Source organism: Macaca mulatta, chromosome 1, assembly GCF_049350105.2.
Source record: "Macaca mulatta isolate MMU2019108-1 chromosome 1, T2T-MMU8v2.0, whole genome shotgun sequence".
Lineage (NCBI taxonomy): Eukaryota > Metazoa > Chordata > Mammalia > Primates > Cercopithecidae > Macaca > Macaca mulatta.
This window is the reverse complement of record NC_133406.1, coordinates 167,736,775-167,880,953: the sequence shown is the minus strand read 5'-3', so window position 1 is coordinate 167,880,953 and position 144,179 is coordinate 167,736,775. Positions and strand designations below refer to the sequence as shown.

Here is a 144,179-nt window from a genome sequence, read left to right as displayed (position 1 = left end):
CAAGCTCCTGGGGGGGAGGTGCTGGAGGAACCCCTGGCAGCTGCAGTGCAGGTGTTTGGAGTTGTGTGCTGGAGATGTGGCTGGGGTTTGTCTCACAGTAGAGGCAAGAAATTGCAACCCAGAAATAAGTTGCTACTTGGCTGCCTCTACTCTTTTATTGTACACCTTGAAGGCGAGGTTCATTAAGTCCTGTTGTGGGGTTTGAGGGCCGGAATTTAATTTTTGGGATTTTATTTAACATCAAGAGCAGATTGGGTAATAAAACGAAATGTATGTTGAGAATAAGACTGCCTTCTGATCTTTCAGGGTCTAGGGCTGAAAAGCGTCTCGGGGTTGCTGCTAAACAGGCCATGAACTGGGCTGGGTTTTTCATATTTGATGAAAAAGAGCCTAAACGCTAACTGATTTGGGAGTGGTCGAATAAAGAAAAAGGAACATTAACCTTGACTATGCCTTTAGCTCTAGCCACTTTTTTAAGAGGAAATCGCTGGACAGGTTGGGGAGGGCTAGTCTCAGAACAAAACTGTAAGTTGGGGAGGGCTAGTCTCAGAACAAAACTGTAAGCCAGACCGGGTGTGAGGAGGGGAGGTAATAACAGGATTATAGGGTGGGGGAGCAAAGACTGAGGAAAAATTGGGACCTGGCTCGGCCTTGCGAGGAGGGTAGATAGAGGTCCGATGGGTCTGTAGAAAACGAAGATTAGAAAGACTCAGTGACGCTTGGGGTTGGGACTGAGGGGACAGGCGGGAGGGAAAGAAGGAAGATTTGGGACGAGTTGCATTGGGAACAGAGACTAGGGAGGGACTGATGTGTAAAAGAATGCCTGGACGTCAGGCACTTCAGACCGTTTACCCATTTTACGACAAGAATTATTAAATCTTGTAGGATGGAAAAATCGAAAGTGTTATTTTCTGGCTATTTGGAATTACTGTCGAGTTTGTATTGGGGTCAAGCGGCATTGTAGAAGAAAATAAGGTATTTAGGTTTTAGATCAGGTGTGAGTTGAAGAGGTTTTAAGTTCTTGAGAACACAGGCTATGGAGAAGACGGAAGAATGGAGGGTGGAAGGTTGCCCATGGTGAAGGAGGCAAGCCCAGAGAAAACAGAGTAGAGACACAGAGAGAAGGAGTTCGGGGGTTCTCCCCCTCCAGAAAAGCAGGAAAGGGGTGGGGGAGAAGAAATAAGGTATTGGGGCACAAAAATAAGAGATCGGGGCACAAAAATATGAGGGGGCACAAAAGTAAGAGGTCGAAGTTCTTGCCCCTCCCCCACAAAATCACAGAAGGGGTAGAGACAGGGAGAGAAGGGGTCGGGGTGCTTGCCCCTCCCCCAGAAAAGCGGGGCTTGGCACTAAAGGTGAAGGACCAAGGCAGGCGTCCCTGCAGCGTGGTTAGACACCTCTGTGAGTAAACAGAGAGGTGTCCCCTCAATGATTAAACACCAAGGGAAGACTGCCTTCCCCAGTCTGTGACCGGCGCCGGGGTTTTGGGTCCATGGATAAAACGTGTCCCCTTTGTCTCTACCAAAAAATGAAATGAATTGAAATTAAGAGAAGGGAGAAATTGAAGAGTGGCACCAAGATTGAAAGGAGAAAGAGGTTGAGGGATAGTGAGAGAGGTTGGAGAAGAGAGTAACAAAGGGGCCGCTTACCCGATTTAAAATTAGTGAGATGTTCCTTGGGCTGGTGGGTCTGAGGACCAGAGGTCGTAGGTGGATCTTTCTTAGGGAGCAAAGAGCAGGAGGACAGCGGATTGATCTCCCAAGGGAGGTCCCCTGATCCGAGTCACGGCACCAAAATGTCATGCGCGTCCATGTGAAGAGACCACCAAACAGGCTTTGTGTGAGCAACATGGCTGTTTATTTCATCTGAGTGCAGGCGGGCTGAGTCTGAAAAGAGAGTCAGCAAAGGGAGATGAGTGTGGGGCCATTTTATAGGATTTGGGTAGGTAAAGGAAAATTACAGTCAAAGGGGGGTTGTTCTCTGGCGGGCAGGGGTGGGGGTAACAAGGTGCTCAGTGGGGGAGCTTTTTGAGCCAGGAAAAGGAATTTCACAAGATAATATCGTCGCTCAAGGCAAGGACTGGCCATTTTCACTTATTTTGTGGTGAATGTCATCAGTTAAGGCGAGGCAGGGCATTTGCACTTCTTTTGTGATTCTTCAGTTACTTCAGGCCATCTGGGCATATATGTGCAAGTCACAGGGGATGTGATGACTTGGCTTGGGCTCAGAGGATTGATAAGCACCATCAGGAGTCCCAATAAAGGGAAAATGTTAATGTAAAGAATTAATTATTTAAAGAAATAATAGAGATAAATTTATCAGAATGAGAAGAAGATGAAATACATCAGACTGAAAGGGTGCCTGGAGAACTATTTAAAAAACAGAAAAAACAGAGAAAACAGAGTTTTTAGAGAAAAAGAGGACATCACTTACAAAATAATTAGTATTTGACTAACAGCAAATGCGTCAAGAGCAATATTTAGATACAAGAAACAAAGGAGTAGACTTTTTAACATATTGAAGAAAAATAACTGAGTCTAGCTTTTATAACTAGCAAAAAACACCAAAACAGCAGTCCCGTAATATTCTTGACTTAAAATACCTCAGAAGCTTAGGCACACAGAAATCCCACAACAAGGCTTTTGAAAACTGTACTGTGCCAGGCACAGTCTTTACTCCTGTAATCCCAGCACTTTCGGAGGCCAAAGTGTGAGGATTGCTTGGGACCAAACTTCAAGATCAGCCTGGGCAACATAATGAGACCTCATCTCTACAAAAATATAAAAAATTATCTGGGTGTGGTGGTGTATGCCTGTAGAATTCCAGCTATTCGGGAGGCTGAGGCACAAAAAATCAATTGAGCCTGGAATGTCAAGGTTGCAATGAGCCATGATTGCACCACTGTATTCAGCCTGACCAACAGACTGAGACCTTGTCTCAATAATAATAATAATAATAATAATAATAATAATAATAATAGAAAATTACTTAAAAAATACAAAAGATGTGTAAGATACATGTGAGTTAAATATAATAAAATATAAAATTTGTTACTGTCAGCAAAAAGAGTCACAATCTGTAAAGTATTTGAAGAGATTAATTCTGAGCCAAATATGAGACCAGTGACCTCTGACACAACCCCAGGAAGTCCTAAGAATATGTTGCTAAGGTGCTTGGGCTACAGCTTGGTTTTATGTATTTTAGAAGACATAAGATGTCAATCAGTACACATAAGGTGTACATTGGTTCCATCCAGAAAGTGGGACAACTGCGAGCAGGGGGCAGGGCGTTCCAGGTCATAGGTGGATTCAAAGATTTTCTAATTAGCAAGTGGTTGGAAGAGTTATTATTTGAAGACATAATGGAAGAGAATATCTGAGTTAAGATTGGGGATTGTGGAGACCCAGGTTCTTATTATGCAGATGACGCTTCCAGGAAGCAGGCTTCAGAGACAATTGATTGTAAATGTTTCTTATAAGACACGAAAAGGTGCCAGACTCTTAGTTAATTCTCTGCTGGCTCAGGGAAAATACCTGGAAAGGGAAGGGGATTCCGAACAGAATGTAGATTTTGCCCACAAGAGACAGCTTTAAAGGGCTACTTCAAAATATGTCAAAAAATTTATTTTGGGAGAAAAATAATTCAATTTTATTCAGGGCCTGCTATATGTCATGTGATGCTATGCTAGAATCAGGTTGGAATTTGGTGTCTTATTGATACAAAGAGTCTGTATCTCAGTCTTCTCTGTTTTAATGTTGATGTTAATACTGGTCAGTTGTGCATGAATTTCAATGGGAGGAGGGTATAATGAGGCATTTCTGACTTTTCTGTCCTATCATGGCCTGAACTAGATTTCAGGTTAACTTTGGAAAACCCTAGGTCAAAAGGAGTGGTCCCATTCCGTTGGTGAGGCGGCTTAGAATTTTATTTTTGGTCTTCATTATCTAAAGCAAAAAAACAAGCAAACAAATCTTTCATTTTAGAAAAACAAAACATTTACAAAAGGGAAAAATTAATGTATATACCACACCTGATAGCCCCAAATTAAAATTCCACCCCATATCAATGTGATGGGAGTTGGGCAGAGGAAAATCAATCTGGACAGAAGATGTTAAGGGGTAGAAACAGATAGTAACTAAAATGTATACATATATAACAAGTATTTGACATTTTGTTTCAGTCTGTTTGAAAATGGCAAAATGACTGAAATAAAAATTAATTAGTTTATTATTAAGAATTCACAAAACGAAATGATGTAAAAAATTTCAAATGGTTAAATGTTCAAAATATGTATTTAAAAAAAATTTGTAACATTTGTTTCTCAAGTTAATGCTTTAAATGAGTCTTAAGACTTTTAGAGACATACTATTTTATGTATGTGTGTGTGTATGTGTGTGTACGTGTGTATGTGAAATGATCTGAGTGATCCCAGTGAAACTGAAGAAGAAATTTTAGATGGAAAAGAAAATTGAAGGCCTGTGGGCAAACCTGAGACAGTACCGGGAAGAGATTCAGTCTGGTAGACATGATACGTGGTGATTGAGATCCTAGTGGTCTTCACATGTCTGGGCATATTTCTTCCTTTACCTTCTTGCCTCCCTTAACAAGTTGACCCAATTCATGTAGCAGAAAGCTGCCCCCTTCCAACATAGCTGACCAAGATGAATTCCCAACCATAAAAGGAAAAATCTAACTATTAATCTTCTTCAGTTACTTCTTCCAAGATTACTGAAGTGGGAATGTGGCATTCCTGATTAAAAACCTGACCAGACCCAGCTAGCTAAAGACAAGATGGACTCTAGTGCTAACTTTTCACTGAGTATTTCCCTCATTATAATTTCATTATAATACTAGAAATTACACACCCGGTGGATTTAGCATGCTAACGAAACACAGACGCTTGAAGAAACATGTTAACAAACTGAGGAGGTGCTTAAAGTTCCCCACCTCTACGTGTCTACATGTCACACCATTTCTCACCTCAGCTCCCTTAAAATGACAAGAGTCAGGCCCTTGAGAGAGCGACTCCCTTGCTTTTCTGGAGCTGCAAGCCTGTTAAACCTTGCCTAAGAAACATTTCCGTTTGGACTGGTGTTAATTTCTATTTACCCAAGAGCCGAGAACTCTGAGTCTAAGCTGCAGCAACAAAACTAATTATAGAAATAAATATAAATGGATATTTTAATGTCACATGCATATACAACCACAATAAATACACATACTTGTGTGCATATGCATTATTTATGATCAAGCACCATGTAAACTTGTAAGTAAAGCCAAATATTTTAACTCTTCCTTTGCCTCTGGTGATATTCATTGAAACAGGGAAAATTATAAAGGTAGTACAATTAATATCAATTTGGAAATATAAGAAACAATCTTCTTAACCAAATTCAGGTAGAACATGTTTCAAGGCTGGTTGTTAGTCTATGTGTATGCATAAATACGCATTTGTGTGTAAGAACATGTGTGTATAGTTTTGCCCTCTATAAATATTAAAGTTCAGCATTCAAACCTCTGCTTTGGAGTTGTACGTTGCTCTTTGCAATAAATTAATTCGGTAAAGGGGCCTTAGCATGTATTTAAAAACATTTTTAGGAAAAGCTAAAAACAAATACGTATTTTGAAAGAAAACGTTTCCACTGTGCTTTTCAACTAGTCTACAACAGAATAGTTGAACACAGCTTCTCATGACTTCCTTGGCTTCAAAAAGAGCTTTTCCAGAGTTCTCCTTTGTGTTTGAAAAAATAATGAATCAATCAATTAAAAACACCTCAAAGGCGATCTATGAAATATACTTCTCTATTCTGCAATCAGCAACACTGGTCAATAATTGAATTCTCTTTTTCTTTGGGCTTCATCAAAAACTATTTTTTCCATGAAAAAGAAAGTGAAGGAATAAAAAGAAATCCAAAATTACCGTGGAAAATATCTAACCTTTTTACAGCAGGAGGGAGGTTAACTGTGCAAACACGTTATTTAAAACGACTAAGAGCAGGCTTTCATTTGCACCCCTTGAATGAAGGGACAATTATTTACAAAGCAGTTTTGCCTCTGGCATGGACCTCTTTGGATGGCTGCTAAGGAGACCTGAGGTGGCTATGAAAGGCCCTTTATTAACATCAAAATGATAATTTTCAAACAAGTGGTCAATTCTGGAACAAAGGACAAGCATAGCATTTACTGATAATGCAATGCCCAGACTCTGGCCAGCATTATAAGGCCAAGATCACAGGATGCATTTTATTTGCATATTATTTCATTAGTATTTACATTGTCTAAGCAAATAGAGGCTACATATGGAGCCCAGAAGAAGTCACCACCCTTGCATGAAAGGTTTTTGACTTAATCTAGCCAGACTCAGGAACCAGTAAAAAGAGGAATGTGAACACACACACATCTTGGCTAAACTCCAATGGTGCAATTACCTTCTGCCTATGTAAAATTGTTCATGCCACTCTCACTTGAGAAGTTATTTTTCCAGCTCCCTTCCTGAATGCTGTTGTGCTGTGGAGCTGCTGTCATATTCAATCCCATAGGTGCTTGCATATGAGTGGTGGGTGAGCAATCTCTAGATAAAACCAGGAAGACATTTGAAGGTGTTCTATGTGAAAGGTGTAATATACGTATGAAACATTGTTCATCGCCTTTGGTATGGGAGGCTCAGTTAACATTGACATGTAATACTAATCGGTAAAACAGCCTGGTAAATTCACTCTATTATCGGGACTTGGTTTTGCTTTAAGAGGAAATTTCAAAGTGTATCTCTGATTGTTCAAATACCATATAATGCCAATACTTAAGACCTCAAATGTACCTTTGCTTGAGAATGTTAAGATGTCACAGGAACTTTGTGCTTTCCTTTGCAGATTTTACGTGTAGGCAGTAATTGAGGTGATACAACCAATGAACAGGGAATTATTTTAAACTTTTTCTGCTGAGGTAAAAAAAAATCTCTGATCAAGTCAGAGTATTTACAGTATCCACCGTCTGAGTATTTATTATTATTTCTACGTATTGAATACATTTTAAGTCCTCTCTTGTAGGTATTTTGAAAAATACTATACATTTTTAACTATAATCACCATACTCTGCTATTTCTTCTATCTATCTATATGTTTGTACCTATCTAACAATCTCTCTTTATATCTAATCCCCATATGCCGTTCCTAGTTTCTGATATCTATGATTCCACCTTCAATGTGCTCAACTTTTCTGGCTCCCACATATGGGTGATAAAATGTGACATTTATCTTTCCGTTACTGGCTTATTTCACTTAGCAAAATGACCTCCAGTTCTACCTATGTTGCTTCAAATGACATTATTTTATTTTGTTTTATTTTATTTTATTGAGATGGAGTCTCACTCTGTCACCAGGCTGGGGTGCAGTGGCAGAATCTCGCCTCCCTGCAAGCTCCGCTTCCCAGGTTCAAGCAATTCCCCTGCCTCAGCCTCCCGAGTAGCTGGGACTACAGGCACATGCCACCATGCCCAGCTAATTTTTTTTGTATTTTAGTAGAGATGAGGTTTCACCATGTTGGCCAGGATGGTTTCGATCTCCTGACCTTGTGATCCGCCAGCCTCAGCCTCCCAAAGTGCTGGGATTAGAGGCATGAGACACCGCGCTCAGCCAATTTTATTCTGTTTTATAGCCAGACAGTATTCCATTGTGTGTGTGTGTGTGTGTGTGTGTGTGTACATATATATATATACACACACACACACCAGTTTCTAAATTCATTCATCTGGTGATAGACTCTGAAGTTGATTCCATATCTTTGCTATTGTGAATAGTGCTACAATAAACATGGAGTACATGTAGCCCTTTGATGTAGTTTTTACGTTGGTGTTGAAATTTTGGATTTGGGTGAATCCTTGAATGTAGTCAGATTAAGTTGAATCAGCCTATTGCTCCATTGTAATGACAAAGCTGACTCTGTTAGGGATAGTGATTTACCATTTATCCAATCTGTAACTTATCACAAGTGTGCAGAAATATATTAAACATACCAAAACTTCAGTTCATTCTCTGAGTATTTCAGAATGGTTGTTGTCATAATTAAATGAGATTAACTTATTAAATATATATAGCATATGAAATGTAAAATAGATGACATATAGTAACATTGATTATAAGTTTTGAAATGAATTAGTAATGAGTTATAATTTCTATTTATTTCCTTATAAGATGCACAGATGATATGACTATATGCATAAAGTATTTTTAAAGATATGAGAAAATAATTAGAAACCACAGAAAGAAAAGAGGGAAATGATGACATCAGAAACTCAGGACTGACAGTTAAATTTGATTTTCAATTTTTTAAGCAGCAAAGGCAGACAAATGGAAACATGGAAAAAATACAGAAACAAGAAAAGTTTAAACAGTTTTTCTTGTTTGATAAAATAAGCATGTCAGATTATTAGTAGAATCAAACACTTTGTAATGTTAAATGTAGATTGACTTAAAGTTACTGGTTTCATAAAATCTAATATATTTATCAACTTTAATGCAACTGTGCTATCTAGTACCTAGTAGGCAATTTTGATTCTAGGAGTTTGACTTTGTGCAAAGTTTCATTTGCACCAAGCACTGTCCAATGGAAATATAATGTGAATCACATATGTCATTTAACATTTTCCAACACATACATTAAGAAAGGTTAAAATTTAAAAAAGTAAATTTAATTTTATGATACATTTTATTTGATCTAATATATTCAAAATATTGGTACTTTTGTGTATAATCAATTAAAAGGTTATCAATAAAATATTTTAGTTTATTTTCTATATTAAATCTTCAAAATTTGTTGTGCATTTTACACTTACAGCACATCTGCATTTGTACTAGGCACATTTTAAATTCTTAATAATGTTGTGATAGTATGCCATGTTAGATAGCATGGCTCAACATTAACTCCACACGGACATAAATAATTGACTTTGAAACGTGAGCACAGATATGGATGAACTGGCATGATAATGTTACAGACGTTAAGAAACACTCTCATGATGACATGATGGTGACTACTACGTTAAACTTGCATTAATTTTTTATTTATTCATACATTTGACAAATATTTTCTACCTATTATATTTCTGAATATGCAGTGAAACAGTTTATTTCCACAGTAGACAGTTTATTAACTAGGAAAACCATTAGCCCAAAGAGTGTAGGAAGTCTTTTAGTCTCTGAGGAAATAATGTGAAGCAAAATTAAATTTCTGCTTATCGAGCTTAAATTTTAGTAGGGGCAGACAGATAATAAAAAGTAAACAAATACGTATCATCAGCTGGTGATATTTTCTGTGAAGAAAAATAAACAGAGTAACAGTGAGGAGGTGGAATTCTGGAATGGTACTTTAGGCAGAGTGGTCAGAAGGCTATTCTATCTAAAGATAATAGAGAAATGGCCCCTTGATGAAGTAAAATCAAAGCAAAAACCTGAATCAAGGGAGGCTACGAACCAAGAGGATTCTGGAGAGAAAGAATTCTGGGCCAGGCGCGGTGGCTCAAGCCTGTAATCCCAGCACTTTGGGAGGCCGAGGCAGGCGGATCACAAGGTCAGGAGATCGAGACCACAGTGAAACCCCGTCTCTACTAAAAATACAAAAAATTAGCCGGGCACGGTGGCGGGCGCCTGTAGTCCTAGCTACTCAGGAGGCTGAGGCAGGAGAATGGCGTGAACCCAGGAGGTGGAGCTTGCAGTGAGCCGAGATCGCGCCACTGCACTCCAGCCTGGGCAACAGCGTGAGACTCCGTCTCAAAAAAAAAAAAAAAAAAAAAAAAAAAAGAATTCTGGAGAGAGAGATTGCCAAGAGACTTTCAGAAGAGAATTTAAAATATGGAGACTGGCCGGGCACGGTGGCTCACGCCTGTAATCCCTGCACTTTGGGAGGCCGAGGTGGGCGGATCACAAGGTCAGGAGATCAAGACAATCCTGGCTAACATGGTGAAACCCCGTCTCTACTAAAAACACAAAAATTTAGCTGGGCTTGGTGGCAGGCACCTGTAGTCCCAGCTACTCGGGAGGCTGGGGCAGGAAAATGGCATGAACCCGGGAGGCGGAGGTTGCAGTGAGCCGAGATTGTGCAACTGCACTCCAGCCTGGGTGACAGAGGGGGAATCCTTAAAAAAAAAAAAAAAAAAAAAAGTAACATAAATAATAAAATATGGAGATTAACAGATACAAGGAACAATGTGAAAGCCAGTGTGACTGGAGAGCAGCTAGTGAGGTGGATCTTGTTGGGATATGATGCCAGGTAAGAACTTCAGATGTTGTTTCTGAGACAGCTGGGAAACAAATGGAGGGACATGAGCAGAGAAAGATGTGATGCCTTCTATAATAGTTACTGAAAGCATATTTACCTGTGCTGTTGTGTGGCAAAGAGAGTAGCAGGAGATGAGCAGAAGCAGGGACAGCCCAGATGACGTGCTGGGTAGTCTTGGCCCAGGATGTTAAAGGCAGTATATGATCTTAATGAAAATCAAAATCACCTATTAAATACATAATGCCAATAGCTTTGTTTTACTTTCAGTTAAAACCATTATTGGATAAACCATACTATCAATAGGGCAAGTCTATTCATTTCATGCTAATTTAGTTTTCTATGTGGTATTATGTATAAATTTCCAAATTGAAATTCAATAAATTGTTCTTTCACAGTGTTCTTTCAATGTTCTTTGTCACAGCGCATTGTGCCAAGCTGAGAAGAAAACAATTCACATGCCTCCTGTCTCCTTTCTTGTTCCCTGTCCAGAGGCTTGTGGTGTTGTCAGGAAGGTACAGTTACCAGCACAAATGTGTAGGGAAAAAGTCAGACACTGGTAAAGTATTGTCAAGATGGGCAAATCAAAGTAAAATGAAGAAATAAACAAGATGATTAAATTAAACTGAAAGATTCATTAATTCATGCATCCATTCATGCAATGACTATTGATTTTGTCAGAGACTGTGTGTTTTAGCAATTCAAAGATGAGTAAGGTTATAGATCTTGACAATGGTTCATGGACTAAGATTCAAGAGTTGTTTCCCTGTTGTATAAAGTCATAGAGATGGGTAGGCTGATTGGAATATTTACCCAGGAGAGTATCAAGTAGTATAGCTTTGAAAAAGATTCTGAAAGGAGGCTGCTGAGAACAACAAAAAGTAAAATTCAGAGGAGCAGTATCAAATACCAGACCCAAAGGAAAGATGGAACAGAAAGTCAGAAGCTCTGCCAATCAGGAACTGATTTAAGGCAGAACATGAGATAGTTCAAGGTAAGCAGCTTAGTTAATGCAAAGACCATGTGCCTGAGGCTCAGAGAAAATAATGTTGTGTGGATCAGGGACAGTCCTTAAGGTTTAAAGGAGCTGATACCACCAGAGAGATTTGTGCCTTTGGTATTTAAGCTGGAATTGACAATGTGGAAAGGCACTGATAGAAGGATTTGAGTAGAAAGATATTTCTTCCAGAAATAAAATTTGAACAGTGGTATGCAGGTTGGAAATTGCAGAGTATTACCAGGGAACAGTACATATTCAGCAAGGGTATAACATGTCAAGAATTTGTGGAAAGAGAAGTGAAGTGAAACTGAGCCAAAACAATATTATGGAGGGTTTTGAATGTTAGTACTTACATTTATTCCATGTGTCTTGGTGAACAATCGAAGGTTTCATTAAAAGCATGAGTTACGTATGCAAATTTTTATTTAGGAATATGTTTTAGAGTTCAAAATATAACAGCAGCGAATCTATATGAGTCAGCAGCAACCTCAATTTTTGCCTCCTCAGAAGAAAGATTTCAACTGAGGGACATGAGGAACAAGGAGAGACCGAGGCAAGTTTTAGAGCTGGAATGAAAGTTTATGATATGGTTTGGCTGTGTCGCCACCCAAATTTCATCTTGAATTGTAGTTCCCATAATCCCCATGTGTCATGGGAGGAACCCATGAAAGGTAATTGAATTACAGGGTGGTTACCCCCATGCTGCTGTCCTCATGACAGTGAATGAGTTCTCACGACATCAGATGGTTTCATAAGGGGCTTTTCTTTCCCCCTTTTGCTCTGAATGTCTCCTTGCTGCCACCATGTGAAGAAGGGAGGGTTTGCTTTCCCTTCTGTCATAACTACATTTCCTGAAGTCTCCCCTGTACCCGTTACTGAACTGTGAGTCAATTAAAACTTTTTCCTTTAAAAATTACCCTCAGCTATATCTTTTTGTTTTTTGAGACGGAGTCTCACCCTGTCGCCCAGGCTGGAATGCAGTGGCGTGATCTCAGCTCACTGCAAGCTCTGCCTCCTAAGTCATACCTACTTCCTCTTCTGCTGAGTAGTGGGAACTACAGGCACCCACCACCACTCCCGGCTAATTTTTTTGTATTTTTAGTAGAGACGGGATTTCACCCTGTTAGCCGCGATGGTCTTGATCCCTGACCTTGTGATCCACCTGCGCTGGCCTTCCAAAGTGCTGGGATTACAGGTGTGAGCCACCGCATCTGGCCTCAGGTATATCCTTATTAGTAGCATAAGAACAGACTCACATGGTTAATAATACGGTTTGTATTTGTGTCCCCATGCAAATCCCATGTCAAATTGTAATCCCCAGTGTTAGAGGATTGGCCTGCTAGTAGGTGATTTTATTATGGGGGCAGATTTACCCTTGGCTGTTCTTGTGATAGTGAATGAGTTCTCATGAGACCTGGTTGTTTAACAGTGTGTGGCACCTTCCCCTTCACTCTCTTCTTCCTGCTCTAGCCACGTAAGTCATACCTACTTCCTCTTCTGCCATAATTGCAATGTTTCTGAGGTCTCCCAAAAACCATGCACCTGTGGAACCATGAGCCAATTAAACCATTTTCTTTATGAATTACCCAGTCTCAGGTAGTTCTTTATAGCAATGCAAACATGGACTAATATGGTTTATTAAAAAGCTTTGGAGAAGGAAAAGGAAAAGGAAATAAAGTACTCTTAGAAGAGGGCCAAGCAGGTGACTTGTGAAAGCAAGTGCATGGTTTGAAATTTCATGTAGGGTTTTATATGTTAGCATAATTTTGGAGTCTTGTGTCTGTCCCTTCTCCCCTGATTTTTCCCTTAGGAAGTTATACACATGCTGTATTAGTCCATTTTCATGCTACTGATAAAGTCATACTCAAGACTGGGCAATTTACAAAAGAAAAATGTTTAATTGGACTTACAGTTCCATGTGGCCAGGGATGCCTCACAATCAAGGTGGAAGGCAAGGAAGAGCAAGTCACATATTACATGGATGGCAACAGGCAAAGAGAGAGAGAACTTGTGCAGGGAACAGGGAACTCCTCTTTTTAAAACCATCAGATCTTGTGAGACTTATTCACTATCATGAGGATAGCATGGGAAAGACTTGCCACCCTGATTCAATTACCTTTCACCAGGTCCCTCACACAACAGGTGGGAATTCAAGATGAGATTCAGGAGGGGGACACAGCCCAATTACATCATTTCACCCCTGGCCCCTGCCAAATCTCATGACCTTGTCCTCACATTTTGAAGACAATCATGCCTGCCCAAGAATCCCTCTGAGCCTTAACTCATTTCAGCATTAATTCAAAAGTTCAGTCCAAAGTCTCATCCAAAACAAGGCAAGTCCCTTCTACCTATGAGCCTGTAAAATAAAAAGCAGATTAGTTACTTCCTAGATACAGTGGGGGTACAGGAATTGGGTAAATACAGCCATTCGAAATGGGAGAAATTGGCCAAAACAAAGGGGCTACAGGTCCCATGCAAATCCAAACTCCAGCAAGACAGTCAAATCGTAAAGCTCCAAAATGATCTTTGATTCCATGCCTCACATCTAGGTCATAGGTGGGTTCCCATGTCTTGGGTAGCTCTGTCCTTGTGTCTTTGCAGGGTACAGCCTCCTTCCCTGCTGCTTTCATGGACTGGCATTGAGTGTCTGTGGGTTTTCCAGGCATATGCTGCAAGCTGTTGGTGAATCTACCATTCTGGGGTCTGGAGTATGGTGGCCCTATTCTCACAGCTCCACTAGGTGACACCCCAATAGGTACTCTTTGTGGGCCCTCCCACCCTACATTTCTGTTCTGCACTGCCCTAGCAGAGGTTCTCCATGAGGGCCCAGCCCCTTCAGCAAACTTCTTCTTGGACATCCAGGCATTTCCATACATCTTTTGAAATCTAGACAAAGGTTCCCAAACCTCAATTCTTGGCTTCTGTGCACTAGCAGACTCAGCACCATGTCGAAGCTGCCAAGGCTTTGGGCTTGCACCCTCTCAAACCACAGACTGAACTCTATGTTGGTCCCTTTCAACCAAGGCTGGAGTGGCTGGGACACAAGGCACCAAGTCAAGGCACCAAGTCCCTAGGCTACACAACACAGGAGACCCCTGTGGCCGGCTCATTAAACCATTTTACCCTTCTAGGCCACATTTTGGAGCTTTAAGATTTGACTGCTCTGATGGATTTTGGACAAGCATGGAGCCTGTGGCCCCTTTGTTTTGGCCAATTTCTCCCATTTGGAATGGGTTTATTTACCCAATTCCTGTATTCCCAATTTATCTAGGAAGTAACTAGCTTGTTTTTTATTTTACTCATAGGCAGAAGGGACTTGTCATGTCTCAGATGAGACTTTGGACTGTGAACTTTTGAGTTAATGCTGAAATAAGACTGGGGGGCTGTTGGGAAGGCATGATTGGCTTTGAAATGTGAGGACATGATATTTGGGAGGGCACAGTGTTAGAATGATATGGTTTGGCTGTGTTCTCACCCAAATCTCATCTTGAATTGTAGCTCCCATAATTCCCATGTGTTGTGGGAAGGGGTGAATCTTTCCCATGCTGTTCTCATGATAGTGAATAAGTCTCACAAAATCTGATGATTTTATAAAGAGGAGTTCCCTTGCACATGCTCTCTTTTTTTGCCTGCTGCCATCCATGTAAGATGTGACTTGCTCTTCCTTGCCTTCTGCATGATTGTGAGGCCTCCCCAACCATTTGGAACTGTAAGTCTATCAAAACTCTCATTTTTGTAAATTGCCTGGTCTTGGGTATGTCTTTATCAGCAGCATGAAAAGGAACTAATACAGTCATATACCAGTTAAATGCTGCCATTTTGCCTCTTAATGTGCATGCTTGAATCTACTCGACTAACTCCTGAGGTCTTATCAGGAAGCTACTAATCACTAGTTTCAGTTTTATACTATCTATCAGAAGACTGCATTTCCCTGGAGACACCTGTGACCAATTATTATTTTGAGAAACAGTGTAACAACCACCTGACCATCACTTAATGGTTGTCTGACATTCTTGATTGCGGATGGGGAAAGATTTTCCTTCCCTCTTTATGTCTAAATAGCTACCTACTGTAATATTTCCCCCACTGAAGAGTCCAATACCACAATATTTATGGGAAAATGAATGAAAGTCATCTTTCTGAAATTGCTTCCTGCTGATAGAGAAGTGGTAGTGGTGGTTCTGTGGGTCTCGGCCTCTTGCTAGCTGTCAGGGAAGAATTGGCTCCATGACTTGGTGAAAGTGATATCCAACCAGGTCCAAGGGAGATCATGCAAGATCTTGCCTTTCTCATGTCCCACTGTTGGGCAGTCTGAGGGTCCCCTGTAGAAAGCTGATTCTTAATATTTAGAGGACAGTATTCTTCAGTGAGGATAAATTGGAGCTTGATGGCCTGAAGACTAGAGGAGACAAATCATGTTATTAGATTTAGAAGAATGTCAAAACAAAATAGGAGTGAGGACAGCTTTAAAAAATTGCAAGGCTGCTGACATGTTCACATAGCTGGTGGTTACAGTAATGCCTGCTAAGATTTTGGTTTATGGTGTTCCTAGCCAAGTTCAGTATGTGTCCAGAGTTAGAATTTTGATCCAGATTTTTACATTACCCATCCCTTTGTTTTTTACTGAGCTGCAGCCAGAGATTACTTGTTGGTTCACAGGAATAAACAGGGATAGTCTAAATTGCAGACAAAAACTCAAAACAACCAATGAGACTAGAATCTAGTGACAAGTATACCATAGCTCTTGAAACATATTTTTTCTCTCCCTATTCCTGATTTTTGTTAAATACAAATAATTATAGCACTAATTTGTTTGCATAATAAACTTTAGTCTTATTATACTTGGCCTGATTATTGCATAAAGCACAGCAAGAATAATTATTTGTCAAGTAGGCTCCTTTTTAAATTGGCTTTCATGGAACTTTGTTCCATAAGGAATCTCAGATAAGACTTTTTTTTAAGCCTTGGGCATGTGCATGAGTTTGTGTCATCAAATATCTGTATGCGTTGAGTAAATTTCTCTCCTCTTGAGGTGCCAAAATAACTTGGGGCTCCTGGGTCTGCCAGAAAATAACATTCTTTACTTACCACAGTAAGGAACCTTGTATAGGATCTATGTGGATAAGGTATGAGGTCAGTTCCCGAAAGGCTTTTATTGGCTCTGTAAGCCAAATTGGGTGCCTTTAAGGAAAGCTTGCCATTCCAGTCAAAGTCTTGCTAAAATAACCAAGTTCTCCAGTTGTTTCTTGTTGGAAAACAAAACAGATTCTTAATGTATTGCCATAATTTAAGAATACTCACATATAGTTTCCAAATTTGGGGGAAATCCAGTAGAGAAAAATATGCTACAAATTTTGTTTATATATAGAAGTGTACTTTACACAATTGTTAAAAATTATAAATAGCTAAAAAGTAAAGTTTTCTCAGCTTTTAATAACAAAGGATTAATAACATTCTAAATAAAAAGTCATAAAAGGATTATTTTCATCTTCAATTAGTACAGTCCAGGCAGTTAACTACTGTTCTGTTTGATATTCATGAACATTTTAGCTCCCCATGAAAGTCCTGAAAGATTTTTTTCTCTATTCTAATGTCACAGTCTCCACAGTTATCAGAAACGTGCATTTAGGAGCACCTGTTAGATTCCTATAGTGGATTTAAAAAACCACCTTCTAAAACAATGCTTTAACCGTCTAAACTACACAACGAATCCATTCTCATGCCTTCTTATATTTTTTTACTGAAAGCACATCATTCTAGTGTCCTTACATGCCTTGCATGTAAAACTATTGTTCTAGTAGTCCCATGTACATGTTACACTGTTAACTGTTAGCAACTATTATTTTGGTGAAAAGTCTGGTAAATAAGTTATTTTAATTATGTACTACGTGTGGAGCCAAGACACCAGACAACAGTGCAGATAAGGTCTGACATTTTCCAGCATAGCTAGAAGGCATGAATAACTCTGTATGTCTCCAGGCCTTACCTAGCTTTAAAGCAGGGAAGTTGTACAGTTAAAATCATAATCACAGTTTATGAAGTATTTAGTAGGCCTAATAACATTTAAAATTGTATAACATTTCTTTTATAAATTCCCTTTCATGAGTTTTTTTTAAAAACTTACACAGAGCAATTATGACATGCTTGGACTTTCTGACTTGTCCTAAACATTTTTCTTTTTAAACAATGAGTCATTTTACTTTAGGACAAGAATTTATCATATAAGATTCTTTTCTTACACAAAAATCTTTGTTCTTTATAACTTTCTGTATCAGAAATACCTATACTTTACAACCTCTGAATTAGTCAAAAGTAATTTTCCTTGTTTAGAAGTTATGGTTTGTACAACATATTGCCCTGTGAGTCCTGTGAAGGAAGAGCAGATAAGGATGCTGTAGAAATACTGTACAAATTGTCTACATACTATAGAAATTATCCCTTCTCAAGAGGTTGCTCTGTTACATTTTTGCTAAAGCTTCTCTAAGTAAGTGTGGGCTATTTCTAAACCCCTGAGGCAGGAGTATCAAGGTTCAAGTTACTGGTTGAAGATTTAGGTAGCTTTTCCAGGAGAAATAATGAAAAAGATGAATTTAGAGGTTGGGTAAATATTAAGCAAGCACCCATCTTGGAAAAGTATATTTTTGCACCAAGGAGGTGTGAATCTTTTCTTTTGGAGGGAGGAGGTGCCATTTGTTCCCATTACCCAACAGGTTTTGTAGAAGAGTTGCTCAGAGAAGAAGATAAGCATAATGTAGGCAGCTCTTGAACCTCAAAGGGAAATTTGTAATTTTACTTGACACCTCCAAAGTTTCCCTTGTCATGTTGATTATGATGTCTGATTTGGAAGTCAGCCAGAACAGAAAGCCCCTTCAACTCAAGAATAATAGATGTTGGGATTTTGTCCTGGGGGTCCTTTGGCACTTAGGGCAGTCGTGTTTCCAGTGGCCTAGCTTGTGGTAGAGGGGGTGAGCCATCCAGGGTTTTTCCCATTTATACCATTAGGGTGGTTTGCCTTCTAGTGGCCTGGCTTCCACACCAATGGCAGTTACCTGAGACGGTAATCTCAGGGAAACCTGAAGAGGGGGTTGGAGGGTTTGTAAAACAGCCAATAATTGAGCCTGCCTCTTGTCCCTGCATTTCTCCTTTTTATTAGCTCTGTGCTCTATCCTCCCAATTCTACCCTCAGTTATAAAACAAACAAACAAACAAAAACAAAACAAAACAAAACAAAAAGCCAGAAAGCTAATATAAGGACCTCCTGTACAGGGGCACTGGGTTCCAAGGTTGACTTATGTAATTTACTCTCAGTTTATTTTTATGCCAAATAGCTTTACAAAGGAAAGCTAGTTTGTGTGTGTCTGAGTGTGTGTGTGTATGTGTGTGTGTATGTATTTGTGTGTGTATGTATGCACGTGTGTGTGTATGTATGTGTGTGTGCATGTATTTGTGTGTGTGTGTGTTTAAGGTTTGGAAGATTCAAACTTTTCAGTTTTGGGGGGATGCGTCCACGTGGCATGTCCTGTGGTATGTAGACTTGGTTATGTGTATGCAAAGAGAGGACAAAGAATACAAATAAAAAGAAAAAAGAAGGCATCTCCTCTTACTTTTCTATTATCCTGAATAGGGCATTCCCCATTTGTCCCTAGTGTTCTGGAATTAACCAGTTTTGCCATGTACCGTTAACCTTGGTCTCACCTTATCACAATTACCTACTTGGGATCAGAGGAGATAACAGAGTGAACAGTGAGCCCCTGTACATCCTTGGGGTGCTGGAATGAACCAGTCTTAGCATGTACCCTTAACCTTGCATTCATCTCTGTTATAATGGTAATATGTTAATCTAAGACCAGCCATCTTCGCTGTCCTATGTATCTCCTGCACCTGCAGCCTTGGGTTGGCCTATGTCCTTTTCTCCAGGACCTTATAGTGACTCTTGCTCAGAGCATTTTAGCCACAAATTGATTATCTCTTTTCTTAGATTCCCATTTCCCGTGTTCTTTAAAGACGAAAAGTAGTAGTAGATGAGAAGCCTGTTTTTCAGCTAACTGCCACAATAGGTTTGGACTTCCCACCTTTCAAATATGACGTTGAAGGTGTTGATGCATGTTGAGAAGGTGTGGAACTGATCAGAGAAATGCAGGCTACAGGAGGAAGTAGGAGGAAGCTAGAGGAATATTCATGTAATCCCTTCATATGATCGCAAAAACAGCAGCCCTGGGATTTAAGTGATCATTCCTTTGCACTCTTGACATACAGTAGTAACCTCTGGAGGAAATGGGGATAAAAAAATTGCAAATGGCAAAGAGAATTTCCCCTCCTCCAAAAGTGGTATTAACTCAAAAAAAAAAAAAAAAGCAAGCAGCTGATGTCCACAAAGGGTCACAGAGTGAGGCATTATGCAGGCAGTAAGCCTATGAAAATCTTAACCCTAGAGCACCACAAGGGAAAAAAAAAAGTGTAAGTAAGTCATAAAGAGCTGGCAAAGTCAGGATCCCAGATAGTGTCTGTCCTGGAAATATGCCAGCAGACAGGGGGAGGGTTAGAGGTATCTAAGCTGGTAAGGTAAAAGCAAGCATAAATCTCAGAGGGTAGCAACGAGACAGCCCATGTCTTTGCAGCCAAGCAAATGCAGCAAGAGCCTGAATAACAGGGAGTGTATGTTTAAGGAGTATATGTTTAAGAAGTCATGTGGAATGCAAAGTGCAGCCAGAGAAGAGGCAGACTTGCCCCTGAGGCAGACAATTTGGCAGGTATGCGAGGCCATTTCAGAACACATACAGAGAAAAACAGAATAATAGGTAGTGCAAGTTCTTGAGAAAGCTGATTTTAGTTGGAAAAGCAGAAGAAACCCCAGATATTGCAGGGTGTTAGGCTTTAGTCCTACCACTCTCATGAGTCTTCTGTCAGGAGGGCCATTAAATATCTCAGTTCTACTAGGTGCAGACCCCAAGGTCCTTTCTACCCCCCATGAGCCACCTGTCACGGTGAGCTGAAAGATCAGCCTGGGTGAACAGAGCCACTTTTGGCCAAGATGAATCTTTCTGATGGTTAGTAAGCAGGAGAGTGAAAGGTGAGAAGAAAACCACATAGAGGGGTTTAATACCCCTGGAAAAAAGAAGGTGAGATGTGGAGGTGTCTTACCACTTAGGGAATGTATCAGAGTCATGTGGACCAAAGTATGTTAGCAGTGGAACATATATGAGTCATGCAGCACCAAAGTATGTTACTGCTGGTGAATTCATATGGAGCTACAAGCAACCTCAGTTCTTGCCTTCTCAGAAGAAAGAATTTGGCAGAGGGGCACAAGGCAGGAGAGACCAAGGCAAGTTTTTGAGCAGAAGTGAAAGTTTGTTACAAACTGTAATGCCAGAATTAAAGAAAACAAAGTATACTTGGAAGAGGGCCAAACAGGTGACTTAAGATATCAAGTGATAGTATGATCTTTAACTTAGGATTTTAGAAGTTGGCATACTTCTGAGCCTTGTGTCCCTTCTTCCCTGATTCTTCTCTTGGGGTGAGCTGTCCACATGCACAGAGGCCTGCTAGCACCTGGGAGGAGAGCATGCAAACATGCACAGTGTGTTTATTGGTGTTGTATGCGTGCTCACTTGAGGCATTCTTCCCTTAACAGTTGAATATCCCTAGAAGGCCATATACCAGTCTGCCATTTTGCCTTTTTAATGTTCGTGCTTGACCCTACTTGCCTAATTCCTGAAGTCTTATTGGGAAACTGCTGATTACTAGTTTCAGTTTTATTCTATCTCTTGGGAGATTGCCTCTCCCTGGCGCTGGCTGTGACTGATTATTATTTTGAGAAACAATGTAACAACCACCTGATCATCACCTGGTGGTCACCTGACATTTCTGGTTGGGGGCTGGGGATCCCTTTCCTGCTCTGCCCATATCTGAAAACCTACCCACCGTAACAATATCAGATGAAAAATGTAGAAAGAATGAGTTCTTATGAATGTCCAAGAATGAGTAATTGAGTACAGAACCAGGGTAGAATGTGAGAAAGGGCAAAATGGTAAAAGGAAAAAAACAAAAGAGGCAGAATCAGTATTGGCTAACAAATGTAGAGCAATGCAATTGTATAGTTTTCACCTGGTTATGATTTCAAGACTTTGCCTGATTTATATAAGCTAAATGAAAGAGTTCCTATGTGGTGACAATTTTAGACCTTCAGGGAATGTAAATTATGTCAACAAAAGAGTCACATTCTGTAAAATATTTGAAGAGATTTATTCTGAGATAAATGTAAGAACCATGACTCATGATATAGCCCCAGGAGACCTTGAGAACATGTGCCCAAGGTGGTTGGGTTACATTTTTGTTTTAAACATTTTAGGGGGACAGAAGTTACAGGCAGAGACATAAATAAATATATATAAGATATACATTGGTTCATTCCATAAAGGCAGGACATCTCAAAGTAGTGATGTGGGGGGCTTCCACCTTATAGATGGATTTAAAGTTTTCCTGAATTGTAATTGGTTGAAAGGGTTAAACTCCACCTGAAGGAGTAAAGTTAGCAGAAAGAAATGTTTGTTCTTAAGATAAGGGGGCTTGTGGAAGCCAAGGTTCTTGTTGTGTAGATGAAGCCCCCAGGTAGCAGGCATCAGATAGAATAAACGATAAATGCTTCTTATCAGACTCTGAAAGGTGCCACACTCTTAGTTAAATCTCTCCTGGATAAGGAAAAGACCAGGAAAACAAATCTGATTATTCTACAGAATGTAGATTTTCCCTACAAGAGACAGCTTTGTGAGGCCATATCAAAATATGTCATGAAATATATGTTGGGGTAAAATACTTCAATTTCTTTCAGGGCTTGGTCTCTGCCATATGATGTTATACTGGAGGCAGGTTGGAATTTGATATCTTATTGCTACAAAGAGTTTGTTTTGTTTGTTTTAAGATATCTGTTTTAATGTTAATGTGGTTAGTTGTGTCTGAATTCCAAAGAGAGGAGAGTTTAATGAGACTTGTCTGACCCCCTCTTAGTATCATGGATTTAACTGTTTTTTTTTCATGTTTAACTTGTAATTTAACTGTTTTTTCAAGTTTAGCTTACTATACCTGCTCCTGTTCTACCCATCCATTTCTTCTTGTTTATTTTCATTCCTTGGCAAGAACCATGTTACATTCATTAGTGTAGTTTAGAATTATTGGTTGAGCATCCACTATTGCCAGCCACTGTATTGTATACTTGAATATAGCTTTGAACACTCTTCTTGGACCCTCTTGATAAAATTTAGTTGAAGACACGGACAATAACTAATAAACAAACAAATGCAAACTTGAAAAATTATGGGAGAAATAAAATGCTCTGTGAAGAAATAATACTGTTAATTTAGGGCATGAATACCTAATATAGATAGAGTGGGTAGGGAAACTGGATCTCTTGTCCGTTCCCTCACTTTTCCACTCTTTCTAAATATCCTCGCTGATCAGAAGACTGGTATAAGGAAAGGCACATAAAGAACACAAGTAAAGAAGAATAAAGAAGTTGGGAGAAACCAAGTTGGTCAAAGACGCTTCAAGTTGAATAAGATAATAATACAGATGTAACCATTGACTGTGGTCACCTAGAGGTCATTAGGGGGTAAATCATTAATGTAAAACCCTAAATATGTAAAACTACATTAGTCTACATCTGCACACTCTTTATGGTTTTTAACTATTGCAGTGGATGGAATGTTTATCATTCTTTTAAAAACTAATCTTGATAGAATCAACTTTCTTCTTTTATCATCTCTTTTCTATTCAAGTGTGATCTTTAGCAAACAATTATGTTCCACTATCTTCTATCTTTAAAATTAAGTACACAGGTAAACAAAACTATGATTCCAGTCCAGTATGGTGGCATATTATTTTGTAATTTTTATCCTCCCAGATAAATTAGCAAAATAGTGTTTGTTTTCTCAGTGAACCATGGGGGTAGGCCATCAACAGAGAATGAGGATTTGGTGAAGCTTTGGAAATCTTAAGAATGAGAAGGTGGAAAATAGAGTGGGATGGCAAAGATTTTAGGAAGTAATAATATGATGGCTGACAGAGAGATTACCTTGGGAAATGCTCAGATTTTCTCTCTTACTGAAATTTGTGATACTCATGAAAGAAGGAAACATAACTTTTCTCCTTTCCAGTATCTTTGCAAAAATATTCAAGACATGTGTGTAAGTGTGTGTGTGTTTTCATGAGTTCTATTTTTCTCAGCAATCTGAGAAGTTAAGTTCTCCCTCTTTTTTTCCAATAATCAAAAGAGAGAACAATAAAATGTACCCATCATATTCAACTAGTAATTAAAATAGAGTTGCCTAAAAGGGCATGGCAAATTGGAGGCACGATTCCAAAGAAAATTCAGATAGCCCCAATAATATGCATAATAAGAAGGCATACTATTAAATTCTAATTAAAATTCACTATATGTATAAATTGGCTAAATAAATAAATACATGAAAAGATTTCACCTTTTCCCTATGTTCAGAATGAAGAACAGGCCTCATGGCTTCAACATGAAATAACCATTAATGATCAGGGTTTAGACCATAAATTTTATTTTAAAAAATGTTACTATTATCATCATATTGTTTTATTTTCAGGATTCTTTCTTTCATTTGGCACATGAAATATAGATAACCTGGATTCTTCAGTAATGCAGTGTTGAACTTGATCCCAGTTGGCATCTGAAAATACTGATGACATCAGACAGAAGGTAAGTACAAGAAGTGGGATTTTTAAACTTATTATTAAAATAAGAAAATACTGCCTTTCATTTGACTTATTTACCCACTCTGTACCCTTCTCCAACAACTTTGGGTACCAAAAAGCTGACTACTTCTATGACCTTCCTTGAATTCTGTCTTTGTCTTTGTTCAGCCAATGAAAGGTTCTAGTCGGAAATCTGAAAGTGGAAGGAGACAGTGGTCAAAAGAATGGGTTGACTTTATTGAGCTTGCTGCATTCTTCTTTAGAACCTTTCCACATACAGCTATTTTCTCCAGGTTTTGGTAACCACTCTCTCCAGTGGTGTTAAAGGCTTAGAATAATAGCTTCCTATTTTTACTAGGTCTAGAGCATTGCATTATACCTTACTAAACCCTGTATGGGTAGAGGGTGTTTTTGTGTATATGTGTTAACACCCTCTACCCATTCCAAGGGGTTGAGGGGATAGCAAGCTATTCCCACTATCAAAATCTCTTCAAATGACAAGATTGAGCATGATAACATGTTTCATTCTAAGATCCTGACAGATAGAAAAGGTTCTCATGAGAAAGCAGACATTTGAATTGGGAGGAAATTAAATATAATAAAATGACATTACAGCTATGAGAACTTTGAGTCAGGCTTAGAATGGTGCATATATGGTGTGACTTAAGATTCAGTGAGACAAAAAGCTTGCAAAAATTCTCTTGGTGACCTCAAGATATTAGGAGTCCACAGCTTCTTGAGGAGATGGAGCCTAGATGTCTACTAAATTATTTTCAGAAATTAAAAGTGAAGTCAATCCTGGGTCTGTGGTGGGAAAATTGAACAATGAGTCTGGAGCATTTTGTAGTAACAGAAAGTAAGAAAGTGTTCTAGGAATAAAAGGATGAGGGCATGTCAAATGGACACAAGGCTCCAACCTGAGAGAGCTCCCATAAGGACATGGTAGAACAATTTAGCAACAGAATACACAATGAACAAATAGCATAGTATTAAATTATAATAAAAAAATTAATATTCATGAATCCATACTGATATAAATAAAATATTAAATCAATAAGAGAGTAGAAACAAATCTTCGGAGAAAAATCCCACATAATATAGACAGATACTCTTTTTTTTTTTTTTTTCAGGAAGTAGAGCTTAGTTTCCCTTCCTTCTCTTGAAAGTGGGCTACATTTCAGTATATCTAAGCTCCTTAGCTATGCAGTTTGATTATTCACTGAGAACACTGTGATGGATTTTCCAAAGACTGAAAGCTTCTTATCCCTGATAAACTTACAGCCTCATATGATTTTGATTTATACAAATGCTACTTATTATACTGGTGGTAGCAAAAAACAAATGGACCCAAATGAAGTTTGAAACACACATATATGCAAGAACACCCTCTACCCAACATTTTTTCCCCAAGGGATTGAAGGGATAGCAAGCTGTAGTTTCCTGTGTTCCACTAATTTCTATAGACAAAGAAAAATGTACCTAATAGTTTATCTGCAAAGATGCATTGACTATGATTTCATCCTCTGACTTCAGGAGGGTAACAGGAATGTATCTTTCTGGACATGGAAATGAGAAAACGTTCCTTCTGCTACTCTCTGGTTGGTTCAAACTCAAATCGTGATCTGACTGAAGAGAGTCATCCCTAAGAAAATCATAGAGGCACAATTTTCCCTTTTGCTCTCAAAGAACTATAGAGATTAGTTATTACAAACACTGTTCAACTGAAAAGAGTAATAAATCACACAAATTTATTGGATATCTGCCTTTTCAAGGAAATTTACTAGAAACCATTTGACATTAGGTGGGGGAATATTATATATTTCTAGTGTTGCACTATGTATTTTTGAAAGAAGAAAGTTCAAAATATTTTATGGAAAGCATAAATTTCTTTTTGAAATATATGTAGAAATAGCTAAATGGATTGAGAAGAGCTGTTAAATATGAACATACAGCATGATCATAAACAGCTATTTTGGTGCACTAAACAATGTATTCCCTCACTGTTAGGGCAGGCATGCACAGACTAACATAGAAAGAATCATTGTTACTAATAGGAACTTCAAGGGACTTATTTCTAAAGAAAATTGATTTTAGAAGAAAACATGTCAAATTCTTTTAGTTTGAGAAACTTAATACTCTAGCAAACCTAGGCAGAACAATCAAGAGAAAATATGGTCTGAGAATGCTGATATAACTTCAGAACTCAGGTTTGCACTCACATAAAGAGCATTAAACAAATTTTTGATGAAGCAAATCTTCGTTTGAGTCATAGGTTGAATGCAAGATAGCAAAATGTTGGAAATGTTAAAACTTCAGAAAAAGTTTCATAAAATTGTTAAATTACTAGTAATCCTTACCTAAGATTATTTATTTATTTATTAGTTATTTTATTTGATTAAAAATGAATGAAAAGAAATATGCTTCAGCATTTTGGATTTAGCTGAAGCTCCATATATCCTGGTGGACACAAATTCTTTGAATAAGTAGCCACAGTTATTCCAAATGTTAGCAACATTTCTAATGAAACAAGAAAGCTAAGTAAAATAACCTTAGCTAAAACCTACAGTTCAAATATAATGGAGTTTATCAACAGAGAAAGAAAATTGAGTTTATCATTAGTCTTCAAAAATGTTGCAATTTTTACAAGTGTCTTTCTCTTTATATATTTGTCTCTATCCCTCTAATATTGTACAACTACCCTTTCATATGGAAAAATCCTGATTATTCTTTAAAACTGTGCTCATGTATATTGATTCTCGAATGGTTTTCTAAAGTACCTTTGCCTCCGCTGGTATAGATTTTCAACATTTATTCATTTGACATCTATCTATTTTCATCTAGAAAGTGTAGTTACTTTTTATTATATATTTTGTTTACCCAGATTTGAAATTTTTTTCCCTTGGGGGCAGAGGGAGGAATCCCCATCTTCTATACCAAAAGTCTTGTCCCAGCGAATAAGACTGGAATTTAAAATCTGTAATTTTAAATAACTGGTTGGATGTAGCAATGCCACAAGAAGTGATGTTTTAAGTAGCATATAATTTAATGACTAAAGCCAGGCATGGTGGGTTATGCCCGTAATACCAAGGCTATGGGAGGCCAGGTGAGAGGATTGCTTGAGGCCAGCAGTTCAAGATCAGCCTGGGCAACATAAGGAGACCCCCATCTAAAAAAAAAAAAAAAAAAAAAAAAAAAAGCCAGGTGCGGTTGCATGGGCCTGTAGTCCCAGCTACTTGGGAGGCTAAGGCAGGATTGCTTGAGCCCAGGAGGTCGAAGCTGCAGTTTGCCATGATTAGACCCCTGCACTCCAGCCTGGGTGACAGAGCAAGATCCTGTCTCTAAAAATAAATAAATAATAAAGTAATAATTCAATATATTTCAATACCTCAACAATCTACTGATGAGTTGGCCTGTATCAGTGACTGTTTATGTCCTTAGCTGCTTAGCTGCATGGACAGAGCTTTTACTTTAAAGAAAGCAGACATTTTTCTCCAGAGGAAAGAGAAGTGCTTGGGAGACAAAAGCAATATAAGGAGGTGATTAATGGTAGAGGCTGGAAGTTAGATAGATGGGATGGAATTCTAGCTTTACCACTTACTAGTTGTGTGAATTTGGACAATTTGCTGATAAAATTGACAGTGAATTTACCTTTTGAGACTACTGAATTCTCTTTAAAGAAAATCTCACCAAGTCAATGTATAAATGATAATCCCAACTTACAACAAAGTTTTGAAGAAAATGACAGCCCTTTCCTGTAATATTTGGGAGACACTGCTAGATATATTATATCACAAAACATCCTAAAAATCCTGTTGGACTATGACTACCTTTTTGTCAAAACTTCCACCCTTTATTGTTACTCACACCTGGATGGATATTCTCACACCTCTTTCAGTTTCCCTCAATGTATCTCTTTTTCAAAGGGTTGCAACACTGTTCTTTCCAACCCTCTGCATTCCCTCTTTCCCACTCATCTGTGTTTCTCTGTCTCATGTAAAGCAACTTATCCTTCTTTTGGCTTCCCAAATTCTCTTCCTCAGACTTCACCTTAGCGCTCAGCAGAGCAAAGCTGAGTCAAGCACCTTGTGAGATATATTAAAGAAGCAGGGAAACCATCCTCCTTAGAAAGCAGAAGAGGGCAATGTAAATGTTTACCTATTTTGTGTCCCGTTACATTTAATCCCTGTTAGTGTAATTTACCTCATCTATAATGATAATAGTAGGACAGTAAACACCTCCTAAAAATGTTATCAGTGTTTTAAATGTGATAGTGCATATAAGGCACCTTATAATTATTACACAAAAGAAATCAATACATTAGCTATATAATATTTTGTTCAATGGCTTTCATTGATTTAGTGGACATTTCCAATCCATTACAGCATGTGTTTACCTGGCCTACTAAGATTATCCCACTAACAAATCCCTTTAAATTGTGGAAGTCATCTTCATCTTTTGTCTATACCTTACTTCCACATCTCTAGGTTCTTGTTTTTTTTGTTTGTTTGTTTGTTTTTTTTTAGTTGAAGGGCACCTGGAAATAGAGCAGAAACCAAATGATTTTCTATGCCAAGCAGAATGCCATAAATTTTCAAATAAAATTGTCACATTCTCAGAAAAATTCAATACACTTGTACCTCCCTTCTATAATCTGAATTTTCTTACAATCAAAAATAACTCTTAACACAAAGTAAAAACATCTTCTCAAACACAAATATCTTCTTTTGGAAAGTACATGAGGTTTGAACCTTCATCATGATGTTGGTTAGCTATGAATTTTTAGGGGACTTGTTTAACCTCTTCCTCTATTTGATTAACATAATGAATCCTATTTTAAAAAAATCTTGGGTTGCCCCAAACTTTGTGTATATGTCAATTAGATATCTAGAGAAACGCTTCCATTCATAGATTGCTAGAATGCTTCAAGTACAAAACTTATTCCAGTGTATTGACCTAGATTGCATATCCAAGGCAACCTAATTTCTATGCATTTCAGTTGAATAAAAATGGTTAACAAAGTATATTTCTGTAGATTCAGTGACCATAGTTTCAGATCTTTTGATAAGGTGAACTAAGATTAAAGTACACTGAAATACGTAGAAAAGCCCAGAATTAACAAGACCTTCTCTACATTGCACATGTGCCAATATAAATGTGTAATATATAAGAATAGTTCTATATTTCTTTTTCTATTTCAGAAGACAGATTTACTCCAATTTCATGGCTTGTATAGCTTGATGATTCTGCTTGATAGATGATATATTTGATTATATTGCAAATACAGTTTCTCTACATTGATAATCTGAAATGAAATATCATTTCCTTCTAAGTGAAAGAAACTAAATGTATCTTCTATTCTAATTGCTAAAATTCTTTAAGAAGGCATGAAATCTGTTATCCAGGTGCTCTAAAGGAATGGCTCAATGTGAAAATACTTCATACCTCAATATTTTATTGCTTAAGCAATATTGTACGATTGTATCTCTAAAAATATAATTTGAAATGCTGATTTTACTTTTTATTTTGGTTGAGATGTATATTGACTTTATTCAAATAAAATGTACTCTACAATTGAGAAATTGTACTATCTAACAAAATAAATGTTGCTTAATTAACTCTTTTTGAGTTAGAATATTTTTTCTATTTTTTCAAGTACTTGCTCTAGATAATAGTAAACTTTTACATATTAAATGGAAACCCATAACATTTAGATATATTTGTTTCAAATAAACCAAAAGCACTGAGACAAAGAAAAGGAAATATTGTTCACTCTGTCTTTCCATATTATTGGTACACATTATGAGTTAGTTATCTTTTAATTAGAAAAGACAAATCAAAGAAATATGAAAAATGATCTGAGTCTAAGCTTATTTTTATTGATTAAATCTTGATTACATTGCTCAGACATACAAACCTTATGCAAATTTTCTTAGAACTTTTCAAAATTAGCTTGAATCGTATCTGAAAATGTTAAGGAGAAAATTTTGTCTTTTTTCACTTGTGATTGACTTGATTAATATATTCTCCCAACATTAATCATTTATTTATATGTCTTCTACCAATAATATTCTCTATCTCTAAACCTTGAACTCTCTGAAGAGTGACCACTAATAATTCAACACATTGAACTGTGCATTGCAAAATCTTGTCTTCACCAAACAAGCAAAGTGCTCCAGAACCCAAATTATAGACTAGCATATGAAAACTTATTAGCAAATATCTTCTGCTACTGGTCAGATGTGTGACCAGAATTGTTCTAATCAACTCTGGACTTTTAGCCAACAACTTAAGAAAGGAATGTAGCATGGAAAGTATCCATGTTATAAGTTCATTTCTCAAATCAGAAGCAGAATTATAGATTCTGGGCTTGCAATTGGAGAAAGCCTGCTTTCCAAGAAAAAAAGAAAAAAGCAGAATTGTAGATTTTGCTTCTGATTTGAGATCTGGGATAGTACCTATAGAAGTGGTGAAATAAATGGTTTTGCAATTAAACTTAATTGGTTTAATCTTGATTCTGCCATTTACTGGCTATTTGATCTTGAACAAGTTGTTTAAACTTCCTAAGCATTAATTGTCTTCATCTGTAAAACTGATAAATAATGATGCCTATGTATAAGGTTGCTATGTAGGTTAAGTTAGATAATGCAAGTAAACCGTGCAGTATAATGCACATACAAAAAGCTCAGAAGTAATGGAATTAAGGTGTTTAGTATTAGCATGTAAAGCATTTAGTGTTAACAGGAAAAATATTTAGTATGATGCACATCATAAATTGAAGAGCTAGTAGAATCAAGTAGCTACTATTTAGGTATTATTACATTTTTGTTTACTTAAAAAAAAAATATATATATATATATGCTTTTCTCGGCTCACTGCAACCTCTGCCTCCCAGGTTCAAGCAATTCTCCTGCCTCAGCCTCACAAGTAGCTGGGATTATAGGTATGTGCCACCACACCTGGCTGATTTTTTGTATTCTTAGTGGAGATGGGGTTTCACCATGTTGACCAGGCTGGTCTTGAACTGCTGACTTCTGGTGATCTTCCTGCCTTGGCCTCCCAAAGTGTGGGGATTACAGTCATGAGTCATCAGTGCCTGACCATGCTTTTCTCAATTAATCTTTTTCTTCTAGGTATTTGTTGCAGGTTGGATTCTGTGGAAGCAGATTCTGAGAAAGAGATTAAAATGCTAGGAGTTTATTAGGAAGTACAGTCAGAGTCAGCACCTACAGAAGAAAGAGATAGAGATAGGACTGCGAGGTGAGAGAAGCTCTTGCAGGCATGCAGTCTCAACAAGGTTTCAACCAATTATATGAGAGCCCTGGAGCCATTAATAGATAGATGGCCCTTCAGTGGCCTTTTGTTGTTGAGAGGAGGCTGGATGTCCAAACTTTTATATTAACCAGGCATTGGATGTAGGTTTCTTCAGGAAGGAGATGTGACCTTGAGCAATGCAGGGCTCTTCAACTAAGGGCAATTTTCTGAGATTTCCTGGAACATATAGTTGAGCATTATCTTCCAGGAGCACTCCTCGCAGACAGGAGCACAAGTTCTTCTGTCCTGCAGGGGGATCTAAGCAGCCAAATACAACAATTACAATTACATACTTCCTCATAAGTTGTCTTTTCTGGGGGAAGCTAAATTTGCTTTTTTGTTTTGTATTTAATAACTATCAATGGCTGTTCTTTTGAAGTCAATTAATAAAAGGAAAGTTTGCTAGTAGGAGATGTCACAGAATTCATGAAAGCCCTTTCACAATTTGCTATGCCACTTGGATGTACTGGGATTGGATATAGTGATATGCACTATATCCAACAGTGGATATTTCCTTTCTTCCTCCCTTCCTTCCTTCCTTCCTTCCTTCCTTCCTTCCTTCCTTCCTTCCTTCCTTCCTTCCTTCCTCCCTCCCTCCCTCCCTTCCTGCCTCCTTCCCTCCCTCCATTCTCCTTCCTTCCTTCCTTCCTTCCTTCCTTCCTTCCTTCCTTCCTTCCTTCCTTCCTTCCTTCCTTCCTTCTTTCTCTCTTTCTCTCTTTCTTTCTCTCTTTTTCTTCTTTCTCATATTAGACATCTAAAACTCTTGGTATTGACAGACTAGCAAGACTGAACTAAAATGGAACTTATAAAGTAAATAGTAAAGAAAACTTGGGGGTAAGTAAATAATTAATTTTTTAAAAGGAACTATCATCATTTAGCCCAGAGAAGAAACTTTTTGTAGGGTTGGAGGACAGAGATGTGCCATCTTCCTTACAGGCAGGAAGGATAAATCATTTGATTTTTGTTTAATAACAGGTGGAACTTTAGTAAGAATAAGGTAGGTGGTGTGTGCATAGAGCAAAATAATGGAACACACCAGAAACCCAATTGTTTGATTTGAATGTATTTCGGTACAATGTTTTGGTAACATAAAGAGAAAAAGGGAATTTATTAGAAAGATACTTGTTTAAAACCTATCACCATAATACAAAAAGGAGTTGGAAAATCAAGTCACACAGCATCTTTCAGGGTTTCTGTAGAAGTTTAACTTTCACTCAAGAGAAAAGCCATTAAAGCAATTTGGCTATGACTCAACATAATATTTCTCACTCTCAAATCTGCATTCACTGGGAGAAATTGTGACTGACTCAGATTCAGTGAAGTGTCTATTTCTAGATTAAATAAGGGTAGCAGGTGGGCGGGATCATGTTAAGCTCATGGAGAAGCTTTCTTGTGGGCAATGGAGGGCTCCATCTTAGCAATCAATTCTTCTGTTTACTACTACTTGGCAAATAGGGAGACTATTTTACTTAGCGTACATAGGCAAATATCAAGGGTGTGTGTGTGTGTTGTAAAATGGAAGTAACTAAAGGGAAAACATTTTAGATATATGTTATTATAAAATAAGATAAATTCCCATGCATTTGGGATGATTTAAATATGTTTCCTTACAAAATCAGGAAAATTGGCTGATTTATGATTTGCTTCAATATACTGGGTTTACAATTGGAGAAGGCCTGCTTTCCAAGAAAAAAATTGTGTGAGTATATATTTATTTATACATACGTGTGTGCATGTATCTCTCTACAGTTTTTAAAATCTCAGAATAACATTGCTTATCACTTATTCAAGATACAATAAGGCTTAGTATTTTTCTTTAATTTACTTGATAAAGTATCCATATCCTTCATTATTTTGATGCCTACTATATTGGTCAAGTAGCTGTGCTATGTTATTTGAGAATTAATATGGACTTATTTTAGAAAAATAATACCTAAAAGTTTGGCAGTTGGCTGACTACCAGTCAATGAGAACCTATCTAAAATATAAATGTATTTTTAAAGTAGCTGTTGAACTTTTTGACCTATAACAAATGTCTGACTATAAACTCTGGCTCAAAAATAAATTCACAGATTTTAGTAGGCTTTTGAGCTATAGAAAAATTATATGACAGAATTTTTTTAATTAGTGTGTCAATTAGACATTGATTAGAACACTGTAGCACCCATGCAAGTTTTATTATCACCATTCAGGCTTAGCAAGCTTGTATGTTCCTTATATTTTGCAGCAGTTCTATTTGGTTTAATATTTGGAATTAATTTCTGAAATAGCTTAGACAGGCTGAGCATTCAGTCTGTCGTTTTTCTAAATCTGATAGGATGGAATAATAAGTAGCTGAAATATTCTAGAGCTATATTACAGGCTTCAGTGATCACAAGGGTCTATGATTCATTCTCAAAGCAAAGTTTCTTTTCTAATATGTCTGATATATTGGTTTTTATTGGCAATTTTCATATCTGAGTTGGTGACCCTGCCATTTGTCTTTATTGTTATTATTCTCTTTTTGTGGCAATGATAAGAAAACTGGTTCAGGCTCTCTGGTTGTTTATGTCTGCATTCAGTTATTCTTGAGACGGCTCTGCTTTGCTGGGTTCCTTTCTTGCCAATCTTTTTCTTTCTTTCTTTCTTTTTTATGGATAACTGATTTCTGAGCAGATGCTCTTTTTAATCTCATCTCATGTTAATTTTAAATACTTATTTATCAAATATTTCCAGTCAGTACATCAGGAATCCGTTCCTGTGTTACATTCATGGCACTCATTAAATTGTGATCTCATGATTAACATACTTGTCTCCTTTAAAGGACTGTTAGCTTAAATAGCGGAGGAATTGCATTTTTGTCATCTCTAGAACCAGAGTCTAAGCACAAGACTGAATACATTCTAAACACCCAGGAGTTTTTGATTGAAGGAGTAAGCAGTAATAGAACATCAGTGCAGAACTGGAAACTTAATGGGTGGGAGGAAAATAAAGTAAAGGAAGCAAAGAATAAATTGGTACTTACATATTGTTGGTTTGGAAAAATCCATAGAAAAGATAACTATTGTTTTGAGTTATTGAAGTTGCCTACTTATTATCTGTATTCTTAAATGGATGTTCCATTATGAATACATAGAACAATTAAAGTCGCAAAGGTCAGCCTTCCTTTCTTTTTAGTACTTCAAGAATGTCTATCCACATGCAAGTTTGACCTAACATTTTATGCTCTTTCCCATGGTTCTTTCTCTTCTTCTGACTCTGTACTCAGCTCTATATCTTATTCAAGCCTATATCCTTCTTTTGGTGATTATTTTAATATCTTTTTTCAGCTTCCTGAACTTGCTTCTTATTCTACTCCCACCCCATTCTAGCTTATTTTACATTTTCTTCCCATTCTTTTGGTTTCAGTAAATGTACAACTCATTTGTAAATTTGGGAAGATATCTCTGAAGACAGTATATAATTATGCTATTATAGCTTGGCACCTAGATTCCTGTGAAATAAACTCAATATACGGATCTTTTCCAGAACCCCAGTACATGTGATCTGTGTTAATTAACTGTGTTCAGCCTCCAATATTTTGTGCCAATCCTACAAAATCTACAAAATTACTACAAAAAGTAAGGTGTTTAAGTTCTGTCTATCTCAGTTGCTTCATAGAATTATGGGGATCAAATATGTAAACACATGTAAATTTCCTTGCTACTACACAGTAATACTCGATTAAATGTGAGCATTTACCATTGCTGTTTTTCTTTTTATTGTTACAAAATATTATTGATATGTTCATACTCTTTGTGCTTAAGCAAATTTTGCAGCCAACTGTAATCAGACTTGCAAGATATACTTCTATCTCCAAAAGAAAAATCCTAAGCTACAACTTAACAATGGTGCTCTCATATACTTGGATGAATATTAATGTTTTTAAAATGGGGGGTCTTCAAAAGCAATCAGAGATACCCAGTGATTAACAGAGGTTTCCTTCTTTTCCAAACTGCTTTGAAAATTCACCTGTTGAAACCTGTTTTTCTGTTCTGTGGTCATAATCAGAATTTTTAGCATCTCTAAAATATTCTGTTTTACTTTATCTCTACTCTATACTAATATAGCTCAATCCTATATCATCATAACTGACAGCTCCACAACAGGGGTAGAGCCCGTTCATTCCAAGGGGGACTCAAATGCTAGTGATCTTCAACCTCTCTTCCACTTGTGAGGATGAAACCTGGAGTCTATTGAGTCTGCTTTCTAGATATGAATAGACTGAATGAAGACATCTTGGCACTGGTGAATTCTATTTCTTTATTTTTGTCATCTTCTCAGCACCCATTCTATTCTTTCCCATCTGTATCTGCTTTGATTAGGGTGATATTAGTTTCACTTCTGTCACAATAAGTAGGCTCCCTGTTGTTTAAATCAATCAGGGCTATCCCATCCCTCTTTCCACAATATTTCATGTAGCTCAAGTCTCGACCAGTCATAACATGACACTCCCCTGAACACAGGGACCTGTTCAGTGTTTCAATTAGTAGGAAAGTCAGATATATATTTGATGTCCTATGTGCTGTTGGATGGGAATGTACCATGTTGCCCAACTGCTGGCAGCCACATTAGGACTTACAGGGTAGCCAGAGGTAGAGTGAAGCCAGATTTTTTTATGGCACAACAGAGAATCTGAAAGAAATTGAGTTCTTGATGACATTACTGAACCGTTGGACCTTCAAGTTACATGAGCCAGTGATTCCCCTTTTACTGTTTAAGCCACTTGGAATACAGGTGTACTTTATAATCCAAGCAATCAAACTGATGTAGTTTCAATTTTTTCTTTTTTTTTTTTTTTTTTTGAGACGGAGTCTTGCTCTGTAGCCCGGGCTGGAGTGCAGTGGCCGGATCCTCAGCTCACTGCAAGCTCCGCCTCCCGGGTTTACGCCATTCTCCTGCCTCAGCCTCCGGAGTAGCTGGGACTACAGGCGCCCGCCACCTGGCCCGGCCAGTTTTTTTTTTTTTTTTTTTTTTGTATTTTTAGTAGAGACGGGGTTTCACCGTGTTAGCCAGGATGGTCTCGATCTCCTGACCTCGTGATTCGCCCGTCTCGGCCTCCCAAAGTGCTAGGATTACAGGCTTGAGCCACCGCGCTCGGCCCCTCAAACTGATGTACTTTCATTGAGTGACTTGTGAATAAACTCTTCACTCAAGATCCCAGCACACTCACTGTCCTTTAAATTAAAAAACGAAATAACCATAGAATCCCCCCTATGGAAAATGTTCTCATACCTGAGAATGTAGAAGTTATTTTACTAAAGCAAAAGTTAACTGGCACAATTTAGCTTCGGCAGCTGGCCAATGATTGCACAGAATATTCCTTGATTGAGATCCAGAGATGTCCAGAGGCAGGCCCAAACTGCTCCGAGATCAGCGAGGCGTATTACCTCAAGACAACCTTGTGGTATACAGCCAGTCAGGTAAGTTTCCTCCAAACACAAAAGCTTTGCAACTCCACCACATTCACAGGATTCAAGTTTGTTTCAGAATCCTAAATCTGGTTCTCAAGGACTTTTTGTGTCACATGAAAGCCAGACATAGTAAAATATCTGTACTCAAGGCCCTCTGCTGGCTTCCTATTATGCTCTAAGAAAGCAACGGATTCTTGCAAGTGATGGAAATGTTACCCAATCTGATCTTCACTTATACCTGTAAATTCATTTCCTAACACTCTCTTTCATTTAGGTCTGGTCTCACTGGCCACCTCACTTTCCTACCAACATGCTATATGTATTCCTGCCACATACCTTTTGTACTGGCTACTACTCTGTCTTAGAAGGCCCTTCCTGCCAATATCTGCATGGCTCACTCTCTTAACTTTCTTCTAAGAACGTTTTCACAGTGGAACTTACATTGCATGATTTTTCAAGAATATCAAATGCTTCTTTTACCATGTTCTTTGCTCCCCCACCATACCTATACAACCTTCCTTATCCATGCTTCTGCTTTATTTTCTTCTTAATCTTTAGTACCTAACATAGAAGTTTTAAAAGTAATTATCGTGTTTACTATATATTTCCCCATTAAAGTGTGATTTTCGTATGCACAAAAGAATAATTGGTATTGGAGTTACCCTACTTTACTCACAATTATAAAACTAAATAATATATATACGAGCAATGAACTTCAGGCATTGGATACAGGCAGCACAGGATTGTGAAAGAAAGAAAACATAGGAAAGGAAGTGCGTAGTATTTTCCTCAGTTGTTTTTCTTTTTTTTCCTGCAAGTCCTTTTCCTGAACAGTCAGGGAGGTAGGAGCCCTCAAATGAATAGAGGAGTTGGGGAATGCTGAGGTAGCTGAGAGTTGCAGGGCATAGTCCTGGAGAGAAGAGAGCCATGTATAACAGAAAAAGAAGTCAGAAAAATTAAAAGAAAGTATGGATCCTTATGTACAATGGCACAACTATAAGAATTGATGGCTGAATTTTTTAACAGGTAGAGTAGAAATTAGAAGACAAGAGAACCTCCTCATTAAAAGGCAAAAAAAAAAAAAAAAAAAAAAATTAAAAATCAGCCAAAAATTGTGTATCCCATGAAGCTCTCCTTCATTAATGAGGTTCCAGTAAGAATATTTCAATTAAAGAAACCAACAAAGAATGTACATTTTGGCCATAAGTAGAAAGCTGAAACTGGATCCTTTCCTTATTCCTTATATGAAAATTAATTCAAGATGGATTAGAGACTTAAATGTTAGACCTAATACCATAAAAACCCTAGAAGAAAACCTAGGTAATACCATTCAGGACATAGGCATGGGCAAGGACTTCATGTCTAAAACACCAAAAGCAACGGCAACAAAAGCCAAAATTGACAAATGGGATCTCATTAAACTAAAGAGCTTCTGCACAGCAAAAGAAACTACCATCAGAGTGAACAGGCAACCTACAGAATGGGAGAAAATTTTTGCAATCTACTCATCTGACAAAGGGCTAATATCCAGAACCTACAAAGAACTCAAACAAATTTACAAGAAAAAAACAAACAACCCCATCAAAAAGTGGGCAAAGGATATGAACAGACATTTCTCAAAAGAAGACATGCATACAGCCAACAGACACATGAAAAAATGCTCATCATCACTGGCCATCAGAGAAATGCAAATCAAAACCACAATGAGATACCATCTCACACCAGTTAGAATGGCAATCATTAAAAAGTCAGGAAACAACAGGTGCTGGAGAGGATGTGGAGAAATAGGAACACTTTTACACTGTTGGTGGGATTGTAAACTAGTTCAACCATTATGGAAAACAGTATGGCGATTCCTCAAGGATCTAGAACTAGAAATACCATTTGACCCAGCCATCCCATTACTGGGTATATACCCAAAGAACTATAAATCATGCTGCTATAAAGACACATGCACATGTATGTTCATTGCGGCACTATTCACAACAGCAAAGACTTGGAATCAACCCAAATGTCCATCAGTGACAGACTGGATTAAGAAAATGTGGCACATATACACCATGGAATACTATGCAGCCATAAAAAATGATGAGTTTGTGTCTTTTGTAGGGACATAGATGCAGCTGGAAACCATCATTCTCAGCAAACTATTGCAAGAACAGAAAACCAAACACTGCGTGTTCTCACTCACAGGTGGGAACTGAACAATGAGATCACTTGGACTCGGGAAGGGGAACATCACACACTGGGTCCTATTATGGGGAAGGGGTGAGGGGGGAGGGATTGCATTGGGAGTTATACCTGATGTAAATGATGAGTTGATGGGTGCTGATGAGTTGATGGGTGCAGCACACCAACATGGCACAAGTATATATATGTAACAAACCTGCACGTTATGCACATGTACCCTAGAACTGAAAGTATAATAATAAAAAAAAGAACGTACGTTTTTTATATGTATTGTCTTAGATAAAATGAAAACTGAGACAGTTTATGTTTAACCTCAATATATAACACTCAGTGAGTCTCAATATATTTCAAAATAAATGCTTAAAGTTTTGTTTTAAATTGACATGATAATTGTATATATTTTAAATTGACATGATAATTGACATGTAATTGTATAATTGACATGATAATTGTATAATTGTAACAGTGTGATGCTTTGATACCTATTGTAATAAATCAGGGAAGTTAGCATATTTATCACCTCAAACACATGTCCTTTCTTTGTGGTGAGGACATGCCAAATCCTCACTTTCAGCCATTTGGAAATATACAATACATGATTGTTAACTGTAGTCATCCTGCTGTGCAATAAAACACGAACTTATTTCTCCTATCTTACTATAACTGTATGCCTGTTGACTAACCTGTCCCTTTAACACTTCTTCCTCCCTCCCCTCCTCCACCTCTGGCAATTACTATTCTACTCTACTTCTAAAAATCAATTTTTAAAAAATTTCCAGTAGAAGTGAGATCATGCAGTATTTGTCCTTGTGTGCTTGGCTTAATTCACTTAACATTGTCTATAGTTTCATCCATTTTGTCACAAATGACAGGTTTTCATTTCTTTTTATGGTTGAATTGTATTCCATTGTGTATATGTGCCACATTTTAAAAACCCAGTCATCTATTGATGAACACTTAGGTGTTGATTCCATGTCTGAGCTGTTGTGAATAGTGCTGCAGTAAACCTGGGAGTGCAGGTATTTCTTTGGCATATTGATTTTATTTTCATTAATATATACCCAGTAGTAGTAATGTTGGATCATATGGTAGTCCCATGTTATTCTACTTTTTAAAGGAACTTCCCTACTGTTATCCATAATGACTGTACTAATTTACATTCCTGCCAGCAATATATAAGATTTCCCCTTTCTTCACATCTTCATCAGCATTTCAATGGATTAAAGACTTAAATGTAAGACCCAAAATAATAAAACTATTAGAAGAAAATGTAGGGTGAATGCTTTATGACATTGATTTGGGCAAAGATTTTTTGAATAAGACCTCAAAAACACAGACAATTAAAGTAAAAATAGATGAATGAGATTACATCAAACTAAAAAGCTTCTGCAGAGAAAGAAAACAATCAACAGTGAAGAGACTACCTACAAAATGGAAGAAAATATGCACAAACTGAATCTGACAATGAGTTAATATTCAGAACATGTAAGGAACTCTAAAACCTCAATAGCCAAACAACAGATATTTGATTTAAAGAGGAGCAAAATATACGATTAGACATTTATCAAAAGTAGACATACAAATGGCTAACATGTACATGAAAAATACTCAACATCCCTTATATTGTGGAAATGCAAATCAAAACCACAGTGAGTTACCACCTCACCTTATTTGGAATAACTATTACAAAAAAAAAAAGTAGTTATAGAATATGTTTTGAGCACCATGGAATTAATTAGAAATCAAGTAATTAAGATATCTAGAAAATCCCCAATTATTTGGAAATTTAAAAAAGTACATCTTTTTTGTTTTTTGTACAAATTTTATTTGGGTTTGGGGGTACATGTGAAGGTTTGTTATATAGGTAAACTCATGTCATGGGGGTTTGTTGTACAGAGATTATTTGATCACCCCAGGTATTAAGCCTAGCATCGAATAGTTATTTTTTTCTGCTCCGCTTCCTCCTCCCAAGTAGATCCCAGTGTCTGTTATTTCCTTCTTTGTGTTAACGAGTTCTCATCCTTTAGCACCCACTTATAAGAGAGAACATGTGGTATTTAGTTTTCAATTTCTGTATTAGTTTGCTAAGAATAATAGCCTCCACCTCCATCCATGTTTCCACAAAAGACATGATCTTTTTTTTTTATAACTGCATAGCATTTCATAGTGAACATGTACCACATTTTCTTCATTCACTCTGCCATTGATAGGGATTTAAGTTGATTCCATGTCTTGCTATTGTTACTGATGCTGCAGTGAACATTCCTGTGTGTGTGTGTTTATGGTATAATTATTTATATTCTTCTGAGTATATACCCAGTAATGGGATTGCTGGATCAAATGGTAGTTCTGCCTTTAGGTCTTTAAGGAATAATCATACTGCTTTCTACAATGATTGAACTAATTTACACTCTCACCAACAATGAGAGTGAAAGTGTTCCCGTTTCTCCACAATCTTTCAGGTATCTGTTATTTTTTCAATTTTTTTAGTAATAGCCGTTCTGATTGGTGTGAGGTGGTATATCATTGTGGTTTTGACTTGCATTTCTCTAATCATCAGTGATATTGAGCTTTTTTTTTCCGTATGCTTGTTGGCTGCATGTATGTCTTCTTTTGAGAAGTGTCTGTTCATGTACTTTGCTCACTTTTTAATGTTTTTTTTTTTTTTTTTCTCTTGTAAATTTGTTTTGGTTCCTTTTAGATGTTGGATGTTAGACCTTTGTTAGGTATTTGCAAAAATTTTGTCCCATTCTGTAGGTTGTCTGTTTATTCTGTTGATAGTTCCTTTTGCTGTGCAAAAGCTCTAATTAGAAGTTTAATTAGATCTCATTTGTCAATTTTTTGCTTTTGTTGTGATTGCTTTTGGTATTTTTTGTCATAAACTCTTTGCCTGTTGCTATGTCCAGGAAGGTATTACCTTGGTTGTCTTTCAGGATTTTATAGTTTTGGGTTTTACGTTTGAGTCTTTACTCCATCGTGACTTGATTTTTGTATATGGTGTAAGGAACAGGTCCAGCTTCAATCTTCAGCATATGGCTAGCCGATTATTCCAACAACATTTATTGAATTGGGAGTCTTCTCCCCATTGCTTGTTTTTCTCAGCCATGTCAAAGATCAGATGGTCATAGATGCATGGCCCTATTTCTGCACTCTCTATTCTGTTCCATTGGCCTAGGTGTCTGTTTTTGTACCAGTACTATGCTATATTGGTTACTGTATCTCTGTAGTATAGTGTGAAGTCAGGTAGCATGATGCCTCCAGGTTTGTACTTTTTGATTAGGATTGCTTTGGCTATTCTGGCTCTTTTGTGGTTCCATGTGGATTTTAAATTATTTTATTTAATTTTTTTATTATTTTATTTTATTTTATTTAGTTTTGTGAAGAATATCATTGGTAGTTTAATAGAGTCATATTGAATCTGTAAATTGCTTTAGTCAATATGGCCATTTTAATGATATTGATTCTATCCATGAGCATGGGATGTTTTTCCATTTGCTTGTGTCTTTTCTAATTTCTTTGAGCAGTGTTTTGTAATTCTCACTGTAGAGATCTTTCACGTCCCTGGTTATCTGTATTCTTATTTTATTCTTTTTGTGGCAATTGTAATGGGATTGTGTTACTAATTTGGCTCTCAGCTTGGCTGTTGGTGGTGTATACAAATGCTAATGATTTTCATACATTGATTTTTGTATCCTGAAACTTTGCTGAAGACTTTTATCAGCTGAAGGAGCTTTTGAGGTTAAGACTATGGGGTTTTCTAGATACAGAATCATGTCTGCAAACAGAGAGTTTGACTTCTTCCCTTTCTGTTTGGATGCCTTTATTTTTTTTATTGCCTGATTGCTCTGGCTAGGACTTCCAATACTGTGTTGAATAGAAGTGGTGAGAGAGGGCATCCTTGTCTTATGCCTGTTTTCAAGGTGAATGCGTTCAGCTTTTGCCTATTCAGTATGATGTTGGCTGTGGGTTTGTGATAGATGGCTCTTATTATTTTGAGGTATGTTCCTTCAATACTTAGTTTATTAAGAGTTTTTAACATTAAGCAGTGTTAAATTTGATCAAAAGGCTTTTCTGCATTTATTGAGAGAATCGTGTGGTTTTTGTCTTTAGTTTTGTTTATGCGATGGATCACTTATTGATTTGCATATTTTAAATCAACGTTGCATCCTGGAGATGAAGCCTACTTAATTGTGGTAGCTTAATTTTTTATGTGCTGCTGGATTCACTTACCAAGTAGTTTGCTGAGGATTTTTTGAATCCATGTTCTTCATGGATATTGGTGTGAAATTTTCTTTTCTTCCTATATCTCTGCCAGGTTTTGGTATCAGGATAATGCTGGAGAGGAATCTCTCCTCAATTTTTTGGAATAGTGTCCATAAGAATGGTAGTGGCTCTTCTTTGTACATCTGGTAGAATTTGCCTGTGAAGCCGTCAGGTCCTGGGTTTTTTTTTTTTTTTTTTTTTGGTTTCTGATGGTTGGTTGTACTTCTGGGAGGTCAGTGGTAACATCCCCTTCATCATTTGTAATTGTGTTTATTTGGATTTTCTCTCTATTCTTCCTCATTAATCTGCTTAGCAGCCTATTTTATTATTTTTTTTTTTCCAAAAAGAAACCCAACTCCTATATTTGTTTATCTTTTGAATGGTTTTTTCGTGTCTCAATTTACTTCAGTTCAGCTCTGATTTGGGTTATTTTTTGTCTTCTGTTAGCTTTGGATTTGATTTGTTCTTCTCTAATTCTTTCAGTTGTGATGTTAGGTTGTTAATTTGAGATCTTTCTAAGTTTATGAAGCAGGTATTTAATGCTATGAATTTTCCTCTTGATGCTACCTTAGCTCTGTGTCACAGAGATTCTAATATGCTGTATCTTTGTTCTCATTATTTTCAAAGAACCTCTTGATTTCTTCTTTAATGTCATTATTTACCCAAAAGTCATTCAGGAGTATGTTATTTAATTTCCATGTAATTCATTAGTTTTGATTGACTTCTATTTTTAATCGTACTGTGGTTTGAGAGTGTGTTTGGTATGGTTTCAGGTTTTTTTTTTTTTTGCATTTGCTGAGGATTGTTTTATGTCCAATTATCTGACCAATTTTAGAACATGTGCCATGTAGCAATAAGAAGAATGTATAGTCTGTTGGTTTTCAGTGGAAAGTTCTGCAGAGGCCTGCCAGATCCATTTGTTCCAAGGTTGACTTCAGTTCCTAAATATCTTTATTTTCTGCACCTATTATCTGTCTAGTACTGTCAGTGGAGTGTTGGAGTCTTGCACTATTATTGTGTGACAGTCTAGGTCTCTTTGCAGGTTATCTAAGAACTTGTTTTATGAATCTGGGTGTTACTGTGTTGGGTACATACATATTTAGGATAGTTAGGTCTTCTTGTCGAATTGAACCTTTTAACATTATGTAATGCCCTTCTTTGTCTTTTTTTGATCTTTGTTGGTTTAACCTTTGTTTTGTCTGACATTAGGATTTCAACCCCTGCGTTTTTCTATTTCCCATTTGCTTGGTAGATTTTCCTCCATCCTTTTATTCTAAGCCTCTGGGTGTCATCACATGTGAGATGGGTCCCTTGAAGACACCATAACAAAAGTTCTTGATTTTTCATCTAGCTTGCCACTCTGTGCCTTTTAAGTCATTGTGCTAGCCTGTTTGCACAGTTGCATTATAGTATCACTGGTATCTATAATTAAGTGTGTTTTTGTATTAGCTGGCAGTGATCTTTCTATATTTACTGCTTCTTTCAAGATCTCTTGTAAGGCAGGTCTGATCATAACAAACTCTCTCAACATCTGCTGATCTGAAAAGAATTTTATTTCCCCTTCACTTAGAAATCTTAGTTTGGCTGGATATGAAATTATATGTTGAAGATTTTTTTCTTTAAGAATGTTGAATATAGGTCCTCAATCTTTTCTGGCTTCTTGGGTTTCCACTGAGAGGTCCACTATTAGCCTGATGGACTTCCCCTTGTAGGTGGCCTACCCTTTCTCTCTAGCTGCCTTTCACATTGTTTCTTTCATTTTGACTTTGGAATATCTGATGATTATATGTTTTACAAAGAGTCTTCTTGTGTAGAATCCTGTAGGTTTTCTCTGTATTTCTTGAATTTGACTGTTGGCTTCTCTAGCAAGGTTTGAGAAATTTTCATGGACAATGTTTCCTATACCCTGGATATCCTATATTGATATCTGATATCATAGACAAAACATTGAAATATGTTCTCCAAGTTGTTTGCTTTCTTCCCCTCCCTTTCAGTGACGCCAATGATTCACATAGATTTGGCCTCTTTACATAATCCCATATTTTTCAGAGGTTTTATTCATTCATGATGATTAGTTTCCTTTATTTTTGTCTGACTGTCTTATTTCAGAGTGCCATTATTCATGTTCTGAGATTATTTCCTTTGCTTGATCTATTCTACTGTTAATACTTGTGATTACATTGTGAAATTCTTGCATTGTGTTATTCAGCTCTGTCAGATCTATTAGGTTCTTTTTTTATACTGGCTCTTTCATCCTTAAGCTCCTATATGATTTTATTGTGAAAAATTTGAAATGCTTCATGAATGTGCATGCCATCTCATTTCACAGGGGTCATGCTAATGATCTCTGTATCGTTGCAGTTTTAGTATATCTGCTGCCCAAGTGAGCAGTAAACAACATACTTCTAAGTAACTCTTGGGTCAAATAAGAATTCACAAGGGAAAATAGAAAACATTTCTAAAAATAGTAAAACAAAGCATCAAAATTTGTGTGATGTATCTAAAGCAGTGTTTAAAAAGAAATTCATAAGTTCAAATCTATATAATTTTAAAATAAAAAGGTTGAAAATTAGTAACCTATAATTCCATTTGAGAAGCTAAGAAAAAAAGGGCAAATTAAATACAAATTAAGTAGAAGAATGCATACATTGAGGATAAGATCAGAAATTAACAAAATAGAAAAAATAGAATAACAAAGCCTACAGTTGATTATGTAAAAAATTAATAATGCTGACCAATCTTATCATCAGCAAGATTAAGACAAAAAAGAGAAAACACAAACTGCCAATAACTAGAATAAAAAATGGAATATCACTAAAGTTCCTACGGACATAAAAAATGATAAAGATATATAACCAACCCGATGCCAGTAGGTTTGACAATTATACAAAGGCGATTCTATGGAAAATACAAATTAGTGAAACTGACAAAAAAAAAAACCTACACGTGTAATCTATTAAAAAGGAATTAAATGTTATTAAAATGTTTTCACAGAGAAGACTAGAGATCCTGCTGATTTCATGAATGAATTCTATTAAGCATTTTAAGATGCAAGAACATCAATTGAATAAAAACTTTCAGATGATGGAGAAGCTAACACTTTTCTTCTGATTTTAAAAAAGCCGAGATAATCATGATGCCAAAAGATGTTTCAAATTACAGACTAATAGCCCAAAGGTGAAAAGATGTATAAATCCTATCACAAAATATTAACAAGTTGTAACCAGCAAAAAATAAATAAGTATACGTCATGATTCTGTGGGTTGATTCCTACTCAAATCATGAATGCAATTCATCACCTTAAAAATAGAAACAAAACCGACTTTTCTTGTAAACTTTTCAATTAATGCAAAATAATCATTTAACACATTTCAATACATAGAATAGAAATACTCAGCAAAATAGACAAAACGGGCATCTCTAAAAAGAGGCATCTGAGAAAAACCTCGAGCTAGCACCATGTTTAAATGGTCAAACATTAGACATTTGAGGGAATAAATAGTTCATCCATGATTTTTTTTTCTGATTTTGTTATATCTTTATGTATAAAATTTCTATAAATAGAATTCACATGTTTTAAGTGCAGGATTTACTTATTTTTGATAAATGAATAGAATGATATGAGAACCATCACAATCAAGTTTTAGTACACCTCCATCACCTCAAAGAAATTTCTCATGCTCCTTTGCATTACATCTGTGCCCCAATCCCCCAAATCCTGTTAACTGCTAACTTTCTTTTACTGTTTCCCCTTTTTCTAGGATTTCATATAATCATACAGTATGTACTCTTGTGTATGGCTTAATTCACTTAACGTACTATTTTTGAGATTCTCTCATGGTGGATGCTATTTGTATCAGTAGTTGATTTCTTATTATTGCTGAATAACATTCCAATGTATAGGTATACTACATTTTCTTTACTCATTAATCAGATGAAGGATATTTGAATGGTTTACAAGTTTATAGCTATAGTAGACAATACTTTTAAGATATTAAAATACACATCTGTGTTTGACATCTGTTTTAATTTTTCTCAGTGGATAACTAAAATGGGAGGTGCTTGGTCAGTGGTGTACCTTTTTAAGAAGTTATAAATTGCTTTTAAAGTGACTGTACCATTTTGCATTCCCATCAGCCAATATATGAAGGTTCTAGTTTCTCTACATCTTCATGGTATTGTCAGCTTTCTTCGCTTTTAGTTATTTTAGGGAACGTATAATAGAATCTCCTTGTGGTTATAGTTGGCATTTTCCTAATGACTGATGATGTAGACCATCTTTTTATGTGTGTTGGTCATTCATATATCTTCTTTTGGGAAGTGTTTCTTTAAATATTTGACCATTATTTATTGAGCCATTTTTTCTTGTTGTTAAATAGTAAGTATTCTTTCTTTATACTGATGTAATATATTGTTAGATATATGCTTTGCAAATATTTTAAACCACTCTGTGGCTACAGTTTCATTATCTTGTATCTTTTTGTAAGCGAAGACTTTTATTGCTTCTAAAATCTCGTTTTTAAATTGTTTTTATGATTTTTGTATAAAAGAAATATATTAAATTATTTAAAAACGTATATAAAATAAAAGGAATTTAAAGAGTTTAAACATACATTTTAGAATAATGTTGTTAATTTCCACAAAACAATGCCAGGAATTTTACTGGTATTGTGTCAAATCTCTATATCACTTTGGGAAATCTGATGTTTTACCTATATTGAGTCTCCAAATTGATGATCATGGTGTATTCCTCCATTCATTTAAGTCTTCTATAATTGATCTTAGCTATATTTTATGATTTTTAGTGTGTAGGTCTTGAATATATTTTCTTAAACTTATTATTATTTCCATTTTTTTCTGAAGCTATTTTCAATAAAATCTAATTTTCTAATTTAATTTTCAGATTGTTGTTGTTGCTGATAGAAATAAAACTGATTTTTATATTGATCTTGTTAAAATCATGTATTAATTTCCATAGCTATATGCATGATCATGTTCTACATCCTTTACTCAAATGAGTGAGTATATTTTTTATCTGTTCTTATTATACTGTCTAGAATGTCCAATATTCTTAAGTGGAATTGGTGTAAGCAGACAACTTTGCTTTTCAGAAGGGAAGATAGTAGAGGGCATCAGTCTTACCATGAAGTAAAATGATAGCTTAAGTTTTTAATATGTCCTTTGTCAGGAAGAAGAAGGTGATTTCTATTGTTTTTAGGAGTTTCCACGCTAAATATGTGAGTTTGTCAAATGTTTTTGTGTCTGTGATATTATCTAATGTTTAATTTATTCAGTTAACATAGTGCATTCTATTGCTTTTCAGGTTTTAAATCAACCTTGCATATACTTGGTAATACTTTAATTCTTGCTGAGTTAGATTTACTGACATTTTGTTAAAGATTTTCACATCTTTGAGAGTGATATTGTTTCATAGTTATTTTGTTTTTTGCTTGTTCTATTGTTGTGTGATGTCTTTTTCTGCCTTTGGTGATAAAGTGGTACTGAACTAACAAAATTAGTCAGAAAGTAAACTTTTTTCTCTATTTTGTAAAAAAGGGTGTCCAGGTTTGACATTAGTACTTTCATCATAGTTTTATAAAATTCAACAATGAAGTCACCAGGCCTAGACTTTTCTTTCAAGGAATATTTTTATTAGTAATGAAGTATTTTACTTGATATATAGACATTTACATTTTTGTGTTGTTTTTTGAATCAATTTGGTAAAATAATTCAATGCCCACTAAGATAAGGTAAGGTACAAGTGTTTTAAACATAAAAGAATTACATGTATAATATATATATGAGTATATGTATATATACCTATATGTACCTACATATATACCTATATATGTATGCCTATACCTATATATACACATATGTAAACCTGTATATACACATATGTATACATATATATACACACACACACCTATGTTCTTATAGGTATATATGAATAAAAATACCTAATGTTTTAAAAATTGTACCTCCATATTTGCCATTTCCAGTAGTTTTAGTTTCTTCCTCTATATATGAATTATGATCTAATGTAACCTTTTTCACACTGAAGTTCATTTAGCTTTTTTATTAAGTAGAATTCTACTACCAATGAATTATATCAGTATTTTTTATATTTGAATTGTCTTTATTCCACAACCACCTGTAAAAAAAGAGTTCTGCTAAATATGGGACTTTTGCTGACAGCTTTTATGTTTTTGTTTGTTTCCTCAGTTTTTAACAACCTGAATAAGTCATTGCAAGGTTTTCTGGTTTCTGTCATTTCTGATAAGAATGTAACTGTTAATCATATCATTGTTTTTCTGCAATTGAGGTTTAATTTTTCTTTTCCTTTGGCCAAGCTTTTCATTTTTATGTTAGTATGTCTAGCTCTGTGGGTGTTGTTTTTTCCTTCTTTTTCTTTTTAGTGTGTTTATCATGTTTCAGATTGGATAAGTTTCTTGGGATCAGTATGGTTTTTGGTTTGTATTTTTAACTAAACTTCTTTTCAAATGATTTTCTGCCTTCTCCCCACCCCATCTTTTACTGGAAAGCTATTAAAATGTGTGCTAAAATATCTGATATTTTCCCACACATCTATGACTTAATTTTATGTGAATTCTTTTTCTTTTTATAATTTGAAATGAGTATCTACTGATCTATTTTAATCAATTACTGATTTATTTTGCCTTATCAATTCTGCTGTTGAGTGTCATTTAGTGAAATTTTCATTTCAATTATTGTGTATTTTATCTCAGAATTAAAAAAATGTTGATATACAATGAGTATGTGTATTTATGAGTTACATGTGTTATATTGATGCATGCATACAATATGTAATGATTAAATCAGGGTAATTGGTATATTCATTGTCTCAAACATTTGTTATTTCTTTGTAATGTGAATATTTCAATTCTTCTAGCTATTTTGAAATATACAATAAATTATTGTTAGCTGTAGTTATCCTACTGTGCTACTGAACACTCAAATTTATTACCTCTATCTAATTCTGTTTTTTTACTCATTAACCAACCTCTTTTCATCCCTCTCCTCCCTGAAACTTTCCCAGCCTCTGGTAATCATTATTATATTCTCTACTTCCATGAAATCAACCTTTAGCTCCTACATATCAATGAGAACAACTGAAATTTGTCATTTTTTGCCTGACTTATTTCACTTAATATGACTTCCAATTCCATCCATGTTGCTGAAAATGACAGAATTTCATTTTTTTGTGGTTGAATTATATTGCATGTATAATACATTCTCTTTATTCATTTGTCTGTTAATGGATACTGATGTTAATTTCATGTCTTTCTTGTGAAAAATATTCCTATAAACATCAAAATGAAGACATCTCTTTAACATGCTGATTTTTTATTTGTGTATATATATACAAATACATTTGAGGTATATATATATTTGTGTGTGTATATATATACACACATTTGAGATATATACATATATATATGGCAGTGTGAGTTCTGGTTCACATGGCAAATATATTTTTAATTTTTTGATGAAAACTCCATACTTCTTTCTATACTGACTGTACTAATTTTCATTTCCACCAATGCCTGAGTTCTCCTTTTTCCATATCCTCATAAGCATCTGTTATTTTTTGTCTTTTTGATAATAGCCATTTACTATCTCCTTTGATATCTCATTGTGATTTTTATTTGCATTTTGCTGATGGTTAATTATGTTAAGCATTTTTTCAAGTGCCTATTAGCCATATACATGTCTTCTTTTGGTAAATGTCTATTCAGATCCTCTGACCATTTTTTAAAACAGATTAGGTGTTTTTTTTTTCCTATTGAGTTGTTTGATTTGTTAAAATACATTTTGGTCATTAATCTATTGTCAGATAAATCTTTTCTCTCATTCTGTAGGCTGTATCTTTATTCCATTGATTGTTTCTTTGCTGTTCAGAATATTTTTGGCATGATGAAATTCAGAAGTTTCTGATGAAGTTCAGGAATATTTTGGCATGATGAAATTCTATTTGTCTATTGTTTGATTTTTGTTGCCTTACTCAAAATATCCTTGTGTAAATCAATGTCCTGAACCATTTCCAATTTTCTTATACTACTTCCAATATTTCCATTATTCCATTCCATTTCCAATATTTCTTTTACATTTCCAATGTTTTATTCTACCATTTTCATAATTCCAGGTCTTACATTTAAGTCTTACTTAAGTTTTGGTGTGATTTTTGCATATGGCAAGAGATAGGAGTCTAGTTTCATTCTGCTACATGTGGATATCCAGCTTTCTTAGCACCATTTATTGAAGAGGCTATTCTTTCCCCAATGTATGTTCTTGGCACTGTTGTGAAATATTAGTTGGTTGTAAGCGTGGGAATTTATATCTGTGTTCTCTATTCAGTTCAACTGGGTTATGTGTCTGTTTTTTTGCAAATATTATGCTGCTTTGGTTACCATAGTTTTGTAGTATACCTTGAAATCAGATAGTGTGATGCCTCCAGTTTTATTATTTTTGCTGAAAATTCCTAGGTGATTCAGGGTTCCCTGTGACTTCATATAAATTTGAATATTGCTTTTCTATTTGTGTGAAGATTGTCATTGGTATTTTCATAGGTATTGCATTCAATCTGTAGATCACTTTTGGTAGTATGAAAGTTATGAACAATATTAATTCTTCCAACCCATGAACATGGGATATCTCTCCTTTTTTTGTGTTCTTTTCACTTTTTTAATCAGTATTTAAGAGTTTTATTGTATAGATTTTCACTCCTTTTATTACATTTATTCCTAGTTTGTTTAGTTATTTTTGGAGCTGTTTGTAAATTGAATTGTTTTTTTGATTTTTTTTTTCAGATTAATTGCTGTTGGTGTATACAAATGTTACTGATTTTGTAAGTTGATTTTATAATCTGAGAGTTTACTTTTTAAAAATTCTTTCTTTCTTTCTTTCTAATTTATTTATTTATTTATTTATTTATTGAGACAAAGTCTTGCTCTGTCACCCAGGCTGGAGTGCAGTGGCACGATCTCTACTCCACGATCTCCGTCTCCTGGGTTCAAGAGAATCTCCTGCCTCAGCCTTCTGAGTAGCTGGGACTACAGGTGCACACCACCAAGCCCGGCTAATTTTTGTATTTTTAGTATAGACAGGATTTCGCCCCATGTTGGTCTGGAACTCCTGACCTCGTGATCCGCCCGCCTCGGTCTCCCAGAGTGCTGGGATTACAGGCGTGCACCATCGCTCCCGGCCTAAAAATTATTTCTACCAGACTTTGATGGAATCCTTAGGTTTTTCTAAATATAAGATTAAGTCATAAATATTCCAATGAGACTAGAAGAATGGATGAATTCTTCTAGCAAGGAGAACTAGCAAGGTGCTACCTGCTCTCGCTACAGGCCTCTGGAATTCAGGAAGGGGACCTGTCTGCACCAGGGACACAGAGTTGGAAGGGAATACTGCTTACAGGAATGGAAGGCAGCTGATATGGAGCCCCGCGGGTTTGGAGCCAGAGCATCTGCAGTGGAGCACAGCCAGGGATGGAGATTCCCCTAGGCTCCCCTGGCTCTCTTAAGAGACTTTAGCTCTAGGGGAGCTATTGCAACTGAACTCTGGAGGGCAGTCTTGCCCATCAGATGGGGCCAGTCTGACCTGAGTACCCCTTGGTCTGCTTGCCTCTCCGATGACCCCTGCCTAGTTGCCTGCTTGCAGAGCAGCTCGGGTGCCCTGGAAGCCTGCATCATAGCTTCTGTGCCAGGGGATCATGCCTAACTAGCAGAGAGCTTCAGTAAGCGACCCTCACAGCCATTCACAAGCCCACCCACTCCCTCCCTACACAGCAGCTTCCCCGGGCCCACAGCAGCCACCGTATAGCTTTGCCAGCGCATGTGCACGTGAGTGGGTTTTGCTTTCCTTGACCTGCCAGCGCATGTGTGTGAGCACTCTGCCCTGCCACTGCTGCAGTGGGAGTGTAGTCCACCTCCCCGCCCCAGCACCACACCATCACACTCAGAGCTTTGGCAGGCACAGTGCCAGCCAGCCCTGTTCCGTTCTTGCCAGTGCCCCTTCCAGCCATGGGAGTGAAACTATGCACAGAGAACAGCGGACCTTCCCCGGACCTGAGTGACCACCCGTGCCGGTGGCACACAGAAAAAGCACACAGACCTGCACCATTCAGTGGACTGCCTGGTGCCAAAACCATCACTAGCATGACTGTGCACGCAGTTCCCAGGAGGGGCCCCCACCACATTGCTTCTGCTGAGGTGAATGTCGCCATGGAGACAGGCCCCCCCCCTCCCCCGGTACCCACTAGCACCCTGCCACAGCCAAGGAGCATGCACCCTGCCATGTGTAAAGGCTGCTGCTGGCAAATGCAAATGAGTAGGAGTCCTGTTGTCACCACACTATAAATGCTTTGGCTGAGACCACCCATTGGAGTATAGTTCAGGAGCAGATCAGTGCCCCTAGCACTGTGCATTCCTAACCTTGAGAAGCCAGAGAACAAAGTCGAGGCACAATACAAGTCCCAGAGTTAGAGCACGCAGTTCAAGAGATAGGAATCGAGCCCCGGTCACCTAGAATCTTCCAGAAACAAAGCCATTTGACTAAATCCACCTTATACCACAATCAAACCTGTGAGGTCATCAAATAGGAATAGGATATATATAGCAAAGTTCAGCAACTGTAAAGATGGAAGGAACGTAAGCCCACAAAGATGAGAAAGAATGACCACAAAAACCCTGATAACTCAAAAAGCCAGAATGCCTTCCTTCCTGCAAAAAACTGCATCACCTCTCCAGCAAGGGCTCTGAACCAGGCTGAGATGGCTGAAATGACAGAAATAGAATTCAGAATATGGTTAGGAACAAAGATCGTTGAGATGCATCAGTATGTCGAAAGCCAATCCAAGGACGCTAAAAATCACAATAAAACAATGCAGGAGCTGACGGACAAAATAGCCAGCATAGAAAATAATGCAACCTCATAGAACTGAAAAGCAAACTGCAAGAATTTCATAATACAATCACAAGTATTAATAGCAGAATAGACCACATGAAGGAAAGAATCTCAGAGCTTAAAGACTGGCTTACGGCAATAAGACCATCAGACAAGAATACAGAAAAAGTAATGAAAATGAATGAACAAAAGCTCTGATAAATATGGGATTACGTAGAGAACAAATCTGTGACTCACTGATATACTTGAAAGAGACAGGGAGAGTGTAAGCAACTTGGAAAACATATTTTAGAATATCATTCATGAGAACTTCCCCAACCTAGCTAGAGAGGCCAACATTCAAATTCAGGAAATTCAGAGAACACCAGCAAGACACTTCACAAGAAGATCAACCCCAAGACACATACATCAGATTCTTCAATGTTGAAATGAAAGAAAAAATGTTAAAGGCAGCTAGAAAGAAAGGTCAGGTCATCTACAAAGGGAAGCCCACCTGGCTAACAGCAAATCCCTCAGCAGAAACCCTACAAACCAGAAAAGATTGGGGCAAATATTCAACATTCTTATTAAAAAAAAATTCCAACCCAGAATTTCATATCTGGATGAACTTAGCTTCATAAATGAAGGAGAAATAAGATACATTTTAGATAAGCAAATATTGAGGGAATTCATTACCCCCAAATATGCCTTACAAGAGCTCCAGAGACTAAATTCTAAGACCTCAATCTACGAAACTACCACCAGAAAATATTGCGAAAATATTCATGATATTGGTCTGGGCAAACATTTTTTGGGTAATACTGCACAAGCACAGAAAACAAAATAACACATGGACAAATGGGATCACATCTAGTTAAGACGCTTTTGCACAACAAAAGATACAATCAACAAAAGGGAGAGACAACCCACAAAATGGGAGAAAATATTTGCAAACTACAACTACCGCTCTGACAATGGGTTAATAGCAAGAATATGTAGAAGGAACTCAAACAACTCTATTGGGAAGAAAAATCTATTAGTCTGATCAAAACATTGTCAAAAGGTTTACATAGATATTTCTCAAAAGTAGACATACAAAAGCCAAACAGGCATATGAAAAGGTGCTCAACATCATGGGTAATGAGAGAAATGCAAATCAAAACTACAATGAGTTCTCATCTCACCCTAGTTAAAATGATTTTATTCAAAAGACGGACAATAACAAATGCTGGTGAGGATGTGGAGAAAAGAGAACTCTCCTACACTGTTCATGGGAATATAAATTAGTACAACCACTATGGAGAACAGTTTGGAGGTTCCTCAAAAAATTAAAACTTAAGCTATCATATGATCTACCAATTCCACTACTGGGTATATACCCCAAATAATTTTTAAAAAATCAGTTTATCAAAGAGATGACTACACTCCTATGTAAGTTGCAGCACTGTTAACAATAGAGAAGATTTAGAAACAACCTAAGTGTCCATTGACAGATGAATGTCTAAAGGAAATGTGGTTCATATACACAATGGAGTACTATTCAGCAATAAAAAATGAATGAGATCCAGTCATTAGCAACAACATGGATGGAACTGGAGATCGTTACGTTAGGTAAGATAAACCAGACACAAAAAGACAAAGACTGAATGATCTCATATATTTGTGGGATCTAAAAATAAAATCAATTAAACTCATGGTCATAGAGAGTAGAAGGATAGTTACGAGAGGCTGGGAAGGGTAATGGTTTGTTGGGAGGGACACAGGGATAGTTAATGGGTCAAAAAAATAGAAAGAATGAATAAGACCTACTATTTGATAGCACAATAGGGTGGTTATACTCAAGAATAACATAACTGTATATTAATCCCACAATTTTGGAGGCCAAGGCGGGTAGATCACCTGAGGTCATGAGTTCGAAACCAGGCTGGCCAACATGGTGAAACTCTGTCTCTACTAAAAATACAAAAATTAGCCAGGCATGGTGGCAGGTGCCTGTAATCCCAGCTACTCAGGAGGCTGAGGCACGAGAATCACTTGAACCCAGGAGGCAGAGGTTGCAGTGAGCTGAGATTGTGCCATTGAACTACAGTCTGGGTGACACAGTGAGACTTCATCTCAAAAAAAAAAAAAAAAAGTAGAAACATCTCAACTTAACTACCTAACATCATAACTAGAAGAACACAAATCTAGCAGAAGACAAGATATAATCAAAATCAGAGCTGAACTGAAGGAGATTGGAAAACAAAATACCATTCAAAAGATAAATGGATCCAGGAGTTAGTTTTTTGAAAAAATTAATGAAATAGACTGCTAACTAGACTAATAAAGAATAAAAGAAAATAAACACAATTAGAAACAACAAAGGATACTACCACTGACCTCACAGAAATATAAATAACTATCAGGGAATATTATGAACACTTCTATGCACATAAACTGGAAATTCTAGAAAAATGAATAAATTTCTGGACAAATATCCCCTCTCAAGACTGAACCAGGAAGAAATGGATTCCGTAAACAGACCAACAACAAGCTTCAAAATGGAATCAGTTATAAATGGCCAATCAACCAAAAAAGCTGAGAACAATCTCCATCTATATCCATGTTGCTGCAAGGGACATGATTTTTGTTTTTTATTGTTGTTGTTTGTTTGTTTGTTTTAATGGCTGCCTAATATTTTATGGTGTATATGTAACTCATTTTCTTTATCCAATCCACTGTTGATGGGTACCTTGATTTATCCCATGTCTTTGCTATTGTGAAGAGCACTGCAATGAACTCATATGTCGTGTGTGTGTGTGTGTGTCTCTTTGATAAAATGAATTATTTTGGGGGAGTATATACCCAGTAGTGAGATTTTCGGATCAAATATTAGTTCTGTTTTAAATTATTTGAGAAATCTCCAAACTGCTTTCCATGATGGCTGAAGTAGTTTGTGGTTTCACCTTTCTTGATAAAGTCTATTTTATCTGATATAAGTATAGCCATTTCTGCTCTTTTTCCCTTTCCATTTGCATTGAATAACTTTTGCCATCCCTACATTTTTTGGCTTTGTATGTCTTTATAGAAGGAGTGATATTCTTGAAGACAGCAACTGTTGGGTCTTATTTTTTTAATCCTTTCAGCCACCCTATAACTTTTAATTGGTTAATATCATCCACTTCTATTCAAGGTTCTTATTGATAGATAAGAGTTTACTACTGCCATCCTGTAATTTGTTTTCTGTGGGAATTTTTTGGTAGATTCTTTATTCATTTTTTTTCTCTATTATTATCCTCTTTTGTGGTAAAGGTTAAGTGATTTTCTCCAGTAATATGTTTGATTCCATGCTATTTATTTTTACTTTATCTATTATAGGTATTTTTCATGGTTATCAGGCAGCTTACAAAAAATTTCTTATAACATGTTATTTGAAACTATCAACAACTTTGATCTCAGAGAAAAGTGTCAAAAGCAAATCCTATGCTTTAATACTACAGCCTTATATTTTGACTTTTGATGCTTCATTTTACTTTTTTCACATTGCCTATGTCTTAACAAATCATTGCAGTTATGTTGTTTTCAATAGTTTTGCTTTTGGTCTTTATAGTTTGATATGTGTTTTACTTACCAAAATTACAGTATTAGAGTATTCTGAATGTCTCTGCTTTCTTATTTTACTAGTGAGTTTTATACCTTCAGATGTTTTTTGTGTTACCTGGTAGCATCCATTTTTTATTTTTTAGATTGAAGACATCCCTTTAAATGTATTGTATGATATATATATAGTTTGATTGATTCCTTCAGCTTTTGTTTATCTAGAAAAGCACTTATCTGTCCTTCCTGTTTAAATAACAGCTTTGCTGGGCTGCAGTATTCTTGGTATGCAGGTTTTATTTTCCTTCAACAGTTAGAATACTACATCTTACTCTCCTCTGGTCTGCAAGTCTTCTGCTGAGTAGTCTGTTGAAAGCCATATAATGACTCCATTTCTTGTGTTATATTTCCTGCTGCCCACTGAATATTTTTTTTTAGTATTTGGATTTGCTAATTTGATTATGATATAACTTGGATAATTCCTCTTTGTGCTGAAAGTAATTGGTGATTTCTGAGATCCCTATAAGTGGATGATCTTGTCTTCCTCTTCTTTTTCTAGATTTAAAATATTTTCATTATTTCCTTAAATATGCTTTTTAAGCCTTTTCTATTTTAATCTCCTTAAGGAATTCCAATTATATGGGAATTAGTTTACTTGATGTTGTCTCATAAATTTTGTATGCCTTTTTCACTGTTTTTAAATCTTTTTTTCTCCTCTGATTAGATAATTTTATACGCTTTGTCTGTAAGCTTGCTAATTAATTCCTGTGTGATCAAGTCTCCTGCTGAACCTTTCTAAAGAGGTTTTTATTTAAGCTGTTGTATTACTTATTTCTAAGATTTTGTTTTGTTTTGTTTTTAACTTATTTCTCTGTTGAATTTCTCACCTTCATCCTGAATTGGTTTTCAAATTTTATTTACTTTTTCATCCATTGTTAAAAATGATTCTTTGATCTTCTTTCAGAGGATGATTCTGATTTCACTGTCAGAAACTTCACAGATTTTCAGCTCTTCTGAGTTCATTACTGGAGCTCTTGGTGGCATTCCTTGTTTCTTTTGGTGGTCTCATATTTCCCTGACTTTTCACAATTCTTGCATTTTGACATTCATGACAGCCCATTTGTGGAGACAGTCATCTCTTTCAGTTTTTGCAAGTGTTCTTTGGTGGTGTTAGACATTTACTTTCTAGTATCAGAGCATAAATGCTGGCCTTTACTGTTTTCCATTCTGGAAAAAACTTACAGTGATCACCAGAACTAAATCACAGCCCTGGAGCTAAATCATTGTCTTGTCATCATATCTTTGTTTGGGGAAGACTTAAAGTGAGCACCACAGCTTAATTATTGTCCTGAACTATATTGCTTCCTTGCTGTTGTTTCCCAGTCTGGAGAAGTGTTAAGCAAGCACCTGAACTTAATTCCAAAATTTTGTTTCCAAACCAAGGGAAGGCTCCACCAGAGCTTCTGAGATTTGTGAAAAATCTAGCTAGGTGTTTGGGCCTCCATTTAAATTGTGCCCCCTGAAGTGCCTTGACATCAGCTAGTATTTTCAACATGGTTTCCCTGCTGATTGAAGTGTTGAGTAACCACCAAGGTCTGCATACCAGTCACTGTGATCAACATCCTGCTCTTTGTCCCCAGTTCATCCCAGGTAGTCTAGACCTCCTTCATTCCCAGTGGTTCCTGTGGGATGGTATCCGAGTGACCTTCCCATGAAGATTCCTAAACAAGCAGGGAGATGGAACATCCCCTCCAATTTCCTCCTCTCACCTTGGCAACCGTAAGTCTAAGAAAATTATCTGTGAATGGCATTATGCCAGGTTACAGGAGGGGTTGGCACAGACTGAAATTATTACTGTTTTTTTTTTTACTGGTTGTAACTTCTCTCAATTAGGCTTCTCTTTAAAGTTCTGGTGTATTTAGGCTGGTATTCTTGTTTTTGAATCGTTTCTAGTTGTATTCTTTGAGGTTAGTAATACTGGGTGACTCTTCTAATTGGCCATCTCACTGACATTACTTTTATATCCACAGCTTCTGTTTGTTTTTTTATGTTGAGATTCCTAACTAGATTATTTCTTGTATATTTACCATTAGTTCTTTGAAGTATTAATAAAAGCTGCTTCAAAGGATTTTTCTGCCAACTCTAAGTTGGAATAAATTTTGATTGACTTTTTTAAACTCTTGCATATGTATCAATTTTTTTTTGTTTGTCTAGTCATCTCTTGGTAAAATTACTAGTTATTAAGTATTGTATGAGCATTGTAGATAATACATTGTAACAACTCTTGATTTTGTTTTGTTCTTCAGAAGTTTGTTTATTTTTTGCTTTAGAAGGGAATCAGCTTGTCTCAACTCAAACTGTTAACATTATCTCCATCATGGGATGCATAGTTTAGTGTAGTTCTCTGGAAATATCTTTTATTCTCAGTTTATCCGTAAGCCAATGCTTTGTTTGAGTGGAGGTTATAGTTAGATACTAGAATCCAGTAAAGCTTATTCTTTACTGTATGGCTTGTGTTTAGGTGGAAGGAAACTTTTGAAGTTGTTAAAAATTCAAAAATATGGCTAGTATTTTAATTTTTTCAGGCTCTCTAGGATCTTCTGGTGGCATATATATTTTAGCAGAGAGAAATGTGTGGGGAGTTTCTTAACTCAGCCTAAGTGCTTTTTTTTTTTTTCCCTCAAAATTGTCCCTTTAAATTTCCAACTGTTCTTCTCTCTGAACTAAGTCCCCTACCTCTATCACTAAAATCGTAGGTCTTTGTTGCCTATTTTCTAAGGGGTGAGAGTGTCCCTGGGCAAGAATATCACAAACTCACTTTCTGATCTGATGCAGCAGTGCACGATGAATAAACAGTTATGAAATTCTTGCCTGCTCAGGTTGATTTCCTAGTGGCCTAAAACTCATGTTTTTATTTTAAAAATTTTATCCCATCTTACCTAAGTTTTATGCTGAGAAGGCATTAATGCCAACATCTTTTCATGTGGCTATAACCAATGTAATATTTTAATTAAACTACCTCTAAATCTCTGCAAATGCCATTCTCTAATCTGTAGCAAAAAACTTCAGTTTTGCTTTTTAAAAAATATTTTTTCTCTACAAAAATATTTTTTAAAAAGCAAAACCATATATGCTTTATATTATCTATCCTTTGAAATAAAACATATTTACATATGCTTTATATCTTTTAAGATCTGATATAAATGTTGCTTCTTCTGGGAAGCCTTACTGTATTTCCTTGGAAATATTTACTTGGCTCCTCATCTGGACTTTCACAGAAATTCATTTATTGTTTGTTTTAACAGATTTCATTCCTCATTACAATTATTATTATGGTTACCTATTGTATGTATTTAACCACTAATAATGTAGATAATTCCTTGTAGAGGGACATGTGACTTGTACATCATGTGCATTTAATATATGATTACAGAATTTATGGTTACATGCAACTAATTCCTGACATCTTACAAAGGGTATTTCAGTTGCCATGTTTTCTTTAAAACTAATAACTATATGGTTTTTAGTAAATTATTGAAATGCTTTTTCTGGATAATCTTTCCCTGTACCCTTTGGATCCATGTATACTCATATTTACTTCCCATTTCTCTCTATTATTAATTGTATAACTTCATGCATGTTACTTATTTTTTGTACTTTATTTTCTTCACCCAAAATGGAAAATTGATACATCACGGAATTTTTGGAAGGATCGTGGAAATATCGTGTACAACATTCACTATATATGCCAGGGACATGATTGGTGCTGTTTAATTTGAACTATTTTCTGCAATTCAGTGCTGACCATGTTTCTTTCCCAGGCATAGAAAAAGAGAAACTTTAAACTCTCAGCAATGTCATGTTGATGTATGGGAAACACAAGGATCCCAAATTATCTGCCAGGTATCTACTACTGCTGAAGTTCTTTGAAGTATATGTATAGTGAACTCATTGCAGAAAAAATACAGACTCTATAGCACACTTCTTGTCCTTATACTAGTTATCTAAGATTGAACATACGTGTTTATGTTTTGTCAGTGACATGTTTAATTACATTATTAACAGACACAATGTCGATGGTAATTTTCTCCAAGATTCCTCAAAGCTCAAAAGCATTGGAAAGAGATTTTAGTATTTCTGTTCCTACTCTGGAAAAATAACCTATAATTTTACATTGTAAACAAATTGTGCATCTCAAAGATCACTATTATTGCCTTGTTTTCTGATAGTTTTCTCCTCCCATCAAGTTGTGTGGGAGGGAAAAGAAGTAGTGAACCTGAAATTCCACCAAATGTGACAGTATGTGGCCAGTAATGTGCCTAATCATATTTGCTTTAACCCTCACAATAAATCTGAAAGACAAATATTATTGTCCATTTTATAGCAGGGAAAATGGTACAGAGAAGTTAGTCCGTTGCTTAAAGTTACACAGCTTTGAAGAACAGAATTAGGGTTCAGAGTCAAGCCTTTTAAATCTGAAGTTTATGACTCTTCCTCCTAAAACACCACTTATATGAAGGACTTTGAACAAATGATACCATATTGCAGTAGACCCAGCAATAACACTTTGTTTCATGCTGTGCCAAATGACTATCTTTGCGATATATAAAACAACCTGACATAACTGTGACATAGTCATTTAAAAATATTTGTAAAGCCACCACAAAAATGCTTTTTATAATTTAAATTGTGAATAATGCCAAGAATGTTAACTCTTGAAATGTTAACTTGTGTGTATACTCATGCTGTGTGCATATTAATATAAGCTTATTTTATATAGATAGATCTAGTACTTTTCAAACGCCATTGTTTTCACTAGATTGAACTGTCATCTGCTTTAATAACATGAAATTCTTATTTCATTGCAGTATCACAAACAGCTACACTATGTTTTTTTTGACAAGCTGTATTTTTACTTTACGCTTTATTCTTGAAGCTTCAAAAATTGATACCAGTTCTTTTCAAGACAATGTGTTCAACACAGTGGGGTAAAAATACTTTTTCTTCTTATATTATCGAGTAAAATTCTAGGTGATAGAGTTCAAATATAAACTTTGTCTCCGCTCATAACTCAGAAGCTTGTGGAATGCCTTGATAGTTAGGCAAACATGTTAAATTTCATGTAAACAGTCATCCTATGTATTCACAAATGCATTCTTATTTTAAACATGTCTTTTCTTGTTTGTGTTTCTGGTTTTTAAATATTGTGATTCCTGATTCAAGTATCTCATAAAAACTTTTAATTTTTAAAGTGTATGATAACGTTTTTAACTCTATGTCTTTTCACATAAAAAAGGCATAGAAATTTTTCACAGAGTGCAAAGACAGAAAGTTAAGACACATCATCTATGCCTCTAGAACTTAAGTATAGGCTACATGAATTAAAAATGAATGCTTCCAAAAATGTACATTTTTCATTAACATCTCTAAATACATAAAAATGTGAAATCATCTATATATTTGCATGTTCATACATACAATATAATAGCTTATAGGTATATAATAGTTATGAATACTCACATTTATCAGGTGATTACTACATGACAGATACAAATCCAGATTTTGTGTGGTAAGAAGTTTAAATAATTTAGAAAATCTTCTGTAGGTAAAAATAAAATACAAAATGAGACATACAAAATTAAGTATGAATGTGAATATTTACTTGGAATAAGAAAATAAATCATTTACAGTTACATAGTTTCAAAAGTCTAACAAATCTAAAACATGGACAATTCCAGAAAACTAATACATTTTATTAAAATAGCTCTAAAAATCTACTTTTTTGGTTTTATGTTCTTTGATTATTTCTTCACATGACAATTATTTTGTTATTTTTTTCTCAAAGGGAGAAAGGTAATTCCATCTTTCCATTAGGATTACTGGTTTTATTTAATGATAGTTTAGAAAAGATTCTCTCAGCCTAATAATTCATCTTTGGTAATGCCATGTAACTTTTCGGATTGTTGTCAACTTTGGAAAAAATTTTACAAAATTTCTTTCATATATTATTGTAAGATTGAGGAGTATTTTAGGTATTTTTGTGCAGTTACTCATCTTCAATATTCTTTGAATTAACAATACCTATGAAATAATTTGTCATCTCTGTTTCCTTACTGCAGTGGCTTATATCAGCATTTTGTGTTGAATTTATAAAAAAAAAAAAACAATTTTTTTTTTTTGCAATGAAAAAAGCTTCATTAATTAATTGGACTCTTAAATTAGTCAAGCCTATATATTACGTGTAGTAAAATCTTTTGCTTAATAAATTGCTGACTTTGGAATGGCCTGAAAATTATTTTAATTCACTTCTCATTGCTACAGTAATTTCTACTGAATTTATATAACAACACAAGCAAACATTGTTTTATTTTGTATTTCACCTAATAAAAGTATATCTTGCTTTGTCAAATATATTTCTGGCAGAAGAACAAAATCCATTTTCACTTAGCATTTAGGAAAAGTGAATTTTTTGCTTTTACCATTTCACATATTATTAGAAGAATTGCTTGCTGGTTTGCTTTTGGTTCCCTAACTTTGTTTTTTCTCCACTATCCACATACTTCTGTTGTCATGGCCAGAGGACACTTTCTCGTATTATGACTCAACCTCTGGTCCCTCTTCTAGAGGTCAAAATTCTGGGTTAGTTTGCAGAGTGAGCCGTAGCAAGAATTTTTCTGGAAGCCACTTCTACAATTTCATGGCTTACATATCTACCATGAATTCCATGACTAACTATATCTAACCATAAAGAAAATGACTTCTAATCACAAGAGTATACCCCAAGAAATCCAGACAAATTATTGTCCTAACCAAAATTCCCCTTAGCAAAATTTCCCATATAGTAGATATCACTCCAATGGTATCATAGAAAAGGGAAAGTATAATGAATGAGAAGAGTAAGTGAAAAAAGTTATAGGTCTTTATTAACTCTAAATAACCCACTTATTTCTTTTCAAAATTTTGCAAAAATCCTAACCCCTTGCCAGGACCTCTCTAGGGCACTTGAAATATATATTATCTTCATGATAAACTTACCCTATTTATAGTTCACATAGAGTATTTTCTTATATTCTACATAGAATACATTCTACATATTCCACATAGATTATTTTGTCCAATCCTCATACACATTTTTTGAGGATAAACCACTTTAGTCTTACAAACAAGCATATTGAGGAAGAGAGAGAGAGACCGCATGACTTTCAAAATTATAGCTAGAACCCTGGCAATTTGATTCTGAAGTCTATTTTCTTGTCCCTGCCAGGCATTTTTAATTGCATGGGGAAGAGTGACTTCAGAGCATGTCAGTGGTGATGATTTGCTTTGCAGCTGATCAACTTAACCATTGATTGTGTTAAGCTTCATTTAGATTTAGATTCTCTTCACTCACACAAAACTGAAGTGTGTAACAACCTGAACTTGCCTTAACCTAGGCAGTCCTTTTGTCCATAACAAGCATGAGGACTAGGAAAAATGCAAATACAGAGCTGAATACTGAATGAAGAGCAGATTCAATGTTGAGATGCATTTTGCTATATACTAATGAAAATCAATAAATTACAGCTGCATCCATCTTCATAGATAAACATAATGAAGAAAATGTTTACCATTAAGAGGAAGTTGTTGAAGTTTGTAAAAAGTATGCTTCCATTTATATAAAGTTTGAAATATAGGCTGTGTGTGTCTGTGTGAGAATAGAGCATGGAAATGAAAATGATAATCACAAAATTCAGGATAGTGGTTGTAGGGTTGGTGGGGAAAGGAGAATAGAATCATAGAAATGAACAAAGGAAACTTCAAAGGTATTGGTGCTGTTTATTTTATTGTTATTTCATAAGGCTTAGAGACATGTTGTAAATATCTTAGATGTTAAATATTTAATTGAAACAATCAACACATTTCAATGGGATTTGAAATAATTAGGTGGGTAGTGGGACAGTTTTGGGCTGAGAAAGACCAAGCCAAAGAAATGTAGGCATAAGTAACATAACTGGGTGAAACTGGGAGCTTGACAAAAAGTTTTCTGGCTTGGAGATTCCTATTCTGAGGATATATTCATGAAAAAGCACATCTAAGTGTAGGTCAGAATTTGAGAGAATGGACTCATTGAAATGCCCAAGTGAGGCAGAAACATCAATGTCCATTGTTCAAGTTGAGTAATATATCCCTAACGGAAAATATATTAGTTTGTTTTCAAGCTGCTGATACAGATATACCCGAAACTGGGAACAAAAAGAGGTTTAATTGGACTTATGGTTCCACATGGCTGGGGAGGCCTCTGAATCATGGCAGGAGGCAAAAGGCACTTCATACATGGCAGTGGCAATAGAAAAAAATGAGGAAGAAGCAAAAGCAGAAACCCCTGATAAACCCATCAGATCTCATGAAACCCATTCACTCTCAAGAGAACAGCACCTGAAAAACTGGCCCCCATGATTCAACTACCTTCCCATGGGTCCCTCCCACAACACATAGGAATTCTGGGAGACACTATTAAAGTTGAGATTTGGGTGGGGCCACAGCTAAACCATATCAGAGGATAAAATAAGAATAGCTTTACAATTACCACGGTGCAAGTGGCAAGTATTTGGGGGCAATTTAGGGAACTAGTGAGCAGACATTGCAATGTTTGGCAACATTTCATTTGCTGTCAGAAGATACATCTAAAATGTTTACTATATATCATAAATAATGCCAGGTCCTGTAGTAAGATATTGAGGAAACAACCACACAGATCCTGTGATTTTTCAGGGGCATGAATTGTGTTGCCTTTCAGAAAACATGCTCCTTAGGAGATGAAAAATAAGACAAAAGCCTAGTTACTGAATTACTGGCACAAATAACAATACCTGGTTTGACAAATTTGTGTTAGGAACTAGAGATCCCTATTACAAGGGGAGCTATTGTTACAAACTCAAAAATTGAGGAACTAGAATTTAAGCTAGAATTCTAGTCATTGGTGAACTGGGGTAAGAAAATTAGAGAAGGAACAATAGGTTGTCATGAAAGACGGGGAGGACGTAAGTTCTTTTCATTGCTGAGGTTAGTTACATATACATATGCATATACATGTGTGTGTGTGTGTGTGTGTGTGTTTATTAATTAGTGTAGGGATGGGGGATTAAAATAATATTGCAACAATGCATTGAAACTAAGTTGGTTCAAAGAAAGGTAAAACTTTGAATTATTCATAAAACAATGAAATAATGCCCACAGTGTCAGTAGATACACACACCTCTTCCAGCCCATAGATTTTTTTACTTGTAACTGTTAAAATAGGCACACTTTTTGTTTATGTTTGGTGATATATGTTCACCTTTTTACATAGTCCATGAAGCAATTATAACAATGTGTCATAGTTTCCAGTACATAGCATGCTAATATTCACTTGCACTTTTTAAATTTTGTCCACTCTTCACCTCTCTCTACCTTGTTCTGTGGCCAGGGAGGCTAATATGAATGGACTGCATCAGTGAGCATTTTTGCTTCTGGCTTGTCATTGTGTTTGACTAATAAAAGCCATTGACAGGAGATCAAAAGGCAGAAAGATAATACAAACAGGGCATTTAGTTTTTAGTTCCCTCCAGCTGGGCCATTTTGGTCTTTACCAAAGCCACAGCTCCTGCCAAGCTACACTATCCAGCAACTACAACTGCGATCATTGGGTGACAGTAATTTCTCCTTCCTCTTTCCCCTTCAGGCCTAGAGGAGGCAAGATGTCTTCTGTTGCAAGCCCCAGAGTGCTTCGCCAATTCTTGTTGGTCATCTGTAATTTTGCCCACAGTTTTTAACAGTTTCTTAACTAAACTCTCTTAAATTACTCATTCGAGGTTAACATCTCTTTTTAGGATACAATCTGATACACAAAATATCCAAATGTTAGTATTTGAATGAAAGTTTTCTTTTCAGATTCAATGAGATAACAGTCCTGCTTTATTGACCATGGTTAAACCATCTGAGATAGCTGAGATAATTATTTGGCTCTGGGGTTGATTTCAACAGGAATGAAGTATAGAATGGGGGTAAAAGCATGGACCCCAAAGCCCCTGACTGACACATCAAAAGCACAGGCAAAATTTTACTATTTTTATTTATATTTCACTCAATAAAAGGCTAAATGTTTTTAATGTCCATAATTATCCAGGGATAAAATAGCATCCTTTGGAGATAATGCATACGTTTTTGTTGGAAATGTTCAAGCAGAGGCCCAATGAACATCATCAAGGCTTTCTGAGGAATAGTGCCATATTTGGTAGAATTTGAACTTCATTTGTTCTCAGGTATCTTCTTGTTCTGTTTTTATTGTTTTAAGGGACTATTTGCATGTCTTTCTAGAACAGGTTACTAAAATGTCAGGAAATGCCTGTAATAATCCTAATCATGGCATGATATAAATTGAGCCTTTTGAGAATAAAAATCCAATTCTAAAGGAACACATTTGCAAATTTAGAGATAGTGTAATACCTATTTTTAGTACCCTTTTTTATTTTTTCAAAACAAGTAAGTTATAGCACACTTTATTGAAAAATAATAAAGGTCACAAGGTAGAAGATACTTGAAACTTTGCAAGTATTATGGGAGAAAAGAGAAAAGAAACTCATATTTTCGTTTCACTAGTACAAAGTCAGTAACTTCATATATCATTTTAATGTATTTATCAGATTAAAAGTAATTTAATATAATTTGTATTTTAATTATATGTAGTTCTTCTTTTCTTTAAAATATGAACTTACTTGATCTTTTATCAACTCTTAAAATTTATATGCCAAATCTAAGAAACATAGAATACAATATATGTTTTGAACAAGTATTTTTCTAACTTAATGATTTAGGAAGGAAATGTGCCTTCTCCTGCTGTCAAAACCAGCATTCTTTTTCTAGGTTTATGCAGTGAACCTATGCAAGAATCCAATATCACCTAAATCACTTGGGCATGCTGCCATCAAGTTGAAAATCGTATTTTACACAATGGTGCTTTCTTTCAAAAAACAAGAAAACAATAAATTTTTATATTATGGGGAGAGTCTTAAGAAACACTATCAATGAAAGAAGTCAGGGTCTGTTCTAGCTGCAGTTGTAAAACTTATCAGCATCTTAACCATTCCAAATGTCCAAAATCAAGAACAGGTATACAGCTTTCCTTTTGGAGACAGGTTGAAATTTCTCACTGGGTGATTCCCTTTGCTTTCATTAAATGCATCTCTGATATCTCTGGAATTGCAACCTTTTTAAACTAAAGTATCTTTGTTCATTATTTAACTCTGAGTCCCTGAAAAGACAGTCTCATGTGATATGTTCTCTGTAGGTGCTAATTTATGATTGGCGTTTTGATGGAGAGCTGTCAGATGGCCTTCTTTCTCCCCTCCTCTTCTACGTTGATTTATTGGTAGGAGGAAGCTGCAATTGCAGTGGCAACTTTTTCCATTTAGACTTCACAGATATAGTGTACACCATTTCCAATGATTAAACAGAATGCAGCTGACAGACAGGATTTCATTACTGAATCATAGAGAGGAGATGACACACTTTTTAATGGCATTATTTTTTTCTTTCTTGGATATTTAAGTCACAAGTGAGTACAATTTTGGCAGCTCCATTCTTATCCCCATTTGGACATATAAAAATCTTCCAATTTGGCACCCTAAGTGCCAAATATTGAATGGCAGCTTTAGTTTCAGAGTGATGGATGATCAAAATGAGAGGCCCATTATAAGTCAAGTGCATTCTGAGAGATATGGAAGGAAAGCTTCAAGTACTTGCTCAAAGTCTACCTGATACTTACTGGAATAAATATTGTCTTTAATGACTTTTTACAGAAGAAAATAGATCAGACATATTTTAACACACAGATAAGCAGGGTAGGATTGACAATAGATCTTATGTCAACCCCAACCCCTATTCTTCAGTCTATTTTTGTTTCTGCTTAAGTGCTTTTAGCCACTGGCAGAGCTAACAAATGTTTTGACCCAAGATGGAGAAATGCAGAATTTAGTAGTACATGTCTATGGCATTCAACTGATTTGACTCAAGTCAAGTTAATGGAATATGATCTAAGATCATGAGAATTGAATTCGACGAAAGTGATCCCTGGGTTTCCGTTGATGGCTGGAGTGTCATTGCTCAGCAGACCTATACAACGAGATTTGATATATCTAACTTTAAGGGGCTGTTCTTGAAAAACAACCTGTTATCTTTAACCAGCTGCAGCTTCCAAATGATTTTCTTAGACAGCTATTTTTCCAGATTGATTCCACAAGTAGGCCTTCTTATTTTTTATATCAAGATAGGAATAGTAAAAGGCCACTGACAAAAGTTTTAATGCAAAAATTTCAGAAATTATAATTCATCAATACAATTACACTGAACCTCCCGAAGCATCTGCTATGGGCAAATTGTCTGCTATGTACTGAAATGAAAGATAACAATTTGAACTGGATAAACAGCTTCTTTACTCAAGGAGAAAGTTAATAATGTAGTATTAAAAACAATAAGATGCATAATAAAGGTATAACCCACAAACTATATTATCCCACAGGAAAAAAAAGTGGTTTTCACATATCCACAAACCAACTCTCCCAAACTCACCCCTTTCTGTGAGGGTCAGAGAAAATTTCACAAAGAAAAGAGCCTTGGCCTAAGCCCAAAGATATAAGAACATGTAGGTTCACAAAGGTAATTTTAATTTATGTAAAGGTAACCAAGTTGCAGTGATTAACTGGAATACTTTAATAGTAATATGCATGAATATGGGTTTTTATAAGAAAAATTTGCCCACATCAGTCCATCCAGAGATGCACACAAATATTGCAGCTATTTCCTTACAAGAGCTTAGTCATATAAGAAGATAGTAAACAAAGTTTTGTCCTTTCTAGAATATCTTAAGCCAAATAATATAATCAGATTTAGTTGCAGTGGTATTTATAATTTCAAGCCTAGTTTTCAAAAAGATAAGTAAATGGCCGAACAATATTTTCAGTGAAAAATGGGATTTGGGTTCACGTTTTTAGGTCACATATAATTACAACAAAAACAAAATCTATGACTCAAAATTAACTCATATATTTTCCATATTATATGTGGTTCATAAAAAGTGAGTTATTCTGAGACATACTAGGATTCTGTCTGGGAGGGAATGAAGCCACAGACAATCACAAGCATGGCTTAGCTGTAAGGCATTTTTGGTCTTTTATTGCCCAGTTAAGCTATTGCAGCCGAGAGATACTATGTACAAAGAAGTTTAACTTAGAACCAACTTGATGGTTAGGAAGAGGTCTTTACACAAATACCCCTGTGCCTATTTTCATGTTAGCTTTGTTAGACTGAACACTTGTACAATACTGAGAACAGAACTAACCAGAGATGCTTAGCACCAGTCAGTTCACATGTAAATAGGCACTGACCCAATAAGTTTAAATGCAGAGATGATGCCTCAGCAGATAATCACATTGTATCACCCCGTAGAGCTAGGATTTAATAAATTAGTCCTATGTCAATCCTACTACTAAAAAGACTGTTTAGACTTGAAGCTGGCATTGACCTCAAATTGAGAGTAAGGAGAGCTTAAAGAAGTTGCCCAAACTCCACTCCAAGATGGAGTGGGAGGACTGGGTTGAAGATATTAAGGCACAGAACAGAATGAGGCCCAATACTTGGCTCTTAATATTAAAAAAAAACTAGATCTAAATTAAAGTCAAATGCTAAATAATTTGTGTGAAGGAGAATTAGCTTACATAGCATTTGTTTTGAAACTGCTTCCAAGACTTCCCCTCACTGGATAAAACTATTCAAATACGGATAAATGGATAAGTTTTGGAAATGAAATATTAGACCCAGATATGTATAGGAAGAATAACTTCAAAGAAGCTTTATTGGGTTCCATGCCAAAGTTAGATGAGAGAAAGATGGCTCATGGGACATTCAGGAGTCCCATTGTGAGGATAAGGTTATATCATAACAGAGGAGGCTGAGAAGCATCAGTTAGAAGAGGACTGTCAGCAGTGAACTCACCAATACGGAGTAATTATCCTCAAAGACCAGATTAATGCCAGACACTCTCTCCATCACCATGAGCCTGCATTGGGCCAAATGCCACATCCTGAGTAAATAATATGGACAGGAGAGAAATCCTGAATGGGATTGTTTTTAACTGAAATGCCCAATAAATAATGCAAATGACTGAGTTCTCCCAGAAGTTAGTATTTGACATACAAATTGAGGTTTATGAAAAAAAGTTTTATGTTTTGCATACCTTAGTTAGCATGGAATGCGTATCTCCTTTCTTGGCCTTTTGCTGGGATTCCTGACCCATACAGACTCAAAGAGAAAATGCCATTCATTACTCAGCAGCACTTCTGCCAATCAGATAAATCCAAGTTTCTGTATTTTGATTAAGGATAACTGAATCTATAAACACCCACTGGAGGTATTAAATGTTTATTTATATCCACTTATATGAATTAAACACATATTCACATCCACTTATATTCCCATGAGTATCAGGTACTACAGTTAGCATCATTTTTGTTTCAAGGGTTGATTTCACTTTTTGTCTATTTTAGAAATTATTTTCAAGGTTTTTGTTTTGCAATGATACACTTTTTCATTTCCAATTAATTCAATACTATGACTCAGCTCAACCTATCTAAGAATCTCCTGTGTGCAAGTTGTCTGATAGCATTTAATATGTGCTAGAGTTTATGCAAGGCACTAAAGATCAAAAGATAAAAGCTTTCCTCCTTAAGGGACTTCCATTCTAAAATGTGCTTCTTTCCTAATAGAAGCACTGTAAATTACAAGAGAGTCAATGGATAGAGAGGTGGGAAGAGGGAGTGATTATAAGGGCCTCTCTATTATGGAACAATAGGCAAAGGTTTACTAGGTCTTGTCTTTTCTCTGCTTCCACTAATCAAGTAACTGGCGTTCTTCCCTGGGTCTGTTGCTTTTTGAGTATTTTCTGTATTCTCGAAACAATTCAACTTGAGACATCTTCTTGAATGCCCCAGTAACTTATGAATGATGTGAGAGTAATATACATATAAGGTAGCCAAAGATTAACCAATTTATTATAAGTTAACAAATTAACTGTGGTTGAAAGAATTTTTGAATTTTTAATAAAAAAATCCATGAATTATGATACTGGCTTGATTCCTCGTAAACCAAATGTGATGGGTAGATATCTAAAGATGGCACCTGCTAGATTCCCATCCCCTAGTTATTAAGTGAGACATTCATCTAAGCACTACAGTAAATAAATATTTGCTGAGGTTATTAAAGTACCAATAGAACTGAACCTTAAGATACAAAGATTTACTTTGTAGGCCTGACCCAATCAAGTGAGCCCATTAAAAGCAAAGAGTTTTATCTGGCTGGTGGCAACAGAGGAAATCAGAGATATTTGAAGCACGAGAAGCATTCAGCCATGTAATTGTTAACTTCAAAAATGGGGGAGTCTATATGCCAATAAATGTAGCAGCTCGAGGAGTTGAGAGCTGCTCTGAGCTGACAGCTAGCAAGAAAACAAAGACCTCAGGCGACAACTGCAAAACACTGAATTCTGTCAACGATTTGAATAAGCTTAGAAGTGGATTCTCCATCAGAGCGTTACAGTTAAGACACATACCAGCAAATACCTTGATATCAGAAGCAGATTATCCACCCATATCATGCCAGGCTCTGACCTACAGAACTTAGAGTTAATAAATAGATGTTGTTTTATGCCAATAAGTTTGTGGAAATTTGTTATGCAACAGTAGAAAACTAATACATCAAGCAACTTTATTCAATTAAATTAGAAGTTCTGGAAGTCAGTTTCATCCTCTACCAATTACTAATGGAAGTAATTATAATACATGTAGGTATTTTTCTGATACTTGAATAAGTTGAAGGAAAATGCTTCTTGAACAGTAAAATCTAATGCAAAGGTTATTGTCATTATTAATAGAACATCAACAGATTATATACTATTGTATTTATAATCCAGTTTTGGATAAGCCTGCTGCTAATTTTCCCACCGCATAGTCCTATATTCCATTCTATCCTTGTTCTGGGGTCTTTAATGCAATCCTGTAAAATTCCCATATGTCTCCTGTAGCCTTCCAATTAGAGTTTCTATTTCTTTAAGTTCATAACAAGTATGTATGTTAAACATTTTAATATCCTTTCTGTTTCCTTTAAAAAAATTGCATCGCATTTTTCTCCATCTATATTTCTACTCATGTAGTTAACCACACAGTCTTGGTAACAGACATCTTTAACAGACGGATTCAGCTTATTCAGCCATAAATAAATCAATTTACCCCTGAGAATTTCCATATTTCTGCCATGAAATGGGGCCGGTTCCCCTTATATCTCCACTTAGAAACCGACCATGCTCACAGCTGATTTGTAGAGCTTTCCCCCACGATTGGACATTCAAACTCTTCAAGAGTCTCTGGATGAGAGAGGGATGTCGATTATCTGTTATAGGAAATACTATACTTGAATGTAATTGGAATATTGGGTCTCTTGCCTTTGTGTAAAAAGTCCAACATTTGGTAACCTTAGAATTGTTATTATTCTGGCATTATTATATAAATATTATATTACACTTTTTCCTCACAAAACAGCATATGAGTTGTATTATTGGAAATATTTACTCAATCTGTCTTAGTATAAAATTGGAAAACTGGGAAGTTGTAGACATATGGATACAACTATGTTCATATTGAGCCAAAAGTGTTGATCTTGCTTCTTGAAATGAAATGAAACTATTCTCTATGAGGATCCCATTCAGGATAGCTACTTGACTTTACTCATGTTTAACAAATGTTTTTATTAGTATCCGTTATTTCTAACAGACTAATTTCCCTTAATCCAAAAAAATTATTTGAAATCATGTTTCTGAATTTATATCCCAAATATGAATAATATATCCATTTATAAATTATGCACCAGAAATATCCTCTAGAGAATGAGAAAAAATGTTGGACCTTTTGTAATTCTCTGCTTAAATAAAGCTTGCATCTGTAACATTAAATTGTTTCTAAGTGAGAACAAAAATAACTGAGTGCTTTTAGAATGTTAAATTTTAGGCAAAATATTCATATCTATTCCCAAAAGTACCTCTATATTTTCAGAAGCTTTGTCTGAGGAGATGGAGACCTATTTTCAAAAACTCTGTGACCCATAGGGCTGTTAGTTCTTTCAAAGATTGTAAAGTTATACCACAAAGAAGCAGAAACATATCAAGAATGCATAGACAGCTGCCTTGCACTATTTGCCAATTACTGTGTCTGAGATTGCAGTCTGGCCTTCATGTACAGCTATGCTGTGCTTGATATTATCTTTGATAGTGTGACAGTTTTGAAAAAGTTGGCTTAATAGTCAATTAAATTTCCAACTGTGAAAACTCATTGATTTGACTAACTTATATTATACCATCCAGCTTATTCCCTGATTTATTTCAGTTTCTCATTGATTAACAATCATTAATTCCATATATTATTAAATTCCCTCTTGCCGCAGACTCAATTTTCAAATTTGGAGGAGTCTAACTAACCCACAAAACCTAGGACTCAGGATCCTATCAGTTGATATTTAATGGTAGTACATGATTATGATGTGAAAAATGTGAAAAAAAGAGAAAGTAGTAGAAACAGTCCTCTTTTAACATTTAGGTAGTTCAGTGGAGAAAAGGATATAGTAACCATTTCTTGAACATTGTAACACAGTATGTCTTTTGTGTGACTGAAACTCCATAGTGATTTGTACTTTTTAGGATTATTTTTACTAGTTGCTTCTATCTTGTGGTTTTTTGTTGCTGTTTATACAGATGAAGCAAAGCATATGCAAATATATTCAAAATATCAATTGCTGATGACCCTGAAATTATGAAAGGCAATGCTACATTTGATTTTTCAAATATTTCAGCTGCACTGACTGCTGGGGATGAATGCAGGAGAAATATTAGCTCAAAAGTTCTCCAATTACTGTCCATATTTCCTACTATTTAAAATGTAAATGGTAGATTAATTACATCTATTATAAGAGAGAAGAAGGGTGTCTGTTATCTCTTTGTGTTGTCCCTTCATAGCTGAGTGGCTGCTTACATTTTATTTTGAAAGAAGGAAGCACTTTCCACACCACAGAATATTTCTCTGATAAAGGGAAATCACATATAATAAAACATCAAGAAGCACTCCCTTTGACCATGGCTGATACCACGTAGAATATATCAACCGTAGGTGATTTCATAGACTGCATTTCATTTCACTTGTTTGTTAAAAGTTCGTTGTCTGTCAGGTAAAGTACAAATTCTCTTTATGACATTAAAGGTCTAGTCACAAGATAGTCCAACCTATCATAGTTCTTTTTCCAGGATTTTATCAGCCACTTACTCCCTTCTCTGACCCATCATTTTCTTGCTATCCACCAAAAGCCTCATTTACTCTGCACCCCATCCCCCATGCCTTTGTTGATAGTGTTCTTTTTATCTGTAGAGTCTTTTCTACCTGTCATTCCCTGTTTCTTCATGTAATGATCTTAAATCACTATTTCAAGATCAATTTAAATGCCACTACTTATCTGAAGCCTTATTTAATTTCTCAAGGCAGAATTTCTTCGGTGACCACATCTTTTCTACAGACATCCATCATGATAGTGATTTTGCATTATATACAGTTGCCCATTTTTTTTCTGGCTGATTCATTAGATTAGAGTATCCGTTAGGCCAAAGACTATGTTTTATTTTTCTTTTGTACTTATCAATATTGGTTAGTGTTCAAATAAATCCATTCTAACAACAAGACAGGAGACCTATAGGTACAATTGAATGAATACGATAGGAGTTTATTTGTCTCACAAAAACATAGTTCAGCTGGCCAGGAGGCTGTCCTCTGTAAAGTCATTAAAGGACTCAGGATTTTCCCACTGGATTTTCTCAGGGAATGGTGGCCCCATCTTCACTACTATCTGCAGAATGGAAAAAGAGGCAGTGCTGGGAAAATAGATTTAGTTTTAAAGAGATGACCAAGAAGTTGTACACAATTTGGACACAATATTTATGCTTACATCTGTTGGTTTAAATTCAATCTCAGGGCAGTACTTACTTAAATACCTAGCTGCAAAACAGTCTAGGAAATGTCTCTATCTTGGGTGGTCAGATGCCAAACACAATTTTAATGGCGGCAGGAACAGGGAAAGGGGTGCTGTATTTCACTCCTAAAAAGAAAATAAGGATAATGGATATAGGGAAATGATTAACAGTGTCTCCCATTGTACATATATAGAAAATTTGGAACAGATCAAGGGGCTAATGAACAGCATTGAATGAGGGAATCAATGAAATGTATATAGAAATTGGCACAAAAAGGAAATCATATTTTCTAGGTATTTAGAGAACTGTTAACACAGGAGCAGACTGCAGTTCTATTGCTTAGAGTTTTCAGTATTTTAGTTGAACACAATTATTATTATGATCCATTACACTGGGACTCATGTTTATCACCAAAACCTAATTGGTGCACAATAAGATCTCTCAAAACCAAAAGTGTTAGTAAAAGTAATTGTATCTGGTTTTAAAATTATGTAACACTTCATAGCATTGTAGGCATTTTGTGGTTGGCATTTTGAATGCCATTGTAATTAACTTCAGTGGAAACTTAGAAACTGAGAATTTCATAGACAAATTGAAGGTAAGCAACACTGCAAAAATTTAGAGCTTTCTGAACATGAACTAATAAGCAAATAATTTAGTTCCTTCTGATAATAAAGCAGTAGTGTATAATATTAATTACGCATTAATTGTACTTTTTGGTTATAATTACCTAAGCATTTATAAACCTACTGTAGTTTATAATAGAAATAGCAAGATTTTTATCATCATTTGATAATCCTTTAAAATATTTCACTTTTCTGTTTTAATAGGACTGAATGGGTAAATATGGTTAATTAATAACATTTATTCCTGAAATGATTTTTTAATTAAATAAGAATCAAAACACAAATTTACCTATGATTTAGAATACCTGTAAACACTAGATGGAGCTCTATTACTAATGCCAATACTAATACTAATGTATAACATATGTGCGTGTGTGCATGGGTGTGTGTGCACACACACACATAGGAAGGAAGCTACCTTACAATTTTTTTTTTTTTTTTTTTTTTTTTTTACGGAGTCTTGCTCTGTCCCCCAGGCTGGAATGCAGTGGTTCAATCTCGGCTCACTGCAACCTTGGTCTCCCAGGTTCAAGTGATTCTCCGGCCTCAGCCTCCTGAGTAGCTGGGGCTACAGGCGTATGCCACCACAGCTGGCTAATATTTTTTGTATTTTTGGTAAAGACTGGATATCATCATGTTGGCCAGGATGGCCTCGATCTCCTGACCTCATGATCCAGTTGCCTCGGCCTCCCAAAGTGCTGGGATTACAGGCATGAGCCACCGCGCTCAGACTCTACAGATACTTTTAAAGTCAAAATGCAAATATAGAATCTTGGTATTAAGCAGCATTGTCATCTAAGCACCATTTCTTGTTATGATTACATTAACAACTATCTAAAGCTATTTTTTCTAACCACTCCCACCTGCTTCAACCTCATGATTGCTTATGTGTCACAACACAAGAATATACAAGTAAGAAAAATTAACTTTTCTTCAAATCCCTGATTTTGTTGTTCAAATGACCTGTGTACTTTTATGACAGAGCAGGGGAATTTAAGATGACCTAAAACACCATGGTACATTTGACCCTTGAACAACACAGGTCTGGACTACATGCATCCACTTATGAGTGGATATTTTTTTTTCAGTAAATATATTGGAAACTTGTTTTGGAGATTTGTAACAACTTGAAAAAAATTACAGATGAATTGTGTAGCCTAGAAATACTGAAAAAAATAGTTATGTCATGAATGCATAAAACATGTGTAGATACTAGTCTGTAATATTATTTACCATCATTAAATATACATAAATCTATTATAGTTAAAATTTATAAAAACTTATGCACACAAACACTTACAGACCATACATGGTGCTATTTCAGTCCAAAGAAATATAAAGATGCACTGTTAAATCATAACTGCATAAAATTAGCTTTAATACATGCTATACTATTGTACTAACTTTGTAGCCACCTTCTGTTGCTATTGTGGTGAGTTCAAGTGTTGAATCTGGTTAAAACATTTTGTGAAGGTAATTCTCTTCATGTTTATAGTTCCTCTCTTAAGTAAAATGCGCATCACAGTAAAAGTGATCCCTCAGGGTTCTCACATATTTTTTATAGTGTTTAGTGCAATATGGTAAACTGCCAACAACAGGATGAGACCCATATGAAATGCCAGTCATGATGCTGGATGTATCCCCAAGAAACAGAGATAAATCATGACATTACAAGAAAAAACTGAATTCCTTGACATGTACCATAAAGTGAGGTCTGAAGCTGAGGTTTTTCACTGTTTCAGGTTAAAACATACCAAGCCTAAATCAAAAAAGACCCTGCATTGCCAAGACAATCCTAAGCCAAAAGAACAAAGCTGGAGGCATCATGCTACCTGACTTCAAACTATACTACAAGGCTGCAGTAACCAACACAGTATGGTACTGGTACCAAAACAGAGATATAGACCAATGGAACAGAACAGAGCCCTCAGAAATAATATCACACATCTACAGCCATCTGATCTTTGACAAACCTGAGAAAAACAAGAAATGGGGAAAGGATTCCCTATTTAATAAATAGTGCTTGGAAAATTGGCTAGCCATAAGTAGAAAGCTGAAACTGGAGCCTTTCCTTACTCCTTATATGAAAATTAATTCAAGATGGATTAGAGACTTAAATATTAGACCTAAAACCATAAAATCTCTAGAATAAAACCTAGGTAATATCATTCAGGACATAGGCATGGGCAAGGATTTCATGTCTAAAACACCAAAAGCAACGGCAACAAAAGCCAAAATTGACAAATGGGATCTAATTAAACTAAAGAGCTTCTGCACAGCAAAAGAAACTACCATTAGAGTAAACAGGCAACCTACAGAATGGGAGAAAATTTTTGCAATCTACTCATCTTTATAGGTTCTGCATAGGACTAATATGCAGAACCTATAAAGAACTCAATCAAATTTACAAGAAGAAAACAAACAACCCCATCAAAAAGTGAGCAAAGGATATGAGCAGACACTTCTCAAAAGAAGACATTCATACAGCCAACAGACACATGAAAAAATGCTCATCATCACTTGCTATCAGAGAAATGCAAATCAAAACTACAATGAGATAACATCTCACACCAGTTAGGATAGCAATCATTAAAAAATTAGGAAACAACAGGTGCTGGAGAGGATGTGGAGAAATAGGAACACTTCTACACTGTTGGTGGGACTGTAAATTAGTTCAATCATTGTGGAAAACAGTGTGGCGTTTCCTCGAGGATCTAGAACTAGAAATACCATTTGACCCAGCCATCCCATTACTGGGGATATACCCAAAGGATTACAAATCATGCTACTATAAAGACACATGCACACGTATGTTTATTGCAGCACTATTAACAATAGCAAAGACTTGGAATCAACCCAAATGTCCATCAGTGACAGACTGGATTAAGAAAATGTGGCACATACATACCATGGAATACTATGCAGCCATAAAAAAGGATGAGTTCATATCCTTTGTAGGGACATGGATGCAGCTGGAGACCATCATTCTCAGCAAACTATTGCAAGAACAGAAAACCAAATACTGCATGTTCTTACTCATAGGTGGGAATTGAACAATGAGATCACTTGGACACAGGAAGGGGTGCATCACACACCGGGTTGTATTGTGGGGAGGGGGTAGGGAGAACCGATAGCATTAGGAGATATACCTAATGTAAAGACGAGTTAATGGGTGCAGCACACCAACATGGCACATGTATACATATGTAACAAACCTGCACTTTTTGCACATGTACCCTAGAACTTAAAGTATAATAAAAAAAGAAAAAAAAAAAAGAAAATTTGTGAAACCATCATCGTAGCTTCTGCCAGCAGGCATGATAACCTTGCACTTTTTGCCAAATGCCTTTCATCTCATAGTGGAAAATACAGCTTTCACATGAGGGCAAAATTGCTATAAGAAAGGCATACCTAACAATGCTAATATATTTGAAAAAAAGCAAAGTCATTATATGACAACTGAAAGCAAAACAACCATGAAATATCTAATGCTAGAGAATTTAATGGCAGTAAAGGATGATTTGATAATTTTAGAAAGAGGTTAGGTTAAAAAAATTTAAGAATACAGAAGAGGCTTCTGCAGGCCAAAAGTATGAAAACAATTTCTCACATACCATAAAGAAAATCATCAAGGAGAAAGGATATCTGTGTAAAAAGTTTTTTAACCAAGACAAATGTGCACTATTCTGGAAAAATATGTTATGAATGATATTTATTAGTAAGAAATTGAAGCAAGCACCAGAATTTTAGGCAGGAAGAGATAGGCTAACTCTACTGTTTTTTGCAAATGAAATTGGGTTTATAATCAGGATTGGTCTTATCTATAAAGCTGTAAAACTTGGAGCTTTGAAGGGAAAAGACAAACACCAGCTGCTAGTTTTTCAGTTGTGCAAAAGGATATCGGGACAATGAAAATTATTTTTCTGGGTTGATTCAAATGATGCTTTGTCCCTGAGGTCAAGAAGAAGCTTACTAGTAAGGAACTGGCTTTTAAAGTCCTTTTGATATTGGACAATGACCCTGTAACCCAGAATCTCATGAGTTCAAAATGGTCTACTTGCTCCAAAACACTATGTCTCTAATTTGTTCAGGGTCTTGAGACCTGATCATAAAGACCTTTAAGGCTTATTGCACACAACCTTAATTGAAAGAATTGTCAATGTTATGGAAGAGAACCCCAAAAGAGAGAGTACCATGAAAGTCTGGCGGAATTACACCATGGATGTCATTGATGTTACAAAAAATGCTGTGAAAGGCATTAAACTCCAAATAATAAATTCCTGCTGGAGAAAATTGTGTCCAGAAGTTGTACATGACTTCATAAGATTTATGGCAAATCCAATAAGGAAAATCATGAAAGAGATTGTGGATATGGCAAAAAGGGGGGCAAGTGAAGCATTTTGAGATATGGATCTTGAAAAAATTCAAGACCTAACAGACACCACAGCAGAGCAATTAACAAAAGTTGATTTGATGGAGATGAGTCCTTCCGAACCAGTGTCAGATGATGAAGAAAGAGCTGTAGAAGAAATAGTGCTGGAAAACAGATTGATATTAGATAATTTGCCAGAAGGATTCTGATAATTCAAAATTACTCTTGATTTTTTTTATTATAATGTGGACCCTTTTATGATGTGGGCACTGAAACTAAAGCAAATGATGGAATTAAGGATTGGTATTTTAAATAAATTTAAAAGAAGATAATTAGACATATTTTAAAGGAAAATTACACCAAGTTTCTCTGCCTCTCCTTTCACTCCCTCCATCTTTTCTGCCTCTGTCACCCCTGAGGCAGCAAGAACAATACCTCCACTTCCTCCTCCTCTTCTGTTTACTCATGCTAAGATGATGAGGATGTATATATATATATATATTCCCTCACTTATGATTTTCTTAATAATATTTTCTTTTCTCTAGCTTACTTTATTGTACGAATACAGGGTATAATACATATTAAGTAGTCTTTAATCAGTCATACATGGTATCAGTAAGGTTTCTGGTTAATAGTAGGCTATTAGTAGCTACGGTTTTTGAAAGTTAAAAGTTAGAAGTGGATTTTTTTTACTGCAAATGGGGTTGGCACTCTTAACTCTTGCATTGCTCAGGAATCAACTGTGCATACAAAGTAAATATTTTGATTTATATACAAAGATGTCAATTAAATAGGCAAAATACTTATATATTTTGTCACCCAAGATACAGTTTAAAACTAACCAGTGAACTCCAATATTAAACAACAAAAAATTCCAGAATGAAAAGTTAATGCCCCGAGTCCCTCCACCCTTACCCCATGGTATAATAATTAACATTAAAATTTTTTAGCATAACATAAAAAATTATTTGAATGATCCTGAACAAAATGTATTTTCTCTGATGTTTTCCTTTGTTATTTCCTCTAGGTATGCCTCATCTACCTTATCAAGTCGAAGAACTGTGGGACAATTTTGGTTGTGGATTGTACTGTGTATTGACTATCCAAATAAATAAGACGTTTCCTTGGGTTGTCATCCTATATCCAATTTTCTCTTTCTGTGTTTGTGTTTATCAGGGTTCTCCAGAGAGACAGAACCAACATAAAGGATAAATTAAATAGACAGATAGCTAGCTAGATAGCTAGCTAGCTAGATAGATAGATGACATGAGACTTATTAGGTGAATTGGCTCACATAGTTATGGAGGTTGAGAAGTCCCATGATAGGCTGTCAGCAAGCAGAAGAACCTGGAACCCAGCAGCATGGCTGATCAAGTCTGAAAGTTTCAGGATCAGCTAAAACGAATTTGCCTTTCTCCTGAGTTTTTATTCTCTCCATGCCCTCCCATATTAAAGAGTAGAACTTGCGCATTCAGTCCACCAACTCACACACCAATCTTCTGCTGAAGCACCCTCACGAACACATCCATAAATAAAGCTTTACCAACTCTCTAGGTATCACTTAATTTAGTCAAATTCAGATAAGAATAAACTTCATGAGGAGTAGTTCTAAAAAAATGATTGTTACTTAAAGTATAAAAGAAATAAAGGAAAATATGAGAAATGCGTATTTGACAGATTTTGGGTGTGTATGCGATTTTTAACAAAGTTTTATAATAACATAACATGATATTTTTCAATTCTTGTTTGACGATATGATTATAAAGAAAATTGTTCTTAAAAATGAGTGTTAATAGTTCTGGTAAACAAAGCAACAACAAGAACAAACTATAAGATCAAGGAAAGGATGAAAATCATTATTATAGTATATTTAGAAAAATGTAAAAATAAATTCATTCTATAAAATCATAGAAAATACAGAACATCAATAGCTTTATTATTAAGAAAAAAACAAAAAATAGTAACTCATCCTTCAAATTCAAAAAAGTCAGAAAAAGATGTTCTACACTGCTATCCTTTAGGAAAATGCAAATTAAAACCACAGTAAGATACTGCTGTACACCTACAAGAATGGCTAAAATGAAAAACACTGATGACACCAAATGCTGGGCAAGGAAGCAGAAAAACTGGATTTCTCATACATTGCTGATGTGAGTGTAAAATGGTACAACCACTGTGAAAAACAGTTCAGCAGTTTCTTTAGAACTAAACGTAAAATTGTATAGAACCCAGCAATTGCACTCCCGGACATTTACCTAGAGGTATGCAAACTTATTTTCACATGAAAACCTGTGCACGAATGTTTATATAGCTGTGTTTTAATCATGATAGCCAAAAACTGTCAACAACCTAGATGTCCTTCACCAAGTGAGTGTCTAAACAAATCATGGTACACCCATATCAAGAAATACTACTTGGTGATTAAAAAAAGAATAAACTTATAAACACAGCAGCCTGAATGAATCTCCAGGATAGTATCTTGAGAGAAAAAAAAAAAAAAGCCAATCTCCAAAAGTTATATACTGTATGGTTCCATTTATGTAATATTCTTGAATTGACAAAATAACAGAAATGGAAGATTAGTGGTTGTCAGGGGTTTAGGGTTACGAAGTTGTGGGGGAATAGAGGCAGCTATATAAGAACACAGTGAAGCTTCCTTGTGGGGAGGAAATGTACCTCGACTGTATCAATGTCAATATCCTGGTTGTGATATTGTCCTACAAATTTGAAAGATGTTACCACTAGAAGAAAACTGGGTAAAGGGCATGCAATATCTCTCTGTATTATTTATTACAACTGCATGTGAACCAACAGTTATCTAAATATTTAAAAATTCAATTAAAATGAAGAAAAATCAAAACCCGACTGATCTAAGGAAAGCAACATTCATCAAATATGAGGGTAGTGATAGATTTGAAAACATAAAAATAAAACAAAGAATCCAGGTTCTGTTTTATACACACACACACACACACACACAGAGAGAGATAGAGAGAGAGAGAGAGAGAGAGAGAGAGAGAGAGAGAGAGAGATAACAAAGCCCTATGCATCAAATTGAAAAGAAAAAATATAGAATAAAAATAAAGTAAAAAATAGTGGCTGTAATTGCTCAGTCTGAGTTGGTGCGACAAGTCAGTTGTTAACTCTGGGCTCCCACCCTCTCCCATCAGGAGAGGCTGCTTTCAAAATTAACCTACTTTTGCATCAGTGGCTGCTATATCACAGATCCTAGAAGATTGCCTGATTTATGATACATTTATATGTTAATGGGCCTACAAACTAATCTATTGAATGTTTATTATTTGGTTGGAAGGTACTAAGATACACACTTTACTTACACACTTTCATATAATTTTCTCAACAACTACATTCATCTGTTGATGTTATTAACATCAACCTCATTTTCCTATTAAAAGAAACTGAGAGTGGAAAAGATTAACGAATGTCATGAATGCCCAAGGTCAAAAGACTAGTATATGATTTGTAGCTAAGATAATCTGACTGCTAAATCTACCTCCTCTAGAATATCTTATTTATATGGAATACCTTCACACAACTTTCAACTAAGATGGGCATGTAAGAGACAGAAAGAGGGAGAACATCTGCTTTTATATATTTGTAGAGATTTAGGAAAGCTTTTGGTATAAATTTAATAATATGTCAATTTTACTATAATTAATTCTCTTTTTAATATTATATTCATGTCAATCATATCCTCCTGTATGCAAAAATCACTATTATTAATTTGTGGAGATATTTCAAGAGCATTGAAGGTAGAGAGCAGTATGAGGTATTGTTGTTATTCTAATATTTATTATTTAGAATGTTCTCATATTTTGAAGATAAGTTCCAGTCATTAATTATTCCCTGTCATGTTGCCTTGGTTACAATTACTCATAGTAACTGAAGCTGTTGGATGTTGCAAGCTGCAAATGAAGAGTATTGGGTCAGATTACCACTGAGTTACATAAAATGAAAATCTAGTCATCTTCCTGTTTAAAGCTTTCTAAATTCTCCTAAAATATCTTATTAGAAACATATTGCATAAGTAAAATATATATTTGAGTAATTTCCTTATTAAAAATTTCAGTTCAAAATGGTGCCATGTATTCTATGCTAGAGTATCTTGCCTTTTATAAATTCAGCCTCTTATTTAAATACTTTACACGGTACATGTGTTTAAAATGAGTTTCAATTAGTGTATAATTGCTTAGTAAGTAAGTATTCAGAAAACAGAGTATAAGAAGCAAATATACCACATCATTCCACCATACATAACCTGGATATGCAATGCTAGCAAATTATACCTAGCTTGGAGAATAAGTTTCGTTTTGTATTTTCTCCCTCAAGGATGTGGGCTACAAACCATTTTAAAATCCCTAATGTCTATTGAAAAATTATGCATGTATGCCCAGAGGAAATGTAATTAAAGAAAAAAAAAAACTATGAAAACACTGTTCATTTTTATATATGTTGAGAAACTTTAACTTTTGTTATTTTTTTTCCTCTTAAGTCCTCTTATCCAAAGAAATGCAAAACAGTTGGTTTACACGTGTTAGTTAGATCTGTCTCCAATCACCAGCATTATAAGGAGCATTATAAAACAATGTTCTATCCCCATTGTTTTCATGAAATTATTTTTACTCTATAGCTAGAATACTTTTTTGTGTTTGTGCCACTGCTCACCTCTCATTTAGTAATGATAGTACCACATAATCTACCTCATAAATTTGTTATAAAAATGAAATAATCGTGAAAACTATTTTACACAAAATTTTAATTGTTTCTCAGTAGGAATTCATAGTACACATACACTATAAGAATATAATCTGAAAACATGCTTCAGAAAATTTTAGATATCAGGATAGAAAGATTTAATATCATAAGAGCTCAATCAAGGCTGCTGGATAAAAATTGTGGAAAAGATATTTGAATTGAAAATCCTATTATGTGGATACCCAATTGTACAGCCATATGGAAATGGAGGGGCATCATTTCCACATCTTATTTTAGAGGTGAGCCTCTGGGTACTTGAACAGAGAACTGACTTGTAGCAGAATGCTGACCAGGCTTTGTTTTGTTCTGAGTCTGATCAGTGGTTTGTGAAAAGATTATTGTCCAAAGTCCATCCAACATGTTTCTTGTGAACCCTAACCAAAAACATACATTCACTGATAAAAAAGTCCACTTATTCAAAGTCAAGAGTCATGGTAAAATTATCAAAAAATGCCAGCAAATGGACTATGGAAGATTATGGTACAATATGTGCATCCTTAGATTTGAGGGCAAGGAAGGGAGTTGTTGACTGTCTTTACCTCATGTAGAAGCTCTGACAATGGAAACTAGTTTTGAAATTTTGCTAAAGGTAGTAAGATTTCAGCACTTTGCATCTGGGTATGCCATTAGAGTTGCTATCTCAATCATGCACACTACATGCTGTAGTATTCTGTCTTAGTCTGTTTTCTGTTACTATAAAAGAATACCACAGACTGGATAACTTATAAGTAAATTTACTTGGCTCATGATTTGGGAGACCGGGAAGTCCAAGAACATGGCACCAGCATCTGGTGAAAGTCTTCTTACTGCATCTTAACATGGCAAAAGGATATCACATGGTAAGAGGAAAAAGTGTGTTTGTCACCTCAGGTCTCTTCTTCTTTTTATAAAGCCCCAAGTCGCATTATGAGTGCCCCATCCCAATGACCTTATCTAATTCTAATTACCTCTCAAAGGCTGAAATTCCAATCAACATATTAATGTAGGGATTAAGTTTCCAGCACATAAAATTTGGGAGTCACATTCAAACCATAACATTCCACTCTTGACCCCCCAAATTAATCTCCTTCTCGTGTGCAAAATACATTAATCCATCCCAACAGCCCCAGTCTTAACTCAATCCAGCAGCAGCTCAAAGTCCAAAGTACAGAGTTTCATCTAAATCAGTTATGGGTGTGCTTAAGGCATGATTAATCCTGAGGAAAATTTTCTTCAGCTATCAACCTGTGAAATCAAAACAAGTTACATACTTTACAAAATACAATGATGCGGCAGGCATAGGATAGACATTTCCATTTCAAAAGAGGGAAGGAGGCTAGAAGAAAGGGGTAACTGATCCCAGGTAAGATCAAAACGAAACAGGGAGCACACATTAAGTTGAAAAACTAAAGAATAATCTTCGCTCTATGTGCCACCTCTCAGATACACGGAGGTGAAAGTTGTGTTCCCAAGTCCTTGGGCAGCCTGACACATGGCTTTACTCAGCTCAACCCACACTTCAGTTCTCCCAGTCTGGCACTGCACACTGGTAGCTCTGCAGTTCTGAGGTCCCAATAGTGGTCCACTAGGCATGGTCTGGTGGGCCTAGTGGTAGCTCTGACCCCACATTTATTTTTTGTTTACATTTTTTATTTCAATAGCTTTGGGGGTACAAGTGGATTTTTTGACATGGATAAATTACACAGTGTTGAATTTTGAGGTTTTACTGCACCTGTCACCCAAGTAATGTACATTATACCTAATGTGTAATTTTTTGTCCCTAACCTCCCTGCCACTCTCCTTCTTCTGAGTCTTTAATGTCCATTATATCACTCTGTATGCCTTTGCATATTCATAACTTAGCTCCCACTTATAAGACATCATTTCATTCCTTTTAATGGGTGAATAGTAGTCCATGGTGTGTGTGTATATATAAATATATATATATAAATATATATACACACACATACACATATATACACATACACACACACACACATATATATATAGAGTACATTTTTAAATCAACTTTAGTTGATGGCCACATATGTTGGTTCCACATTGTTGTAGTTGTGAATTGTGCTGCTATAAACATATGTGTACCAGTGTCTTACTCATATAACAACTTCTTTTATTTTGGGTAGACACCCAGTAGTGGGATTGCTAGATTGAATGGTAGATTTACTTTTAGTTCTTTAAGGAATCTCCATAATGTTTTCCATAGAGGTAGTACTAACTCATATTCATACAAGAAGTGAAAAAGTGTTCCTTTTCCTCCATATCCACACCCATGTCTATTGTTTGCCAGTTTTTTAATAATGGCCATTCTTGCAGAAGTAAGGTGATCTCATTGTGGTTTTAATTTGCATTTCACTGATGATTAGTGATGTTGAGCATTTTTTCATATGTGTCTTGGTCATTTTATTGTACATCTTTTTTCGAGAAATGTTTATTTTTGTCATTTGCTCACTTTTTGATGGGATTATTTGTTTTTGTCCTACTGATTTGTTTGAATTCCTTGTATTTTCTGGATAGTAGTTCTTTGTTGGCTTTGTAATTTGGAAAAATATTTTCTCCCATTCTGTGGGTTGTCTATTTACTCTGCTGCTTTTATTTCTTTTGCTGTGCAGAAGCTTTTTAGTTTAATTAGGTCCCATTTATTTATTTTTGTTTTTGTTGCATTTGCTTTTGGTGACTATTGGGGGAACCTGCCCCTGATAGTTAACGTGGGTTCTTTCCTATTTCATTAAGCATCGGCTGGTCTGAGAAACAAAGGGAAAGAATAAAAAAGAGAGAAATTTTAAAGCTGGGTGTCTGGGGGAGACATCATATGTCGGCAGGTTCCGTGATGCCCCTGAGCCGTAAAACCAGCAAATTTTTATTAGCGATTTTCAAAAGCAGGAGGGAGTGTATGAATAGGGTGTGGGTCACAGAGATCACATGCTTCACAAGGTAATAAAATATCACAAAGCAAATGGAGGCAGGGCGAGATCACGGGACCACAGGACGGGGTGAAATTAAAATTGCTAGTGAAGTTTCGGGCATGCATTGTCATTGATAAAATCTTATCAGGAGACAGGGTTTGAGAACAGACAACCAGTCTGACCAAAATTTATTAGGCAGGAATTTCCTCATCCTAATAAGCCTGGGAGCGCTGCAGGAGACCGGGGCTTATTTCATCCATTTGTCTTCAACTGTAAAAGACAGTCATCCCCAAAGCGGCCATTTTAGAGGCCTATCCTCAGGGGTGCATTCTCTTTCTCAGGGATGTTCCTTGCTGAGAAAAAGAATTCAGTGATATTTCTCCTATTTGCTTTTAAAAGAAGATAAATATGACTCTGTTCCACCCGGCTCACCAATAGTCAGAGTTTAAGGTATCTCCCTTGTTCCCTGAACATTGCTGTTATCCTGTTCTTTTTACAAGGTGCCCAGATTTCATATTGTTCAAACACACATGCTCTACAAACAATTTGTGGATTCCCAACAGCATAGTGCCAGCAATTAGTGATGACCTCCTCACCACATCATAACATAGCAGGGGGCATCGCATGGTGAGAGGGCAAGAACATGCCTGTCAGCTCAGATCTCTCTTTCTCTTCTGATGAAGCCCCACTCTAATGATCTTATTGAATCCTATTTACCCCCTGACGATCCTACCTCCAATCAGCATATGAATTTGGGGATTAAGTGTCCAGCACATGAAATTTGGAGGGCATATTCAAATCATAGCACAGTTCTTTGTGCTTATCTGCACTCATTTCTAAGCTAAAGGATTTTCTGGAATCAGGACCAAAATAGTCTCAACCACCTATTATTGTAATGTACTCAGAGATTGTACCACAAGTTTTTCTGATTCCACCCATTCTTCTTCCTATTTTCCAAACCATCTCCTTTTCATTTCACAAAAGACCCTTACCAACTGGTCTGGGAAACTCAGCCCCCATTGGATCCAAATATTCAGTAGGAAAGGATATAATGACTTTGGGGTTAGTTTTGAAGTGTTTCTTTCCAAGACTTAAATAAGTTTTAGACTCTCAAGGAAATGGCTACTCCCTTGCTCATCTCTCCGTGTGGTGGTGGGAAGAAACAGTTTTTGTTACATGTGTTTTGTATTCTGTACTGTATCATCTATTTTTTTTTTTTTTTTTTTTGACAGAGTTTCACTCTTGTTGCCTGTGCTGGAGTGCAATGACTTGATCTTGGCTCACTGCAACCTCCGCCTCCTGGGTTCAAGTGAGTCTACTGCCTCAACACCCTGAGTAGCTGGGATTACAGGCATGTGCCACTATGCCCCAATTTTTTGTATTTTCAGTAAAGACGGCTTTGACCATCTTGGTCAGGCTGGTCTTGAACTCCTGATCTCAGGTGATCTGCCTGCCTCAGCCTCCCAAAGTTCTGACATTACAGGCATGAACCCCTGTGCCCAGCCATCATCTATTTTTTATAACATTTCTACAAGAGAGATATTTCCTATTGCTTATGTTGCATAAGTAAAACGAAACTCAGAGAAATTTAATTATTTGCCTCAAATTGCACAAACAAGACTTGACTATAGATGTTATAATGGCAAATCAACGAGAATTTCTATGGCATACATGTATTTTTTTATTCTAAAAATGATAACTGAAAATAACGAAAGCAAAAACTACCTGTAAGATAACAATAAAATTTTTATTCCAAATTATATTTAAACTATGTTTAACACTCTCACTGAACACTGTAGATTTGATGAAGTGCTTTACAATATTGTACTATCAGTTTTTTATATTATTCTCCCTGAGTGAAACCTTTGTTTCACATCATTGTCCCCCTTTAAACAGTATATGTGACTTAGCAAGACCATTTTTAAAAAAATCTTTATTCCTAAAATGTATTTAAAAAAAGTTTATCTCCTTCCTTTCTCATCCTAAGAACATTTAAAATAAATTAATTTTCTTTAATTTGCTTCAAAGAGCAAAGTTTTTTGAGACAGAGTCTCGCTCTGTCGCCCAGGCTGGAGCGCAGTGGCGCTATCTCAGCTCACTGCAAGCTCCGCCTCCCGGGTTCCCGCCATTCTCTCGCCTCAGCCTCCGAATAGCTGGCACCACAGGCGCCCGTCACCACGCCCAGCTAGTTTTTTGTATTTTTTAGTAGAGACGGGGTTTCACCGTGTTAGCCAGGATGATCTCGATCTCCTGACCTCGTGATCCACCCGCCTCGGCCTCCCAAAGTGCTTGAGCCGCTGCGCCCGGCCAGAACAAAGGGTCTTTATGATAAGATCAGATTAACTTTCATTGAATCTCTATTTCTAACCAGGTATCCAGAGATTTAAAGGAAATAGAGATAAAACAAAGAAGTCCTAAAATTTCTGTCTAGTAGGGGGAATGTTCTCTATAGTAATAGATTTTTTCATATTCTTGTAAATAGAATTGGAGAAAAAAAGTGTAAATATAGAGCATTTCATTTGAGTATTAATAGATGTCAAAAGAAAATGGTAACTGACTTCCCTTTATAGTGCCACTCCAAAAGCTGTCACTTGAGTAAATTTCAGGAAAAAAGAAAGAAAAAAGGAAGAAAACTTTCTCATCCAAGAAACAAGCATGTTTACCCTAAACTAACTTGATCTTTCTTATTAACCAAATAATTTTAGAAATGTTATAAAGAAGAAAGAGGCAGGACTTCTGGCTATGGACAAATGAGGAGATTGGCAAATTTTCCCTTCCAAAAAGCAATGATAAAATGGAATAAAGTTAATGAAAACATCTATTTTTATGCTCTTTTAATTGATCAAAGGTGATTTTTGAGAAGCTCTTCTGCTTTAGAACTGTTTCACTTTGGGTAGTGACAGTGCGAATTTGTAGTGCTCATGCCTGTGGCTACTCCTCACAGTTCTATTTGGAGTGATAAAGAATTCTCCTAGGCAATGACATTATTGATGAAATAGACAATCTTTGTGGTTTAGAAGCAGGGAGGAATAGTGATTCTACTTGCTTGAGGTTGTGGTCATTGTTGAGGCATAGATATGCTTGTTTAAGGCATGCAGGGTAGAAACTATAGAGGGCCCAAGCTCTCCATGTACTCTTATTCAACTCTGTGTGCAGTCATGAAGGATACTTGAAAAGAACCAATGGAAAGTAAAAGAGATATCAGATTGTAAAAAAATACCCTGAAATTTGAATGTATATCTCTAAATACAAATAGATGTACGAAAAGCTTTACTGGCTCAAGACTCTTGAGAACAATTTCTCTCAAATCATTAGCTTGCCACCTAATTATACAGAAACAGAAGTGACTGCTAGAACATTCGGCTTACATTTAAGCACGAATTAAAAACAGAACGAAACATGGATAGACAAACGAAAACTTAACATGGACATTAGGGAGTACAAACGATGGAGGCGACAGATCTCATAGATTTAGCTCAGGTAAATCTAAACCCTAAAAGAAACAAACAGAAAATACAACAAACAAACAAACAATCCTAGCAAATTTATAAAAAGGTAAAACAAAACATCAATTTATAAGGAGAAAAATAGAATTCAGAGTTGCTGTGATATGCTGTCTATAAAAAATTGAGACATTCAAAGATATAGGACAGTTAAGGAGGGAGAAACAGTCAGTAGATATCAGTTTTATCAAATAAAGACTTCAGAAAAGCTATGAAAAGTAAGTTTAAAAATAGAAGAAAATCATGTCTAAAAAGTTAATAGTGTAATTACAGTGAATCAACAAACATAAAACAAAATAAGGACAGATAAATTATTTGAAGAGGACCCAATGGAAATCATGGAGTTTAGAAAAATGCAATTGAAATTTAAAAAATTCAGATGAGCTCAGCAGCAGATTTGAGGTGGCAGAAAAATTAGTGAGTCTGAAGGTAGATCAATACAAACTATTCAACTGAAGAAAAAACACAGAAGATAAATTAACGAAAAATGAGCAAAGCCTTAGAAATCAGTGTAACACCATAAAGTATATCAATATATGTATAAAGAAAATCTCAAAGCAGGAGAAGAAACAAAAAATTGAAAAAATAATAGCTGACACATTTCCAAATTGATGAAGACATTTCTGTATACTTTTGAATATAAAAAATAAACCCTAACTCCTTGGTAGAATAAATACACAGAGAGACATACTTAGATATATCAACCTGTTCAAAACAAAACGTCAGGTCTTGAAAGCACCAAGAATAAAACAGCCCATTACTTATACATTGGATTACCATCTGAAACAATGGAGCACACAAAACAGTGAAATGACATATTCAAAGTTCGAAAAGCAAAACAAACCCACTTTGAAAATAAAGAATTCTCTCTCTAGCAAAACTCTTCTTTAAAAATGAAGGCAAGGTAAGGATACTTGGAAATAAACAAAGGCTAAGATAGTTCATAGCAGACCTTCCTTTGAATACTAAAGTCCACGAGACCTAAAAGAATTGATATCAGATAGTAATTTGAACTCACAGAAATAAATAAAAAATCTCAGAAGTGTTAAATATGTAGATTAACAAAAAGCAGTACATATGTATTTGTTTATTTCTTCTCTTAACTTCTTTAAAATATATGACTGATTAAAGAAATATTTACAATACTGTATTATGTGGCTAATAATTAAAGAAAGTAAAACCAGAGCAAGGTGAAGAGAGGAAATAATAGAGATTAGAGTAGATATCCATGAAATTAAGAAAATACAATATATAAAGTTAATTAAACAAAAATTTGTTCTTGGAATATGTCGACAGTACTCACAAACCTTAGCTAGACTAAGAAGAAAACAGTGAAAACACAAACTACCAAAAGGAGAAACAAAACTAGAGACATCACTACCAACCCTACACAACTGAAAAGGATATAGGTAGATATAATTAACAACTTTATGACAATAAATTGGACAACCTAGATAAAATAGACACATTCCTATGAAGGTAGCAACTACTAAAATGACTCAACACAAAGCACAAAATCTGTTAGACCCATATAATATGTAACAAAATTAAACTTGTAATTAGAAATAGTCCCTTTCAAATAAGCCCAGGTTCAGGTAGCTTCATGGGTAAATTTTATGAAATATTTAAAGAATAAACAATACACAATTAGTCTTCAAAAGTTTTTGAAGAAGGGGGACTACTTTCCAACTTATTCTAGGAGGTCAGTATTATTCTGAGACCAAATCTAGACAAAAGACATGACAGAAAATGAAACTAAAGGTAAGTATTCATCATAAAAATTACGCAAAAATTCTTAACAAGGACCAGGTTGGCACTTCACGCCAGTAATCCCAGCACTTTTAAGGCAGAGGTAAGAAGATAGCTTGAGGCCGAGAGTTTGAGACGAGCCTAGCCAACATAGAAAGATCCTATTCTACAGAAACATTAAAAACAAAATAAAACAAAAAATCAGGCATGGTGGTGTGTTCCTGTGGTCCCATATACTTGAAAGGGTGAGGTGGGAGATTTGCTTAAGCCCAGGATGTCATCTGCAGTTAGTTATGATGGCACCACTGCACTCCAGCCGCTGTGAGAATGTGAGACCCTCTCTAAAAAAAAATACAAACATTAAAAGTAAAGAAAACTAAAATTCTTAATATAATATCAGCAAAATATCAATTAATTGTTAAAAAGGTTGTACACTATGATGTTGTGATTTGTCTCAGAGATGGACGTTTGACTAACATCTGAAAACTAATTAATGACTTCATCATATTAATATAATAAATCATGTTTGGTAAATTTTTTTCTATAATAAACCAAATAGTAAATATTTTAGACTTTGCAGTCCATATAACAGCTGTTAGAAATTATTCAGCTATGCTGAGTAAGTAAATGGGCACGTCTATGTTCCAGTAAATATTTGTTTACAAAAGTATTTACTCACAGGTGGAAGGCAGAACTTGGAACATGATTTGTGTTTGCCAATCCTAGGAGAAAGAAGGAAGGAAAACAACATAATCATCTCAAAAGAAAAAAAAAATGTCAAAATCCATTATCTTGTCATGATAAAAACTCACAAGAATTTAGGAAGATGAGTGGGACCCATTGGCACAATGGATAACATGTCTGACTATGGATCAGAAGATTCCAGAAATTAGGAAGAGAAGGGAACTCCATCAACCAGCTAAAACATGAAAAATCCACAGTTAACACCGTGGTAAGTGGTGAAAAACTGAATGTTTTCCCCTTAAGGTCAGGAACGGGACAGTAATGGCCACCCTCACCACCTTTATTCACCAAGGCACTGCTAGTTCTCGCCAGTAAAATAATGTATCCCCTAACCCTTATGTGCCTCAAAAACCAAAAAGCTATCCATATTGGGAGGTAAAATTATCTTTATTCACAGTCATATAAACTAACATAAAACTTAGTATACAAGTTTAAGTTTAAAGTTAAACTTTAAATCACAAGGTAGAAAATATTTGAAAAGTAAAAGTGTTTATATCACAAAAAAAAGAAATAAGTAGTATCAGAACAACGTGTCCAAATGGTGACTACTTTTGTGCTCACTCTTATCCATGATTGCAGAGGAAGCAAGGGTGTCCTGACAACGAGGCATAAATACTACAGCCTAGTCAGAAACAACGTAGTTGTAGATGCTGGGTCAAGAGAACTCCAAAGCTGAAATAAATAGTGTTTTGAAAATATTAGAAGTTCATTTTGTTGATCCTCAAATAAGCAATTACTCAAAATTGAAACTGAATGCAAAGCTTTGCTCACTGGTGTGGAGTAATCGTTTCTCCTTTGTACCCTAATTTCTCTCTTCCCTCTAGTCCAAAATTAGCTGCTTGAAGAAAAAAGATCAAGGGTTTAGCCAAAATCCCTGTTTTCCCAAAAGGACTGACAGCCATACACATCCATCTGAGTAAGCTGGGGAATTTGGGGGAGGTGAGACACTCAAACACATATGGCCCTGTTGATGTAGGCACACACATCCCCATCTTGTGCAGCAGAGGTGCCTGAATTCAACTGATAGGATTTGAACAAATTTCGCAGCACAGGAAGAAAGCAAAGAGGATGTTGTCAGTAAAGCCAACTTTCAGCCAACTTAATGTACTATTGTTGTGACTTCCTCTGCTAAATGCACATTTGGCTTTGGCTTACATACTTTTACTATGAATACTCAAAACCCCAGAGGGGATTATCCTGATCTGGAATGGTTGCATGGAGAATAGTACTAATAATATCAGCACATCACATCCCAAATGACCTTTGAGATAAAGGACTCTGTGATGGATGATTTTGCTGATTGGAACCTATGACCAAGTGAGGCAAACCTGGAAGCACTCATTGATTTAATACTGCTTAAACATGGCTACAATGTATACAGCAACTGAAAAGTACCTATTAGTGTTCTACTGAAGTAAAACTGAAGTAGAAGTAGTAGTTCTACTTCTACTGAAGTAGAAGTGAAGGAGAACACTAATAAAGCAATAATTACAATACTATATTATATGGCTAATACTTAAAGAAAGCAGAATCCCTAACTTACATAGGTCTCATGAGTCTGTGACCTGATATTGTCCATTTAGGGAGGGCCAACTGAAATTCAGTGACTAACAAGATAAGACGAGACAAAAATACTTCTCATGTCAAATGGAAGTTCAGGAATAAACAGGCCTCCAGTAGCATGACAGCATTACATGAAAAAGTAATGGTTAGGTCTTTGTGGGACAATGTTAGACCATTCTGCCATCTGAAGCACCAGTGTCAGTTCAGTAAAACCACCAGTTCACAGAAGTCTCCTTAATTGTTTGGAGCTGGTTCACTGATGCATTAGCTAAGCTGAAAACTGATTACATGTAGTAAGTTACTGTAGCTGTAACTCAGTGCTTGCTATGTGGTAACTTCATTCAGTGGGTAGAACTAAGTCATTTTTAATAACTCTTGCTGGTGCTTCCCCTGATGGAGATTGCTTGTTTTACTTATTCCTGGGATATTTCTTGCAACCGGTTTTGTTTTAAATTTAGAAAACTACAAACTAGCAGATTAAAAACAGATAAAACTATCTGAATGACTCATGCAGTTGCTCATGGTAAGTGTCCATTCTCTGATGAGACTAACTGAAGCTGCTGATGGAGACTACAATACCTAGAATGCCACCATTGTTGCCTGGATGCATCATCATACGGCACATGGAAATATCTCCACAATTATAGACTAGGGAAAAAGTAAAAGATTCTGTTTCTGATGCAGGGGCAACCATTACATACCAGATTTGTGAGTCTTGCCAAAGTTCGCTGAGTCCACCTCACTTAGTATTCCAGGTCCATACACCTTTGTAAGGAAGTTTGGCCACTGAATGAGTATGTCTCCAGAAAAAGATCATTTTCTCTTGGCTGCTCCACGGGTTATGATAAAATAAAAAAGAGTGGTAAATGGACCTATTCTAAAAATTCAGATTTCTGTCCTGACCATTCCTGGGTATGATGGTTCTTTCTTTCTTCTAATGGCAAATCCAGGTTTGCCTGATGGATGCAGTTTTAGTGTGGCAGCCCATCCAAGATGGGTCCTAGGAGAGATAAGCTTAATTCTGACTTAGCCACCTGGAGTTTTCAGTTGGGTTGACATAGGCCTTCACCATAAGGCTAATAATCATTTAGTTGATTACTACACTGCTCACCAAAGTTACCCACATGGAGCAAAGTCAGGAATATAATATAGTTCTGTAATTTTACAATTTTTTTTCCTCTTGTATGTGAACATTCCCAGTGTAAATCCTGAATGTAAGGAGGGGCTGATTGAAAAATATAGTACAGTCATAGCTATTATAAAGAGCTGTGCCTAGATTTTGGTAATGGAGGGGAAATAACAACCTAGGAACTGGAGGAGGGAGCATCTCAGATCCTGGAAGCTGTTGGGGTCGGGGGAAGACACATTTATAATCTTTGCCTTTTGAAACTTCTCTATGAACCTTCCTTATGAAGTAAAACACTCTGTGTAGCTCTCCAAAACTATTGAAAGCACCTTAAATGTAGCAAGGTTTGTGGTCAAGAAAGGGTTAATTTAGAAGGCCTGGGTGACTCAAACCTTACACATTCCAAAGTAAGGCCTGTGTCCAAGAGGATCCTTTGGCAGGATCCTAAGTGATAACTGCTAAGCCCTTGGAATATTCTCTTGATAGAAATGCTTTTGTATGCCCTAATCAGTTGAGGTTGTCCTAACATTGTGATTTACAGTGAAGGACTCTTTTATCTCTGGAGGGGATGAGTATCTGAGGTTAGTTGCATAGGCACTGCATGCCTGTGTGACTGATCTTCAATAATATCCCTTTACTGCAAGGCATGGGTTGGCAACACTTCCAACATTAGACAATGCTGCTGGAAGAATTAAGATCATCCTCATGAAACTCTACTGGGAGGGGACATCTCAAAACTTGGCCCTGTTTCCTTTGTACCTTGCTCCACGAGCCTTTCCCATTGCTGATTTTGACTGGTATCTTTTCACTGTAATAAAATCATAACATTGAGTAAAACAAGTTTCTTTTTTTTTTTTTTTTAGTTCTATGAGTCATTATACTGAATCATTGAGCCCAGGGGTGGTCTTGAGGTCCTCTGATACAGTGTACCATCCCCTGCTAGAGGCCTCTTACCATGCTCTAATTGCCGTTCCCCTGAACGTTACTGGGGAGTCAACAGAAAAGATTAGGCGGTGGTCCCAGTTCTTGTACCTTCAGGCAAAACATACCACAGCTCCTACAGATATCTTCTTCTCCCACTCCTGTAGCTAGTAATTTTGAGGTGTGGAGGGATCACTTGGCTTGTGGTATGGACAAACATGACAGATTGTACAGACTGACCTAAGACACTTCATACAAACAAGAACTTAACTCAATTATTTGAAGTAACTATGATGCCTAAGAACAACCAGCTAGTCAAATGCATCCCAAGACTGACGTAAGTCACACCTGGAGGGACCTCACAATTTTAAACAATACTTTCTTGCCAGAGACACCATGTGTGCTCCTCGGATTATACTTCTTATGTGGAAGTCAGGCATTTTCTTGCCAAAACACAGTAACTTTCGCTATAGGGGTGGTCATAAGAGACCTTCAGGGGTTTAAGAAAACAACAACAATACATCATGTAATCCTGGATGACTGTAGAGATCTCCCAGAGGCATAATAGACTCAACATTTTTGCAGGCTCTGTGGTGATGTATTTTTTTTCAAATGAATAAAAAGGTGGTGTAAAATGTGTTCCTGACTTTCGCTGAAGTGAATAATGACACCACTTGAGCCATGGAAATCATTCAGGTCTGACTCTACTCACTGAACAAGGGTTGTTACGAATAATAAAATCGCCCTAGATTTCCTCCTTGTAAGCCAAAGAGGAGTCACACATTCATTAATACATCCTGTTAGATCTGAATTAATTACTGGACCAAGAGATAATTTCAATATAGAAAGACAGCCACGTGGCATTTGCAGGTAGATCTTGATGGATTATGATATTTGATTAGCGGGCTTATGCTGGGTCCCTAGGCCATGGCTGAGATCAATGCTGCAGATTAACCTCATCTTGCTGATTCTAGTCCTATTTGTTTTAAACTTAGTTACTCTATGAGAAAAAAATGAACAGTTATGGTCCCAGCTTCTGTTGGTCAGATTAGAGTGGTCAACAGATTGATATAATCATGGAAAACTTCATCAAAAGTCAAATGAGTGTCAAAACTAAGGATAGATATTATTAAGAGACAATTTTCCATGTTTGTTTTTATCTTTTCAGTGCATCTAGCAAGTCAGGCACTAATTGCTCTTTGTTAAGGACTATTTTTCCAATGTCGTTTGTAAGTATAACAGCTTTGGAAGACGAAGATAGTGTTCCCCACTGGAATGAAAGCAAAGCATGCTTGTTGACCATTATGAAGATTCTAGTTCCCTAAGCCCAGGGCTGCCTGACAGCATGTGCAGCAGGTATCCATCTGTGCCCATCCATGTCATTCAGGTGAGGTGAGAGGAAGTCAAGCAAATATGCTGGCGTGTATGCCACCTTTTGTGCAGTAAGTGATACAGACCTTTGTCTCTCACCTAGGAGTCTTTTGTCTTCTACTAGCGTCTATGAAAATACGACAGACTAATTTGTTAGCTTGTAAGTAAGATAAAATATCAGACCATTCACAGCAACAACACACAGAGTAGGAGTAATTCTGCTTGGGATCATTCAAAATATACCCTCCATGGTTATCATAAAAAATCACTTTTGAACAGCTCCTGGGACATTGTTTTGTCAAATTCAAAAGAACATAGACTTTGGAATCAGAAGGATCAGAAAAGAAAATACAGGCTCACTATTTGAACATTATAATAATATCCATAATATAAATATATTATGATGAATAAATGTAATTGCATTAATAATAAAGCTATTATTTAGCTCCTGGCCTAATAAAATCAATTGACGATTTTTTTTTTTTGATATTTCTAAAAGAGTTGGAAACTAAATTGAGAGGCACATAAAGAAAATGAGCACAAATAAAAACATTAAATAGAATACATGTATAAGTCACATACTTATTTAAGGAATAAATTGAAAATAAAGCAAAAGTAAAAACAGAAAAAAGCTATAATTATATCATATAGAACAAATAATTGTTAATATTTTAATGTATGTTCTTTTTAATGTAATTTTTAATAGTAGATTTTAGAAAATACTATGTGTTTTGCATCCTAAAGTAGAAGCAGCTTGATATTGGTAATGGTGAATTTATTTTCAAGAAAGAAAATATGTTAATATCACAATCCAGAAAGCTTGGCTGTTGAATTTTTGTTAAATCTACTAGTTAAGAACATAAATGGAACATTCATAGAGACTTTTCTTTAGCCCAACCATCTGGACACTTGCTGTATTTTGATTAAAAGCAAAAAAGCCCATTTGACTAAAACTTATAATACACTTAAATTCCGGGCTTCCATAGAAAGAAAACCAGAGATAAAATAACATGTAAAAACTGTGAAAAAAAGTCATTGTTGCATCAAAAAATTCCATTAATTATAGTAATTATCTATGATTGGAACTCTTAAAACATCTGCAGTGAAACAAGTGGCTATGCTTCAACATGCTCATTTCATATTTCAATCACTTAAATATAGCTATTGTTAAGGAATTAGTTGGAAGTCATTAAGAAAGTAACTTGCAAAAAACCCATTCTGCCATATGAGAAAGACAAAATTGAAGAACTAATAAAAGAAAATGTGCCCAAACATTATGATCTCCATCATTAAATATAAATTAGTATAAAAACGAAGAACATCCAGTTGACAATTAACTTCAATTGTATGTCTTTATTTACATATTTAGATCATTAATTCTATTAGCTAATTAAAGTCTGCAATAATGTAATTGTAATGAATCCTCATTCAGTGAAGCAAAAACTATTGATTTATTCAATGAACATTTTTTCAGGTAACTTCTATGTGGAGAAGGTAACTTCTATGTAGTTTTTCATGTGGAGAAAACGTGGTAATGCTTCCAATTCTAGTGATTTATTTGAATCACTGTAAGTTTGGATTCAAAATACCTTCAAAACTGAGAATACATATTGAAAACACGAAAGGTATATCACACGATTTTTTTGTGTGTGATACTATAAACTTATAATAGAAAACAACTTACAATATACATTTAAAATACATTATTAAATTGAAAGGATGAACAAATACTATGCGTCATCTCAATGGATAAAATAAAGAATGTTAAATATATTAAATGAGAAGAGTATATTACACATGGGTTGTGGGGCTGTAGGTAAATCTATTATTTGTGCTTTTCCAATTTCTAAAATTGTAGCAATGTACAACTATTTATTTTGTAATCTAAGGTACTTGGTTTTTTTTTTAAATTTATTTTTGGTTTTTTTTTGAGACGGAGTCTAGCTCTGTCACCAGCCTGGAGTACAGTAGCACAATCTTGGCTCACTGCAACCTCCACCTCCCGGGTTCAAGCAATTCTCCTGCCTCAGCCTCCCGAGTAGCTGAAACTACAGGCGCGAGCCACCACACCCAGCTAATTTTTGTGTTTTTAGTAGAGACAGAGTTTCACTATGGTGGCCAGGATGGTCTCGATCTCTTGACCTTGTGATCCGTCTGCCTCAGCCTCCCAAAGTGCTGGGATTATAGGCTGAGGTACTTATTTTTAAAAGAACAAAAAGTCTTATATCCCATTTTCTCATGTTTGTATTATATTGAATAAAGTAATATAGTTAATACTAATATACAAGTATAATCAAAACAGAAAGACTCAAATCAGATGACATGGCTTTTATTCTGGGTCATCCATTAATGATCTCTTTGATTCTGAGCACAAGAGTTTTGGCCTGTTTTCCTCTACTTGTATTTTGATTGATTTTGACTCGACTAACTCTATAATCTTTTTCACCTCTAAGAAAATAATTATTATTGTTAAGTTATCTAGGAGTCATAATGCCAGACTACTCCTAAAGCATATCTTTGGGGACGAACGAAGCAATCTAAATTGGGGAGGTGCTGTCTTCTATAAATCAGACAAATGGATTAAGACCAGGGCTACTTCATCTTACTGATAGACTTGCTTCTAAAGATCTGTGTATACCTTGAATTATTCCAAATGTTTACCCATGTAATGTTAAAAATGTTTTCTCTGTATTTCACATTGATTTCCTTTCTTCCTTCCCTCCTTCCTTCCTTTCTTTCTTCCTTCCTTCCCTTCCCTCCTTCCTTCCTTTCTTCCTTCCTTCCTCTCTCTCTCTCTCTCTCTCTCTCTCTCTCTCTCTCTCTCTCTCTCTCTCTGTCTCTCTCTCTCTCTTTCTCTCTTTCTCTCTTTCAGACGGAGTCTCGCTCTGTCGCCCAGGCTGGATTGCAGTGGCGCGATCTCGGCTCACTGCAAGCTCGGCCTCCCGGGTTCATGCCATTCTCCTGCCTCAGCCTCCTGAGTAGCTGGGACTACAGGCGCCCGCCACCGTGCCCGGCTAATTTTTTGTATTTTTCGTAGAGACGGGGTTTCACCATGGTAGCCAGGATGGTCTTGATCTCCTGACCTTGTGATCCACACGCCTCGGCCTTCCAAAGTATTGGGATTACAGGCGTAAGCCACCGCACCTGGCCTTCACATTGACTTTCAATTGGATATAGCTCTCAGACTTTTAGCAGTAAGTTTTAGACCCTTTATATTTCCACTCAGTTATATTAAATGGTGAAGAAATCTGTGCATAAACAATTCAGAATAATGAAGCCCTTAACTATTTCAACGAGGTCTATTAACAGCGATCTGCTTTGATAAATGAAAAAATATTAGTTATTTGTTTAATGGCTAATACAAAATGGAATTTACTGCTTTGATAAAATAAAAATTAGAATTTTTGTCTATAAACCCCTACTTTTGGAAGATATTTAGTATTTTAAATTATTAGGACTCTGAAGTGTGTTTTCCTTGATTGAATAATTCATTTATTCACTGAGGAAATATTTTATTGGAAACCTACCATGTGCCAAGAACTATTCCAGATGCCGAGTGAAAGAACTCTTCCAGATACCAATAGTGAAAAAAAAAAAAAATACTGTCAACACTACATCCACAAAAAATCAGTGCCTTGATAAAGCTTATATTTAAATGATTCATGAAGAAGAAAATATATGTAAACTGTGCAGTATACTTTTTAATGATAATTTCAAAGGAATTACATAGCACAAAAGAGAAAAAAGGAATTAAGGTGCAGTTATGAATAGGGTGGTATGAAAGAAAGACTCACTGAGAAAGTGACTCATTTAAGTAGTGGAAGGTACAAATAAAAAGGTTGAAAGTCGATGTGTCTCCTGCAGGTTCTGACAATAACAAATGGGACTCTATGGCTGTTGAGCAGTGCCAGGAATCAGGGAGAGCAGCAGGAGATGGGGTCAGAAAGAGAACAGGGCAGATTGGGTGATGAGAGATCCAAGGGGTAAGGAAGCATTGAGCTTTAGGAGCAACTGTGAGTCTTAAGGAGACCTTGGTTTTATTCAGTGATAGGGATACCACAGCAAATTTTGATCAGAAGAGTAATATCAACTGACTCCACTTGGACCACATGAAAACGAGGAAGGAGAATACTACAGCAGCCTGGAAGCCGGTGAAAAATGATAGCAACACTATCTAAGGTGGTAAAAAAATTGGTGAAGAAAAGCTCATTTGGAACTATTGCGGAGATAAACGTATTTGCAGAGACAGCATGAAAAATCATGAACCACTCCATGGGTTTTGCCCTGTGCAAATGGAAGCAAGGGAAGAAAGTAAAGAGTAACTTACAATTTTTTTTTTTCTTTAAACCAACACTTTTAAACACAACTGTAAAATGAATAAAAATATGTAACTTCTCCTGCCATATCTCATGCATCATGTTGGGACAAGCAGTCAAAGTTCCTGAATCAATAATCATTTTGATTATACTGTTCCAGAGAAACAATGTATAAAAACATATTCCAGTGCAATTTCTATGTAATCTGTTCCTCCTGTCCCATCAAGTGTGACAGTGTATTATTATGTATTGACAGAAAACATCAATATGGATGATGTTAGACAGTGGGAGGAAAGCATTTTTGTGTGCTAGTTTTGTCTTTATAATAACAGCATTGATCTTTATTTCAGCTAACTTGTTTTCAGCAACTCACAGCTAATTTACCCATATCTACATTGGTATGAGCAATAATATGGTGAATGTCAGATGGGATCTGCAATTCATAGGAACAGCTCCGCAGCCTAATGATTTTTGTCAAATGTGAATTAATTATTAATCTGATTTGTCCTTCTTTGTTCAGAGCTCTGCAAATGTTAGTAAATCAGGGTCTGCTCAAACTTTTAGTAGAATTGATGTGATAATAAGCAGCTACTTTTTGATTTGCTTACTTTCCTCTTGCCTGATGAATAAAATATCCTTGTACTTTTATGGCCTTGGGATTATCATTTGCTCAATTTTAAAATTACTTACTCAAAATGAACTGTTTGCTTAGTGATTTTTATATTTTATATATCTTTTTTGTTAGAAACTTTCAGCATTCTTCTTTAAATAATATGAAAGCTTCCTCCTATTCTCAGGTTAACAAATCATGATAATGCTGAAGAAAAGAGGCTTGGAAATTGAATTAAATCAATTAATAGTTGTAAACACGCTATTTTAAAGAGCATCACATTCCTTTTCTATGTTATTAAATTTAAAAATATCTGCTGACAAAGATTGTCTCTCCTTGAGCTAACTTTTTTTTAAAAAAATTGTTTTTTAGAGACTGAGTCTTGCTCTATTGCCCAGGCTACAATGCAGTGGTGTGATCACAGTTCACTGTAACCTCAAACTCCTGGGCTCAAGCAATCTGACATCAGTCTCCTGAGTAGCTAGGACTATAAGTGTGTGCCGCCACCGCCCAGCTAATTTTTAAACTTTTTGTAGACCTGGATCTCAAACTCAAGGCCTCCTCAAGGGATTCTCCGACCTTGGCCTCCAAAATGCTGGGATTATAGGCATGAGCACAGCCTTTGACCTAACTTTAGCTTCTCTGAACCCTCTGTTGGACTAGACCTGACCTTGGTCTTTCATGACTGTCCTTGTAGAATTCAGTTTGAGCAAGAATCCTACTTAGTCAAGTTAGAAAAAAAAAAAAAAATTCCCCTTTCTTTGTATCTGACCACCTTCTATACTTGATCAAATTCCTCATCGTCCAGACTCAGTATCTTCTCACGCTGGCTTCCCTTCAGCAAGAATTCTGTTCAGTTGGCCTAGCAAGAATCTCCCTTACCTCTGACATTTTCTCTTAGTAAATATTCATCCTGTGATCCCCCCAAACCTCCTCCTTAGCTGTAAATCCCCACTTGTTCTTGTTGGAGTCAAAATTGATCCCAATCTGTCTCCTCTACCTAAAGACTCTATTGCAGTGGTCCCCATATCTACTGAGATAAAAGTCCTCTGTATCCTCTTTAACAAGTGTCATAAATATTTGTTTTCCTTTAACATTACTTCACAGGCTTATAATGAGCATTTAACAAGATAACATATATAGAATTCCCAGCAGAGGACCTGGCCTTAGTTTCTGCCAGCGGTTTTGTCAGTGTGCCTGTTAGGTTGGAATGGGAGGCAGACAGTGTGCCCTTTAAATCAAATCATTTCCCTTCAGAGACGACAGAGAGCATGCTGGCTATTTACACACAGTATTGTCACTATTTGATCTATTCAGCTAGGGATTTAGTCAAATTACTAACTGAATTGGTGGAAAAACAAGCACATTTTATTAATTGTTATATGAATGATTATATGAAATCATTATTACACTAGTTACCTGAACCATTTATTGACAGATAAAACCTATAAGGAAAGCTCTACTTTCAAATGATTTGCATTCCCCATTGAAAAGTTGAGAAAGTTTATATCCTTCTGGGTAAGGGTGCTTTTTTTTTTTTTATTAATATAATATGACAGCAGCTAGAAGCTCAGAAGGCTGAGTGGGCCATGTAAAATTTTATTTTAGCTGACGTACGAACTGGGCTCTCAGAGGTTGTACCAAACAGCCTGACTTCTCAGTTCATACACATGAGTGTGACAAGCAGAAAATTAGACACCTGGCAGCTACAAGTGTTTTGGTTTTATGTTTTTAGATACATGGCCAAGATTACTTTGTGACTGCCAAATTACTACCTTAATTGAAAAGCAGAGAAACACATTAGAATTTTACCATCTAGAAAATCATGTTAAATCTTTGCTTGGAAATGCCTTCATTAGCAGAAAGAAAGAAAAGAAGTTTCCTACCAGACTTACCTTCCATCCATGGTGTAGGGTTCAGACCCTGAGAAATGTCTGACAATACTGCTGAAAACTATGCTTGAAATGTTGATTTCACTGCTAGAAGCCATTTAGGGCAAAAAATATAACTGAATGGCTTAGGGGTTGATGCAGTTATTTGCTTACCTTACTAGTGGTAAGTGCAAGTCAAACTTCTGTATTTTTGTTATTTTATCTTATTTTCCATTTTACTTACAGGGTGCTTTTATGGGGCTTCTCTACTTAACACAATCCTGAGATTTAACACAGGATGGAAAAGAAAGCATTATAAAACTTTAGTAATGTAGATCAAAACTAAAAGTTACACTTAACTCTGACATTCACTTTGAACAAAACCTAGAAAGAACAGTACATTTGAACTAAATAAAATCCAAGAGGCAAATATGGTACTTACTGTTCTACTGTGAGGTAGTCAGTCATAATTTAATGATAGGATATCTGAATATGAAGAAAAAAAACTGGTGACAAAAGTGTGAGAAATGTATCTTACTGCTTGATAACAATATATACCTCATAAAAAGGGGGGGCTTAGTGCCCAGTTTCTGAAAGAAGGTCTTTTTTGTCCTTTTTATTGCATTTTTCAAGTTTATTTAAGCTAGCCAATTGTGACATAAATTTGGTTAAGCAAAGACAAATATGCTTGGACATGTGATTAGAGCTCTTGTGTACTTTCTCATTTGTCCATATAGCTGTTCCCTGCCTATCTACTTGCCTACACAGTGTTATGATGTCTTAGTTCATTAAGTTGGCTATAATAAAATATCATAGACTAAGTGGCTTATAAACAACAGAAATCCATTTCTAATAGTTCTAGGGGCTGAGAAGTCCAAGATCAAGGCACTGATAGGTGTGGTATCTGGTGAGGCACTATTTCCTAATTCCTAGAAGACAATCTTTTTGCTGCATCCTCACAGCCTGTGGAAAGGACTGGCAACTCTCTGGGATCTCTTTTATAAGAGCACTAATCGCATTCTTGAGGGCTGTACCCTTATGACCTAATTACCTCCCAACAGGCCTCATTTCCTGATACCCTTGCCTTGTGAGTCTTGGCAGGAGGGAGGTGGTCTTAAGTAAACTGTAATATCTGTTACTCAGCATTGGCTATATCTTGGTTAGATAAACAGTGAAGAAGGTCAGAAAAAAGAAATGGGGTCTAAATGGCAGCTACTGGCCATTTGTGCCCAAAGACCAATTATCTTAGAAAGTCTACTAAAAAATAAGCCCCTTGTCAGGCTCTTGGTGCTTTAGCTTTTCAGAACTGGCATAATTGGTCTCTCTACAGGGGAAGAACTGAGCATGGAAATGGGACCATCTTTTGGAAAATAAGCAAAATGGAGAAGGGAAACTGAGGTGAATGCTAATAGAAACTCTTTCTGCCAACATGTAGGAAGGAACTATGGTTGACTAATAAGTAAACAAAGAATATTAATGAGGAGATTTAGATTTATTAAAAAATCAAAAATAAAGCAGAAGGCTTATTTCACCACCTGTCTGCTGCTCCAAAACATAACATGAAGAAGGAAGACTATTAGTACCAAATTATGTAAGATAGCCATTACATGTATAGCAAACATTTTCTTCCTTTTGGTCATCAAAAAATTAAACTAAGAATAAAGATTCTCTCAACATGAAAAAGTCTTTCTTCTAGAATAATTGATATAAAACCAATAAATGAAATATCCAAAGTGATATTGGGTGACCACCAGAATTTGTGGAAGATTATCATACTTTAAATTCTAAATTATTGTTTTCTTTTATCTACAGGACTGAAAATTTTCATTTGCTTATGACCTTAAATGTATATGGAAGTTTCCTTTTGAAAGTCTTATTTATGATGTGCATGCTTATTTAAACAATGAGCTTTTTAAAAATCACTAGGTCAATTTATTTTTCTTCCTTTTAATTTTTCTTACATTTCTCCTATTTCCCCTTTACACACGGCTAATCCCTGAAAACTTCTGATATAGTAAAAAGTATCCTGTTGGTTCACTTTATTAATCTCTTTTACTTTTGTACAGGATTGTTTATTTTATTAATCTCTCTTACTTTTGTACAGGATTGTGACCTCTAGAGAGCAGAGGCTGTATCTTTTTCATTTGCATCTTCTGAGCATCTATTAAAATGCTTCATATACAGTGTCTCAGTACATAGTAATATTTATTGTTCAATAAATGAATCCATGAACTCATTCTTCATGAAGTTATGGAAGGTAGGATAATCTCTTATATAAGAAATATTGGGAAGTAGATTATTCCAGGCATCTGTTTCTGCGTAACAATTTCTACAACACTTAGTGGCTTAAAGCAACAACTGCAATTCTGTTGGTCAGGAATTTACACAAAACTCAGCTGGGTGATTCTTATGATCCAGTTAATGATATTCATCTGATAACTGGATTGGGCTAAACTGGGCTCCTTCCATCTCCATGTAGACTCAAGGCCTCTCCAGTAGGCTAGTTGAACTTTTTATAGGATGGCTCAGGGATCCAAGAAACCACAGCAAAGGCTACCAGTCTCTTTGAATTTTAGGTCAAGATCTGTATAGCTTTACTTTGGCCATACTCCATTGATCAAAATAGTCCTAAGTCAACCCAGATTCAAGGCAAGGAAAAATAGGCTGTATCTAAAGGGGTTGAGTATAAAGAATTTGTGACCAGTTTCAATCCACAATATATGAAGGCAAAAAAAGAATAAACAAGCTATATATTTAGTTTCATTCTCTATGCCTGCATCAGGTCTATATCCAAAAAAACTTGAATAGAAAAAATACTTTTCAGAAAGGCAACATTATTTGTTTGTATTTCTTAAGCATTTTTTAGCAGAGATTTCCCTGGCCTTGACTATTTTACTTGTTTAAATTCTTTCAATGTCTAAGTCATTCTGATGTATTCTTTTCACTATCTCTGTCATTATCTTTTTTCATTTTTATTCTGACTGCTGTCAACCCCCAAAACTGGCCAGGTCCTTGGTTGTACATGTACTATATCGATTCATTTCTGTATAGGAGCCAGGAAGACGGCAGGCAAGGCTCCTAGAATCCTCCTCCACTGACCCATTGTCCCTTGTCCATACCACTTCCAGATTTCCTTTCTCTAAACTAATTATTATTTTATCATATTCCTGCTCATAAAACTATGAAATTCACTACAGGAATTCCTCAGTGATATTGCAGATCTGGATCTACATCACTACTGTAAAATGAATATCACAAAAAAAATGAGTCAGAAATTTTGTGATTTCCTAGAGCATATAATATGTTTACACTATACTGTAGTTTATTGTGTGCATTAGTATATCTAAAAAACAATGTACATACCTCAATTAAAATGTGCTTTATTGCTAAACATTGTTAATAATCATCTTGAGCATTAGTCTCACACTTCTCCCATGAGTGAAGACTCTTGTCTTTATAATGTTCCTCAAATGTGCTTTGACTTCTCCTAGATCTCCGCTTTGGCTGATGTCGTGATGTCGTTCCTATTGTCTAGAGTTCCATCCCTCTGGCTCTATCTATGGTACCACAGTTATCTTTTGGGCTCTGTTTTTATGAAATTGTAGCTCTTGTGACTAAAATTATTTCTTCCAAGAATTTCTAGGGTTTTTTTTTGTTTGTTTTTGTTGTTGCTGTTGAGACAGAGTCTCACTCTGTCGCCCAGGCTGGAGTGCAGTGGCGCAATCTCGACTCACTGCAAACTCCGCCTCCTGGGTTCACACCATTCTCCTGCCTCAGCCTCCCAAGTAGCTGGGACTACAGGCGCCCACCACCTCGCCCAGCTAATTTTTTGTATTTTTGGCAGAGACGGGGTTTCCCCGTGTTAGCCAGGATGGTCTCGATCTCCTGACCTCGTGATTCGCGCGCCTCGGCCTCCCAAAGTGCTGGGATTACAGGCATGAGCCACCGCGCCAGGACTTCACTATACTTTTTAATGCAGTTCTTATATAATAAATCCCTGCCATATTAATATTTACAAAACAATTGTTCTTTGTAAAAATAATATATTCCTAATGAGTGGAAAACCTGATTTGCACATTGTAAAATCTTAATAGAGTTTGGAATGAATAAATGAATTAGTGAATCAAACAGCCAATAGTAGAATTTTTTCATAATAATTTATTTATTAAAAATACATACTATACAGTGGCAAAGTAATTTTTGGAGAAAAACTGGGAAAATATACAGCAGAGATTTCAGACATATGATTAGGAAAATCACTACCTGTGTTCTCTAAACAAGAAGGGAAGAGTTTCTTACCAAAGAAAACGTAATAAAAATACTCCTTAGACATAAAAATTCCAAATGTAAAAAAAATTCAGTCATATTTGAGTCAAATATGATCAGATGCTGAATCAAATTCAAGTATATTTGTGGATTTTAAATGGGTTTGCAAAAATGTCCTTATGTGTAGTTATCAATATTTTAAAATATATCTAATTGTAAAAGTCAAGAAAATGAATATGCAGTTTTACTTTGCTTTGTGAATTTGAATGTTTTGAGCATGAGCAATGCTATTTTTGAATGTGCAAATATAATCAACAATGCACAATTTTTATTAAAGCCGATGTACAAAACACTTTGATTTTACCAAATATTTGTTTTCCAAAAAGAGAATTGGCTGAGTTTATTAAAGCAATGCAAGTTTTGCACTTTGAGAAACAGACCTTTAACTTACTATAAGATATCCCTGAACAAATGATACTAAATGCAACTAGAGAAGTAGCCCAAAACATTGACCTGAATTGTGTTGAAGTTTCACAAAAGGTTGAATTTGAATTGATTTTCAGTTCTGGTAACATTATTTAGTAGTTCACTTGTGATTAACTAAAGCATATTATTGATTGCTTTGACTTAAGAAAGTCCTGAATTTGGAGTTTTACATGGCTAGAATAGATATGAGCAACCTTGAGATATTATTAAAACTGTTTTAAAGTCTTTAACATTTATAAGAATGCCTTACTTTGCACTAATATAACTCATGTTCAGTCTGTAAATGGTTCAATGATTTTAGTCCCCTATTTTATGTCTCTTTAGGAAGTCCCCCAGTATCTCAAAGGCAGTATTCATAATTATATGGAAATTTCAATGGCTTTTTTCCAGAACTGTGGAACAATTCAGTAGTCTCTATAAAATGAATATCAATAGGCAGCCTGGTAGCCATATGAAACTTGTCAAAATTTGGTCAACATATAATTTTCTGCACTCCCCTTTAAAAATTTTATGTTTTTCAAAATGTCTTTTTTTTTCCTTTGAAGCACTCAAAACTTGCAACTCTACATCTCCTATTTTATCTGTATTCATTAGTTTATAAATGTTCTAATTCAATATCCTATTTAAAATATTGTTGAAGGGTCAGTTTGAAATATATTTAAGGAATAAAAATAAGAATATTTATGATAATAACAAGAACATTAACACCAATTACAATAACTACCATGTTCAATAGAATATTGTTCAATAGAACATTGACTATCCTTTGAGTTAGTCTGATCTTGTTTTATATATTATTTCACTCTGTATTGGTGGTCATCTCATGGGAAGGTAGTGTGTAGTTTTTATCTTTGCTTTTCTTTTGTTTGCTTGTTTGTTTGTTGTTGTAGTAGATAGGATCTTGCCATGTTGTTCAGGCTGGCCTTGAATTACTGGACTCAAATGATCCTCCAATCTTGGCCTCCTGAGTACATATTCCCAGGTCTATAGATGAAGAAATGAAGGTTCAAGAAGACTGAACATCTGGACTAATTACCTGACAACTAAATGGCAGAAATAGTATTTAAGCTCAGGCCTAGCAGATGCAAAGTCATGGGCACATGTCAAGTATGTAATATTGTATAGCCTATTAACTCATCAATTCATTCACTAGAAGGTTGAATTTCTTATATGTATCAGGAATAGCATAAAAGGTTGAGAGGAAAACCATCAAAACACAAGATCCACATGCAAGTTCAATTTATTTCAACAGAATTTTAATTATTTGCCCTATACTAGTAGTTGTGTGAGACACTACTGATACATAAAAAGATAAGTAAAAAACTGTAAAATTCAATAACATACTATACTAGGGGACTATAAAAGGACAGAGGAGAAATGGAAGATAGACTTAAAATTGGGGTGGTCATTGAGTTGAATTTTAAAGGAAACAGGAAGCTCTTTCTCATTTGGAAGCTTTGGGAGGGGCTTCCAAATAGATGTGATAGCACATGCAGAGATAGAGAGATGAGAAAGTATGCACATAAGCACTTCATGTTTCTTCATGCAAAACTTGAGATGAAGCAGGAGAACTAGACACGACTGCATATAAGAGAAAGTTTTGTCTGCCCAAACACACAATGCTATTATATTCCTCAGTCTTGGCTCCAATATTCCCGTTTTATTGGACTTTCTCTCAAATCCTCTCTCGTCCAAACTGTAAAATTTCACCTATCAGAGGCTGAAGAGCCTAAAACATAAGATTATACACTCTAGAACCCTTTTAGCATTGGGTTCAAATGTCAGTGTTGCCACTAACAAGTTGCATAATCTGGGGCAGGTTTAGTTTCTTTTTTTCACTTTGTCCATTTATTATATAAGGTTGCTTTTGCATTAACATAATTAATAAATATTATTATTACAGTTTCTTAAAACTTCAAGTCCTACATGAAGTTTTTTTTACTATTCCTGATAATTATTTGCTTACTTCTTTTTGCCTTCTCTTTGCCTTCTCTTCAGTATGTAGTAGATACTAAAAAAATGTAATTGTATACAAAATAGAGGTGTGGTTTATGATATAAAAAGCTAGTATTTAGAGGCTGAATATTTTTTTCTCAAACAATTGCAATCAATATATAATCTAGTTCATCCCTTACTGGCTTAGAAATAGTACAGCATATATTATATACTTTATGTATTTAATTATACACACACGAATACAATGAAAAAGTTAACAGCATTATCTTTGAACTTCTACAATACAGCTAAAGAATTGTAAACAGGGCAATTCTTTCAGTTCTTTTTGCAAAAAGTGTTTATACTTATGAAATTATTTTCATAAAATATATAAAACATAACACTTACTGCATGAAATGCTTTCCCATAGAAGTATTTTTCATATTCTAATGTAAGAAAGCATTATCCTTCAATGAACAATTGCAAAATTATACAGAGAAAACAATTCTGAACTGGTCAAAATCTCATTAAAATTGTATGAGGAGAATTATGTATGCCCCATTTACAATTTTTCTTTATAGCAGAATATCAAGTAATCCATGATTTGAGAGCACACTTTAGTTTTATCCTAGACCTACTTGACCTTGTAAGTGTTTCTTGATTTTAAAGGATGACATTTAATTAAAACTGCCTTGCTGAAGTACGGTAATTATTGGTGCAGATAAAAGAGATTTACAGAAACTCAAGTCAGTGGATTGGTAAGAGCAACACAGATTTTTCTTAACATTAGGATGTATCATTTGCAAAATGTGATATACTATCTAGCTTTGTATCATTTAAAAACACATCAAGTTTGCTGGTTGAATTAGCACACATGATTGTGGAAGAGGCATTTCAATTAAGCCCAAAGTCAAACAGACTTCAACAATTTTCTACCTTTATTTGCAATGCTGTGCATAAAATTATTCAAGCATTTCACTGAAGAATAAGAACTCATGGAGTATGAAATCGGACCGAAATCTCTCCCTGTATTAGATGATATCTTTCCTTCATAGTTTGCTGCTCTTCAACGAATGACATTTAGTAATATGTATGAATAATTGCTGAATTTACTGCTCATTACCTCTTTAAAAATCCAAGGAAGTACTAAACACACTTTGATTCTTGTATGATAAAATAATTTTCATTAAAAGGTTAAAACAAAATAAGTGATTTTTATTTTTAATTAGGTAGCCCAGCTACTGAGTTCTTGCAATACCAAAATACTTATGATTACTTTTTCAATTGTACTTGTGCAGACTATTAAAAAAATTCAAAAAGATCTTATATTTCTCTCACACAACAATGATTTTAAAACTCCTTCAAATAATACTTCAGTAGCTAGATTTCTGATAAATATTATTTTATTTATTGTCCCAAAGAAGTATGAGTTATTCTCTACTTCTATATTCATAATTAAAGATGTTATGCACAAATTATGCATGCACATTAACTCTACATGTTTCACATGTGAAATCTAAGATGAAATTACTATTTTTCAGCTTGATATTCTCCTAAGATCACATAAAAAATTATTGTAAACAGTTTTGATTTGTGTATATACTTTCAGTAGCTAATGTCACTCCAAAGTAAAATATTAGCATCTTTTTAAATCAATGTTACTCTTACTGACATTGTTTTACTTGTATTCACATTGGCCTATTTTAACAGGTTCTAAATGTTAACATGGTAGTTTGTAATCATTTATTGTTGACAACAAGATAGCAGGTGTTTAGCATATTGTATTCTGAATTGGTACCCATGTATAATGAATTTCCTGGTCCTTGAGGTATTTAATGGATGTTTTTAGAACTATTCTAATGACTGAGATGATAAATGAGTTTTAAATAACTTTAGCTAATTGAATCTTTTCTTTTTTCAATAAAGACGAGATATATCATTTTTTTCCCACATAGATCCTAGATTATTACTATAATTCAAATTTATTTCTATAATCTCTAAGTCAGGTGGAACAGGGCTATACTTTATTAGAGTGAAACTTTGGAGGTGCATACAGTAGTCACATTATTATGTTCATCTCCTACAGACACAGCTTTTGATTTCATTTCACGACATTGAAAGGTAACCTCGAATATGAAAGGAGCCTTTAATGTTATAAATATGACCACGATGATAATCATCATTATCATCATCTAAGGTACTCACAATCAATAATAAGCCTATACATTTAGAGGTCCAAATTGAAATTAAAAAAGGAAGACGAGATCTAAACTTCAGGTAAAATCTACTTTTCTTAAGCATTTATACGTGGAGGGCAGTTGAAAATGGAAACAGTTGCATAACAAGAAACGTTTGGTATTCAAGCAGACTCTCATCTACTCTTTTCACCATAAAATATAAAGCACAAAATGAAATACTTTGGTTAGAACATCCCTTTACACAGATTGAATGAATCACTACTGTTTTCCAAGAAATAAGGTTCCCTCAATTTCTACTCCTCAAATCTTTTAACCACATTCACATTCCCAACAACTTTTGGCAACACAATTGCTTTAATTATTATTATTTTTTAGTTCAGCTAAAGAAGTAAAGAGGTGATGCATAGAAAGCAAAACTGAATTACCCTTAATTTTTAAAAAAATGTTTGTTTTTTCTATTTGTTTTGGATCAGTATTAATATTTTAAAAAATATTGTTATACATATATATTTATATATACATATATAAAATATACGTATATATATTTTAAAATGTATTTTAACTTAAAATAACATTTTTTCTGTCTTTAGTAGAGGAAATTGAGATTCAATAATATTGAAAAACTTTCTTTATTTCATATAGAACTATTTTTCACTCAATTTTTTTCATAAAGTATTTCTGAATGGTACACACCCATGGCTGAATGAAGATAAAAGAGATAGATAATGGGACATTAGGATAAGGGGTAAAATGAACATCACAATTCTTAGCATAGAGTTATACAAGCTAGTAAACTAACAAGAAATTGGTGAAAAGGAAACGAGGCGAAGTGCAGTGGAAAGACAGACTGAACTGATGGAGCCTGATCCTGAAAGCAGATGAGCTCAAAGAACCTAGGGAAGATATACAGCCTAGAAAGGTCAACGAATAGTAGCCAACCATAAGTAAAGGCACAGAAATACATTCAGCTAGAAGAAAGGAAAGTTGAGAGCCCACACAATTTAAAAAGTGATTATATTTTAATTAAGAGACTATAAAGATTGAGGTGTTCAGACACTACAAAAGAAGGAAAGAACAGGGGCATCAACTAGGGATGTTAAAATTATTGCTAAATTTTAGCAATAGTTTGTTAAATGCCAACTGAGAATCAGTGTCATTAACATGCAACTCTTGAACAGAACACATAGGGGTATTTTACCAGCTTCTTTCTATGGAAAAAAAAAAAAAAAAGAAAACTGAAGGGAAGAGAGTATTGTCTTCCAGTGATGGACCATGAGGCCAAATATTTTACTTTTACTAATAATAGCTACAGGTTATTGGTGTCACTATAAATGAGGGATTCCTTATTCAGTCAAATATTTATATTATCTTGATGAGGTAGAAATTGTTATTCCCTTTTCATAGATGATGAAACTGACTTTAAAAAAGGTAAAATAACATGTCCAATATCATATAGTTTACAAATGTCAGGACCAGAATTAGAATCTAGAGATATTACAAATTCTGTGTTCTTTACTAGGCAGACTGCCTCACTTATAGAGATGTGGCTTTTAAGATACAAGGGACTTGAGTCCCTTCAGGACCTGCCAGGATTCAAGGGTCCTGTTACTAGGTTATATTACAAATTCATCGACTAGTCAAACAGTTTCTGCTGTCCATGTTAATTGCTATAGGAATACCTCAAATTAATGTGCAGATATAAACACAAATCTGTAAAGGGAAAAACTGAGAATCACAAGGAAAAACTATCCCTCAAACTAGAAGTGAGCCAAGAGACTTACATACAAGGCACTCTTGGATGGCAGCAGGATAGCTTTAGAGGTGGGCACTGCCTCCCATCTCAAAGCTGCTTTTAAGCTAATTATCTGGCTGTTCGCCTACTGTGTGTATGTGATGGGACTGTTTTTCTTGGTAGGTTCTCAGACACTCTGGGATGTTTGGGTTCTAAGGGTCATCTCCTCAGCTGGGCACCATGGCCCTGCTGAGGTCTTTAGGGTTCAAGCAGCAGATATACACCCTTAAGTAACCTGGTGTGGGACCAATCATACTACAGAAACCCTAGTGTTATATTATAGTGTTATATTTTGAATCATAGTGGTTGGGAGAAAGTCCTCTCTTGAAGGAAAAATGTAGATTTACTCATGGCTCTGAAGTCAACTTTTTGGTAAATTTGGGGAGATTAAAATGGAATTTACTTGGATACCATTAAACCAACAATTGCCTTTTAGAAAGATAAATAAAATAACAACCTGCTGTTTGACATGGGTGGATTCTTTGCCCTTAGCTCCTAAGAGTCATATAGATGGACCTTCAAAGAACCACTACTTAGTGGAAAAATATTTATTTGGTTGTCTGTCTTCCACTACATTGGTCAAGAATAGAAAGTACAGATTCCATTGGGGCATCTAAACCCAATAATAACAACATAATTCATTTTATCATTGAGGAGAGGCCTGGGACAGAAAGAGAATTGGAAAATTCTCTATTACTGATACAGACTAAAAATGGATTATGTTTTTCTATCAAATGAGAAGATTTGTAGAATTGGACATACTCAATGTACTTTCTAAAATTAAAGCAAGACAGTAAGAATAGTGCTTATTTGTTATGAGACACTACTGGGTAAGTTGACAGTGAATCAGAGAGAACCAGGCCAGGTTATGAGATACTAGAAAACAGAAATTTTATAACTGGTTGTTTTTCAGATTCTTAAAACTTTTCTAAGTGGTTCAGCTTTTCAGAACTCTGAAAACTCATGTAACAATATTTTAAAGTCTACATGTCAAGAAGGAAATCAATTAGCAGACGACATGAAAGATAAAGGTTACTAACAAAATAGGTGCTGGTAAAAAATTGTATTAGCCTGTTTTTACACTGCTGATAAAGACATACCCTAGATAGGGCTATATATAAGAGAGAGATCTAATTGGACTTACATTTCTACATGGCTGGAAAGCCAATAATGGCAGAAGGCAAGGAGGAGCAAGTCACATCTTACACGGATGGCAGCAAGCAAAGAGAGTTTGTGCAGGGAAACTCCCCCTTATGATAACCATCAGATCTCATGAGACATACTCACTATCATGAGAACAGCATGGGAAACACCTGCCCCCATGATTCAATTACCTCCCTCTAAGTCCCTCCCACAACACGTGGGAATTCAAGATGAGATTTGGGTGGGGACACAGTCAAACCATATCAAAAATTAAAAAATGAAAATTTAAAAAAATGAGTTATTTAAAAGATACCAAGAAACATCTATTTAAAAAAAATAAAAAATAAATAAAATAAATGAATTATGGACTTTTTAGGGCAGATAGGAAAGCCTCCTGAGTAGTCAGGCCAGCTTTGAGGAGGGGAGAGCCTGGCATTCAGAACTGGGTTTTCTCTCTGTGTGCGCCAATGAACACTATTTCAGGCTAGAGAAACTCTATAGTGGTTCCTTTGATGGCCTAACTAGGATCTAAAATGAAGGCTAGATATACCATGCTGTAATCTGTGATAGCATGTGGGAGAAAAGCAGAGACCTAGAAGCATTCAGTGCTCCAGCTTCAATTTTGCATTATGTAGTAAAGAAAAAGCAGGAATGAGATAAGGGCTAAATATTTTAGACAAACAAGTACCAGAATGAGGACCTAAGCAACAGGAGTGAAAAGTAGGCAAGTAAACTAATAGTTGGCATTGGAACCCAGGTGGACCCTATCCTGAATCCCTGTTGTTTCTGAACAAGCGAAATTGACCTGACAAAGACGTTTTGCCCCCTTGTTACAACATGCAGCACAGTTGATAAAAACTATGGAACTTAATCAGGCAAGGAAAGGAATTAGATTATTAGAGTCTTACCATCATATCGCAAAAAAATCCTATTATATAGGGGACCATGTTTTCCAAAAACAGATTCTGACTTACACATTGTTTCTATGACAGGGAATGCATATACACTGCAATCACTCATTAGATCCATTCCAATCAGAGCATCTTAGGAAATATTTTCAAATGGAAATAGGCAAATAACTCCTTAATTTGTCATTGAGTCCCTTTCTTCTGAGGAAGGCAGTGTGGGTATGGTGGAAAAGATGAATCCTTTGAAATCACCTACTAATATGGGTTCTGGTTCTGACAATAATTTTGTGATATTGAGCTAGTTATCTGTTGGAGCTTTATCTAAAATGCCCTGATACGTAAGATGGGGCTCTTTTGTAACCTGACCGCATTTTTAATGTTAAACTGTTGATACCATTTATGCTCCACCTCTCCCTCTTCACCTTCTGCCCCACGTCTAGGCAAGCTAATGAGAAAGACTGCTTGCTTCTTCCTTCATTCTGGACAGGAAGGTCAAACCATGTAGGAACCATCACCCCAGCTGCAATCCCTGACCATAGAAACCCCAAGCCAGTTGTTTCTCGAGTCATCACCTTTGGACTTGCTTGAGATTTGCCTTGTTCTCCCAGAAAAGCTCATTATGGGAGCAATAAACCTTTTCATTTCCTCTTGAGGTGTGTGTGTCATCATCAGTCTTGGCATCTGAATTAAATTTTGGGTGGGGAAGACATTTTCTGTAGGGGTTTACCCAGATAGTTTAATTCAATAAAGCCCTGCCACAATACAATAACTGAATTTTACAATACAATAACAAAAATTTTACCAAGTAGAGTAAGATTTTGCCATGTAAAATTTATACCAGGTGAAAAGGCTTTCTTACTGCCAAATCAATTACAAATAATATTTTTGTCATTCAGTCTGTACTATAGCATAAGAAACAAAACAAAGAAAGTGAAAGCTACATGCATGCAATTGTTGATAAACTAAGAAATTCACAATTCATTATGAATTCATCAATTTTAAACTTGTTCCAACAGAAGACAAAACTTTTAGCCCTCTCTTTTTGAAAACATGGGCTTGGCCAAGGATGAGAGACAATTGAGTATATTTGCATCATCCCATTCAGGGAATGTTCCTGTGAGGGATTCACAATTACCTATCTTTTAAGCGTTCTTCAAGGATTAAAGAAGCAGTGTCTGATCAAAGTAGCCCATTAATTAAAGTACATTTCCTCATGTCCTCTCCCACCCCAAACCTAATTACTCACAAGATGTAGGCAATCTTGTGCCTACAAGCTCATAAATCTGGCTGCCATAACTGAATGAGGGAGTGGATGACCAGGTGGTTTCTATTACTTTTAGAAGTAACTTCTAAATACAATATATTATCTAGGCTCTCATTTATAGTGGCTGTAAGTCTATGATAATTTTATTCCATAGAGGGAATAAGGAATTTAGATTTTATTAACTCCTTGAGGCTTGAGGGAATAGAGCTAATAAAAGTTCTACAGCATTTCTCTGGGGAAGGAGCTACAAATTCATAAAAATCTACCCTTTGACTTTCTGAACTGCAGTTGTGTCAACACTCTTTTTATAGGTCAAAGTCATGGGAATTGTCATAACAAAGCAAAGATAGCTGATTTTAAAATTGTTATACTATTTGTTGGAGTGCAAAATAGTTGCCAATCTTTCATTTTTGAATCCCAGATGAATTAGCAATATATAATATAGCAAGCACTAGGATCAGTCCTGATTAATAACTTTAATACATTGTCTGGAGATAGAAATACAGGTGAACTAATTCATGTTCATTGAACAGATGTTAAGCATTTCCTATATGCTATATATTGTGATGAGATCTGGTTGATGGGATGGGAAGGGAAGTACATATGGAATTTAGAATTTAGAATTTAGAATCCTAGAGCAACGTAAAATCTAGTAGATAGTGGAGATTTGCTGAATAATTAATATCCTAAAGAATGGAGTAAATGCTGTGTAAAAGCACAGGCTCATAATGTGGACAAGAGGAAAAAGAATTAGCATTTAACTTAGGGTCTGAAGAGCAAAGAACATTTTAGGCTGAAGAAATAATGTAAAAAATGGCCATAAAATATGGATTTCTAGAAACTACTTTGGAGTGACAGAGTATGTGTGGGAAAAAGTGAGAAGAGTTTAGCTTAGAAGAAATTGAATCTATGAAGGCATTTTTATGTTTTAATGTTCTTCCTCTAAGGCTTTTGGGGATATCTGGAAATGTTTGATGGTAATATAAAACTTATTTTTGGAAGATAAGTGTACAGCATTAAAATTAGTTACCACTAAATGGGTGTCTGTTAGGTCCAGCATAAACTAATGGCTTTGTCATCCTTATAGAGGAACTTTCCCTGTCCAAGTGTTTTCATTTATGTGGATGCAGCTCTACTACCATATCTCTCCTTTCTTTTCTCATTCCCTCACTTCTCTCATGGGAAATACCTGATTTGACTGAAGAGTTTACAAATAAACTAGACAGGCCGGGCGCGGTGGCTCACGCCTGTAATCCCAGCACTTTGGGAGGCCGAGGCTGGCGGATCACAAGGTCAGGAGATCGAGACCACGGTGAAACCCCGTCTCTACTAAAAATACAAAAAAAAATTAGCCGGGCGCGGTTGTGGGCGCCTGTAGTCCCAGCTACTCGGGAGGCTGAGGCAGGAGAATGGCGTGAACCCGGGAGGCGGAGCTTGCAGTGAGTCGAGATCGCGCCACTGGGCGACAGAGCGAGACTCCGTCTCAAAAAAACAAAAAACAAAAAACAAAAAACAAAACCCAAATAAACTAGACAAATGTAGCCCAATTACATTCTCTGTGCTTTCCCAGAAGGGAGATGCTCACCCACTGGGAGCACACATTTCTCTCCTCTCTTCCAAGTCATGCCTTCTATAGCAGTGCACTATGCCCTGATGAGGAGGGCTTTCTCAGTCAGCATTTCTTGTGACCAAGAGTCTGAATTTGTTTGATTCTGTGATTCAAAATTAGAAACCCCACTTGACCACTGATATAAACCACAATTTACAGTATCAGCTAAATAATAGTAGTAATAATAATAATAATAATGTTTCAGTTCTACATCTACTAAAGTGTTTACAATTTAAGAATTGATCCTGAACATGGGAGAGAAATAGGAGTATTTCCTCTTCCAATGCCCCATTATTTATCAATTTCACAATGAACACACAAATGTCTTTATATATTTGAAGAAAAATATTAAGCCTTTACATCTAAGATCTCATTTAATTAAATCCTCTGTACAAACTAAGAGATAAGTTTTATTAACTGCATTTGAAAGTTGGCAAGATGGAACCTTAGAGAAGCTAAGTAATGTCCCAAAGGTCAGTATAAATGGATTAGGAAAAAGAACAAAACGAAGACTATCAGATTCAAACCCATGTTGCATAACCATTAGCATAAAATTCATTTCTCTTTAGATAAAATTATATGTATAAATAAGTGGGCCTTTAAAAAAATGTAGTAAACAAGACCAAGACAGCTATATTTTAATAGTATCATTTAGAGAAATAAAGACTTGTATTAGGCACTAGACAAAGGGATTTGAAAGGATGTGCAAAACATGAAAATATGAGGGTGATATCAATGAAAATGAAAATTATTAGTACGGAATAAAGAAGATTTAGAAAAAAATATTTGTGATATTGATATATTTTATTGCTAAATAAGGTGATGGTCATACCAAAAAGAATAATGATGATAAGTTCAGCAGTGGGCAAAGAGATTTGCCTTCTGAATTAATACATATTTGTCAGAAAAATGTTAAATATGGATCTGGAGCCAAAATGGAATTAGTAAACCATCATGATATGAGTTTACTAATAAACTGTGAGACTGTATTATTCTTTCAGAGAAAAAGATGGGTAAAGAAGAACACAAATAGATTCTGGGATGTGTCTGCAAATGGAAGGGTGGAATACATAGAAGAACACTGAATAGGAATCAACAGAAAGGAAGGTGAAGAACTGAGAGAATAGATGTTGTGCAAGCCAAAAGTAAAAGAAACAAATGGTGATGTACCTAAGAAGTACTGTAATCTAATGGTAGTTTAAGTTCTCAGAAGGAATTAATAATATAATTCTTTTGAGTTCCCAAAGCATTTTGTGACTTCATTCAAACTATAGGTACTCCTTTAAACATTCACTCTCAAATATTTAACAGTGTTTTGCTCTGTTGTGCATGTGGGATACAGGCTAAGGATTATAGTACCTGCAATTCCATAGAAATTACAGAAGACCAAGTCTGCCAGGGGGCAAAGAATTGGGGGAAAGTATACTAGAGTAGAAAATATTGCATTAAGGTTTTGGAAACTGGGAAGGGTTTAAAAGACATTTTAATGTCTAGAATGGTATAAGCCAATATCCAGAGTTATGAAGGATGGTATAATTTTGCAAGCAAGTTGGGTCTTGCACAAGCCCTGGCACCACAGTTATAAGTACATACATGGACAATAACAGGATATGCAATTGGATAGGTCACTAAAGGAAGACTCTAAAGGACCTTTTGTACAACATTACAGAGATTAGTGATACTGTCAGAAAACTAAGAAAGATTTTAAAATACAGAAGTATTACCAGATATGTTTTAGAAAAATAACTCTGGCAAAACTTGGGAGAATACACACACACACACACACACACACGCGCGCGCGCGGGCGCGCGCGCACACACACACGTATATGTGTACATATACACACACATATATATATGTATATACACACACACACACATACATATATATGTGTGTGTATATATGTGCCAGGGAGTCAGGGAGAAGTCTATTAGTAGTCTGAAGATAATTATAGTGACATACAGAAGAGATGACAATTGTCTATATATTAAGTTGCTAACATTAGTGGGCAAGGGAAAAGATTATAAATTGTTTAGTTACAAAAGTGAATTTTTTTATTTTTTATTTTTATGGGTACATAGTGGGTATATATATTTTGGGGGAAAATGAGAATTTGGATACAGACATATAATTCATAATAATTATTACATCAGGGTAAATAAAGTATCTCCAAAAGCATTCATTTCTTTGTGTTACAAACATTTCAATTGTACTTTTAGTTATTCCTAAATGTACAGTACATTTTTGTCGACTATAGTCACCATGCTGTGCTATCAAATAGTAGATCTTATCAATTGTATCTAACTATATTTTTGCATTTATTAACTATACCCCTTACTTCCCTCTACCTACTACCCTTCCCAGACTCTGGTAACCATCCTTCTACTCTCTATTTCCATGAGTTTAGTTGTTTTCATTTTTAGCTCCCAAAAATCAGTGAGAACATGAGAAGTTTATCTTTCTGCACCAGGTTTATTTTGCTTAATATGATGTCCTCCAGTTCCATCTGTTGTTGCAAATGACAAGATCTTTTTCTTTTTACGGCTGAATAGCACTCGTATATAAATACCCCATTTTCTTTATCCATTCATTTGTTGAAGGCACTTAATTTGGTTCCAAATCTTGGCTATTTTGAATAGTGCTAAAGTAACCGTGGGAACGCAGATATCTCTTTAATATACTGATTTCCTTTATTTTGAGTCTATCTTAGCAATGAGATTGCTGGATCACATGGCAGTTCTATTGTTAGTTTCACGAGAAATCTCCATATTGTTTTCTATTGTGGTTGTACTAATTTACATTTCCACCAACAGTGTACTAGGGTTCCCTTTTATCCACACCCTCGCCAACATTCATTATTACCTATCTTTTGGCTCAAACCCATTTTAACTGGGATGAGATGATATCTCTTTGTAGTTTCAGTTTGCATTTTTCTGATGATCGGTAATGTTGAGCACCTTTTTTATATATCTGTTTGCCATTTGCATGTCTTCTTTGAGAAATATCCATTCAGGTCTTTTGGCCATTTTAAAATCAGATTATTAGTTGTCTTCCTGGAAAGTTTGAGCTTATTACATATTCAGATGGATAGCTTGCAAATACTTTCTCCCATTCTGTGACTTATCTCTTCAATTTGTTGACAGTTTATTTTACTGTATAGAGCGTTTTTAACTTGATGTGATTCCATTTATCCATTTTTTTCTTTGATTGTCTGTGCTTTGGGGGTATTATTCAAGAATCTTTGCCTAGACCAATGTCCTGAATAATTTCTCCAATTTTTCTTTTAGAAGTTTCATAATTTCAGGTCTCAGATTTAAGTCTTTATTTTGATTTGACATTTATGTTTGGTGAGCGATCTAGGGGTCTAGTTTCATTGTCTGCATGTGGATATCCAGTTTTCCCAGCACCATTTATTGAAGACACTGTAGTTTCTTCAGTGTACATTCCTAGCACTTGTGTCAAAAATAAATTCACTGTCGAAGTATGGATTTGTGTCTGAGTTCCTTATTTGTTCTGTAGGTCTAAGTGTCTGTTTTCATGCCAGTACAATGCTGTTTAGGTTACTATAGCTCTACAGTGTAATTAGAAGTCAGAATTATATTTTTTGAAGATCATTTGAAATATAAGGTATGATATAAAAAATTGTTGATTCATCAATGACTCAAAGATAACCATAATTAATATTTTGTGTATTTATTGTGTGTATATGCATGCATTCATGCGTGTATTATATATAGTATTAAAACATATTTAATGTAAGTGCATATAGAAAATACACTGCAAAATCCTCACTGCTATTTAGTTTTACATTATATTATATGTATTTCACCATATACTGATCTAATCCTAAAAATACATTGGTAGAATTCTGTGATATTGAACATCACTGCAATTTATCATTATAAATGTAACTATTGTTTGAAATTTAGATTGTTTCCATGTTTTAGGCATTGTATATTATTGAGACTCTTGATTTACATTGATAGCTGCTCAGCAGAAATATTACAGTGGTTTTATTTTTTCAAACTATATTTGAGGCCTTTTTTACTCCAGCCTCAACAATTAGCAATATCTTTTTAAAACTGCCAATTTGATAAATGAAAATGTTATGTTTCATTTGACAGTTTATACAGTAGAACTCTTTCTTATGTTTATTGGCCATCTATATATCAACTGAAATAAATTATCTCTTCATACAAAGACAAATACTTTATATTTGTATTGTCCTTGCTTGTGTATTGCAACAGCTCAAGAAATTCAGTGGAGATAGAATTCTAGAGAATCCTCCAAAATTCACTGATTTAGTAAACTTATTTTGTCCTTGCCTTGTGCCTGGACCACTTCCAAGTTGTTTATTTGGTAGTGGGTATTTAATAATTTTGAAACCCAACATCAAAACTTTCTGCATCTACTAATAGTCCTGTTTTGCTTTATGAATCATCATGGTTACTTCAACTTCAGTTCAGGTATTTTGGATGGAGTTGGCCTCATTTCCAGGCACCAGACCTGCATTATGTGCCTTGGGAAAAGCCAATCAGCACATTCTATCTTTCTTATTATATTCATTACTTCAGGGACTGGCATCTTTCCAAGTCAAGTCAATCAAACCTGATGAAAATCAATTTTCTACAAGGAAATCAAACCCTTTTTTAAAAATTTGGTTTATTGATGCTATAAGCCTGAAGTAACCTGAGGCAAACCATAGCATTTAGAAATGGCAGCAACTCAGAAACAGCACAACCAAACCAATTCTGAATTTCTCCATTCCCAACACCACACCCAACCCTGTACAGTTCAGTTATGTGAGCTTATGCAAATAATTTTTCCTTAAACATTTTGATTTCAAATTTCTATGATTTACAATTGATTTTTTTTTTTTTTTGGACGGAGTCTAGCTGTGTTGCCCAGACTGGAGTGCAGTGGAGCAATCTCCGTTCACTGCGAACTCTGCTTCCTGGATTCACGCCATTCTCTTGCCTCAGCCTCCCGAGTAGCTGCGACTACAGGTGCCTGCCACCACGCCCGACTAAATTTTTGTATTTTTAGTAGATACAGGGTTTCACCATGTTAGCCAAGATGGTCGCCATCTCCTGACCTCGTGATCCGCCTGCCTTGGTCTCCCAAAATTCTGGGATTACAGGCGTTAGCCACCACACCCAGCCACAATTGAAATTTTTAATTGATAGAATAATGAAAAATTACAACTGTTATTTCTGTTACTTACAATTGAAATGTTTATTTCTGTTATTTACAATTGAATTTTTAATTGACAGAATAATGAAAAAATTACAACTTTTACTGAACTTCTTGATAAATCCTCCAATTAATTATTCTAAATGAAAAACTAAGTGAGAAATCATAAGTTCTCAAATCCTGCAGAATATCAGAGTTCCTAGAACCCTGGATATTAAGGCTATTTTCCTTCAGAGTGAACATATTGTAATGATGGGGCCCAGAATTTTTCACTTAATTTTTGGAATTAACTGCATTTCTATTGTTCTAGGAAACACTTATTTATGAACAGAGATTAACATTCATGAATATTTTATGCAACAAAAGAAGGGATCGACTTTCTGTGTATTTAGCAGAGTTGGTTACCTGTGTCATGATGTAGTTCAAAGAATTACAGGTGTTTACCACATTATAAAGGTAAAGGGAAACCACGCACCTTTAATCACTATAATTTCTGTCTTTAACTCTCCACTTCCTTACCTTCCAGGAGAAAAATAAAAGATTTAGGTAAACAAGTTTTATATAAATAAAAACAGTGTGATTTCATTTCTTATCTCATTTAGAGTTACATCATTGGTGTCCCTTGTCCTTTCATTTATTATATATGGAAAAACATCAATGGGAAATTATATATTTTGCTTCTTGATCACAAACCTTTCTTTCCAAAATAAAAGCATTTGCCATTTTATTAATGATAAGGAAATGCTTTCTGTCCTTGCCACCTTTTTCCCTGAATTTTATAATCCTTTCATGGGAGAAACAGCTTGTTTCTCTTTTTCCCAGCCTCATTATCTAAATGACAGTTAAATGACATCCAAACCAGGAACCTGGATTTGTTGGATGTTTCTTTCTTTTCATATCCACATCCAATTAGTCACCATAACCTATTATTTTACCTCCTAAATATCAACTGCAGTCCTCTCTTCCTTTCTATCTCTAAAACTTTGACTTTTTCTGGCTGTAATAATTTCATGTTTGAATTACTAAAGTAGTTTGCACACATCGTTTCCATGATTCTATTGTCTCCCTGAATCATGAGACCTGTCTTAAATCTGTTGCCACGGTGACACAATAGTGCTGTAAGGCAAAAATGTAATCATACATTTCTTTTTAACTACAAATTCTTTCATGTGGTTTAATCTTGTTTTTTAACAAGATTAAATATAAGAATAACATTTAGAACTAATTTTAAAATTATAGTATGTCAGAATTTCCCTTGTTGTTTTACTATTTCCCTTGTGCCCACCTGTGGGCTCACATCTTACTACGTCCTCCCATCCACCCTTTCTTTCAGTCATATAACCATTATTAAGTTCCTGCTTAAACAATAGGACACTTGAAATACCTAATTCTCATGTCAACCATGTAGTGTAAGATTTATTATTTCAAGGTAAGAATTACTTCACGGCCGGGCGCAGTGGCTCACACCTGTAATCCCAGCACTTCGGGAGTCTGAGGCAGGTAATTCACCTAAGGTCTGGAATTTGAGACCAGCCTGGCCAATTTTTTTTTTTTTTTTTTTTTTTTTTTTTTTTTTTTTTTTTTTTTTTTTTTGAGACGGAGTCTAGCTCTGGTGCCCAGAATGGAGTGCAGTGGCGCAATCTCCACTCACCGCCAGCTCCGCCTCCCGGGTTCACGCCATTCTCTTGCCTCAGCCTCTGGAGTAGCTGGGACTACAGTTGCCTGCCACCACGCCCGGCTAATTTTTTGTATTTTTGTATTTTTAGTAGAGACGGGGTTTCACCATGTTAGCCAGGATTGGTCTCCATCTCCTGACCTCGCGATCCGCCTGCCTTGGCCTCCCAAAATGCTGGGATTACAGGCGTCTCTACTAAAAATCTAAAAAAATTAGTCCGGTGTGGTGGCAGGCACCTGTAATCCCAGCTTCTCGGGAGGCTGACGCAGGAGACTCTCTTGAACCCGGGAGGCAGAGGTTGCAGTGAGCCGAGATCGCACCACTGCACTTCAGCCTGGGCAACAAGTTTTAGCAAAGGTTATCAGGTGAGCGAGATGCCACCCCTTACTCTTTAATCACACTGAATTACTTTCAGTTTAACAAAAGCAGCCTTGTTGCTCCTCTCTGCATGACTCCCTTTCTCGCTGGAATACCGTTTCCTTCCAACCCACTTTGACAACCCTTCATCCACAGCTCAAGTAAATTGAGATAAATGTTTGACTCAGAATATACAAAGTGGTGTTTATTAAATTTAGAAGGAAATTACATAACTTATTTTGTTCTTACTTGAAAGTACCTCAGAAGCTATTTTTGTAGGTCAATGATCCTCAACCCTTCAAGAAACACTAGGGAATCTCTGAAGCGTATTTTACAGTTTTCAAAAAATATTTCCCTTTACAAAGACTTCACTTAAATATTCAAATTTTATTGTTAGATAAGTTCATGGACTTTGGAGTCAGAATATTTAGGTCAGAATACTGGCTTTTTTCATTACCACCTGGGAAGTTGTAGGTATTAATTAAAGTCTCTGAAGTCCAATTTTATTATCAATGAAATGGGATAATAAAGGTATTTTTGTTTAAGTATTAGCTTACTGTGAAAATTAAATGAGATGGAGCATGGAAAAAGATGATCAGAGCACACTGCTAGCCACAAAGTATTTCCTTAATCAGTGATATATTTTTACTATTGTTATTGTTGACATTGTTTTTGCTGTTATTGGGCTTCCTGAAACTTTTTTCTCAAAATCCCTTTGCTAACACATACAACATGCCAGTTATTGTAGATATAGGAACAGTAAACTTTTCAGAAAAACGTAAATATGCTAGGGAGGTAGACTATTTTTATCACCTGAAAACTGGCTAGATAGCTTTCAGTGATAATTTTGTCTTGCTTCTTTCTTTCATTCTACTTTAAGAATAGTTTCTTTAGATTTACGAATGAAGCAAAGCCTGTATATCTAAAAATATGTATTTAATAATGTATTTTCCTACACGATAAAAGAATTTGATGAAAAAAGTTTGAAGGACACAGAGAGTAGTCATTAATTAGAACACATATTTCTTGCAAAATGCCTTCATATTATATTTGTACTTCAAAAGTGTCAAATTACAAAGAGTAATATAACACCTTTTAAGTACCTAAAACAGTGAAGAAGCATAATCCCTCTAAGGAAGGAAGAAGACTCTTTTAACAATAGTGTAAATTATTTGTAGACCTCCTGCTTGAACAAGATAAGTTAGTAAGATTTTCTGATATGATTCACTATTATTTTAACTGCTATTTGTGTTTCAACATAGAGGAGATAAACACACTTTGGATAGAAAGTCCAGAGACCTTGCCTCTTATTTGCTAATCGTATGGCATTCTGTAAGGCACTCATCTCTCTGGACCTCACTTTCTCATCAGAGAAATTAACAGCTTTGAATACATAATATCTAATCTACATTAATAGTCAAACTCTTGTGTAATAGGCAGGTCTTAGAACTGCATAGATTAAGAAACTGTTGTTTACAAGTTGGTAAATTTGGCACGTTGCTTAATCTAACTGAAACTTATTTTTTTTCGACAGGAAAAACATATATATTTGTGTTTACTGTACAGGTTTGTTGTGAGAAATGTACATTAATCTACATATTTCCTGGCAGGTAGTAGACATTTAATACATGTTAACTAACAATAATATTTTATAGAAGCTTTGAAAATATGCAGCACTTTTCTTCATTAATGCTTAATCAAAATCTATACACTTTCAGTTAATTATGTCAATGCTTTTACTTTATTTTACCTTCTTAAAATTTTTAATGTTTAATTATCATGGGTATATAATCGGTGTACATATTTATGGGATACATGAAATATTTTGACACAAGCATATAAAATGTAATAATCATATTAGGATAAATGGAATATCCATCGCCTCAAACATTTATCATTTATTTATATTATAAACAGTCCAATTATATGCTTTTAGTTATTTTTAAATGTACAGTAAATTATAGCTGACTGTAGTCACCCTGTTGTACTATCAAGTAGTGGATCTCATTCATTGTATCTAACTATATTTTTATACTCATTAACCATTCTCATTTCTCTCCTTGTCTCCCCAATAATCTTCCCAGCCTCTGGGAACAATCATTCTACTTTCTATCTCCATGAATTCAATGGCTTTAATTTTAGCTGCTATAAATGAGTAAGAACATGATAAATTTGTCTTTCTATGCCTGGCTTATGTCATTTAATGTAATGTCCTCCAGTTCCATCCATGCTATTGCAAATGACAAAATCTCATTCTTGTTATGGCTGAATAGCACTCCATTTTGTATTTTGTACATTTTCTTTTTTTTTTTTTTTTTTTTTTTTTTTTTTTTTTTTTTTTGAGACGGAGTCTTGCTCTGTAGCCCGGGCTGGAGTGCAGTGGCCGGATCTCAGCTCACTGCAAGTTCCACCTCCCGGGTTTACGCCATTCTCCTGCCTCAGCCTCCGGAGTAGCTGGGACTACAGGCGCCCGCCACCTCGCCGGGCTAGTTTTTTGTATTTTTAGTAGAGACGGGGTTTCACGGTGTTAGCCAGGATGGTCTCGATCTCCTGACCTCGTGATCCGCGCGTCTCGGCCTCCCAAAGTGCTGGGATTACAGGCTTGAGCCACCGCGCCCGGCCACATTTTCTTTATATATTCATTTGTTGATGGACACTAAGGTTGGTTCCAAATCTTGGCTATTGGGAATAGTGCTACAGTAAACATGGTAATGCAGATAACTCTTGGATATACTGGTTTTCTTTCTTTTGGGTATATACCTAGCAGTGAAATTGCTGGATCATATGGAAGTTCTACTTTTAGTTTTTTGAGGAAACTCCATAATGTTCACTATTTCCATTGTGTCTGTACTAATTTACATACCCCAAAATAGCATACAAAGTTTCCCTTTTCTCCACATTCTTGCCAGCATTCATTATTACCTATCCTTTGGATCACAGCCATTTTAACTGGGGTGAGATGATATCTAATTATAGTTTTGATTTGCATTTCTGATGATCAATACTGTTGAGCACATTTTTATATACTCTTTGCTATTTGCATGTCTTGAATCATCCTTGCATCCCTGGGATAAATCCCACTTGGTCATGATGAAACACCTTAATGTATTGTTGGGTTTGGTTTGCTAGTATTTTGCTGAGGATTTTTGCGACAATGTTCATCAGGGATATGAGACCTTTAGTTTTCTTTTTGATATGTCTTTGTCTGGTTTTGGTATCAGCATAATGTTAGTCTCACAGAATGAGATTGGAAGTATTCCCTCCTACTCTATTTATTGGAAGGGTTTGAGTAGGATTGGTATTTTTATTTAAGTGCTTGGTATAATTCAGCAACAAAGTCATGTCCTGAGTTTTCCTTTGCTGGAAGACTTTTTATTACGGCTTCAATCACACTACTTGTTATTGATCTATTCAGGTTTTGGAATTCTTCATGGATCAATCTTGCTATGCTGTATGTTTCCAGGAATTTATCCATTTCTTCTAGGCTTTCCAATGTATTGGCAATATAGTGGCTCATAGTAGTCTCTAACGATCCTTTGAATTTCTGTGATATCAGGCTCAATGTCTCCCTTTTCATCTCTGATTTTATTTATTTGTTCTTCTTTTTTATTTAGTCTGACTAAAGGATTGTCAATTTGGTTAACCTTTTCCAAAAATTGATTTTTCATATTGTTGATCTTTTGTATTGTTTTTAACATTTCAATTTTATTTATCTTTGCTCTGATCTTCTAGTAATTTAGGTTTTCATTTTCTCTTGTTTAAGATGAATTTTTTCAGTCGTTTATTTGAAGTTTTTCTGCTTTTTGGATGTAGTTGTGTATAGCTATAAATTATCTCTTAGTACTGCTTTTTCTGTATTCCATAGGTTTTGGTATGTTGTCTTTCCATTTTCATGTATTTCAAGGATTTTAAAAATTTCTTTCTTAATGTATTCATTGACCCACTTGTCATTAAGGAGAATATTGTATAATTTCCATGCAGTTGCATAGTTTCCAAAATTCCTCTTGTTACTGTTTTCTAGTTTTATTCCACTGTGATCAGAGAAGATATTGACACGATTTCATTTTTTGAATTTTTAAATATTTATTTTATGTACTAACATATGCTCTATCCTTGAGAATGACCCATGTGCTAAGGAGAAGAATGTGTATTCTACAGCCATTTGATAAAATGTTCTGTAAATATCTATTAGTTCCATTGGCTGTATAGTGAGATTAAGGCTGATGTTTCCTTGTTGATATTCTGCCTGGATGATCATCTGATGCTGAGGGTGGGATGTTGAAGTGTCCAGCTATTATTGTATTGTGATCTGTCTCTCTTTGGCTCTAATATTTGTTTTTATATCTGGGTACTCCAGAGTTGGGTGCATATATGTTTAAAATTGTTTTATGCTTTTTTGAATTGACATATTTATCATTATATAATGACCTTATTTGTCTGTTTTGCTCTTTATTGGTTTCTATTTGCATGGAATTTCTTTCTTCATCCCTTTATTTTCTGTTTATTTGTGTGTTTATAGGTGAAATGTGCTTCTTGTAGACAGCAGATTGTTGGGCCTTTTTTAAAAATCCATTCAGCTACTCTATGTCTTTTGATTGGATAATTTAGTCCATTTACAGTAACTATTATTATTGATAAGTAAAGACTTACTTTTGCCATTTTATAACTTCTCTTCTTGTTATTATGTGATCTTCTCTTTTTTCTTCCTTTCTTCCCTTCCTTCCATTCTTCCTTCCTACCTTTCTGTCTACCATTTGGGGAAGATGATTTTCTTTGGTGGTTTGTTTTATTTTTTGCTTTTTCTTTTTGTGTATCTGTTTAAGGTTTTTTAATTTGAGGTTACCATGATACGTGAAAGTAACATTTCATAACCCATGATTACAAACTGAAAACAACTTAACACTGATTGGAAAAACCAACTAAACTAACAAGCAAAGAGAAAACGCATATTCTAGTTTATCTTCCATACTTTTAACTATTTGTTGTTTCTATTTTTATCTTATTATAATGTCTGTGTCTTTAAAATTGTTTTAATTGTTAATTTTGATAGTTTCATTTTTTTCCTTTTAGTCAAGAGATAAGTAGTTCACACATAACAATTAGAGTGTTATAATATCTTGTATTTGTCCATGTACTTACTATTGCCAGTGCATTTTGTTCCTTTGGATGTCTTCTTTTTGCTTGTTGTGACGGTTTCGGTTGTTATTGAGTGTCAATTTGATCGGATTGAAGGATACAAAGTATTGTTCCTGTGTGTATCTGTGAGAGTGTTGCCAAAGGAGATTAACCTTTGAGTCAGTGGACTGGGAGAGGCCGATCCAACCTCAATCTGGGTGACACAATCTAATCATCTGCCAGTTTAGCTAGAATAAAGCAAGCAGAAGAAGATAGAAAGAGCAGACTCAGTGTCTTCCAACCTTCATATTTCTCTTGTGCTGGATGCTTCCTGCCCTAGAATATCAGACTCCGAGTTCTTCAGCTTATGGACTCAGACTTACACCAATGGTTTTCCAGGGGCTCTCAGACCTTTGGCCCCAGACTAAAGGCTGCACTGTCAGCTTCCCTACTTTTGAGGTTTTAGGACTGGACTGGCTTCTGTGCTCCTCAGCTTGCAGACAACCTATTGTGGAGCTTCATCTTGTAATTGTGTGAGTGAGTATTCCTTAATAAACTCCTCTTTATCTATGCATCTAGTGTATTGGTTTTGTCCCTGTGGAGAACCCTCATACACTCATTCATGTCCATTTCTTTCAGATTGCAGAATTTCCTTTAGCATTTCTTGTAGGAGAGGTCTACTGTTGCTGAAATCCTTCAGCTTTTGTTTTTCTGGGAAGGTCTTTATTTCTCCTTCATGCTTAAACAATATTTTCACTGGACATACTATTCTTGGCTAAAAGGTTTTTCCTTCAACACTTTAAATATGTCATGCCATTCTTGCTTGAAGCTCTTTAGTATGTTGTTTTTTTCTCTTGATGCTTTTAGGATCTTTCTTTATTATTGACTTTGGGAGTTTGATTTAATATCTTGAGGTAGTGCTATTTGTGTTAAATCTGCTTGGTGTTCTATAACCTTTTTGTACTTAAATATGGATATCTTTCTCTGGGTTTGGAAAATTATTTGTTATTATACCTTTGAATAATCTTTCTACTCTGATCTCTGTCTCTCTCTCTCTCTACCCATTCTTAGAGGTCAGTAACTCTTAGATTTGCCCAGCTGAGGCTATGTTCTAGATCTTGCAGGTGTGTTTTATTCCTTTTTATTGTCTTTTTTTTCTTTATGTCCTTTGACTGTGTATTTTCAAGTAGCCTATATTCAGGATCAGTAATTCTTTCTGCTCCTTGATCAGTTCTGCTCCTGAGAGACTCGAATACGTCCTTCAGAATGTCAATTGAATTTTTCAGCTCCAGAATTTTGGCTTCATTTTTAAAAACTATTTCAATCTCTTTGTTAAATTTATCTGATAGGATTCTGAATTTCTTCTCTGTGTTATCTTAAATTTTGTTGAGCTTCCTCAAAATAGCTATTTTGAATTCTCTGTCTGAAAGGTCATATATCTCTCACTGTGGAATTCATCACTGGTGCCTTATTCAGTTTGTTTGGTGAAGTCATGTTTTCCTGTATGATCTTGATGCTTGTAGATGTTCATCAATTTGGGCATTGAAGAATTACTTATTTATTGTAGTCTCCACAGTCTGAACTTGTTGGTGCCTATTTTTGGGGGGAAGGCTTTCCATGTATTCAAAGGAAATTAGTGCTATTACCTAAGTTTGGTTATGGCAGCCATGTCTGTATTAGGGGACATCCTAACACCAGTAGCACTGTGACTCTTTCAGACTCATCAGGGTACCACCTTGGTGGTCCTGGGTAAAATCCAGGACAGTTTTTTGGATTACCAGGCAAAGACTCTTGTTCTCTTCCTTTACCTCGCCCCAAAGAATTGGAGTCTCTCTCTCTATGTTGAGCTCTCTGGAGCTGAGAGAGAGGTGACACAAGCACCCCTGTGGCTACCACTACTGGGATTGTGCTGGGTTAGACCCAAACCCAGCACATCACTGGGTCTTGCCCCAAGTTTGCGGCAACCATTGCCTGGCTATCACCATTGCCTGGCTATCACCAATGTTCACCCAAGGCCCAAGGGCTCTTCAGTCATCAAATGAAAGTCCAGCTAGGCTTGTGTTTTTACCTGCAGGGTGGCAAGTCATCCTCCTCTGTTCACTTCAGACCCAGAGCATGTCCAGAAATGCCATCCAGGAGCCAGGTTTGGGATTCAGGAAGCTTGAGAATCTACTTGGTGCTCTATTCTACTGCAGGTGAACTGACACCCAAGCTGCAAGACAAAGTCCTTCCAACTCTTCCCTCTCCTTTTATCGAGCAAAAGGTATCTCTCCCTGCAGCCACCACCACCCAGGCCCATGGCAAATACTGCCTAGCTACTGTCAATGTTCACTTAAGCCCCAAAATCTCTTTAATCAGCTTGTGGTGAATGCTGCCAGGCCTGTCTCTCCTGTTGGAGCAGTGGGCTCCTCTCTGGCCCAGGTCAGGTGCAGAAATGGCATCAAGGAGCCAAGGCATACCATCAGGAACCCCAGTAGCCTGCCTGATGCTCTGACACACTATGGCCAAGTTGGTACCCAAGCTGCAAGAGAAAATTCCCTTACTCTTCCCTCTCCTTTCCTCATGCAGGAGTCTCTCCCCATGACTGCCACAACTGGGAATGTGCTGAGTCACAACTAATGCAAGCATGTCACTGAGTCTCACATAAAGCCCACAGTCAGTACTGCTTGGGTAATGCTAATGTTTATTCAAAGCCCAAGGGCTCTTTAGTCAGCAGGATTGAGTTGTTCTCTTCGAGGCAGTAGGTTCTCTTCTGGCCCAGTGTTGGTTTAGAAATGTCATCTGGGAGCTGGGGCCTTGAATGAGGCTTGAGGACTTTGCCTAGTGCTATCTCCTACTGTGGCTGAACTGGTATCAAAGTTGCAAGACAAAGTACTCTTTACTCTCCCCTTTTCTCTCCTCAGGTAGAAAGAAGATATCACTCTTGGATCTGCAAGCTGCACTGCCTGGGGTTGGGAAAGGAGTAATGAAAATATTCCTTTGGCTGCCCCAGCTGGTGTCTCACTTGATAATGTGCACCCCAAGTCAACTGGCTTTGAACCCAGCAATGCACCAGGACTTGCCCAGGAATTGCAGTCTCTGTAGCCTGAACTGCCTTTCAAGTTTATTTAAGACCACAGAGCATTTTAACCTGCGGTGGTAGGACTTGCTGGAACTCAGGTTCTGACTGCTGAAATGAATAATTTGCCTCTGGCTAGGGTTGGTCTCAATGTTCCCTCCATAGGCTCTGACTGAATTCTTCCTATGTTGTTTTCTGTAGCAGTGCAGCACTGATTCCCACAATCACTTTCTTCTCCCTTCCTCAAGTACACAGTTTCTCTCTCCGTGCCATACTGTGCTGCTGGGAGATGAGGAAGGGATGGTATTGGCAATTCAAGACTGTCTTTCCTACCTTCTTCAGTGACCCTTTCCTTCATATGATGTTAAAAGCAGGTACTGTGATAGCTTGCCTGAATTTTGATTCTTACGAAGGTGTTTTCTTTGTACATAGTTGTTCAATTTGTGTTCCTCTTGGGCGTATCACCATTGGAGGGTTCTATGTAGTCATCTTGCTCTGCCTCCACTTTTCCTTTTTTTATTCAACAAATATTTTATTAGGCTTTGACTATTTGCTATGCTTTATACAAGTCTCTGGGTACATGGTGATTAACAAAATAGACATGGACCTTGCCTTCATGGAGTTATGTGCAAAATAGACAATATAAAAGTTAAACAAAGTTCAGTACACAATTAGAAAGTATAATGTGTGCCAGGGAGAAACAGAATAAATTTTTTTGATAGTGATAAAAAACCTTCAGCCAAATAAAATTTAAAAGAGTTTAATTGAGCAATGAATGATTTGTGAATCAGGCAGACCCCAGAAGGTTCACAGAGATTCCAGGGGTGCCTTGTGGTTAGAACAAATTTAAAGACAAAAAAGATAAAGTGACGCACAGGAATCAGAAGTGAGGTACAGAAACAGTGAGATTGGTTATAGCTCAGTGTTTGCCTTATTTGAATGCAGTTTGAACATTCAGCAGTCTGAGTAGTTGAAGTATGGCTGCTGCGATTGGCCAACACTCGGCCATTGTTACAGGTGCATACGATTAAATTAGGTTTTCGATTTTGTCTATTGAGCTAGGTTATAGTTCATCTACAAGGATTCAAGTATAGAAGTATGGAGTCTTTCTCAGGCCATATTTAGTTTGCTTTAACAATTCCCCCCCTTGTGGTCATTTTCTCAATTTTGAGAGATTGCCCAAAACCTTAATTATTGATGTCACTATTGCTGTCATAAATGTACCAATATGGTTTTGAAACTCACTGGGAAGCAGCGGAGCAGTGAGTTTTGCAAGGAGAGAATAAGGACTGAATAGGGGTACCCTATGCTAGACTACCCTTTGTACAGGAGAAAAACAAAACCTGGTCTGTTCTAGGATTTATGTGTTTTATTAAAGCCTTAGTTTGATTATGTCACATTTAGCACAATTGACTCCATTTTAGTTTGGTTTGGTTTGTTAGGACCTAGTGCATGAGTTCAGTCCAAAATAATGACCTCTCATAATTTTGTTTTTAAAAAAGTCCCCACTTTTGGCCAGGTTCTCACTTAGGTGAGAGAGTAGTAAAAACTTAGGGCCTTAGCACCACTCTCAGTTACCATCATTTTAGGTTTCCAGTCTCAGCATGTCATTCATAGGTTACAGTGTCCTCATGGTCGCACATTTCTTTCTTCTTTTGTCATTCCAGTTGAAGAGAGACCATTTAATGTTCTAGAAATGATTGCATGCAAACATTGAAAAACTTTGAGAGAATACAGTGCCCCAAGAAGACCGTTATGACTATTGGGAGGATAATGCCAATAGTTTGGAATATTCTCCTTACTCATGGCACCCACAAATGAAACCACCTAAAATTAAATAGATTAAAGAATGAGCTAGATGAAGAGTCTACTCACTTGACTAAGTGGTCTTTTCATTAATCCCCTACAACGGAATTTTTATAATTTACATTTTATAGATTTCTCCACAGGCCACAAGTGTCAGCAACTGCACGGGTACTTCTCTGTTTAACCAATTCTATTATTTAGCATAACTTTCACAAGATAATTTGAAGTCTGTTGGGCACTTATAGCCATTAAAGTACAATTTGCTGTAGAACCTATTATGAGGGAGATATTTCTAATTATTGTCTCTTTTATTCTAAAGCATGGAAAAAGGACCTAACAAATGATGTCCTTCTAGAAGAGTGAAGGCCTCCTGGCAATGTTCTCTTTATTCCATGGTGTGGGTTAAGAGGAGTTTTGACTGATTATAAGGCCACATATATACAACTAATGTTTCTTACCTACATTGGGTCTTCATCTTTTATCTATTGAAGTGTAAGGTTATTCATGTATACGGCTGGCTGCAAAATCCTTCATAAATAAAAGTACACCCTATAAGTACACATAATAGACTCTTTTCATTTCTACTCTTCACAGAGGCATACACAAGGAAAAAAACATTTAAAGATAAGAGTCTATTGATAGTAGAAGTTTTATTCCATGATCTTGGGAAAAGTTGTTAACGTTAAGGCTGCCATCTTCTTCTGGGGAGAAACTTAGTTTTACTTTAAGGGTACCAATGCATGTACAGTTCCAAGAGTGTGGAGAAACCCTTCTCAGTTGTGAGATTATGAACCCAAGGTTCAAGGCTCCAGAGTTTTGCTGTAGTGTGAATGGCAAGGAGAGTCTTTCTCTGATGTTCTCAGAAGATCCAGTCTCTGGGTTCTAGATTGTGAAGGAATTGTACTCAGTGAACTATAAAAAACTTTCTTTTCCTGGTGAAAATTCACTGTAGCATAATAATCTACTCTTATAACATCTGGCCTCTTGCATGGGAAAGCTTTTATACAACCAGAAAACATGCACTGAAAATGACAATTGAACGAAATCCCTTTATAAATGTTTAAATGGCCCATGAGGTAGCCAAATGTACCTCAAACTTTTATTATCTTTCCAGGAATATGGAAGTATAAAGTTCTTTTAAACTATTTCTGTAATTTATAAGTCACCACATCAATATATTCAATTTGGATTATTTTATCTTTTCCATGATGAGTCATGGAATGCAGAACCTTAATAATAAAAACTTTAAGGAATCAGGAAGGACAAGGTGGCTGTGTTGGTTCTTCATGAGTCCATGCTTAACACCAGACTTGAGTCCTCTTGAATACTAGTTGTTTCTCCAATTTAGGTTCATAGCACTGATAACTAATAGGTTATCATAGGTAATTTAACTTAGACCATTGAGTTCATTCAAATTGCATATTCAAGCAATTTTAGTCTTGGCTGGTTTTGCATGATAATCTAGAACTTGATTTTGAAAAGTGTGTTAAATACCAAAGCTTAAAACAATGGATATTAAAAAATAGAATATTAGCTTACTATAAGTAATTCATTTAGCTAAAATGATAATGCAAAAAGTTTTTAAAGGAAAAAACATTATTCTGATAGAGAGGAGTCTTAGCTTTCTAATCAAGACTCAATGAAACAGCTTGAGGCCTACTGACTCTGTCTCCTTTCTTTCCTCCCCACCCCCCTTTTTGCAGTTTACTTAAAAGGTAAACAAAAACCTTTCATTATCTTTTAATATTACATAAAATTCTCCTTTAAAAGAGAAAAACAAATGTTATTTCCCAATAGTATATTTTTAATGTTAAAGCTAGTTTTTAAATAACATTTTATAAATCTTTTGTTTTAGTCTGACTATAATTTAAGATTTTTATAAACCTTTTATAATACTTTACTTTTTTTTTTTTCTCAGAGCAGAACAATGTTCTAATAAAACTCTGTTGTGCTTTTATTCCAATGTCCAATTTATGGAAAAAAAAATGAATAATGCCATTTTAATTTTAGCCAATATGTCCACACATAGAAGGTTTTACAATTAATTTTTTATAACCCTTCCACAACTTTTTCACACCTTTACCTTTTTAAAAATTTAAATCAATCCTTTCACCCTCTAACCTAGGCAAAAGTTTACCTTTCCATACCTTCCTATAATCTCTTACAAAAATACATTTTATTCCCCTTACACACTTTGTACGTAAACTTATTTTTTCATTAGTCTCAATTACATATTACAATGTTTACTCTTAGTGACTTTTACTTTAGGTGAAAATCTTGGTAAATAAGGGATTTTAATTATGTAGTAGGTGTGGAGCCTAGCATCCAGACAGAAATGCAGATAAAGCCTGACTCTTTCCAGCCTCTAACTCCACATGTCCCAGGTCTTATATAGCTGTAAAGCAGGCAGGCTGTACAGTCATGAGTCATAGTGACATTTTATGAAGCATTTTGGAGGCCTAATCATCTTTAAATTGTACAACATAAATTCTTTCATGACTTACACAGACCATGTATGACATGTTTAGACTTTCTGACTTGCCCTAAACATCCCTCTTTTTAAACAACCAGTCATTTTACTTTAGTACAAAGATTTTCCATACAACAACTTTCTCACATAAAATCTTTTTTCTTTATAACCTTCTTTTCATAGTTAGGGGGCATGGTTAATTCCATATATCCTCAGACCTTATTTAGAATTTAATGTCTCCAAAATAAATCGAACAATTTTCAAAAGTCAAAGCAGTTTATGACCTTAAAGCATTTAGCAAACCTCATATCTTACCTGCATAAGATAGACAAAATGTTTTTATTTTATCAATAATCTTCAAAGCTGTCTTTATTTCCGAAAGATTACTAAAGTCACATGAACTAAAAGGCATTACAGTTTTTACATAGATTTCAAAATATTTGATTTAAGTGCTTATCTGTGTTAAAACCAATTAATTAGAGCTCTTTTATGTAAACATTAAACACAATACACATATATTTACACAGACAGAAAGACAGAAGATTACTACAGTAGTTGTAAGATTTTTCATTTCCCATTTTTTAAGTTTCTTAATTAGTTATTGGCTTTAGGGTGGAGCCCTTGGAAGAACAGGACCAGGAAAGGGATTTGTTGGGCCTCCTGCTTTTCCTACGAAGTCCAGGCTATCAGAGCTTGAATATCCGCTTTTAAGTAAGCTAACTTTTAACCATAGCTCTCTTTAATAAAGTGCTTTTAAAATTTTTTATTACTTGAATTTAGCCTGACCAAACAGTTGATATTTCTGGCTTTTGAACTTTACCAAAGGTATCCTCCCAAGAGCTCAGAGAAAGGAAAATTTCAGATAGGCCATGGAGGAAAATAGACTAGAAAAGGTCCGCAGATATTAAACCAAAAAGGACCTACTTCCTAAGCAGGGAATTGAACCTGGACTGCCAGGGCAAGAGGAAAAACCTTAGCTACCGTAGTGGAGCACAGGGCAGTCTCCACTACTCTTCCTGAAAGGAATGCAGGGTAGTTAGTTTTGAACTTTCAAAGGCTTTTAACTACTCAAGATAGTGTTTAGAGCTAACTATGGCATAGACCCCCAAATTCCTTTTCCCTAGAATGCAGAGATCAAGAGAAAGTACTGCCCTATAGTTACAAGGTCAAGTTCCCAAGGACATAAAACAAGATGGAGATAAGCAATGAATTTTACCATTCATTTGACTATTTTCCCAGAGAGAGAGAAGCCAGCAATCTGACTGGTAAGAAATTCTTACCTTTTTGCCGGCATGCCATGCTTCTGGGTTCACTTTCCTTGAGCTGCCCTGGTGACTCAGCTTGCTGCACCATCATGGTGGGGCCAAGTTGCATCATAAAGAAAAATTATCCTTTTTTGTTCTGGCCACAGAACATAGACGTTAGCCACTCTGATTAGCACCCAATATCAAACTGGCAAGGCTCAAACTTGCCCCTGCTTGGGCCCTGTCATTGTTAATCCAATCTCCAACTGGGATTTTCGACGTGGTCTCTGGGCAACATGGTCACCTTGAGTAATAGAAAAGATAAGAAAGGGAAAAGAAAGAGAGAAAATCATTGCCTGTGACAGGATGGGGAAGGCACAATGATCAGGAAGGTCAGAGAAAGACCCACCCATTGCAGCAACACTGAAAAGTTCAGGCAGCTGCTTCTCAGTGGCAAAGGGATCTTTTCCA

The 144,179-nt window shown here is 35.8% G+C and overlaps 2 long non-coding RNA genes and 1 other non-coding gene across 3 annotated transcripts; 1 reads left to right on the top strand and 2 right to left on the bottom strand.

The window, feature by feature from the left end:
• Positions 1-23,825: 23,825 nt before the first annotated feature.
• LOC144332846 (uncharacterized) lies at positions 23,826-93,700 on the bottom strand. The gene is made up of 5 exons (XR_013401033.1): positions 93,610-93,700; positions 76,752-76,863; positions 63,187-63,265; positions 27,369-27,492; positions 23,826-24,176 (listed from the first exon to the last, which is right to left on the bottom strand). It is a non-coding gene; the product is annotated as an uncharacterized LOC144332846 (long non-coding RNA).
• Positions 45,462-45,570, bottom strand: LOC114674891 (U6 spliceosomal RNA). Its single transcript, XR_003725985.2, has one exon. It is a non-coding gene; the product is annotated as a U6 spliceosomal RNA (small nuclear RNA).
• LOC144332848 (uncharacterized) lies at positions 93,630-113,258 on the top strand. The gene is made up of 4 exons (XR_013401034.1): positions 93,630-93,822; positions 104,438-104,710; positions 107,436-107,520; positions 112,835-113,258. It is a non-coding gene; the product is annotated as an uncharacterized LOC144332848 (long non-coding RNA).
• The last annotated feature ends 30,921 nt before the right edge of the window (positions 113,259-144,179 follow it).